Source organism: Dipodomys merriami, unplaced genomic scaffold, assembly GCF_024711535.1.
Source record: "Dipodomys merriami isolate MVZ:Mamm:240054 unplaced genomic scaffold, mDipMer1.0.p SCAF_706, whole genome shotgun sequence".
In the NCBI taxonomy this organism is placed as follows: Eukaryota; Metazoa; Chordata; class Mammalia; order Rodentia; family Heteromyidae; genus Dipodomys; species Dipodomys merriami.
In genome coordinates, this window is record NW_027206298.1 from 155,447 (window position 1) to 299,625 (window position 144,179).

General features: G+C 41.4%; 1 pseudogene; it reads left to right on the top strand.

Annotated features, from left to right (window-relative positions):
- Positions 1 to 27,967: 27,967 nt before the first annotated feature.
- LOC138817922 (14-3-3 protein zeta/delta-like) lies at positions 27,968 to 29,230 on the top strand (annotated as a pseudogene).
- The last annotated feature ends 114,949 nt before the right edge of the window (positions 29,231 to 144,179 follow it).

The following is a 144,179-nucleotide window of genomic DNA, read 5'->3' on the forward strand; positions in this document are numbered from 1 at the left end:
GAGGCCTCTCACCAGCATGTAGCGGGCACCATTTAGTGCCCTACAACTGAAATCTGCTTTCTCACTGTCCGGTGGGCAGGGGATCAGTGGAGGAGCTGGATACACTATTGCAGGGATGGAGGGGGTATATCTGAGGTCGGACCCTTAGGTGGCACCCGGACAGACTGAAACACTCCAAAAGAATGTGGAGGTCAACAAATATAGGCGTTTTCTCTAGCAATTGTAGAATAGAGAATCGTGGATCTGATGGCTTCACAGTGTCCAACATTGTTATTGTCAGTGGCAAACCCCCCCCCCCATGACAGTGAGTCAGTGGTACCTTCTGGCTTACAACCTGGGGAGAGGCTGAAGTGCTTGGGACTTGGGGCCGGGATGGTGCTGCAGCTGCCTATGTTTGGTGAGTTGCTGCTTCTGCAACTGGGGGTCTTCTGGTGGGTGCGGAGCAGGGCTGCGGGGGCAGCGGGGCTGCAGGGGTCGGTGGAGTCAGATGAGGCAAGGCAATGGTGACTGGCTCTGAACTGGCGGAAGAAGTAGGGGCTTCTGCAGACGGGCGCCTTGGTACTGGAGGCCCTGGTCTTTCTGCCCAACCTGGGGGTGTGGGCTCTGGACCACCAGCAACAGGCCAATGGCACCTTGTGGCCGGGGAGGTGGGATGGGGGGGGGGAAACAGGAGCTGTGCTGGTCTCCATAGCCCATAGCCGATCAGTTGGGTGCTTTGGTGCTGTGCGGCCTTTTCCCCTACCCAAAACTGGTCTGCAGCTCCTTTTTCCTCCTCCTCTGGTCGATGTACTCAGAGCAAGCACCAGAAAAGTCTGTGCTTTTTCCTGTTTTTTGGTTTGTTTCCCAGATGGAGTAACTTGAGACTCTGAAGACAGAGATTAGACCACTCAGTAGTCAGAATTAGAACCCAGGGCCCTTGGTGTCCCAGTTTGGGACTCTTATTTCAAATTTCCATACTTTACAGTCAGGCCTCCTTTCTGTTTCCCTCTTCTGTCCCCTGACCTCATCCAGTGTTCTCTTTCTGGGGAGTACTCTTTCCACGTATGCCTGTATCCCAGGGTGTGATGCCTTCTGTAGGACTGATTCCCTCATCATCTTTGCTTCCCTCCCTCATCCCTACCTGCTGATCCTGTTGTTTCTACTCAGGTCAGTCCCTTTCCCATTTTACCATTTGCACAGAGACCCCTGGGCCTCCCTGCTTCTCTTTCCCTATTCAGCTTTCCCCATCCTATTTCTTTCTCGGATCCTGTGAATTTCTTGGGGAGTGAGTGCAAAGATCCTCTTAGAACTTCAAGTCCTCTGGATTGGGGGGAAAGGTGAGTTCCTGGTTCTTGAGGTATTTGCCACCTTTGACTCACCAGAAGTATAGAGGTATCCTAGTGGAAGGATCCCCCAAAATATCCCAGAATGCAGTTCCCTGAGAGAATATACATTCCACTCTCCTCTGAACTGAAGGGATTTAGAATTTTTTGCATTCCAAACTGTGATCATCTTTGTTTCTGCCTCTTTGAAACTTAAATGAGTACATGCACTTGGACTAAATTAGTTTTTTCTTTGTGTGTGTGTTTGTACATGTGTGTGTTCAGATTCTGGGTTTTGAACTCAGCGTCTGGGTGCTATCTTTTAGTTTTTAATGGCCAGTGCTCTACTGCCTGATCCTCAGCTCCACTTCTGGCTTTTTGGAGGTTCATTCTAGATAGGAGTCTCTTACAGACTTTCCTGCCTGAGTGGGCTTAGATTCTCAGATCTCAGCCTTCTAAGTAGCTAGGATTACATATGTGTATCACTGGCACTTGACTTTGACCAGCATTTTCCTGCTGAGTTACATTGCTTCAACTCTCTCATCTCCTGGTAAATCTATGCATGCTTGAATTGCTTCATATAGCAGGACATTTCCGATTTACTTAGGGGAGTTTTCCTGGTCCCATGGGAAGGGGGTAATTCATGTAGCATGGTCAGATATGACTGATTGTTGGCTGGAACATGGTAGACTTATACCTTTCTGTTCTTTTCATGGTTAGACAAAATCATATGATTACAACATGTCAGTATGTAGTCTGAGTTCATTTCCCTTTGCCTGTGATCTTAGGGAAGTGTGTCAGAACAGACTCTGCTCAGTGGCCTCTGTCCCTCACAGGAAGAACAGAAGCTCCTACGGACTCAGCTTGAACTTATATTATAAGTAGAAAAAAGGCCAGGCTGTTTGTCAATGCAGCATTACTTGGCTGGTCTTGACTCCTTTTGGTACTTTGAAGGCAGAATCTCCCACTGATTGTACTTTAGGGGTCTCAGAGAAGGTCATATGAAACAGGTACTGAAGAATCTCACCAGTTCTCCTTCATTAAAACCTTATTACAGGGGCTGGGAAGATGGCTCAGTGGTAGAGCATTTGCCATGCATGCCTGAGGCCCTGGGTTCAATTCCTCAGCACCACAAAAGCAAAATGAAAAAAGCTGGAAGTGGCACTATGGCTCAAGTGGTAGAGCGCTAGCCTTGAGCTGAAGAGCTGAGGGACAGCGCCCAGGCCCAGAGTTCAAGCCCCACGACTGGAACCAAAAAATAAAAAAAAACACCTTATTACAGCCATAAACCAGTGACTCACATGTGTAATCAATCCTCGCTACTCAGGCGGCTAGCAATCTGATGATTGTGGTTCAGTGCCACCTCAGGGTAGGAAAGCCTGTGACACTTTTATCTCCAATTAAATACAAGAAAAGCTGGAAGTACACCAGTGGCCCAAGTAGTAGAATGTCAGCCTTGAGCAAGAAAGCTCAGTGACAGCCCTAGGACTGGCACACACACACACACACACACACACACACACACACACACACACACACACACACACACACACACACACACAAACACACACACACTTTATTGTTAGCTCATATAATGCTCCCAACAACCATATAAGTAAGGTATTTTCATTTCCATATTACAAAGGAGGAAACTTTCTGGTGAGTCAGTGGCATCAGACTATTCTCTGCCCCTGTCCCAGTATCTTTCCTTGGAGCAACACATGTGACCCAAGAGAAAAACAGGCTAGTGACATTCTGTATACTTGTATGTGGGCTTTATGAATGTGTGCATGCATGTGCATGCATGCATCATTCCTAGGCCTTGAACTTTGACCCTGAGTGCTATCACTGAGCTTTTATTCTCAAAGTTGGCATACTGCCACTTTGCCACAGCTCCACTTCTTGGTCTTTAATTCTTCATTGGAGATAAGAGTCTTAGAGACCTTTCTGCCCAAGCTGGCTTTGTACCATGGTTCTCAGAACTCAGCCTCCTAAGTAACTAGGATTATAGATGTGAACCATGGGCATCAGGCATAGATTCTTGAGACTTCTAGATAATTCTGCTTAAGTGAGCTTAGTTTCCCCAGTGTGAATGGTTTTAATAATGTTTGATCCTAGGCCAATTGAAACATGTACCTTTTCAAAGTGCCTGGCTGGTGTTTCAGTATAGGACTAACTACTCTGCCTGCAATTATAGTTCTTGAAAAGGATAACTAAGCCAGGTGTTGGTGGTTCACCCTTGTAATCCTAGCTAGTCAGGAGGCTGAGATCTGAGACTGTGGTTCAAAGGTAGCCTAGGCAAGAAGCACTGTGAAACTCCAATCTCCAATTAACTACCAAAAATCTGGAAGTGGAGCTGTGGCTCAAGTGGTAGGATTCCAGCCTTGAACAAACCAGCTCAGGAACAGTGCCCAGAGCCTGAATTCAAGAAAACAGAAAGGCGGGGGGGAGGGTAGGAAGGATGGAGGGAGGGAGGGGACAAAGATCTGGGCATCAGTGACTCATACCTCTAATCCTAGCCAGAAAACCAGAATTTGAACTGAGTCTCAGTGATAGAAAGATATTCTTGAGAGAAAACGTTCAATGACAGTGTAAGCTGAAAGACTGACAAAAAAGAGAGAGGAAGGAAGGGGGAGAGGGACGAAGAGAGGGAGAGAGGGATGGAAAGGAAAGAACTATTTCCAAGAGCCAAGTGAAATAGAAGCTGCTAGGTATCTGAGAATCTACAGAGAGCCAGGAGCCAAACTTGAGTTTTTTAACCATTTGTCTGGCTGGTGCTGAATGTCAGATTCCCCCTACAGAGCCCCTGCTGTACATTAGTTCAGGCCTACTGAATCCTGCTTGGGCTGGGCCCTGGGAAGGAAGTGCTAGCCTTTGCTTCTCTTGTAAAGACTAAGAAACCAAGGCCATCAAGGACCTCTCTTGACCAGAAGAGGCAGTGATGAGTCTCCATTCTCTGGAGTCTGAGCCTTTCTGTGACATTCCTAAAATCTTCCAATCTGATATTTCTCCTTTCCCATGTTCTTGTGGTAACCAGGTAAAATGTACCAAAAAAACACCTACAACATCAGCACCCCAGGAAAAGGAAGGGCTGGTCTCTCTAGCCCAGGTGGCATCCCTAGGCAGCCAGTAAAGACTATCAGCACCGCAATTAATGGACTTAACAGTTTGTGGACCAGCCTCCTCTGTCTTTCTCCCGCTCCTCTCTCTCTCTCTTAATTGTCTAGGGGAACCTTCAAAGACCTTAGGCTAGATTGGGCTGCTAACTCCCCATTGTCCCCAGCAGCATTTAGACACTTTCCTCAAAAATACAGCCAGAGCACTAGTGGTTCTGGCAGCAAGTCAGCCTGTAAAGATGGGACATTTATCATGGCCAGGGGCCTCTGGTGACCTCAAAGGGGCCAGTGAGGTAGGACAGGGAAGAGGCTGCAGTGGGACTTCTCTCATCTACCTTGCACCTTAGAAGACTTCTCAGATCAAGGCCAGCCCAGATTATGATAAATAATAAATCCTGATAACTAATAACTGCTGTATTGAGAAGAATGTTTCATTTATTTTATCTTTACCCTATCTAATATCCATAGCCACCCCCACACCCTATTTATTACTCTGCTTTTTTAAAATCCTCATTTCACTTATCAAGAAATACGAGTCAGAGAGATTAAGGCACTTGACTAGAGCCACACAGCTAAAAATAAAATTAATATGACCAATAAGAATACTATCTGAGCCAGGTGCTGGTAGTTGATGCTTGTTATCTTAGCTAATCAAGAGTCTTATATCTGAGGATCGTGGTTTGAAGCCAGTGTGAAACTTACCTCCAATTAATTTTAGTGAAAATGCCTGAAATGGAGCAAGAGACAAGTGGTAGAGTGCTGGTCTTGAATAAAACAGCTGAGGGACAGCACCCAGATCCTGAGTTCAAGCTCTAGTACTGGCACCAAAAAAAAAGATTTCTGACCATCACCCAAGACAATCTCATACTTTCTTTCTCCCTTGTCAGAACCTCCTTTGCTAGCAGCCAGGGAATAAGCCTGGCATCCTGTGTGACACCCCAGGCCTAACCTAGATCCTTGGTGTGTATTGAGACTTCCTACTAGATGACTGGAGGTACTGGAGGGGCTGAGTATAAGTCCACATGAAGGAAAAACAGCCAGTGTCTTTGATTTCTCTGGAAACAGAACCAAGATGTCATATATGTGTCATATAACAGTGACTCACGCCTATACTCTGAGCTATTCAGGAGGCTAAGATTTGAGGATCATGGTTCAAAGCCCTTGAGAAGTCTTATCTCCCACACACCAGTAATGAAGGTGTATTTCAAGACGTACAGTACTATTTTGAGGCAGAATAAGTTAAAGGGAAATTTACACACCCATGTGTATCATACATGTGTATATACATGCATGTGCATATATGTAGATTGGGGGATATCAGGCCGGATAGTGCAACAACAGCTCATGTTGCATCATTAAGCTGTAAATTGGAAACTCAGGTAGAATTTCTACTTTGCAGCTAAGTGACAGAATTTTGGTAACTTCAATTTCCTTCTGAAGTTTATGAAGTCATTGAGTAAAGCCAATTCCTTTTAGGAAATGTAAGCAATCTTCTTTACCCAAAGTTTAAAATTATTTAAACTTACCCATTTAAACTTTACCCATGTGATTCAAATGGTAATCACATCCAAAAGTATTTTCATAGCAACATATACTGATGTTTGCCTCAAAAATGAGATACTACAGTCCAGCAGAACTAATATGTTATATTTCATTATCACTAGCCAGGTGTTGGTGGCACATGCCTGTAATTCTAGCTACTCAGGAAGATTAGATATGAGGGCTCTGATTATCTCATTTTACAGATATAGAAATGGAGGCAAACAAATTAAAATGACTTGTCTTTGATGACACAAATTAGTAAATGCCAGAGCTGGGTCTTTTAGCCTGGTCTTTCCAATTTATCCTTTCCAATTTTATCCTGGCCTTTCCAATTTGCCAACCTCAAATAATACTCCATTTGTGTGTGTACCATGTGTCATCCCCTACCCTCACCCTCTTGCTTTCTTTTTTTTTTGCCCATCTTGGGGCTTGAACTCAGGGCCTGAGCTCTGTCCCTAAGCCTCTCTTTGCTCAAAGCTAGCACTCTACCACTTGAGCCACAGTGCCACTTCTGTTTATGTGGTTCTGAGGAATCGAAACAAGTGCTTCATGCATGCTAGGCAAGAATTCTACCATTAAGTCATATCCCCAGCCCCATACACTCACATTCCTCTAGCATGGAATCAACAACTCCCACAGGTATGATTAAGTACAGGACTGTATTTGGTGAGGAAACTGCCTTTGTTTATGTCTCATCTTCACTACTAAAGTTGGATTGAAATGTTTGTGGGGCCAAGATTCAAGTTTTGTGATCTTGGCCCTGGGCAATCATTTTTTCTGTGTTCCTGTGGCCAAGATAATCATTACCTATCTCTTGGGTCTGTTAGCAAGTTCACATAGCAAAAGGTGGGTTGGTTTCTGGCCTATATAGTCAGCAACGCATTAGAGTCAGCTGTTTCATTGAGTAAAGATGGCAACATATGGCTGGGTGTCTCATTCAGTGGTAAAGCCTATATTTATTTAGCATGGTCAGGATGAAGAGGGGAGAGGGTGGGAGAGGAGGAAGATGAAAGAGAAGAGGGGAAGGTGGCTAGGCTCAAATCTATAATCCTAGCTACTCAAGTGGCTAAGATCTGAGGATGTGTTTCAAATCAGCCAGGGAGGGAAGTCTGTGAAACTTTTACCTCTAATAAACTATTCAGGAAAAGCTGGAAATGGCACTGTGCCTCAAGTGGTAGAGCGATAACCTTGACTGAGCCCAAAGAGGCTCAGGGCCAGTGCTCAGGAACTGAGTGCAAATTCCATAACAAGCTGGGAAGGTGGTTCAGTGGTAGAATGCTTGCCTTGCATGCATGAGGCCCTGGGTTAGATTCCTCAGCACCACATAAGCAGAAAAAACTGGAAGTGGCACTGTGGCTCAAGTGGTAGAGTGCTTGCATTGAGTTGAAGAGTTGAGGGACAGTGCTTAGTTCCAGAGTCCAGGCCCCATGACCAGCAAAAATAAATCAATAAATACATACATACATAAATTTAAAAACTGGAGGTAGAAGGAAAAGAGGCAGATTAGGTTGTGTTAGTCATGTGTTTTGATATTGTTGCCATAAAAAAATACTTGACCCAAATAAGGGAGAAAGGATTTATTTTGCTCAGTGTCAGAGATTTCAGGCAATGAGACAAAGCAGAACAACTCGTGGAAACCAGGAAGCACTGGGAAGGATAAGAGGGAAAGCAAATGCCTGGATTGCAGGGTTCACTCTACCAGGCCCCTTGAATTCCATATGAAACACGAGCCTAAGGGATGGTGCCACCCACCTGCAGGAGGGATTTCAGCTTCAGTTAATCTGCTAGGGAAGGTCCCCCTCACTAAATTGGTGCTTTACTAATCCCCTGGGTGTATCTAAATCCAATCAAATCCATCCCAATTAAGTTCAACCTCAAGGTTAACCATTACAGATGTCAACTTCATTTGTCTCCATACTTACCTTCCTTGTTCTCTCAAAACTCACCTATCACTTATCATTCTTGAGGGATTTTTCACTATTAGACTACTTTGTATGTGTGTGTGTGTGTATGCGTGTGTATGCATGCATGCATGGACATGTGCTGATTCTGTGGCTTGAACTCAGCTTAGCTCTGTGAGCTCTCCCTCAGATTTTGGGTTTAGATAAGATTGATGCCCTACCCTTCAAGCCCTGCTTCCACTTCTGGCTTTTTTGGTGGTGGTTCATAGTAGATAAGAGTCTCACAGGCCAGCCTATAATGGCTCACACTTGTAGCTACTCATTTGGCTGAGATCTGAGGATTGAGGCTCAAAGCCAGCCAGAGCAGGCCTCTTATCTCCAATTAACCATCAGGTATAATTCAAGTGGTAGAGCACTAGCCTTGAGGAAATGTTGTTCAAGGCAACAATCAGACCCTGATTTCAAACCCTACGACTGACAAAAATCTAAAAACTCACCAACTTTCCTACCTAAGCTGGCTTTGAACTCTGATCCATAGATCTTAGTCTCCTGAGTAGCTAGGATTATAGGTGTGAGAGAGCCACTGGCACCCTGTTTTCAGACTCTGAGATAATGGATGTTCCTAAAATTGTCAGAACTTTTTGCCTTTAATAGAGCCTGCAAGATGCAGAATAGGATCTAAGCTGGGTGTAGAGTGGCTCTGCCCATTGAAGAGGGTAGAGGGGAAAAAATAAAAGTTCAAAGACAGTTCAAAGAAAGGAACAAAAGAAACTGAATATATTAGTTATATACTTAGGGTTTCATTATGACATTTTATATATGTTTATAATGTATTCTATTCCTCAGGTTACCTCCCTTCATCATGATGTTAAATAATTTGGACATGTTTCATTGTTTTATTCTTACACATGCAAATAATATGTTTATTCTCTTTCTGTCAAAGTATATAGAATCATTTACAAAAACAGGGCAATGAAATAGGTTAAAATTATTTTAGGAAGGAGAGTGAATTAGGAAGAATGATTGAGTTGGGCTGATGAAGTAAATGATATTATTGTATTGAAATGTCACCATGAAGCCAGGTGCCAGTGGCTCACACCTGTAATCCTAGCTATTCAGGAGGTTAAGGTCTGAGGATTGTGGTTCAAAGCCAGCATGGTCAGGAAAGTCCAAGAGACTCTTATCTCCAATTAACCACCAGAAAACAGGAAGTGGCACTGTGGCTCAAGTGGTAGAGCACTCACTTTGACCTGAATTGATTAGGGACAGTGCCCATGCCCAGAGTTCAAGCCACATGATTGCAAAAAAAAATGTTACCATGAAACTCCCCTGTATAACTGATATATGTTAATAAAAATATTTTTTAAAAAGAACAGCTGATAGCCAATCTGCTACATAATGGTGAAATCACAAGTAGTTATATCCTAAAATCAGCAACAAAATAAATATATATAGTCTCATCAATTTTAAGTTGCACTGTTATGGAGTATGGAGTTGCTAGCCAGGTCAATTTGACAATAGAAATGTAAGTATTTATGTAGATGAGAAGGGGTGTAATTACCTTTTGTGCAGATAAAATTATCTTTTTATTTGTGCAATCCTGGGTCTAGAATTCTGGGATAGTGTGCTATCCCCGAGATTTTTACTCAAGGCTAGAGTTCTCCGACTTGAGCTAATGCTCCACTTCTGTTTTTTTGATGGTTGATTGGAGATAAGTCTCATGTACTTCTTTGTCCAGACTGGCTTTCAACTGTAATTCTCAATAGTCAATCTTTGAGAAACTCAAATTACAGGCAACAGCCACTGGTGCCCAAAGCTGACATTGTCTTTTATTTAGAAAGTCACAAGACTCGCTAAAAGTAATTATGGTCAATAACTGAATTCACTGAACTAACAGGGTATAATTTTTTTTTGGGGGGGGTCTGGTCGTGGGGCCTGAACTCTGGGCCTAGGTGCTGTCCCTCAGCTCTCCAGCTCAAGGCTAGCGCTCTTCCTCTTGAGCCACAGCGCCACTTCTGGCTTTTTTTCTTTTTGCTTATGTGGTGCTGAGGAATTGAACCCAGAGCCTCCGGCATGCAAGGCAAGCGCTCAACCACTGAGCCACCTTCCCAGGCCCAAAAAGCGTATAATATATGTATAAAAATAATTGAACTTACCTTTGTGAGCAATGAACAATTTAAAAATAATGTAGGGAGTCAGTTCTGTTTATACTAGTATAAAAAAAACATTTTGAAATAAATTGATCTAAAATTTAATCTCAAAAAATGAAAACTGCACTGCATAACGAGTTTTCAAAGCACCCTGTTTTTACCTGATCCTTATATCCTTGCCTCTCAATAATTTACTTTTATAGAAGGAAATTATTTTTTCCTTTATCCTACAATAGATGCTCTCAATTTGAAGCTTATACTTACAAATATGCTCTATGAGCTCCATTTTTATGAGGAATAGATCAGGTCCACAAAAGAGACATGGAGGACCCATACACGGAAGGACTGAATATCAGGCATGAACGTTTCCTATCCAGTCTTTTCAAATCATATTTTATCATCCAAAATCACAAGAAACCTTTAAAAAAGAAGCATGGAAACTCAGATATGTGGGAGGAAGACAGTAGATTTATTGCTGAGTTCTAATTGATAAGATCTGGGAAGATAAATTAGATGTACCATAGATATATAGCTTAGAGTTGCTGAGTGGAACTTTTAGGATCAGTCAAGAGGTAAGAATTAAAAAAAAAAGTAAGGCATGCAAAGCAGAAGACAAAAACGGACTGGATTGAGGCAAGTGATAAAAGGTCACATCAACAGAGACCTACCCTATACTTCATTCCTCTACTCAAACCCATATTCACCCTGATTACAGCAATCCAGAATTTCTTGAATGGCAATAGAGGTGATATACCATGCTCTGAGAAACTCCTGTAGGAGTTTCACTAGTTAGCTGAAGAAATTAGTGAAGAAAAGGCAAGTAGAACACAGCAAATGAAAACAGTGCCAAAGGTTTGAGTTCAAGCAACAGGACCAATCACAACAAACACATTAAACGAAAGGCAAAATTCAGAAACAACCATCCAAAAATTCCTTAATGTTTCATGGATGGAATTTGGTAGTATCTGGGAAATTAATTAATAGATTTTTGAGAAATCTAACTCGAAACAAGCGTTATGCTTTATATCTACCTAACAGTCCTACTGTTTCATTCCAGTGTATACATTAGAGCAGTGGAAAATTATCCCAAGAATCAATTTAGTGGCTTGATTATGAGGGTAGATATTCAAAACTTTAAGGCAAAACAGAGACATAACTTACATTCAGCAGAATATATGTGTTAAACAAAAATAAAAATGAAAACAACATAGTCTCATAACCTCAATTACATTATTAGAACTAAGATTTAAATGCCAACTCATCTAATGCTCCCCAAACATTTCCTTTTTGTGTTTGGTCTTGGAATTTTTCAGGAGGAACTGATTTTCAAGAAGAAACTGAACTTTCATGAGGGAGAGGAAGGTCCCCATGCATCCTAGCCTTGGACCTAGGGTCAAAGATTGGTCCAAGCCATGTAAAGAGCCTACTTTCTCCAGGATGGCTCATCACATTATGGGAATTATAATCTCAATTGCACCCAGATACTTTGAAAGTGTGTGTGTGTGTGTGTGTGTGTGTGTGTGTGTGTGTGTGTGTGGTCCTTCTACATGTGAGCCTCCCCACCCATGATTGGTGTTTTCCATTTATAAATTCCAGTTTGTGGCCCTTTGCATTGCTGCTGGAAGTGCTCTTAAATTCCATTTTGCATTCAGTAGGTGGGAATCCCAAGGCAGGCACTCAGTCTCTCTTCAGTGGACTTTGGGAGTTGTAACTGTAAGGAATCTCAAGCCAGGGATCCGATGTCAGGCACTAACTGCAAGCGGGGCACAGGACCCCGTGGTTGTACCTTGCCATGTGTTCTTTCATTCTGGGGTTGATTTGTTTGGGCGTCCTGAGCTTGTGCTGCCATTAGCCTGTGTGCTTCCAGACACCAGAATCTGGCTTCTGAATCTCCAAGAACAATTTGGGTATTTCTCCAGACTAGGAGACCCTGGAGCTCTATGTTTATTCTCCATGACCTAGAGATTTTGTTGTTAATCAATGTGATTTTATTCACTTCGCTCGGCTGTAACATGAGCATGATAACAATTGCAGTAAAATTGTAAAGTCTGTGCCTTGAATCTTCTTATATTTTGGGGTTCTGTGTTGTTTATCTAAGAGGCATTTTTACTCTGCTTTCTGTTTGTTAGCCTTCTTATCACTTCTGGCTTGAGTTTACTCATGTTTGTACATGACCTTGTTTTTAGAGACAGGTCTACATGGGATATTGGAGTAGTGTGTGCTGGTCCTGTAGTTTCAGGAATGAAGCTTAGCAACGTTGCAAGGAGGACACCCTACAAATAGCAATCTCCCTCCTAAGGAACAGAGGCAGAAAAGCACAGGAAGGCAAAGATGCTTTTAGCTTTCCTTGCCTTAAGCAATAATTGGTTCTACTTCTTGAAGCGATTACTTGATGCTTTTGAAAGGTTTAGACCAACTTTCAGGAGGGAAGGTGAGCTGAGCTGAGGAATAAGCCAGAGCACAGGTATCAGAGAGTACAGGGGGGTATGGTTTAGGGTAGAGAGAAAACTATCACAACTGAAAATATCTGTCTAGGTAACAATCCCTAATCCAATTCTCAATGATTTATTCAGCCTCTTTCCACAATCATTTATAGTATGTGATCTGTCAAACTTATCTTCAGTGCCCCATATGTGGATTTGCTCATGCTAGCTCTACCATGTTGGTACTTCCTGGCAGTTCAGGGAGTTGGTAAGAGACATTTGGCTTCTAAGAAAATTGTAGAAGTATTGCTCAAGGTTGTATGCTTTGTAGATGTTCTATATCCTGAAGATTTAGCTAGTGTTACCTATTTACCACAATCTTCTGAAAAAAGTATTAATTTGCTTAGGAAATTCCTTTTGGAAATAGAAATTAATAAAGCATAAACATTCCTGTAAAATACTTTATAGAAACATGCTGGTCCTATTTTTGTCCTCTGCACTTATGGCATTTGCAACTTTAAAATGTTACTAACATGGATATTCTCTACTTTCTGTTTTTGATAAATTACACTTTCTTCAATAGATAATGAGAAAATTTTACATCACTTAAAATGAGAAAGTGCCCTAAAATATATTCCAAAACAATTGATAAACTATAATTAAAATACAATGCCCTCTTTTTGTGTGCTAGTCCCAGTTCTTGAACTAAAGGTCTAAACACTGACTATGAACTTCTTATGCTCAGGGGCAATGTTTACCACTTAAGCCACATCTCTACTCCCAGCTATTATTGGTAGTAATATGTCTAATAAAATAATATGAAATAGAAATTTTTAATGTTTAAGGAGTGATGTTCAGTCACTTATGTTTATAGTGATAGTCCAAATCCCAAAAGAAAAAAGAATGTCCACCTTAAAATATATGACACTCCTGGTCTCAAGCATTGTGAATATAGATACATTGCCTATAATTGAATCTTTTAAAGATTTTTAAAGTATGAAATCATTCAGGTGATGTGGAAAAAATCAGTAGTAAGATCCAAACATTGCTTTAAAATGATTCATATTGTCTTTCCTAGCATAAAACATCCTCACTGAAAACTGCAGAGTAGATATTCATTCTTTGCAAATGTCACTGTAAAGTTCAATTTTTTTCACCAACAGAGAATTCAACATAATATAATGATCTCTGTTTTTATTACCAAACATTGATATAAGTGATCAAGGACGGGCTGGGAAGGTGACTCAGTGCTAGAGCGCTTGCCTTGCAAGCATGAGGCCCTGGGTTCGATTCCTCAGCACCACACAAGCAAAAAGAAAAAAAGCCGGAAGTGGAACTGTGGCTCAAGTGGTAGAGCACTAGCCTTGAGATGAAGAGCTGAGGGACAATGCCCAGGCCCAGAGTTCAGGTCCAAAAAAAAAATACAAACAAACAAGTAAGTGATCAAGGACTTCGTATGTCTATGTGTTTCTGTGTTCTCTCACACAGAGCAATTATGTGTATGGTCAATAAGGTGGTGTTTCAGATTTTACTTCTTTTTTTTTTCCTTTTTTATTGTCAAGGTGATGTGCAGAGGGGTTGCAGTTACATAAGTAATGTAATGAGTACATTTCTTTTCAAACGTTTTCTCCATTCCCTCAATTTTCTTCTACTTTCCCTCCCTCCAACCCAGTTCATGTTATTTTATATTAGCATTTTCCATTCTAAGTAAAATAAACAGAACTGTGGTTAATAGCAATTCTATGTGATAAACCAACAAGTATAAACCAATAAGTATAATATGTTTAATTCATTATATTTAACTTTTATGAATCTAAAATTTGGGGTGTCCTTAGCTTAGTATTTTGTGTTAATGTTTTTTAACGAACATAGAAAACTTTAATATTCTGGTTCCTTGGCTGAGGGTGGTTGCTTGGGATTGTGTCATTCCTGTGAGCAATATGTTATGTTGCATCTTTATTAGGCCCTGTATCTCCAGCAGGATGGCCAAGGTTTTTTGTTTGTTTGTTTTGGTTGGTCGTGGGGCTTGAACTCTGGGCTTGGGTGCTGTCCCTGCACCCAAGGCGAGCACTCTACTGCTTGAGCCACAGCACCACTTCCAGTTTTCTAGTGATTTATTGGAGATAAGAGTCTTATGGATTTTTTTCCTGGCTGGGCTGGCTTTGAATCGTTATCCTCAGATCTCAGCCTCCTGAGTCGCTAGGATTACAGGTGTGAGTGACCAGCGCCTGGTCTGGCCAAGGTTCTTAATTTGACTGTTTAGAAAAGTGAGAATTAGGAGCTTCTCAAACCTATGTTTGCATCATCTTTACTGGTGTCCCTTTGACCAAGCAGGTTCAATGGCAAATTGCAAGTCATTGCACAAGGGTGCTCTGAGTATTTAGATACAGGGAATTATGCCATTTGGCAACCATTATTGGAATATTATAATACTAGAAAAAAGAATTGTATGTATTTTTCCAATATAACTCTGGGTGAGAAAAATTAAGTTATAACATACATGCATTCCATGGTGTCTAAGTATGTATGAGGACAAATGATCAATGGAGTCCTAAGATGGATACCTTTGCATTAATAGATTAATAACTCTTGTGTCCCTAAATGTATTTCAGTAATAACTAGTTTTAGTAAAAATGTGATATGATTTTTTGGTTTCAATTATGCAATTATTTTTTGTGGGAACATTAGTTTTTTATGAATTCTACATGCATATTAAATATAGACATGAATTGCTTTTATACTATACCAACTAATGGACCGTGGATTTGTCTTTAGTGGAGTGTTCAATGCTTTACTTCAGACTTATAAGTCTTCCCCTATAAGAAGGCTTTATGCTTTTCCAGCTTATGTATAATGTTTTGAGCAGGAAAATCTGAGGCAAAATCACAGAGGTTTTTTCCTGACTATGTCATTTGGCTTATCTTCCAGCCATGCTTCCAGAATCATCTGTTCATTGTCAAAGCAAGAAAGAATGAAAGGATCTCTGGTGAGTTGCTTTTTATTCCTTACTTTGCTGTACATTCCATTTTATGAACCTAAGTCTGTCCACGATTTAAAAACAGAAAAAACAGGTTCAGCTTGAGAAACATGTTCATAAATTAACTAAAAATTGCTTATTGATTTTGTAGTTTATAAAATCTCACCTTCTGTCTTACTTGAGTGCAGATGTGCTTGATTGTTTCCAATGTTTTAAAATTTATTTATTGAGATTAAGTGATTACATAAATTTCCACAATATTGTGGGATAGTTATACTTAGCCAAAGTCACAAACACATTTTAAACTTTACAAGGCTAATTGTCATTATCATGGTCTATAAAGCTTATGAACTCTACAAAGTTTGACAATACAACTATTTCTTCCACGTAAGGTGATATGCACATTTCTTTCTTTGTCCTTAGTGTAAGCTGTTTCCTCTTTCTCTCTCATTCCCTCACTGCCCTTGAGTTGCGAGCTCACTTTCATGAATGTCCAGTGCAGCTGATAGACCTCTCTGCTGTATTTTATCACTTGTTTCTTTCTGATTCTGTGCCCTCCTCCTAGCTTCCCTCATATGTACACTTGTATATCAGGGAGACCATATGTCAATTTTCTCTCTGATTTTGGCTTATTTTCCTCACATGATTTGTTCTAGTTCTATTTCACTACAAATGTCATTATTTTTGTCCTTTCTAATGGCTACATAAAATATTCCATTGTATATAGGAACCACAATTTTGGATCCATTCATCTGTACTGGGACATCTGTGTTGTTTCCATATCTGGCTATTGTGAAAAGTGCATCAATGAACATGGAGGTGCATGTGTCCTTGTATCCTGGTTGCTGTTGCTCAGGGTAGATACCTAGGAGTGATATGGCTGAGTCATAAGTAAGGTATGTGTTTAGTTTTCTGAGGAACCTCCAGATTGCTTTCCAGAGTGGTTGTATTCATTTACATTCCCACCACTTATGCATTGGGGTTCCTCTTTCTCCACATCCCTACCATCATTTGTTGTTTTTTGGATTTAGGATATAAGCCATTCTGACTATAGTAAGGTGGTACCTTATGGTTGTTTTTATTTGCATTTCCTTTATGCCCTGGGATGATGAACATTTCCTCATGTGTTTCTTTGCCATTTTTATCTCTTCTTCTGAGAAGTTTCCCTTTAGATCCCTTTCCCATTTAATGATGGGTTTGTTAGATTTGGGAGAGATTAGTTTCTTGAGTTCCCGATAGTTTCCTGTATATAGTGGATATTAGGCCTTTGTCTGATATATTGCTGGCAAATATCTTTTCCCAATTGTTTGGCTGTCTTTCTAGTTTGGTAGCTATGTTTGTAGCTGTATAGAAACATTTTATTTTAAGGTAGTCCCAGTTGTCAAGTCTCTCTCCAATTTGTTGGTACCCTGGGACTCTGTTCAAGAAGGTACTGCATTTGCCTTTAAGTTCTAGTGTCTCTCCTACTCTGTCCTGCAGTAGTTTCAGAGTTTGGGGTTTGATGTTAAGATCTTTAATCAATTTTGATGTTAGTGCATGGTGTTAGGCTGGGGTCCACTAAAGTTTTCTACATGTGGCATCAATAGTTGAAGAGGCTATGTTTTTTCTAGTGTATGTCTTTAGCTCCTTTGTCAAACAGCAGCTGATGGTAAGTATGTGGTTTTATTTCTAGGTCTTCTAGTCTATTCCATTGGTTTTCAGGGCTATTTTTGTTCCAATATTATTATGACTCTATAGAAGAGCTTGAAATCTGGTATTGTAATACCTCCTGCTTTGCTACTTTTGCCTAGGATTGCTTTGGGTATTCTAGGTCTTTTGCTGTTCCCGGTGAATTTTTGGATTGTTTTCTCTATTTCCATAAAGAATGTCATTGGGATTTTTATGGGAACTGCATTGAATTTGTATGTCATTTTTGGCAGTATAGCCATTTTCACAATATTGATTCTGCCTGTCCAAGAACATGGAAGTTCTTTCTATTTCCTGGTGTCCTCTTTGATTTCTTTCTTTAGGCTTTTATAGTTTTCACTAAATAGGTCCTTTACATCTTTGGTTAGGTTAATTCCTAGATATTTGGAGGTTATTTTGAAAGAGGTTGTTTTCCTGATTTCCCTTTCTTCTTGTATGTTGATATACTGAAAGGCAACTGATTTTTGTGTTCTGTTTTGTATCCTGCTACTTTGCCCAAGTGATTTATAAGTTCTGTGAGTTTGGGAGTGGAATTTTGAGGGTCATTTAGGTATAAGATTATGTCATCTGCAAATAGGGATAGTTTAATTTCTTCCATCCCTCTGTGACTATCTTTAATGTCCTTTTCTTACCTTATTACTCTGGCTAAGGATTCCAGAATTATTTATTCTCTTAAGTCTCGATTTTCTACTCACTAGCTTAGGTTATTTCTCTCGTTTTCTCTTTTTGTATCTATTTTTCTATCACTTTTTTCTCTTTCTCTCAGGCCCTCTTCCGTCCATCTGTCTCTTTTTCTTTTCTTCAACTGATCTACCTGGGAACTAGTTTTTCTTACTGATCAATTTAATTTGCTGATGTGGCTCTTAGAATACAGATTTTTATTATCCATTATATAGGGAAAGTGTTGCCTAGATAGTTCATTGGATTCCAGAGCCAAAGAAAATTAGAATAACCCAAAGACATATACACATGGAGAGATTTTTAGTTATTTCATTTTAATTTTGATATAAACTTTACTCATCACTATTGACATTGAACATCTATTTTAATCAACTATTTGTATATATTATTCTGTTAAAAGTCGCTTCGAGTTTTTTCTCATTTTAAAATCAGATTTTCTGTGCAGTAGTTTTGGATTTGGTTTCATATTTTCAAATGCATTCCCATAATTAACATATTTAGAAATATGTGAGAACATTTTCGTTTATACCATGCTTTTTCTTCTTGGTTCATAGTATCTTTTGAAGCAAAAGTTTTAAGTGTATGAATTTAAATAATGTTTAGTTTCATATAAGGTACTTTTGGTATTCTATCCAAGGAGTTACTGTCAAATCTAATGTCATAAAGCTTTTCTCTATAATTTTCCTCCTTGCCCTTTCCCTCTCTTTCCCTCCTCTCTATACCTCTCTTGTCCCTTCTTCCCTGCCCTTTTGCTCCCCTTCTTTCCCTCTTCCACTCCTTTCCTTTTCTCTTTAGCTCTGAAATGAGGATTGCTGTGTTGACACAGTTGGTGTCTAACTTGGAAACTCATTTGATATAACTAACTCAGCCACCACCATACCTTTCTTGGGCTAGTACTGGATCTTGAACTCATAGCCCTCATAGTCAGTAAGCTTCCTCATCCAATGTTGGCCCTATCACTTTAGCCATGAGTCTAATCTGCTTATTAGGTGCTTAAATTGAGTTGTCTACTCAGGCTAGCTTCTAGACCTCAGCCTCTTATGTAGCTAGGATAGGATACCAGTCGAGCCAGAAGCAATTGTTTTGTTTATTCTTACCTGAATATTTAACATTAATAGCTAATTGGATACTACAATGAAACAAGATTATTGTTACTGGTTTATGCAGAATTAATATTCAACCTAAACTCAAATATTTCATGATTCAAATTATGTATTGTATTTTATATCTAATAATCCTTTCAATAAATATTTTATTACTCTCTAACTTATAGTCTGTATTGTAGGAGGTAGGCAATGTTCACAAGAATTCATGCTAGCAGTTCTTTTTTACTTAAGAAGGAACTATCAGGATATCTATGACCTCACTACAGTCTTTAGAAATTTAATAACAAAATGATTAATATAGGATATTGTTATTGTGGGAACTAAGTCAAATCTTGTATGGCCTTATCAATCATTAGCTACTTTCATGAGTACTATTACTCCATTTACCATTAACCTGAACACTGTTCCTTTTGTAGATCTACTAATGTGGTATGTAGTCCGTGTGATGTCCTTAATGTGTTTTGATTGCTTACAACAATATTTTTAATAGACGATCTAGATAGGCTCTTCACTGGGGCAGAATATTAAAATGCATGAAAAAGTAATTTGTTACTACATTGTTACCCTCATATGTAGTAAATTTTATCAAAATATCTTTCATGTACCTACTTATACTTAATGTTATCATGTCATGTTATTAAGTCCTTAGAATTGTTATCTTCTTTCTCTCACTAGCACCAAAAATGTGTTCTGATTTATTAGGGAATCTTTGTATTTTAATTTGTTTTAACATAGAGGCAAAATATTTGATTTTAATTCTCCCAATGTATAGATGACACAAAATACATGTTAAAAGAGTGAAATTCCAGACCTAGTGTTCCCATGACTGAGGGTTAATTATTTGATGGAAACATACCCTCACAGAAGCCGGTGTCATTTATGATTTGTCTGTGGACTTTAGCTGGGAGGAGTGGATGGACCTGGACACTGTTCAGAGGGCCTTGTATAGAGATGTAATGCTGGAGGCCTACAACAACCTGGTGCTTTTGGGTGAGAAAAGTCATACTAATTTACAAATTCAAGTGATTTGTTTTCAGTAGACATCTGAATATTTGTCAGATTTTCAATATTATTAAGATGTAAGCTTCCAGTGTGTAGTAGTATCATTTCTTCCAAAGGAAAACTTCAACTTTATCATGTAACTCCTGAGCCAATTTTATTCTCATTCTTCAAGAAGCAAATCAGAAATTTGACAAAAGATCTAAACTATGCTCCACTAACAGGAGACTGTCTTCCCAAACTTGAGGTGATTATTTTAGGTGGTATACAATAGAAGAGGTATGACTATTGGAAATATGAACTGGAAATCACTAGTTGAAAGTGGATATTTATAATCCAAACCTGTCTCTGGGTGCAATGGCTCAAGCCTATAATCGTAGATATGCAGAAGGCTGAATCTGGGGAATTTCAGTGTGAAGCCAGCAATGGCTGAATAGTCCCCATGAGACTCTTATCTCCAATTAACCACTCAAAAATTAAAAGTGTAGAGGGGACTTAAACTGGTACAATGCTATCATAGAGCACAAGGGCCGAGATTAAGCAACAAAACCGGTAAAATAAATCCAAAGCTGGGGGAAAGTCAATCATGAAGCCAGTGAGAAATTAGAAACAACATTTAAGAGCAACATTGTGAACAGGATGTCTGAGATGTTAGAGGAATGATAACTAAGCATGAACAATAGTTCTGCACTGGTTCTTATTAACAGAGCACTGTGTTCCTAAACGTAACTTGATTGTCAAGCTGGAGCAAGGTGCAGATCCATGGATAGGAGAAGCCTCAGACAAGAATTTCACAGGTAAGTTAATGCACCTTGCTTATTGACATTGGATCCAGCACCCAGTTGGTAAGTTCATCTTGTGCTGAACTGAGCAATAATGTTCCTAGTCAAAGAACTATGAGATCCTTTATCCCCATTGTGAATCAAGATACCCTGAATTCTGTGTGGCAGTTGAGTTATAGTTAGCAATTCTCTTTCTTTGTGTGGAAATCATTCTGAAACAAACAAACAAAAAGTAATGGAAGAAATGAGATATCATTTTCTTTGAAACTAGCACAATCCGCGTAAGTGGAAATAAGGAGTACTTCTGCGCTGCTATCCTTTGAGAAGGCAAATTTCTTTTTTTTTTGGGGGGGGGTCCGGTCATGGGCCTGGGCACTGACCCTCAGCTCTTCAGCACAAGGCTAGCGCTCTACCATTTGAGCCACAGTGCCACTTTCCGGCTTTTTTTTCTGCTTATGTGGTGCTGAGGAATCGAACCCAGGGCCTCATGCATGCAAGGCAAGCGCTCTACCACTGAGCCACCTTCCCAGCCCCAGAGAAGGCAAATTTCTTATCATTCATGGTTGGCAGAGGCTGGGATTCAGAACCAAAGATTTTAGTACAAAGAGGATAATTGAGTGATCTTTACCTGGATGATATTTGGTCTTCCATGATTCTAAAAGGCAGGAGTGTTAAAAAAGGAATTTTGATGAAACTTTTTAAAGATGGAGAGAAATGGTTTTTAAAATTCTCAAAGGGACCTAAAAGTAATTCTTACTAAGAAGTAACAACTGAAGAGATTTAGGTATGAATCCTTACTTCTGAGAACAATTCCTGTTTAAGTGAAAGGCCAAGGGGTGTATAAAACATTCTTTTGGTCTCTCAATCTAGAAAATATTCCTTTTCCTAACCTACTAGTTAAGAAAAAAGCAGCACAGTACATAAATTTTTTCAAGAAAAATGAAAAACACAGCAGCTATCCCCTTATGATCAAACAAAAGTATATTTGAGAAAAACTACATCGTAATTACTAAAGCCAGATGGCTAGTTATTGGCTTAAAATTCTAGCAGCACATACTTGAGTGATTTGAGTAAATATTTCCTCTGATATAAAAGAAGAAAAAGGAGCTGGGGAGGTGGCTCAGTGGTAGAGCGCTTGCCTTGCATGCATGAGGCCCTGGGTTCAATTCCTCAGCACCACATATGCAAAAAGAAAAAAGCCGGAAGTGGCGCTGTAGCTCAAGTGGTAGAGTGCTAGCCTTGAGCTGAAGAGCTGAGGGACAGCGCCCAGGCCCAGAGTTCAGGCCCCACGACTGGACCCAAAATAATAATAATAATAATAATAAAAGAAGAAAAAACTTAAACACAAAAACATTATTTTCCACTGGAAGTAATCAGTATTACTTCAACACATTTGAGAAAAAAGCATATATTTTCTATAAATCATTTCTGACTTTGATATTTTAAAATCTCTAACAGTTACAATGAAATAAATGTCTACATTAAGTGAACTTTGGATTTTACTTATTTTTATCTTTTTTCTATGACTCATCTTCGATATCCCAGGAATTGAGGATGTGATTAAGATGTGCCAGCAAAGTCCAGATGAATGTCTGTGTGAAGCAACAGTTATGAAAATTAACACAGTGGAAGAAAGGGTGAGATTAGTAATGACCCTTCATTTGAGCTCAAAACATAAGCCAGAGTTGATTAGAAATAATATGAACTCCTTAGAGATAAGGACTGAGGATTTCATTGAGTATCAGAACGTGCTTCTCTATAGTGAGCCTGATGAGATTCATGCTGCATGTAGGCCTGGTGGGTCTCCTGTAATTGAAGAATCCTGCCCATATTCAGAACATTTTAGTCAAAAGTATGAGAACTCCAAATGAGCTTCAGAATTTTGAATATGGAGAAGGGAAGTATTAAACTCAGAGACCATATTCTTTTTTTTTTAAATTTTTCTTATTTAAAAAGCTGTTTTGTCAGTTGTTGGGCTTGAACTCAGGGTCTGTGCACTGTCCCTCAGCTCCTCAGCTCAATGCAGTGCTCTACCACCTGAGCCACAGCACCAATTCCTGTTTTCTGGTACTGGAGATAAGAGTCTCACAGACTTTCCTGCCCTGAATGGCTTTGAACCACAGTTCTTAGATCTCAGCCTCTTGAGTAACCAGGATTACAGCATGAGCCACCAGTGCCTGGGTTAGAGACCATATTCTTTTTTTTTTTTTTTTTTTTTCGTGGGGCTTGAACTCTGGGCTTGGACGCTGTCCTTGTGCAATTCAGCTCAAGGCCAGCACTCTACCGCTTGAGTCACAGCACCACTTCCGGTATTCTAGCGGTTTATTGGAGATAAGAGTCTCACAACCATCCTGCCCGGGCTGGCTTTGAACCGAAATTCTCAGATCTCAGCCTCCTGAGTACCTAGGATTACAGGCATGAGCCACCAGCGCCCGGCTAGAGATCATATTCTTTACATGTAATTGGGTTTGTGTGAGAGAGACCTTCCATAACCTCAGTAAATATAGAAAAGACTATAAGTCAGCTCTCCTTGTCTAAGAAATACTTCAGAGAGTAAAGAGAGCACCTGAATGTATGGTCTGTAGGAAAACATTCTATTTAGCCTTATAGTCACTACACATCAGAAAATATACTCAGGACATTATCCTTGTCCATGTAGTGGACATTAATCCATTAGTCTTTCACTAAAGCAATACACCTTACAAAACTTCAGAGCAAATCTCCAGAGGAGTAGTCTGATGAGTATCCAATTTGCAAAATTTATCTTTCAGAAGTCAGACCTGACTTTCCAGCCTGAAACACCCACAGTAGAGCTACCCTATGCATATGAGGAAAGTAGGAAATTTCCCAGCCAGAAGTCATCTCTCAGCAGACATTGGAGAACTCACACAGAAGAGAAAACTTCTGTATGCAAGAAATGTGGAAAGACCTTCAGGCAGTCATACCTCATTTTTCATCAGAGAATACACACAGGAGTGGAACCTTATGAATGTAACAAATGTGGAAAATCTTTCAGCCACAAGGGAAACTTTACTGTCCATTGGAGAATCCATACAGGAGAGAAACCTTATGAATTTGACAAATGTGGAAACTCCTTCAGAGAGAAGTCAGACCTCACTTTGCATCAGAGTAGACACACAGGAGAGAAACCTTATAAATGTGACAAATGTGGAAAGTCTTTCACCTGTAAGACACACCTTCATGTTCACCACAGAATACACACAGGAGAGAAACCTTATGCGTATATAAAATGTGGACAGTCTTTCACCTGTAAGGCATACCTTCTTTTTCATCAAAGAACACACACAGGAGAGAAACCTTATGAATCTAACAAATGTGGAAAGTCTTGCAACTGGAAGGCAGAACTTACTATTCATCAGAGAACACACACAGGAGAGAAGCCTTATGAATGTAAGATGTGTGAAAAGTCCTTTACCTGAAAGTCAAACCTCAACAAACAAAAGAATTCACACAGGTGAGGAACCATATAAATGTAATGAATGTGCAAAGTCTTTCATCCAGAAGACAGAACTTCATGTCCATCAGAGAATACACACAGCAGAGAAACCTTATGATTGTAAGATATGTGAAAAATCCTTTACCCAGAAGTCAAACCTCAACAGCTGTTGGGTCTTCGTCCATCTTTGGACGGACGGGGTCTGAGGAGAGGTAAGTGCGGCCCCTCACCCGTTCCCCAGCCTCCCTTAGCCCAGGAGACAATCAGATGCAGCAGGGAGTCAAGTCAAGCAGGAACTCATTTATTAACAAGGACCATCTCCTTTTTAAAGCAAAAGACTGCGTGGGAGCAGAGGAAATGGGATCAACCAATCACTGAAATGCCACACCTTAACATGCACCTAAGCTTCCATGAGTTGTTTACACCCTGAACCTGAACAAATCCAGCTCTGCCCACTCAACTTCCTCCCAGGACCATCTTTGCTACATTTGTTCCCCACAGATTTCCCCACAAACAGGTATAAGAGAATTTACACAGGTGAGAAACCTTATGAATGCAATAAATGTGGAAAGTCTTTCAACCGGAAGTCACATGTCACTTTGCATCAGAGAACACACACACAGGATAGAAACCTTATGAATGCAACAACTATGGAAAGATTTTTAAGTGGAGGTCACACATGATAGAATTCACACAGTTGAGAAACCTTATAGATGTAGCAAATGTAGAAAGTCATTTAACCAGAATTTCCCAACTCAGCAGGCATAAGTGAATTCATATACATGAGAAATCTTAGGAATATAACAAATGTGGAAGATCTTTCACCTGGAAAAAACTCAATTTATATCAGAGAACCCACACTGGATAGAAGCCTCATGCATGTAGCAAATGTGCAGTTTTTCACTCAGAAAGCACAGCTTAGGGTTCTTCATTGAATACCCACATGAGAGACATATTATGAATACAACAAATGTGGAAAAGTTTTTCAAGAAGACGTAGGTCAGTTTGTCTCAGAAAATACCCAGAAGACAGAAGCCATATGAATGTAACAAATATGGAATTTCCTTAGCCATTAAGGCATAGCTGAGCCCTGGATTCAAATAGAACATGACATCTACACAATGAATAGATTATTCTATGCCACAGTTCCATGTTGGTTGTTGTGGACATGTTACTCCTGCCTATGTTATTCCAATTGTCTAACCATGGGAAAGTCAAGTGAGCCTTAACTCTACTTGCTTTATGTGGTTAAATAACTTGCAGCTCATAGATAATATCTACTGTTTCCTGTGATCTCAACCCAGCCTTGAGGGAAGGGTAGATTTTTTTAAGTACTTCCTCAGAATCCTAACACTCCTGAGTGATGGTAATGAGAAAAGAATCTAGTTGAGTGCTGGAGAGCTATCTCCTGGAACCCTTCATTCCTCTGCATGATGTCATGGAATCCAAAAGCCAGAGCAAGTCTCTTTCCATTTCTTCAAACCTTCATCAACAAACTTATCCTGGAAATACTGATGCTCTAGTAGATAGTCTAAGCCAGGAAAAGATTCAAATCATGAATGCCTACCAAGTCTACATTTCCACTCCTGACGAAAAATAGGTCACCTTCTTCTAAATGGACTTTTTCTGAAGGACATGAGGAAGAGCACATTTGTACAATCCACTCACCATCTTGCTGTCAAAGAACTCTAGGGAGCCTTTCTGATCAGTAGGTGACCCCACCTGTGACCATTGTTCTACGTGGCTCCCAAGATGGTTCACATTTCAGAACATCCTGAACCAATTACCAATTGATATCTGTGCCAAAAATTCATTTTTCCTTGACTGATTGGCCCCGGTTAGTCTTTTGTCGTACTGAAGTGATGCTATGAAGAGAATGACAACTTTCTCCTGATTATTGATGTGAGTCAAACACGCCAGGGGTCAATTCAGCTGAGAAAAGTTATCTGCCTTTTCAGGTCCTCCTCAACAATCAGGGGCCCAGTCAGTCTTACCCTCACCAGCTGCTTCAGGATAGATACCCAGTCACTCCCACAGTCCTTAACTCACTGAGAACCATCCAAGCTATTTTCCCCTCATCATCCACTATGCACTCTACTGACCTGATGACACTACTCCTTGTGACCAATTCCCCAGGATCCCCCTAGTCATAGGGACAAAGTTATCTTCTCTCTTTCAGGGAGAGTTATCCTCTCTCTCTCTCTCTCTCTCTCTCTCTCTCTCTCTCTCTCTCTCTCTCTCTCTCTCTCTCTCTCTCGTGCTCTCTCTCTCTCTCTCTCGCTCTCTCTCTCTCTTTCTCACACACACACACACACACACACACACACACACTACTCTGAAAACCCATCTAAAATTTCTGGATTTCCATGTCTAATGTTCTCTATTTGGACATCAAAACAAATAAGATGATGCACAATTTGTTTCATGATATTCTATTACTATATGTATATCTTTTTTGTTTGTGCTCGTAGAGAGCTTTAAACTCATGGTACATTAGTCTTTCGTTTTTATGCTCAAGCTTGGAGCTCTACTCCTTATGCAACATATCAAATTTTGATATTGTTCTATTTTGTATCACAAGTCCTTCTGATAAAGGCAGTGAAGGGGTGCCCCCTGTTACATTTTCTCTTTTAAGATGTTTACAAAAAGATGTTTACATTCAAAGAACTACAATATTTTAAATTAGAAAAATATTTTTAAAAATATTTTCATTGCAGAACCTTATGTCAAAATGTAGTATTTTGATGCATATTTAAAAATAAGTAAAGATATTGCTGGGTTTTATTTCTTTCTTCCTTTTTTTGTCTTTCCTGGGCCTGGGCACTGTCCCTCAGCTCTTCAGCTCAAGGCTTGTGTTCTACCATTTCAGCCACAGCACCACTTCTGGCTTTTTCTGCTTATGTGGTGCTGGGGAATCAAACCCAGGGCCTAATGCATATAAGGCAATCACTCTACCACTGAGCCACCTTCCCAGCCCCTATTAGAGAATTTTTTAAAAAGATGAGGAATAGCTTGGCACCGGTAGCTCACACCTGTAATCCTAGCTTCTCAGAAGGCTGAGATCTGAGGATCATGGTTGAAAGCCAGCCCAGGCAGGAAAGTCCATGAGACTCTTATCTCCAATAAAAACCACTCAAAAACTGGAAGTGGTGCTGTGGCTCAAGCACTAGAGGGCTCCCCTTGAGCTGAGGAGCACAGGGATAGAGCCCAAGCCCAGAGATCAATTCCCACGACTGACCAAAAAAAAAAAAAAAAAGATGAGGAATATAGATTAAGTAACATTGAGCAGTCTCTTGTAAAAGCAGCACTCAGAAACTCTAAACATACCTCTATAGCAATAGTAAAGATTTCCCATTTCTCAGAATTTTAGAAGGAACCTGAGCATATCCCTACTGTTCACAAATGTGAACCTCTTGGCGCTGAATGACAGTTGGAGTTGAAGGCAAAACTTCATTCTTCATCTCATCATTGTCGTAAGAGGTCATAGAATGTTCACATTGAGCACCTGCCAACATACACATTGACATTGTATTGTTTCAAAAATAAATCCCACAACCACAAGTTACTATAATGACAGGATATAAAATCATTCATTGATTGAAAATTTCAGTGTGAATTTAAAAATAACAATAAAATTGGATTGGAGGAAACCCCATCACTGGAGCCTGTGAAATTCAAGATCCAGGGGGCCGAGTCTCAGCCTTGATGCCACTCCTGCCACCACCCAGAAGCCACTGAAACCCTGTCTGTCCTCCACCACCTACTCAGGACACAAAATCAAGTCATGGGTACAATGAGCTGGTACAGAAGGCCAAACTGACCTAGCAGGATGAGCAATATGGTGACATGAAGTCTGTCACTGAGCAAAGAGCTGAATTGTCTAATGATTAAAGGAATCTTCTCTCAGTTGCTTACAGAAATGTTATAGACAACCATAGGTCATCTTAGCATGTCATTTCAAGTATTGAGCAAATAAATGGAAGGTGCTGAGAAAAACAGCAGATGATGAAGAACATAGAGAGAATCAAGAATGAGCTAAGAGATAGCTACAATGATTCACTGTCACTTTTGGAAAAGTTCTGCATCCCTATTGCTTCACAAGCAGAGAGCAAAATCTTGTATTTGAAAATGAAGAGAGACTACTACCAATACTTGGCTGAGATTGCTGCTGCTGATGACAAGAAAGGGATTGTGAATCGTTCATAACCAGCATATCAAGAAGCTTTTGAGATCAGCCAAAAGGAATTGCAAGCTGGGAGCTGGTGGTTCACACCTGTAATCCTAGCTACTCAGGAAGCTGAGATCTGAGCATCACCATTCAAAGCCAGCCCAGCCTGAGCAGGAATGTCTGAGAGACTTTTTTTTCTTGTGAAAATAGTGTTCAGAGGGGTTACAATTACATGAGCAAGGTAATGAGTACATTTCCTATCAAGCATTGTTGCCTCCTCCTTTGTTTCCCCATCCCATCCCTTCCTATCTCCCCCTCATATCTCATCACACCCTCCACTCCCATGTGCCAAAATTGTAAAATTTGTTTTTCGACATAACGTCTTGTACTTCTTATTGTTGCAATGGGTCCACCTGTATCCCTATTTAAACAATCTGTTTTTTCCCTTCCCCTCCACAAATTATACAACATCAAATACAGTGAAAACAGGGGTTATACCATCAGGGAGGGACATACAAAGCAATAAAGAAATCTTATAAATATGTTAGAAACAATAGCAAGAAAGAAACATTTGAGACCCTTATATCTGATAAACCTCTTAGAAAACCGGAAGTGGTACTGTGGCTCAAGTGGTAGAGCACTAGCTTTGAGCTGAAGAGCTGAGAGACAGCGCCCAGACCCAGAGTCCAAGCTTCACAACTGATAAACCTATCAGTTTGGGTCTGGCCCTTAACTTCTCGGTGTTTTATTATGAAATTCTGAACTCCCGAGAGAAAGCTAGCTTTCTTGCAAAGACAGCTTTTGATGAAGTCATTGCTGAACTTGATACATTCAGTGAAGAGTGATTCAAAGACCGCACGCTAATAACGTAGTTACTGAGCGAAAAGTTGACATTGTGGTTATAAGATGAAGTGAAAGCAGGAGAAGGAGGGGAAAATTAAATGGCTTTCCAACTTTTGTCTGCCTCATTCTAAAATTTAGACAGTAGACCATATGTCATCCATGCTGTCCCACAAATAGTTTGTTGTTTATGATTTATGACAGGTTTACGTTGCTTCTATTTGAATTTCTGTATTCCCAGGGTAATTTTTGTTGCTTAATATTAGGGGAATAGATATTGACCATTAACATTTAGTGAGCTATCTGTTTTCATCTTGAGATGACCAATCTGAGGATGTAGAATTTTTATACAAGTTGTAAATGTTTGGCATGTACTTTGGTACATGGTGACTTGACAAAGGCCAGTGTTAAAACTGCTTCCATGTCAAAGTGAAGAAATCTTCCTACATATTGGTTTGTACTGGTGGAGAATAAAAGGGAAAATTGGTTTCAGGCACAGGTGTAGTTATTCCGGATATTAGAAAGTTTGGGCACACTTGCAGGCCTGTGGTACAAACAGATATTCCATGGCTGTTACATGTTGGAATCATGTATTTCTGTGGAAGAGTTATCTCAGTGTGCACACCTAGAGTACAGCACTAGAAGTATTCTTTGAGACAAAGTTGTGTCTCAATTAACTCTGGATAAGGGCAGAAATAGTTCACATTCCATTATTTGTAATGTTTGCTGCTTATTTTTGCTACACATTTTATTTGTATTTAAATGTTTTAGGCAACCTACGAACAAATGTAAAAGTAAAGATGCAGTGAAAATGAACTGTTTGGTAATCATTATTACTACTTTTTCTATAACTTTCATGTAAATTAGTCTTTTGGTTTTGAAACACCTCAAAAGGAATTGTACATTATTATAAACTTGTTCTTTACTCCCTTTTGGCAGCTAATGGGCTTTCACCAAATTTAAAGTGCAAAGTTTATCACAATAACAAAAATACTAATCTATCTAATGACCATCTCCTACAGAGCCAAGTTTTTCCTTGGGGAGGGGAAAATTGATTTGAAAAGTAATATGTTCCAGTTAAAATTTTGATATATAGCATTTTCTAACTTAGGAAGCCACAATGTTTTTGACCCATCATGTTATTTGTTAGCATTAACTATAAATTCTGTTTTGGTTTTTGAGAATTTCTTGATTCAGTTTGCCTTCTGATTTTGGACATTTCATTTGTCAGGTGCACAGGATTACCTTCCTTTTATTTAGCCTTCTGTCTTGTCACCAACCATTCCTCCTTGGTGGCCATGTACTTCGGAAAAGGTCACATGACTTTTCTGGCTCTACTCATTGTCTAAGATCCCTTGCTTTCTTTGCCTGCATTCCACTAACTATTAACCTCATCCTCTACTGCAGCACATCTCACCTTACTTGATGAGATTGTGTATCTCCTATAAACTCTTCCTGAATGGTGTGCCATTGTTTGCCTTTAAATCTTCTCTAAGTAATGATGGGTCTGAGTTATACCAAATCTCACTCTACAGAATATTTCCTTAGAATGTTACAGAAGACACCAAATAAAAGTGTCATTTTAAAAGACAGGTGGGGCTGAGAAGGTGGCTCAGTGATAGAGTGCTTGCCTTGCATGCATGAGGCCCTAGTTTCTATTCCTCAGCACCACAAACACAGAAAATGTCAGAAGTGGTGCTGTGGCTCAAGTGGTAGAGCACTCGCCTCAAGCTGAAGAGCTGAGGGACAGTTCCCAGGCCCATAGTTCAGGCCCCACGACTGAGAAAAAAAAAGATTGTTTTCTTTCAGAATGTAAGATCCTTCAGAGCAGGGACAATATTTTCTTTATGTTCTATTGTGTCCAATAGACTGTAAATGCTCAATAAAAATTGATGATTGGAGGCAAAAAAAATCTGCTTTCTTCATTCGAAATACCAACTATACCAATTACTATTTTTGAGTTTGATATAGTTCTAAAATTAAACCTGCCATTCTTTCAAAGACAAACATATAGACACATATATGTATATAAGCACACATATAATGCTTTGAAGTAATCAGTAAGATTACAATTCATTAATATGAAATATTATATTAGTGTTATGTATAAATCAGTACAAACTCATCCAGTCATTGAATCTGTCCAGACTCCTTCATAACACTGTAAACTTATCACATCTTTTGCACAAGCATTAGTCCTCCTGAGTAAGCTCATGTCAGAAGAGGCCACAACAGTACACAAGGTCCATATAAGGACCTTAAAAATAGGCACACAAAGGAGGTGTGATCAGTTTTGAAAGAAGAGATATCAGTAAGATTATTAAATTATTTGGGATTGAAAACCAAAGAAATGAAGATCTCTACAAAAAAGGGGACTAAAAAGAAAGGAAACACCTCTGAGTTCCAATCAATCCAGTGTTCATGTACAAGTCTTCCAGGGGTGATGGGCCACAATGTGATGCCCAGTGGCCCACATGCTTAACTGCTCAAGGCAGGATGAGATGAAGTCTAGGGCCTCGCATACAGGATGGCTGAAGGTCAAGGTGATAGGAGGCAGAACTTCTGTAAGAAGGGCCCTTTGTGTGTAATCCTACTTACTTAGGAGGCTGAGATCTGAGGATCAGGGTTCAAAGCCAGCCCAGGCAAAAAGAAAAACCTATAACTTTTTTTTGCTAGTCCTGTGGCTTGAACTCAGCATCTGTGAGCTATTCATGAGCTCTTTTGTTCAAAGTTAGCAACATTTCTAGATTTTTCTGTAAATAATTGAAGATAAGAAACTAACAGATTCTCCTGCCCAAGCTGGCTTTGAACTGTCATCCTCAGATATCAGCCTCCTGAGTAACTAGGATTAAAGGCCTGAGCGATTAACACCTAGCTCATATGAAACTCTTATCTCCAAGTAATCACCAAAAAGCCAGAAGTGGAGGTATGGTTCAATTGGTAGAGTGCTAGCCTTGAACATATTAAGGGACAGCAGAGTAATAGAAAAGAAATAATCTGAAAATCACAAGCCAGGAAGATGCAGGATATGGAGCAGAACGAGTCTACTGTGTTTATATAGCAGAGGTGTGTGAAGCAAATTAGACACTTTCCCAAGTGACTCATAGGATGGCAATATGCAGCATTTTGCATCTGCACCAGCAGGTGGCACTAAATCAACAAGGCTAGGCAGGCCTAGTTGGTTGGGCTCTAATGAGCAGGTGATTTTGTAAATTTGCTAGGTGTTGGGGGTATAATGGGGTGAACTGAGGCCCTTCAGGATTCTCTTCCTTCATTCTTCCATTATCTTGTTCATCATTCCATTTTACAGATGAGGAAAGCTCTGTGATGATTTTTTAAATTAGTTATTTGCTTGATTTTTGCTAGCATTGGGGCTTTAACTCAGTCTCTCACTTTTACTAGGCTTTTCTTCTCAAGGCTGGCACTCTTCCCACTGGAGCCACATGTTCACTTCTGGGATTTTGCTGGTTCATGGAAGAAAAAAATCCCTCAAATATATATACTGGGGCTGGCTTTGAACTGAGATCTTCAGATCTCAGCCTCCTGAATAGCTAGGATTACAGTCGTGAGCCATCAGTGACTTGTTTTAGAGATGATTTTTTAAAATAATATTTCTAAGTTCATCCATTGTGTGTGTGTGTGTGTGTGTGTGTGCTCACACACGCGCATGCTCACGTGCGTACACACCCAGAAGCAGGAACATTGTAAAGCCCAGTCAAAAGGCTGAGCAATGTTCACACCAAACATTTATTGTCCAGTGGTCTTAGATTTTGGGTGAGGGGAAGGGAGTGTTCTGTTATTCCCTGCCTTTTGGGCTATGCCTATTCTTTTCTAGTGACTACTTTTTTTCTCATCACAGACTCCCAAAACTCTCTTAGGGAGAACATTTTTTTCTACCAGAATTGGAGTTCAGGGCTGCCACCCCCAAGATCTCATCTCTTTCTGTCCAGCTGTAGGGCTTTCTCATTATGGAAAGAACATAGGCTCACTGGGCAGGGAACATAAATTAGACACCTTTAAAGCCTTAACCTGAAACCTGCCACATCCCAGGATGGAAGCTGGAAACACAGACTTCATTCCTCAATTCTGCAAGCCATTCCTTTGCCACACAGCACATGGCAGCAAGTGTGATCTGGGAAGGGTCTCATATCAGCTTCTCTGGACAAAAGCAGATAGTAACAGATATGCAAAAATAACACAGGAAGAAGGACTCTGGAAGCTGAGAACTAAGGATTTTGGTTCAAAGGCAACTTGGGTAGGAAAAGTCCCTAGACTTACCTTCAAAGAACCAGCAAATATTCCAAAGTGGGGCTGTGCTTCAAGTGGCAGAGTTCCAGCCTTGATCAAAAAAGCTAAGGGATAGTGACTAGGTTCTGAGTTGAAGCCTCATTACCAGCAATCAGTAGATAGATAGATAGATAGATAGATAGATAGATAGATAGATAGATAGATAGATAGATAGATAGATAGATAGATAGATAGATAGATGATAGATAGATAGATAGATAGATAGATAGATAGATAGATAGATAGATAGATTGATTGATTGATTGATTGATAGAGTGATAGATTGATTAATTGATTGACAACTGGTATTTCACATCTGTAATCTTAGCTACTCAGGGGACTGGGAGTGAAGCAGGGATCATAGTGTGCAGCTAGACAAGGCAAGACAGTCCATAAGACACTTATCTCCAATTAACTATCAAAAAGCTGAAAGCAGAGCTGTGGCTCAAGAGATACAGAGATAACCTTGAGTAGAAAAGCTGAAGGACAGTGTGCAGGTCCTGAGTTCAATTCCCAGGATGAGCATGCACACACTCATGTGTGCACACATACACACACATGCACACACACACACACACACACACACACACACACACACACACACACACACACACACACACACACACACACACACAAAGAGAGGAAGATATGGTAGTATGACCACAGGATGTGGGGTATAGATGGGGGTGGCTGACTGTGAGTCGTGTTTTGTGTGTGGTGCTGGAGACAAAACTGGAGGAAGGGTCTCCTACAGGCCTAGAAATAGGGAATTAAGTAACAGGAAGGGCCAACAACCAAATCCAAGGGAGAACAGCAAATGGGGAGGAGACAGAATTCTCTATACAGTTCTAGATTGTGCTGCAAGGTCCTAGTGTGGTAGGCAGGTGAATGAAAGTTCTCTTCATGGCTTTCATCACTCTGGCTGTTAGTGGACCCTCCTTGGTGTGTGTATGCATTCAGGTCCTGGGGCTTGAATTCAGAGCCTGGGCACTGACCTTGAGCTGTTTATGCAAAAGGCTAGCATGCTACCTTTTTGAGGAACATCTGTAATTAAAGGGAAATGAGTGTCTCATAGCTCATGCCTGTAATCCTAGCTACTCAAGGAGCTAAGGTCTGAGGATCATGGTTCAAAGCTAGCCCAAACAGGAAATTCCATGAGACTCTTATCTATAATTAACCACCTGAAAACCAGAAGTGTTGCTGTGGCTCCAAGTGCTAGAGTGCTAGCCTTGTGCAAAAGAGTTCAGGAAAAGCACCTAGGTCCTGAGTTCAAGCCTCGGTTCTGACTCCCCCCTACCCACTGTAGTAACTCAAAAAAATAAGTCTCACAAACTTTCATGCTCAGGTTGGCTTTGAACCATGATCTTCAGATTTCAGCCTCCTGAGTTGCTAAGTTTACATGTGTGAACCACCAGCATCTACCTCACTTGACTTTTCACTCAGGGATAGCCCTCTACCACTTGAGACACAGCTCCACTTCCAGTTTTTGTTTTTGAGTAACTGAACATAAGAGTCTGTTTGATTTTTCTTCCCAGGCTGACTTTATACCATCATTCTCTCATCTCAGTCTCCTGAGAAGTGAAAATTACAGGTGTGAGCAACGTGCACCTGGTTACAGCACTCTTCTTGTCCCTTTTTCAGGCCCACCAACGTCCTTAGCTTCCTGCCCTGGCTTTTCACTCCCTTGTTATCATTGGTGTTGATTGTCACTCCCTCCTATTTTGACTGAGTCACTCAGTCTCTGGTCCCAGGAATCTACTGCAATGCTATTATGATGACTAGGGCAAACATATGGGAATAAGCCAGGGACAGACAGTATGGAATCTGAGCCTGCTTCCTCTTACATCTGCCAGAGTGTGAGTGATCTGATAAATGCCACTGCCCTCTTGGAGGCCTCCAAGGAGTTAGATGAATGCCCACTCACTGCAAGCATGCCATGTCCGGGGTACAGGGCACTAAGGCTCTTCCTGTATTCCACTGCCATCAGTGGGACTGTGAGAGGTCATGTCTCTCTTCTGAACCTTCATTTCCTCCATAGTTGACAGACATTGTCCTTAAACACTTGCATTCCAATCCCTTCTCCTGGATCTTTGTTAGAAATCTCATACTTATAATTTTTGGGCTTTGCTTTTGGCTAAGCTGATCTGTCTGTTCCCAGCCTGGAAATCACACCATTATAATCATCCTTACTTGGTAGAGAAGATAATGGTGACTAAAGGTTTGTGATGATGAAATGGGAAAATGGAGACCCAGTCTTCCCCCCACACACACCTTTTTAAAATTTTTATTGTGAAAATACTGTACAGAGGGGTTACAATTATATGGCCAAGATAATGAGTTCATTTCTTATCAAGCATCGTAGCCTCGTCCTTTGTTTCCCCTTCCAATCCTTTCCCATTGTTCCCCGCCCCCCCTACCCAATCCTCGCCTCCCCCGACCCCCCGTCTGCACCAAAGTTGTTGTAAAGTTCGTTTCCAACATAACGACTTGTACATCTCATTGGAGATTCAGTCTTTGAATGAGGAGTTTGTTAAACAATATTAAAAACAAGTCAGGCAGTGGTGGTTCCTGCCTGCCATTCAAGCAACTTAAGAGGTTGAGATCTAAAGACCATTGTTTGAAGTCAGCCTGGGCAAAAAAGCCTGGGCAAAAAAAAAAAACAGTTTTAAAAAGTCAGAAATGGAAGTGTGGCTTAAGTGGTAAACACCTGACTTGTGCATGAAAGCTAAGCAAGAGAGCAAGCCCTAGTATCACAGCCCTCGTGCATGCATGCACACACACCTGCACACACGCACACACACACTCACACACACAATCAATAAAATGTGTTTTAAATAAACCAGTACTTGTAGACTGGTGAATCTATTCTTTCAAATCCCTTGGCTAAGGCTTTGGCTTCATCAGCTTGAGTTCCCAGAATGAATAGCATCAACATTGAAGGTCCATAAAAAAGCCAAAGTAAGGACACCTAGTAGGAAAAGTTTTGTATCCCACCTGGAAGGTTGAAGACATAGACGATGAATAAGAAGTTTGAGATCTTGGTGGCTCATGCTCATAATCCTAGCTACTTGTGGGGCAGATATCTGAGGATCACTATTCAAAGCAAGTCTGGGCAGGAATGTCAGTGAGTTGCTTGCTTGTTTGCTTTCCTTTTTATTTTTTGCCAGTCTTGGGCCTTAAACTCTAGGCCTGGGCACTGTCCCTAAACATTTGCTCAAGGATTGCACTCAATCACTTGAGCCACAGTGCCACATCTGACTCTTTCTGTGATTAAATGGAAATAAAAATCTCCCGAACTTTCCTGCTTTGACTGGCTTTAAACCCAGATTCTCAGATCTCTGCTTCCCAAGTAGCTAGGTTTACAGGTGTGAGCCACCAGCGTAGGCTGTCTGTGAGACTCTTATATCAAGTTAACCACCAAGAAAGCTGAATGGGGGGGCTGTGGTTCGAGGGGTTGAGTGCTAGCATTAGGCAATAAAACCTCAAGGACAAGACCCAGACCTTGAGTTCAAGGCACAGGACCACACAAAATTAATAAAAAGAGAAGTAGCAAGGGGATAGTGGGAGGAGAGACATCATTCATCAAATACAAGAGTCTAGAAGCTGACAATGTGCTGACCCAAGTCACAAACAATTATCTATTTGAGGAAGCACAGTGACAACCAAGTAAATAAACAATTATATGCAACCATAGAAAGATAAACAGTGCAGGTGAGAGGGCTTTAAAGGGGTCATTGTGAGTCAAGTGTTGGTAGCTCACACCTGTTATCCTAACTACTCAGGAGGCTGAGATTTGAGGATCCTGTTTCAAAGCCAGCGCAGGCTGTGAAGTCCATGAGAACTTTATCTTCAATAAACTACTCAAAAAAGCTGTAGCTCAAGTGGTAGAGTACTAGCCTTAAACTCAAGGACAGGGCCCAGGCCCTGAGTTCAAGCCCCAGTCCTCAGACTTCAGCTTCCTGAGTAGATAGGATTACATACAGGAGACACCACAGCCAGGCAACCTTTTATTATATATTATCTCATTTAATGCCCAAGGCTGCCTAATAGGAGGGCTCAGTCTGAAAGTATCACCTCTGGTTCACTTTCAGTCAATGATCAGGTCTGTTTTTCCACTGAAAGTAGTCTTGTCTCTGGGAGGAGGATAAAATGCCAGAAGCCCCTTCCCTTGTTTGGTGCATCCTATATTGCAAAAGTGATGAAAGGGCATGAGATTAAAGCTGGGTTCTTAGGGCTGAGTCTCTATTGTGGGAAGCCTGGCCTGGTGTGTAGCTTTGATTAAAAAGTGAATCAGGGAAGATTAAAACAAAACAAAACAATACCTCAAATCCAATTTCCTTCAGAGTCCTCTAGGGAGCTAGTTGAAGAGAGGTGAAGGGGAGAGAGACTAAATAGTTTCCCTCCTTTTATGACTTTGTTTGCTATACTTTGTTCAAGCAGTAATTACTGAATACAATAGTTACAATGTACCTAGCAGGGGAAGGTCCTCAGTTTACTTTCCCATAGTGGAGATGTATATGAGCTAAAATCTTCAGGTCTCAGCTTTACTTGGGCTGCGTGGCTCAGGGAGAGGGGGACCTTTTCTGCAAATTCTTCTGCCCAGAAAGAGCTCTAGTTTTCTGATTCTCAATAAACAGAAGCAGGTGCTGCTAGAGATAAGGATGGTATCGAATAGAATGTGACATAGGAGCTCACATCCTCCGGAGGGAGGCCCAAACTGAGAAAGAAATCAAAGAACTAGTGAGAAAATGAATATTTTAGGTCAGCAGGCAAGGGAAGGGGTTGATGAGGTTGAACTTCTGCTCCTGTTCCTGAGAAAATGGAGAGAACCACACAAAGGTTTATTTGTGTGTGTGTGTGTGTGTGTGTGTGTGTGTGTGTGTGTGTGTGTGTGTGTGTGTGTGTGTGTGTGTGTGTGTGTGTGTGTGTGTGTGTGTGTGCATGCCAGTACGGGGGCTTTAACTCGGTCTCATGCCCTTGCTTGGCTTTTCCTGCAAGGCAGATCCTCTACCACTTGAGCCAAACCTCCACTTTGAGGGGTTTTTTTTGCTAGTTTATTGGAGATAGGAGTCTGTCAGCTTTTTCTGCCCAATCTGGCTTTTACCAAGTATCCTTAGATCTCAGCCTCCTGAGTAGCTAGGGTTATAAGCAGAAGCTTTCAAGTATCCAGGTCCACACAAAGGTTTAGAGGAAGAAGTTTCTAGAGAAGGACAGAGCAAATTTGCAAAGGCCCTGCCTGATTTGCCAACTTCTTGGATATTTATTTAATTAGGAAAACAGCAAGATCAACATTTCGAGGAGAATAGCAAAAGGCGTAAGTCAGTCATACCATATGGGCCTCGCAGTCTGTAAGGATACTTGTAGATTGTTAATATAAAGGAAAAGTACTGGTGAGTCCCCACAGTTCACCTGGGGTTCTCATGAAAGGATGTTCACCTGGGTTTCTGATGAAAGGATGCCTCTGGCTACTCTGTTATAGCAGTGTGCTCAATATAAAAGAAGTATAATATCAGTCATCGTATCATTCATAGTAGTGGAAAGGTAGGAACAACCCAAATGTCCATGGATGAATAAACAAAATGTGATCTATGCATCCAATGAAATACTATTCAGTCTTAAAAAGGAATGACATTTGGACCCATGCTACAACATGAATGAATGTTTAAAATATTGTAAGTGAAATAAACCAGATATAAAAAATGACAATTTATGTTTCCACATCCATAGTTAAACAATAGTAAAAATAAATAAATAAAAGTCAAATTTGCTGGGTACCTATGGCTCACATTTATAATACTAGTTACTCAGTGGGCTGAGAACTGAGGATGGAGGTTTGAAGCCAGGCTAGGCAGAAAAATCTCTGGGACTCAACCCAATTATACCAAAAAGCCAGAAGTAGAGGTGGGACTCAACAGTAGAATATCAGCCTTACACAAAAAAGTTCAACTTCCAATGGAGAATGAGTCGGCCAGTGCCGGTGATAAAGAGCAAGCTTTCTGGGTGCAAAGACCTGCCTTTTCAACAGCACTGTGGCAGAGCAGAGCACACAAAGCCAGCACTAGGCTGACAAGGAAGGGCAGAGAAGACAAGAGAGGTTGGATTACTCTTTTATTGGCCAGCCCTGTGGGTTGACCTCAGGGCCTGGGTCCTGTTCCTGAGCCTCCATGTGCTTAAGGCTAGTGCTCTATCACTTGAGCCACAGCCCTGCTTAACACTTTCAAGGGTGTCCTGCCAGGCAGGCTTCAAACAGAGATTGATCCTCAGATCGTGGCCTCCTGAGTAGCTAGGCATATAGGCAGGAGCTACTACTTGCAGGTTTCATTAACTCTTGTGTGTCAACCCCAGGAATGTGCACTGGAGCCAAGGTGATACAAGCCTTCAGGGGAGCCCCAGACCCTGGGGGCTGAGCAAAGGTGGGGCTCCAGTACTATCTGCAGAGCCCAAGGAACTGGACTCCAGTGACAATAGCAGCAGAGGAGGCAGGGATCAAATCCTGGAGTGCACTCCAACTGCACCAAAATGCATCATGAGCACCAATGCCCAACGAGCAGGCAGCGGTGGAAGTGCTATAGAGTCGGAGTAGAATGGCGCCATAGCTGTCGTGTGTTTGGTTAATTGTTGCCGCTGCCACTACGTGGACATGCTGATGTACTGGAGGTCAGGTCTGGCTGTCGCCATATTGGCAAAATGGTGATTGTAGGGACTGGCATCTAATCTTCATGCTGGGGGAGGAAAACATGCCTCCCAGATGATAGGCGTGCCCGGATCCCTGGAGGCAGGGGTGGGCACCCAGTGCCTGGGACTGGGAATTTCCTGTGGATCTGCCCCCGGAGTCCTTCTATTTAGGCCAGATGATGAGCATGCCCGGATCCCTGAAGGCAGGGGTGGGGACTTGGCTGATAGGTTATTGAACCTGTCAGTTCAATGCCTGGGAGTGGGAATTTCCTGTGGCTCTGCCCTCTGAGCCAATCAATTTAAGCCAGATGATGTGCGAGTCCGGATCCTTGGGGTGAGCCTTGGCTGATAGGTTATTGAACCTGTCATTCCAGTGCCTGGGACTGGGAATTTCTGATGGATTTGCCCTTGCGTCGATCTTTTTATAGGCCGGGACCAGACTAAGCGATATTAAATCTTGCCACGTGTGTCTCCTTAGTCGAGTCCTGCATCCTGTCTCATCTCTGGTCATCATCCAGTCCTGCATCCTGTCTCATCTCTGGTCATCATGCCATCGTCATTCAGATCTCCATGGAAGCTGAATTGCCTTGTTGGTATCGTTTTTATTTCTTTCCTCTTTAGCCTGTTTTCAAGCTGTGTTATGTGTATTCAAGCTGTGGGCTTTTTTGACAGTGGGCCACCTGCAGCCTGTTAACTGTGTAATAAAGATTCCAGTATTTCATATTCCAAAATGTGGCTTCAGGGATAGCTCACAACACAGCTAGTGCGGTGCCGGGCTGTCGGGCTCTGCAGGGGCTTTTTCAGGTGGTGGTACAGGTGGCCCTGGTCTTCCTGCCCAATGTGGGGCTGTGGGCTTTGGACCATGAGAGGCAGCTCAGTGGCACCCGTGGGGGTTAAGAAAAAGTGCTGGTTCTAGTGGCCGGGCAGGTGAGTGCCTCGGTCCGGTATGGCATAGAATGCTGCTCCCCGCTCCTCCAAATACTTTTCTGCTACCCCTTCTTGCTCTTTCTCCTCCTGTCGGAGTCCTCAGAGGCAGCAGGGGGAACATCTGTGCTTTTTCCCGCTTTTTTTCCCAGATAGGGCAAATTGAGGTTCCAAGGATGGAATGTGTCCACTCAATTGAGTCAGAATTAGAACCCAGAGCACTTGGTGCCACAGTCTGGGCTCTTATTTCAAAATTCCATGCTTTACAGTCAGTCCTTTTTTCTGTTGCCCTCTCCCATCCCCTGACCTCATCAAGTGTTCTCTTTCTGGGGAGAACCCTGTCCACATATGCCTGTATCCCAGGGTGTGATGTCTTCTGTAAGAGTGGTTCCCTCCTCATATCTGCTCTCCTCCCTCATCTCCCCCCCCCACCTCACCTGATCCTGTTGTTTCTGCTCAGGTCAGTCCCTTTTGCATTTTACCATTTGCACAGGGGCCCAGTGGGCCTCCCTGCTCCCCTCTCCCTATTTGGCTTTTCCCCATACCTATTTTTTACTCAGGTCCTGTGGATTCCTTGGGGAGTGAGTGCAGAGATCCTCTTGGAGCTTCAGGTGCCTTGGATAGAATGAAAGGTGAGTTTCTGGTTCTTGAGGAACTTGCCACCTTTGACTCACCAGGAGTATGGAGGTTTCCTGGTGGAAGGATCCCCCAAATGCGCAATTCCTTGATGGTAGATAGCTACATGCCTTCCTCCTCTTCTCTGAATTGACAGGACTTGGTATTTTTTGCATTCCAAACTGTGATCATATTTGTTTCTGCCTTTTTGGAATTTAATCACGTACCTGCACCTGTGTACATGCATTTAGGCTAAATTTGCATTTTGTGTGTGTGTGTGTGTGTGTGTGTGTGTGTGTGTGTGTTTGTGTGTGTGTGTGTGTGTGTGTGTGCGCGCGTGTGCATGTGCGTGTGTTTGTGTGTTCAGATCATGAGTCTTGAACTCAGGGCTTGGGTGTTCTCCTTTAGTATTTTTCACTCATGGCCCGTGTTCTACCTCCTGATCCACAGCTCCACTTCTGGCTTTTTGGTGGTTCATTGGAGATAAGTCCTACAGATTTCACTGCTTGGGCTGGCTTAGAACAAGGACTCTCATTTCAGCCTCCTGAGTGGCTAGGATGACATGTGTGAAGCATTGGCACCTGGCTTTGACTGCTCCGTCACATCATTCCAACTCCCTTATTTCCTAGCTAGTCTATGGATACTTAAATTGCTTCATATAGTGGGACATTTCAGATTTGCTTATGGGATTTTTCCTGGTCCCATAGGAAGTGGATAATTTGTGTATCTGACTTGACTGACTGTTGGCTGGCCTCAAATGAAGATGCTTTTCCTTTCTCCTCAGTCTCTCGCTGGTCTCTGGCCATTCTGGTGTGTTGCATACAGAGGGCTCTTTGCCACAGGGCTAATCAAATGGAGCTTATCAAATGTTCTAGTTAATACTTTGAGGTTAACTTGGCAGCTAGAAGTATGTCCTGTAGCAGCTAATTGCCCTTGACAATGTTTGAATTGTGTGAATGAGTTGTGTGTTTTCTGTATTTTGCATATGCTGGAATCTCTGCATTTCATACATGTGTCAGAGTCAGAAAGACAAAGACTTAAGTGAAACTGTTGTTTCCTAACAACCACAATGGAACTGGGAATGGAGGGATCCTCTGTAGCATGTGCAGTGGAATGGGGAAAGGAGGTGCGCCACAGATAACCTAGCCCAGATCTCTCTTTGAGACCTCTCCTCTTTCCCAAATTCATGTAAGAACTGGAGGAAAGCTGGTAACCAGGGCTGCTAACACTAATCCAGGACCCACAGGCAGGGTTAAGCTCTCCTCAGCAAGTGATAATAAGCAGGTCTGGCCATATCCTGGAGGAATAGAGCTGGCAGCAGGGGAGGTTCAGGAGCCTCTAGAGAAGCTCACCCCCACTTCAGGGTGATGGGTCCTAGATATGAGCCTAGCTCCAGCGTATCTCAGTGGGCCCTGGCATTATGGATTACCAGAGTGCTAGTTAATAAAGTAATATAGTTAGTTACCTGGGCACCAGTAGCTCATGCCTGCAATCCTAGCTACTCAGGAGTCTGAGAGCTGAGCTCATGATTCAAAGACAGCCTGGGCAGAAAAGTCTGTGAAGCTTTCCTCTCCACATAACTACCAAAAAGCCACAAAGTGGATCTGCGGCTCAAATGATAGGAGCACAGAAGCTCAGGGACAAGATCCAGTCCCAGAGTTTAAGCACTAGGACTAGTCCCCAAAATAAAACAAAGAAAACTGAAACACAAAGATACTCTTGTTGACTTTCAGAGTACTATGCTATGACTGGCAGTTCTAGGCGCTAGTAGGACTCTCATTCCAGAAACCTATAAGGAAACTGGTGTTCTGTGGGGCTTGAAATTGTTTGAGATCCCCATCACTAGCTAGATTAACATTGACCTGCCTGGAATTGTGCCCAAGTTTATCTAATTATTGGGCATGTACAACCTTTTAACTTTCATTCCCTTGGAAGTGAGCCACAGCTCAAGTAGTAGAGCATCAGCCTAGAGAGAAAAGGTTATGAGATAGCACGCAAACCTAGACTTCAAGCTCCAGCACTGGCACAAACAAACGCACTCTCTTTTCCACCTATATGAGCCATGGAGAGACTGGTGTTAGAGTGAATGCAGTGTGTGCTCTTTTGCTTACTAACTGGTAGGTCTTTGTGTTGAAAGATTAAAAATTGACCATTACCAGCTAACTGCTGATTCTGCTTCTGTAAACTTGCTTATGCTAGCATTGACCCTTCCCTTCCCAGAAATGAGTTAAGAAGTTTCAGGGACCAGATGCCGGCCCCAGGACAAGGTCAGTGGTCGTAGATAAAAAAAAAAACAACAGACAGTACATGTTCCTCAGTTCCCATTTAGAAATTCCCCAGACAGGACTTTGAGATAAGGACCACCTGGCAAGACCACAAGCTAATCCAAATGTCAACCAATTACAAGTCTGTAACTATGTGAACTCCCCTAACCCTTATTGTCCAAAGTAACCACCCCCCTTGAGGCCCCTGCGCCAATCATTTTACAAAGAGTGTTACAAAATTTCCCGCGTGGCAAAGTGATTGTTAGAGTATATGATGACCTTTAAGTGGACCAATCATGGGATGCTTTGTGTTATGCGTTAATCTTGTGGGCTTTGCCTTTAAAAAGGCTTGTAACTGATGCTCGGGGCTCCTTGACCACCCGGGGCAGGGAGTCTGTTTGCGCAAACGTCAAATAAACTCCTCTTGCTTATTGCATCTCCAGGCCTGGAGTCTGAGTTTCTGGGGCGCCCTCCCATTGACGAAATTATCCTAGGGGAATAGGGTCTTTCAGTGTACTTTTTAGTGCTAGCTGTGGCTTGAAATCATGGCCTAGTACTATAAATTGAGCTTTTTTGCTCAGTTCTACCACTTGAGCCACAGCTCTAATTCTAGGTTTTTAGGTGGCTCATTGGAGATGTTTCATGAACTTTCTTGCCCAGACTGGTTTAAACAATGATTTTCAGATGTCAGCCTTCTAAATAGCTAGGATAACAGCTGTGGGCCTCCAGCACCTGACTTAGCTGAGCTAAAATGCAAAGTGCCTGGGGGCAGCCCAAGAGACTTGAATTTAATTGGTCAGGTTGGGGCTGGCACTATGCTGTGTGTGTGTCTCTACGGCTTGTGCAGTTGCCTAAACTCAGGACCTCATATTCTTTTTTGTTGTTGTTGGTCCTAGGGCTTGAACTCAAAGCTAGGGAAATATCTCTGAGATTCTTTTTCTCAAGGCTACCACTGACTCACAGCTCTATCTCCAGCTTTTTCTGAGTAATTTACTGAAGATAGAATCTCATGGAATTTTGTGCCCAGGCTGGCTTTGAACTATGATCCTCAGCATCCTGAGTAGCAGCAGGAAGAGTTACAGGTATGAGTCAACAGCACCCAGCTCATATTTGAAAAGATGGATGAGGTAGCGATTATCTTTAAGGCTTGCTTCTGGGTTTTGTGTACTACTTCTTGTTCTTGTTGTTGTTGTCATGTCAGAGGTGGGGGTGGAACTCAGGGCCTTGTACTTCTCAGGACAGTGCTTTTCCTAGAGCTAAATCCCCAGCCCCACCTCATATTTTTTATTGTTTTTTTTCCCCCTCACAATTGGTGCTCTATGAGATTAGCCCCATCTCTACTTCTGGTTTATGTGTTTTGATTTTTTTTCTTGTAAATTGGAGATAAGAGTGTCAGGCTTGCTTGCCCAGGCTGGCTTTGAACTGCAATCCTCTCATCTCAACCTCAGGAAGTAGAATGGTGGGTTTCCAGAGGCTGGAAAAGGGATGGGTGGGTGTTGCTAATTAATAGATACCCAATTTCAGTTTGGGGTACTGAGAAAGTTCTAGAAGTTGATATCAGTGAAGTTGCTTGAAATATGACTGTACTTAAAGCAACTGAAGTGTATTTGTATACTTGGTTCTTATAGAATGTTTTATGCTATACTTATTTTCACACAATGAGAGAATAATTAACATTGCAGCCAGAGAGGGGCTGGACAAGAAAGGTTGGCAGGAGGTGAGGCCCTGCTAAATTTCACTCGTTCATTTTCTCACCACCAAATATCTGTTGTTGGACCATTTGTGCTGGGCCTGTGCCAAGTTGAAACGAAGGTAGTGGGTGGTTGCTTAGATCTGGCTCAGTATTACTTGAGCCACAATTATACATCTGGCTTTTTTTTGGTCGGTGGTGGGGCTTGAACTCTGGGCTTGGACATTGTCCCTAAGCTCTTCAGATCAAGGTGAGCGCTCTACCACTTGAGCCACAGTCACTTCCGGTTTTTTTAGTGGTTTATTGGAGATAAGAGTCTGGTTTTCTAGTGTTTTATTGGAGATAAGAGACTGGGTCTTACCTGCCCGGGCTAGCTTTGAACCTCGATCCTCAGATCTCAGCCTCCTGAGTAGCTAGGATTATACGCGGGAGCCATGGCACCCAGCATACTTCTGGCTTTTTGCAGGTTAATTGGAGATAAATCTCTCAGATTTAGCTGCCTAGGCTGGCTATGAACTTAATATACTATCTTAAACTCATGAGTGGAACCTGCTCTTTTGTTGTTGTTTTTGGTTATCAGGCTTTAACTCAGTGCCTGGGCACTGACCCTGAACTCTTCGGCTTAAGGCTAGTGCTCTACCACTTTGAACCACTGCAATACTTTTGGTTTTCTGGTGATTAATTGGAGATAAGAGTCTCACAGACTTTCCTGCTCGTTAGCCTTGAACCTCAATCCTCTGATCTCAGCCTCCTGAGTAGTTAGGATTAAAGGCAAGAACCCCTTCACCTTATTGGAAACCTGCTCTTTTATGAGGGAAGGGGCTCCGATTATCTCTATTTTACAGATGTAGAAACAGGCAAAAAAATTAAAATGAAATGACTTGTCTATGATGTCTCAAGTTAGTAAATGGCAGAGCTGGGGCTTTTATCTTTTATCTTTCCAATTGCAAAGCACACCCTCAAATAATACTCCATTTGTGTGTGGCCTTTGTCATCCCATTATATTCCGGTACCAAGGAATCAACAACACTCACAGGTGTGATTAAGTACATGGCTCTGTCTGGTGAGGAGAGTGCCTCGGTTCGAGTCTCATGTTCACTACTGAATTTGGATTGAGATATTTGTATGACCAAGATTCAAGTTTTGTAATCTTGACCCTGGCTAATCATTTGTTCTGGGTTCCAATGGCCAGGTGTGTAAGACTAGGATAATTTATTACCAAGTTCACCCATTAAAGTTAGCTTTATATTTCATTTGAGTGAAGATGGCAACCTTGGGCTGAGTGTCTCATTCAGTGGTATTCTGGACATTTTTAGCATGGTAGGAAGGAGGAGGGAGGTGAGGGCAGAGGAAGAAGAACCAAGAAGAAGATGTAGAGGTAGAGGTGGAAGTTGGCCAGGTATCAATGTCTGGAGCCTGTAATCCTAGTTAGTCAGGAGGTAATATCTGAAGATGATAGTTCAAGGCAACCAGGGCAAGAAAGTCTGTAATTTTTTTTTTGTCGGTGGAGGGGCTTGAATTCTGGTCTTTGGCACTGTCCCTGTGCTCTTCAGCTCAAGGAGAGTACTCTAAGGCGAGTGCTCTACTGATTTATCCACAGTGACACTTCCAGTTTTCTAGTGCTTTATTGGAGATAAGAGTCTCACAGACTTTCCTGCCCAGGCTGGCTTTGAACCACGATCCTCAAGTCTCCACCTCCTGAGTAGCTAGGATTACAGGTGTGAGCCACCAGCACCCAGCAAGATTTTTATCTCAAATAAACTACTCAGAAAAGACTGGAAGTGGAACTGTGGCTCAAGTGGTAAAGCACTAGCCTTGATTGAACACAAAGAGGCTCACGGACAGTGCTCAGGCCCTGAGTTAAAGCCCCAGGACTAGTGAAAAAATAAAACAAGAGATGAAGTAGAAGAGAAAGATAGGGCTTTGTGTTAGTAATATAGTTTGTTTTTGTTGCTATAACAAATTACTTGCCCAAAATAACCTAAGGGAAAAAGGATTTATTTTGCTTCGTGTCACAGATTTCAGGCAATCATGGCAAGAGAGATTTCTAGTTTAGTTAAACTGATGTACACACACACACACACACACACACACACACACACACACACACACACACCACACACACAGGCTTGCTTTACTCTTCAGCTGGATGCATCTAAACCCAACACACACACAAACACACACACACACACACACACAGGCTTGCTTTACTCATCAGCTAGATGCATCTAAACCCAACCCAACACACACACACACACACACACACACACACACACACACACACACACACACACACACACACACATATATACACACAGGCTTGCTTTACTCATCAGCAGGATGCATCTAAACCCAATCGATCTCAGTTAAGTTCATCCTCAAGATTTAGCCATCACAGATGTCAGTTTCATTTGCCTCCAGATTTACCTTACTTGTTCTCTCACAACTCACCTATAATTTATCATTATTGGGTTTTGTTTTGTTTTGTCAGTTATGGGTCTTGAACTCTGGGCCTGGGCTCTGTCCCTGAGCTCTTCAGCTTAAGGCTAGTGCTCTACCACCTGAGCCACAGCACCACTTCCAGTTTTCTGAATCATTCATTAGAGATAGGAGTTTCTCAGATTTTCCTTCCCATGCTGGCTTTGAACCGTGATCCTCATATCTCAGCCTCCTGAGTAGCTAGGATTACAGGCATGGGCCACCAGTGCCCAGCTTCATTGTTGGTTTTTTTTTAATCAATCTTCAACTATTGTGTGTGTGTATATGTATGATATGGATGCACCTGTATGCATGTGTACACATGCTGATACTGTGGCTGGAGCTCAGCCTCTGTGAGCTCTCCCTTACCTTTTGTGTTCAAGATAAGGCTGATGCTAACACTTGAGCAGTGCCTCCATTTGGGTTTTTTTAGGCCAGGATCTAGTGGCTCACACTGTAATCCTAGCTACTCTGAAGGCTGATATCTGATGATTGAGGTTCAAAGCCAGCCAGAGCAGGGCTGTTATCTCCAATTAGCAACCTACTGTGATTTAAAGTGGTAGAGCACTTGCCCTGAGGAATAGGAGCACAGGTAAAGCAACCAGGCCCTGAGTTCAAACTCTACAAACAACAAAAACGAACTGAAAAGTCTCATGAACTTTCTTACCTGACCTGAGCTGACTTTGAAACATGATCCTTAGATCTCAGGCTCTTGAAAAGCTGGGATTACAGGTGTGTGTGAGCCACTGGCACCCAGCTTTTAGACTCTGAGATAATGGATGTTCGTAAAATTGCCAGAACCTTTTGCCATGAATGGAGCCTGCAAGATGCAGAACAGGGTCAAAGCTGGATGTAGAGTGGCTCTGCCCAATGGAAAGGGCAGAACTGAGCATCTCTGCAAGCTGAGTGGCTTAGACAACAGTTTTTAACCCTCCCCTGGGGTCCACATCAGTCAGGCCTTGGAACCTTTCAGAACAGCTCTGTAAGTTACAGGGGACAGATGTTGTATATGGAGTTATTCAGTCAACTAATCTAGTAAACAGGATCAGCAGGACCTAGCTGGATTTATGAACTTCCAGAGGGCCTTTCACAGAAGGAGATGTGCCTGCTTGTGGTTCTTCTGCTCACCACTGGCCAACCTTGAACTCAGTATCTGAACACTGTTCCTGGGTTCTTTTGCTCAAGACTGCTACTCTACCATGAGAGCCATAGCTCCATTTCTGGTTTTCTGCTGGTTAATTGAAGATAAGAGTCTCATGGCCTTTCATGCCCAGGTTCTCGTTGAATTTTAATCTTCAGATCTCAGCTTACTAGGTAGCTAGGATCAAGGTATGAGTTACCAGCCCCACGCCCAAGTTTTTTGAGCCCAAGTTTTTCTGTTTGTAGAATAGTGGTGTTCTGAGTACATTTTGTAATATTGTTATTTTGTGTTTCTGTGTGTCATTTTCCCTCACTTACTTACTGTGTCCAGAATTCTTGCATTAGCTAGGCACCAGTTGCTCATGCCTGTAATCCTCACTACTCAGGAGGCTGATATCTGAGGATCAGTTCAAAGCCAGCCTGGGCAGGAAAGTCCCTGTGAGACTCTTAGTTCAAATGAACCACTGAAAAACTGGAAGTGGAGCTTTGGTTCAAGTGGTAGAGTGCTAGCCTTGAGAACAAAAACTCATGGATAGCACCCAGATCAAGAGTTTAAGCCCCAGGAGCAGAAAAAAAAAATTCTTGCATTGTGCACAAGTGACATACATACCACTAATCCCAATACTCAGAGGATTGAGTGTGATTAAGATTCCTTCTTAGCCAGGTACCAGTGGTTCACATCTATAATCCTAGCTACTCAGGCAGCCGAGATCTGATAATCAGGGTTTAAAGTCAGTTTGGGCAGGAAAGGCTGTGAGGCCCCTGTCTTCAGTTAACCACTTTTTGAAAAGCCAGAAGTGGAGATGTCACTCAAGTGGTAGATCACTAGCCTTAAACAAAAGATCAAGGAGTGGGCCTAGGACTTGAGTTCAAGACCCAAAATTGGCACACACACACACACACACACACACACACACACACACACACACACACACACACATACACACACACACACAATTTTTTCCTATGGTCTCTCTGTTCTCTTTGGCCTCTGCATGCAGGCCATGAAGCATGGCTGGTGTAGATTCAGATCCACTGCCCTCTTGGTGGGTGCCAATGATGCCCATTGAGCAACTCCCTCTGACCCTTTTACCATTTCCATGGTTCCTCAGCCAGCTGTTGACTCTGCTCCTCAGCACTCAACACCTGTGGCTTTCTTCAGAGGAGAAAGCAAGCTAGTGGGATGGCCAAATGGATTAGGGCAGCAGGAGGAGATTGTTCACTGCAACTCAAGGCTCTCCAAGTTCAGGCTTGCACAGAACCATATATCACCCCGTTATTTAGCCTCCTGTTCTTCTGCTTCTGATCCCCTGGAACATCATACACCTTACATATAATCATTTCATGGACTCCCTGGAAACCTTGAGGAAGCATCACTTCTTCATTGCTGTCTATTCTTCCTCTCTGTCCACACGTTGTCTTTACTGACTGAGTCTATCCCTCTTCCCCAGCATTCCTTCAGTCTCCATGTAAGTGCATTGAAGGGACATGGGCACGTAAATGAGAGTCCCTGTCTGCCAGACCATTTGTGTGTGTGTGTGTGTGTGTGTGTGTGTGTGTGTGTGTGTGTGTGTGTGTGTGTGTGATTGTGATTCCTAGGGTTTGCACTCAAATCTGGGTAATGCCCCTGAACATTGTTGTTCAAGATTGTGCTCTACCACTTGAGCCACAGCTCCATGTCCAAGATTTTTGGTAGTTAATTGTAGATAAGATTCAACTTGCTTTCCTTCCCAGGCTGTCTTTGAACCATGATCCATAGATCTCAGCCTCCTGATTTAGCTAGATTTACATGCATGAGCCACCAGTGCCTGTCCCTAAGCCTTTTTAAATTACCTTCAAGGTCATTGAAAGCCCACGAATTCTTCAGACAATCTGACCAACTCTCCCAGGAATCATAACTGTCCTTGATTCTCTGCCCTCATAAGGGTGCTCTCAGTATTTGGATACAAGGAAATGTGCCATTTGACAATCATCATTAAAACAGTATAACACAAAAAAATTGTGTTGTATACATGTTTCCTCTATAAGTTTAGGTGAAAAATACTGAGTTACAATATTCGTGTTCTCCATGGTGTTTAAATTATATAAATGAATGTGTTAGAATACAAATGCTCAGTGGAGTCCTAATATATCTTTGCATTAATAGAATAATAGATCATACATCTCTAAGTGTATTTGAGTAATAGCTAGTTTTAGTGAAGATGTGACTTTTTGATCCAGCTTCAGTAACATGTTCATAAATCACATAAAAATGGCTATTAGGTTTAGCATATTATAAAATCTGACATTCTTTTTTTTGTATTTGGGTCTGGTCGTGGGGCCTGAACTCTGGGCCTAGGCACTATCCCTCAGCACTTCATCTCAAAGCTAGCACTCTACCACTTGAGCCACAGTGCCACGTCCGGCTTTTTGCTTATGTGGTGCTGAGGAACCGAACTCAGGTCCTCAGGCATGCAAGGCAAGCACTCTACCACTGAGCCACCTTCCCAGCCCTAAAATCTGACATTCTGTCTATATTAAGTGCAGATTTGCTTCAGCTTGTTTCTAGTTTTTCTGATGTGAGAAAAAGTAATCACACTGTTACATGATTCAATTACCCAGAGGAGGTGACATCTCATGGAAGGTGAAGGTTCCCTAGCAATTTGTCAGAGATCCCATCCTCATGAGTAACACTGAACTATCTTAATGAAGTCTTAAAGGAGTTGCTGAAACAGTGTGGTCACACACACCTTTGAATGTTTTAGAAGACTGAGTAAGCAATATGTACTTAAATTACTCTTCATACATTATTGGACTGTTTCATGGTCGTTTTTTTACTTGAAACTTAGGCTGTATGTGATGATATATGGTCAATGATTTTTCTAGAAATCCCTCTATTTTTTCTAAGGTGTCCTCACAAGATTCCCCACCCCACACACTATTTTCTGTTTTAGTCTTTGTTTTCTGCTCTCTAGCTTTGTTCATTTGTATTTTTCTTTATGTATCTATTTTTCTCTGTGTATTCTTTCCCAGCCTGTCTTCCCTCCATCTGTCTCTCACTTTTTACTTTTCTTCAAATGCTCTGTCTGGGATCTAGTTTTTCTTACAAATTTTCTTTTGCTGGAGTGGCTCTTAGAATTGGAATTTTTCTTACACATTGTATGATTGTTGATTTTGCCGTATTCCATTTGAAGGCAGGTCTTGCTATGTAGTCCAGCTTGCTCTTGAAATTTTATGTAGCCTAGCTTAGGTCGGCTGGTAATCCCAAATTCAGGGATTATAGGTCTATTCCATCCTTTTTGGTTACATTAACCACTAAATATGGCCACATTGTTTTATGGTCATGCCTTCCATCCATCTACAGCATTTTTCACCTTCCATATATGAGGCTGTAAAATCATTAAATACACAGCTCCTACCAGTCTTTAGAATCATTATAATTACTGGGTTTATGAGTTTGTTGATCCTTGGAAGCGCAGTAAGGGAAACCATACCATGGCAGATACTTGATGCCTGGTGTATTTTATTTCGCTTAATTGTATTCAAGATACATCCCTGCTGTAAAATGTATTAAAGCTTTCTTCCTGTTAAACACATTTATCTATTCTTTCAAGGCTTCTGTCTTTTGGTTATTGTGAGTAGTTGTTGTGTAGTGATTGTCCAAATAGTTGTTCTAGTCCCTGCTTTACTTCCATTGGTATAAATCTAGAAATAGAAGTGCTAGGCCATATTCCTTTGTAATTCTATATTTAGTTCTTTTAGAAGTCTCCATAGCATCGTTGATTGTTTTAAATTGCTGCCAGAAATGCATCAAAATTCACTTGGTTCTCATATCTTTCCCAACAGTTGTTAGACTTTAGAAACTTTTTTGTTCTTTTTGTTTAAAAGTATGTATGAGGACTGGGAAGTGGTTCAGTGGTAGAGCTCTTGGCTTGCATGCATGAGGCCCTGGGTTCGATTCCTCAGCACCACATAAGCAAAAAGAAAAAAAGACTAAAGTGGTGATGTGGCTCAAGTGGTGGAGCGCTAGCCTTGAGCTGTAGAGCAGAGGGACAGCAACCAGGCCCAGAGTTCAGGCCCCACGACCGAACCCTCCCCCCCAAAAAAAAGTATGTATTAAATAATTTCATTTTGATTTGAATTTTTCTAATAACTATTGACATTGAACTTTTTTTATATTTAATGAGCTACCTGTATATATTCTTTTTAGAAAACTCTCTTCAGTTTTTTCCATTTTGAAATTAGATTTTGTGCCATGGGAGGGGTTAGTTATAGAATTTTGGTGGGTTTTTTTGTTTTTTTGTTTTGTTTTGTTTTTTTAATGAACTCTGGGCCTGAGCACTCTCCCTCAGCTCTTCAGCTCAATGCTAGCACTCTACCACTTGAGGCACAGCGCCATTTCCGGCTTTTTCTGCTTATGTGGTGCTCAGGAATCAAACCGAGGGCCTCATGCATGCAACGCAAGCACGCTAACACTGAGCCACCTTCCCAGCCTTGTTTTATATTTTTAATTCACTGTGGTTAGTAATCTATTTAGGGATATATACAAGTACTTTCTCTAATACCATGCTTTCTCTTCCTTGTTGATCACGCCTTCTGATATACAATGTTTTAATTATATGCACTAAATTTGATTTGGTTTAATATCAAACACTTTTGGTGTCCTATCAAAGGATTCACTGTCAAGTCTAATGTCATGAAGCTTTCCTCTCTTCTCTCTTCTTTTCCTACTTTCCCTTCCCTTCATTTTCCCGTGTTTTCCACTACTGTCTTGTCAGCTCTTCTTTTCTCTGCCCCTTTTCTCTCCTCTCCCCACTCCACTCATTTTCATTTCTCTTTATGTCTGAGGCCTCTGTTGCCACAATTAGTGTCAAAGCCCCGACCATGCTTTCTTGTGCTAGTAGTAGATCTTGAATTCAGTCAGTCAGCTTCCTCAGTCACTGTTGACACTTTGATGTAAGCCATGCCTCCAACCTGTTACTAGCTACTTAATTTGAGTTGTCCACCAAGGCTGCTTCCAGACCTCAGCCTCCTTAGTAACTAGGATACATTCTTGTTCCTGAAGCACTTGTTTTGTTTTTCATACCAGAACGTACTGTTACTGGTTTATATGGAATTCATATTCAACCTCCACTCCAAAATTTCAAATTAATTTGAGTTGTCTACCATGCTGGGTTCCAGACCTCAGCCTCCTTGAGTAGCTAGGGTCTGATAACAATCTTGAGCTAGAGCACTTGTTTTGATTTGCTTTTTTCTTACCTGAACATTTAATACTAACAGTTAATTTGATACTAAAACAAGATTACTGGTTTATGTAGAATTAATATTCAACCTCAATTCCAGTATTTCACATTTCAAATTAAGTGTTATATTTCTAAAGTTATACCTATTCTAACTGGTACATTTTCTTCACTAAGCAAACAGTTTAGGCTAGCACAACTACATGGAAGAATCTACATTTTCTGAAGAGTTCCTCTATCCTCTACCCAATGGATTATCTATTGAAGGTTATTTTCTTTCAACACTTTACACATATATTTCCTTTGTGTGTGCTAGTCAACATTCACCACTGGTATTGTCATGCATGGCTGGATTGGCGGGATGATTGTTGGCCATTCTTCCTTTGTAATGAGGTTCAAATACAAATCAAAAGTCTTTCCATTTAGCCTCTGCAAAACAAATTAGTACATATTTCATTCCAACTTTTAAAATTTCCTTCTATAATTTTTAGGTCACATCACTTTTTATCCTTTTTATCCTCTGTTGTGCTTTTGGTGGTCATATTTCACAATTTTTGTCATTTTTAATGTTCCAGAAGCCCCTTGCCCTTTGCCTCCATCCTTCAATAAAGGCCTAATAAAATGCAATTGTAGTCAAGAAATATTTTATTCCCTGCCACCTAAATTTCTTATTGTAGGAGGTATGCAATGTTCACCAAAGTTCATGTAGCGGTTCTTACAGAGGAAGGAAGTATCAGGGTATCTATGACCACATTTCAATCATTAGAATTTCTTCAGACTGGGGAAGCACCAGCTGCTGCATGGGGAGGAGGCTGCCGCTGAGGCCACTGCTCCACTGGCCCGTGGCTGCTTTGTGCCTGTGTCTGGGAAAGCCAGTGTAAGATGAAGATAGTCTCTATGGTGCTGAAATGGATTAATAAGGAACAATGTTCTGTTATATTCTTTTATGTAAGACAGCCCATATCATGGAAGTGTATTTTTTTAACAATTTATTTTCCTACAGACTACCCCATCAAACCACCTGAGGTTGTGTTTACAACAAGAATTTATCATCCAAATATTAATAATAATGAGAGTATGTGTCTTGATATTCTAAGGTCAGAGTGGTCTCCTGCTTTAACTATTTCTAACATTCATTTATCCATTTATTCACTGCTATGTGATCTGAACCTAGATGACCTCCTAGAGCCAGAGATTGCATGGACAATAAAACAGACAGAAACAAGTGCAACAGAGTATCTTGGGAATAGAATCAAAAGTATGTCATGTGATGCTACCTTAATGTCAGAATAACCTGCATTATAGCTGGAATGAACTTGAAAGTACTGTTCCTTTTTTGATTTCTTGTCTGGCTGCTCCCCTATCAGACCTCATCTTTTCTTTGAAATTTTATTTTTTCCTTACCTCCCTCTCATTTCATTTACATTCTCATCTGAGAAAACTTAGGTTCTTCCAGATTTGGACAATAACTGCTTTTAGAAACTGTAGTTACAAGAAAGCAGTTGCCCAAGACGCATTTTTTTTAAGTTCAGCATTTGTATTATGCAGCCAGTATGTGCCCTTTTTTTTTTTGTCAGTCATGGGGCTTGAAATCTGGGCCTGAGTGCTGTCCCTCAGCTCTCCAGCTCAAGGTTAGCATTCTACCACTTGAGCTACAGCACCACTTCCTATGTTCACTCTTAACCTGATTATGAAACGAAACCATTCCTCACTATTTTAACATGATGAAGAAGCCACCTGAGGGGACGGGATCTGGATTCTCACCTGTCACATCAAAGGAAACAACATTTTAGCAGCATCCATTCTTGATGAAGCCTTCCACTGTTAGAGATTTGAGGTTACATGTACTTTATGCTCCTAAATGATGTGGCTGGAGAATTGGTATTGAATTTATATTATCAGCAGAACAGAAAATGTGGTGTATTTTATACAGATCAATAAAGGAGTGAGCTGTTCTGCTCTAGAAAATGGAAATTAGAAGTCAAACACCTTTTGTATTTCAAAATAGGGTATCAAACATTTGTAATTTTCAGTTAAATTGTTAGGAGACAGAGCTATTAGTTAATCTGTCTTCCAATACACTGCTTAATATAGCACTGAATAAATGATGCAAGTTGTTACTAGGTAAGTGATGGATAGCTATGCTAGTAATTGATTTATTTTTCTACAATAAAGTTTCATAAACCAGAGTTAGCTGCCTGAATTAATCAGATTGGGGAATATATTTTCTAAATGGGAAGCTGTTTTTTTTTTTTTATTATTTTTCATGTGCATCCCCTAACTAAAACTTCTCTGCATCATGTGCATTTGAAGCTGGAGTGGGAGGGGAAAAAGGAGTAATAGTGGGTTACAGTTTACAAAATAAAGTACTGTTATTGTGGGAGTTGCAATGAGGCTGTGTTGAATATAACCATATTGGGCATCCATGGGTTTGTTCAACAATTTACATTAATGAGCATTAAATGCAGCAGATATCATTTCAGATGACTTAACTAGGTAGGTAGGAAGAAATAAGAAGTACTCCAGACCTGCTCTCCTGATAAGTAAAATAGATCATCAGTGCTGGAAGACATAACCTGGGATTCAGAACTGCAGCTTTTAGTCGAGAAAGGATGATTATTTGGCTGATGGGCTGAAGAATCTTTGTTCTTCCATGGTTCTGATAGGCAGGAATATCAGAAAAGGAATTTTTAAAAGACTTTGATCCACTGTGAAGACAAAATTTAAAATTCCCATAGATACCTCATAATTCTTAGTGAGAAGTTCAAACGTAAGAGATGTAGGTATAAAATCTTACTGCTAGGAACAGTTCATGCTTACATGATTGGCACAGTGATATGTAAGAAATATTATGGTTTCTCAGAATAGAAAATATTTTTGTTCCTCACCTAATGGTTGAGAAGCAATACAACAAAATATATAAATTATTTCAAGGAAATAAAAAACAAATATTTCCTTATGACCAAACAAAATAAAAATTGAGAAAAACAATCCAAAGAATACTAAAGGGTATACTTTGTACACAGCTTACTATTTTGACAGTACATGGGTAAGTAATTTTAGGAAATATTTCCTCTGTTATAAAAAGAAGAAAACTGAAACACAGACATTCTTTTCCATTGTAAAACATCAGTATTACTTTCTTAATTAAGACATTATGGAGAAAAGCATATATTTATCAAAAATCCATTCCTACTTTGATATTTTAAAATATTTAATAATTAGAATGAGAAAAAAATATCTTTACAGTATGGAATCTTTGGATCTCATTTGTGTTTTGTCTTTTTTTTTCTGTGACTTACTTTAGATATCTGAGAAATGAATAAGATGTGCCAGCAAAATCCAGATGACAGTCCATGTGAAGTCTCAGTCACGAATATTAATACAGTGGAGGAAAGACTGAGTTTAGTAACTTTTCATGTGAGCTCAAAACATAAGCCATAGTTGAGTAGGAAAAATGAGGACTCCCTAGAGACGAGGACAGGGTTTCATTGAGTGTCAGAACATGCCTTCCTATAATGAGCCTGATTAGATATGTGCTGCATATAGGCCTGGTGTGTCCCTAGTTGATCAATCCCTTAGATATTCTGAGCATTTTAGTCAAAATGATGTGAGTCCAAATGAGCTGCCATATTTTGAATATGGTGGAGAAGGAAAAGCATTATACTCAGAGAGCATATTATTAAGACAGAATGAATATAACCATAATGAATATAGAGATTACTATTATAAGTCTGCTTACTTTTCCCAGAAAGTAATTCAGGGAGGAAGAAAAACTCCTGAATATAGTCTGTGTGGAAAACTATTCTACTTAAGACCTACAGCCACTACACATGAGAAAAGATACACAAGAGAGAAACATTGCACATGTGTTGCATGTGACATATCTTTCAGTAAGGAAATAGACCTCATAAAGCCTCAGAGCAAATATCCAGAGAATTCCAATGTGCGTATTCAGTGTTTAAAATTTACCTCTCAGATGTCAGACCTGAATTTACAGCCTCAAACACCAACAGAAGAAAAACTCTGAATATGAGGAATATAGGCAATTTTCCACCGATAGAAATTACACAGAAGAGAAACCTTATGTATATAACAAATGTGGAAAGTCATTCAGACAGAAGTCAAAATTCCTTTTGCATCAGAGAACAAACACAGAAGAGAAACCTTATGAATGTGTCAAATGTGGAAAGTTGTTCAGACAGAAGACACACCTCACTTTGCATCAGAAAGCTCACACGGGAGAGAAACCTTATGAGTGTAAGGAATGTGGACAGTGTTTCACCTGGAAGTCACAACTTGCTGTTCTTCAGACTATACACACAGGAGAGAAACCTTATGAAGGTAACAAATGTGGAAAGTCAGGCAGAAAAAAAAAAACTTGCTTTACATCAGAGAAGACACGGGAGAAAAATTATGAATGTGATAAATGTGGAAAGGCTTTCATACGGAAGTCACCCCTCATTTTGCATCAGAGAATACACACAGGAGAGAAACCTTATGAATGTAACAAATGTGTGAAGTTATTCAGACAGAAGACAACCTCACTTCACATCAGAATATACACCAAAGAGCAGCATGAATGAACAGGTGTGGAAAGTCTTTCATGCAGCAGTCACATGTCACTTCACATCATAGTTTACACAGGAGAGAAACCTTACGAATACAACAGGTAGAAAGTCACCTACAAGGCAGACCTTACTAAACATCAGAGAAGTCACATAGGAGAGAAACCCTGTGAATGTAAGAATTGTGAAAAGCCCTTTACCCAGAAGTAAAACCTTAATACGCATGTGAGGACACACTCATGAGAAAACTTATGAAAGTAAAAAACTGGACAGACATTCAGACAGAAGTCACAACTCACTTTATATCAGAGAACACACACAGTAGAGAAACCTTATGAAAGCAACATGTGCAAAGACCTTCAAACAGTTCACACCTCAGCAGGCATAACAATTTACATAGGTTAGAAACCTCAGGAATGTAGTATATGTGCAAAGTCCTTCACTCATCATTCACACCTTAGCAACTCACGTGAAAACTTTGGAATGTAATAAATGTGGAAAATTTCTCACGTGAAACATATTTCAGTATGCATCAAAAAGCACACATGGGAGAGAGGCCTTAAGAATGTAGCCCAGTATTTAGTCTTTCACCCAGAAGGCACTGCACAGGCTCTATTATTGGACATCACAAGAGAGAACTGTTTCAAAAGAAACATGTGGGAAGTGGCGTTGTGGCTCAAGCAGTAGAGTGCTTGCCTTGAGCTCAAAAGCACAGGGACAGCGCTCAAGCCCAGAGTTCAAGCCCCCCAACCGACAAAAACAAAAAACAACAACAAAAAAAGAAACTTGGAAAGTTGCAAAACAAGAGTTTCACAAAACTAAGTTTGTATCAGAAAACAAACACAGCAGAGATCATATGAATGTAACAGATGTGGAAAGTCCACCAAGAAAGCAGGCTGTCATTTTGAACACACAGAAAAGAGAAACATGAGCACAAATATAGAAGGTCACCTGGATGGCACTCTTAGTATTCATTAGAGAACTGACTTATGTAGGAGAAAATAGAACTAACAAATGTGTAATTACTGAATCCAAAGTCAGTCTTCACTGCATCTGAGAACACATACAGCAGAGAAACAATTGAGGATAACAAATATAGAAAAACATTTAGCCAGGGGCTGGGAAGGTGGCTCAGTGGTAGAGCATTTGCCTTGCATGCTCAAGGCCCTGTGTTCGATTCCTCAGTACCACATAAGCAAAAAGAAAAAAGCCGGAAGTGGGTGCTGTGGCTCAAGTTGTAGAGCACTAGCCTTGAGCTGAAGAGCTGAGGGACAGCGCCCAGGCCCAGAGTTCAGGCCCCACGACCAGAACCCGTCCCCCCCCAAAAAAAACATTAAAACATTTAGCCAGAAGTCACCTGTCTACAGGTAGCAATGTTCTTTAGTATGCAGAAAAGCTTAAGTTTTATGCAATCCCGTTTTTCTGGTTTTGCCTTGATTTGTTTAAATTCTGGATCTTTAGGAAGTTTTGACCTGTGCCATAGAGCCTTAGTGTTTTCCCTATCCCTTCCTGTAATATATTCAGGGTGTCTGGTCATCCATTTAATCTAATTGTTATTAATTCTGGTGCAGGGTGATATAGAAAGATCTAATTTGTTCTCTGGGTGTATAGCCAGTTGTGCCAACATCATTGTTTGCAGACATTGTCTTGTATCTTGAGTTTTTGTCTCCCTTATCAAATGTTTGGAGGCTACCCACAGGTCTGTGGGTTCTATTACTAGTAGTAGTAGTAGTAGTATGGCTTTGTTAGAGAGTTTGAAGCTTGGTATTGATAGTCTTCCAGCACTGTTCTTCCCACTAAGGACTGCTTTTGCTATTCAACATCTCCAGTAATTCCATATGCATGTGGGATCACTTCTTCTATGTACTTAAAAAATATTGTTGAGATTTTGAAGGGTATTGTGTTGAATTTGTAAATAGCTTTGTGCAATATTGACATTTTCATGATGATGATCCTCCCAATCCAGAGTCATAAAAAAAGTTTTTCCATTTCTTTCAGTGTGCTTTAATTTCCCTTCAGGTTTTAACAGTTTTCATTATAGAGGCCCTTCACATCTGATTAAGTTAATTCCTAGCTTTTGTTTTTATGAGGCAATTACAAATGGGGTTGCTTTACTGATTTCAGCCTCACTATTCTCATTGTTGGCACACAGGAAAGTTACTGACTGTGTTGTGTTAATCTTATAGCCTGCTGCTTTGCCAGTTTCCAATCAGCTCAAGTAAGTTGGGAGAGGAATCTATGACATAGTTTCTTTCAAAGCAAGATCATATCATCTGTTCCTGAGAAGAATGTATACTCTTATGCTGCACGGTGAGTTATTCTGTAGATGTCTGTAAAGTCTAGTTGGTCAATGCAGTTCTTTAATACTAAGGTTTCTCTGATTAATTTTTGCTGGGGTGATCTATCTATAGGTGATTTTGGTATGTTAAAGTCACCAAAAATCAATGTGTTTGGATCAGTGTATATTATGGGGTAAGTAGTATCTGTTTGAAGGTGGGTGTTCATTTGGGGTATAGGTATTTAGAATTGTTATATCCTCCCATAGGAAAGATCCATTTATTATTATTAGTATGTCATGGCCTTCTTAGTCTCTTCTCACTAATTATAATTTGAAGTATATTCTATCTGATATTAGTATTGCTATTCTGGCCTGCTTAGGGGGACTACTTCCTTGATAGAATTTATTCTACCCATTCAGATGTTTCTGTGGGCAAGGTGTGCCTCGTGAAGACAAAAATAGATGAGTCTTGTTTTTTGATTCAACTACTCAATCTATTTCATTTAATTGGGATTTAATTCCATGAGTATTTACAGAAGTGAAAAGTTTTGGCAATTCCTGCCATGTTACCCACCTTTGTATGGCCCGTGCCTTCTCATTTCTTATATTTCTCTGGTAAACAGCTGTTTCTCTGACTTATACCACATTTTCCTGATCCATTCATCTACAAAGGGGCATCTGGGTTGGTTCCATATCTTAGCTATGGTGAATAATTCCACAATAAACATAGTTGTGCTGGTAGCTTTAGTATAGCCTTGTTTGTGATCATTTGAGAAAATGCCCCAGAGTGGGATTGCTGGGATGTAGTGGAGCTCTATGTGTAGTCTTCAGGTGATCTTTTTGAAACCTTTTGAGGCTCAGGGCAGTGGAGCATCTGTGGACAGGTCTGGAGGGATTAAGGTGTGCATGGGAAGTCTTTGGTGTAGCCTTTTTTACATTTCAAAAAGAAGCTGGGCTGTGTGGGTCTCCCCTTTAATCCTATCACTTTTTGGTTAAATCTACTGTTTGAATTAATCTGGAGTACAACATCCAACCAAGGTGTAATTGCAGTGGCTCAGAAAAAACATCAAAAGCTACTCTCTGATTGATTCATATATGATGCTCTGTGTGGGGTTGGGTTATAAAGATGCCAGTGACCCATCCTGGTCTCCATGAGCCAGTACTCCTAGCTCAGTTTCTATGGAAACAAAATCTCCATGTCCTCCTTGCAGGACCTCTTGAGCCACACTGGCATGCTAAGCCATTTGAGATGAAGGCTCTATACTGCCTCTCTGGAGAGCATGTTCAGTGTGGGTGGAAGAGACAGGATGTCTGAGCTTTTCAATTCAATCATAGCTCTAGAACCCCAGTAGTTTCATGGCACTTTTGCGGTACACATGTCCTATGCATAATCCATCAGGAAACTGGAGTAAATTGAGCCTAGATAGAACTGGAACAAGATTTTGCTTTTACAACTAAATGGTGTAAGCATACCTCCATGTCTGGGGGCAGCCCCTGACTGCAATTTACTGTACAATCAATAAGTTGTTTTACAAAAGAAATAACGCAAACAATAATTAGAAGACTCACAACTGTTGATGAGATCAGAGGATCACAGTTCAAAGCCAGTCAAGGCAAGAATGACTGAGAGAGTTATATACAATTACCCAGTGAAAAGTTGGAAGTGGAGTCTGTGGGTTACCTGGTAGAGTGGCAGCCTTGAATGGAAAAAGCTGAGGGACGGACAGTGACCATGCCATGCATTTAATTCCCATTCCTGGCATACAACACAGACATACACACACAAAAGAAGCAAAGAAACAGAAATTAAGAAAAATAGCCATCTCACTTTCTATGAGACTGAGAATGCTTATTGAATGAATACAAAAAACAATGTATTCTGCTATGTGGGTTCTGCTATGTGGACATGATTTACAAAGAACTAAACTTAAATAGCTTCTTGATATTGGAGCATCAGTAACTCTTTCTCATTTTTAAAATCAGATGATGAATAGCATGTCAGCTGTGTGCAGTGCAATGAACACCATGAAAAACCTCGTAGTCCGTGTGAAGAGCAATGCACACCCATCCTAATTACCAGAAATAACCTAACACATGTAAATAAAAATATCTAAAGCTGCTGATCTCAGGAAGCTCTTGACTATAAACCTGATGTCTATGGATTCTGCATTGAAACTAGCCTCGTAATAAAATTCCATAAGACTCTTATCTCCAAATGTTTACCACAAATGTGGGAATTAGAATTAGAGATGTGGCTCAACTAGTAGAGAAGTAGCCTTGGGAAAAGAAGCTCAGGAACAGCCCTGAGGCAATGAGTTCAATCCCTAAAATTGGTTATTTGGTTGTGATGTATGAAAATTAATAGTTATAGTGTATATGTATATGTATGTATGTATATATATATATATATATATATATATATATATATATATGTACAAAGTGTACACATATGTGTCAGTTGTGTGGCTTGAACTTTGGACCTGAGTACTTCCCACTGCTCCTAAGCTCAAAGCTATTGCTCTACCACTTGAGCCACAATACTACTTCTGATTTTCTGGTGGCTTATTGGAGATAGGATGTCTCACAGAGTTTTCTGCCTGGGCTGGCTTTGAACCACGATTCTCAGATCTCAGCCTACTGAGTGGGATTATAGGTGTGAGCCACCAGCACCTGGTAAAATGCACACTTTGTTGTTTTTTTTTTTTTGTTGGTTGTTTTTGGGTCCAGTGGTGGGCCTGAACTCTGGGCCTGTGTTCTGTTCCTCAGCCCTTCAGCTCAAGGCTAGCGCTCTACCACTTGAGCCACAGCACGCTTCCAGCTTTTTTTCTGTTTATGTGATGCTGAGGAATCGAACTCAGAGCCTCATACAAGGCAAGCGCTCTACCACTGAGCCACCTTCCCAGCCCCCAAAATGTACAATTTTAAGAAATGCTCTTAGATGCAAAAAAATGGGATTTCTGTAATAGGGTTGTGGGGGTATTTCATTAAGTCTTTCACTACATATTCTACTTCATTTGAGGATGGCCGTGAACTCATTTCAAATAACAGTCAACCAATTGTGATTGGGTAGGCTTATAATTTAAAATTTCAGAGGTAAAGTCAGGAAGTTCTAAAGCCTTTATGCAATATACATATCAAAGGACATGACCCTGTGCCCATTTCTAATCTATATTGTATAAGCTTTTGTCTCACAAGTCACAGTTTAGTCTCCAGCTTTATGACTTGCTTACAACCAAATTATGAGAAAATTTTAAACAAATGCATAAGTAAAGTTGTCCAAGTGCTGGCGGCTCAGTCCTGTAATCCTAGCTACTCAGGAGATTGAGATCTGAGGATCGCATTTCAAAGCCAGCCCAGGCAGGAAAGGCCATGAGACTTTTATCTCCAATAAACCACCAGAAAACTGGATGTGGTACTATGGCTCAAGTGGTAGAGCACTAGCCTTGAGCTGAAGAGCGGAGGGACAGTGCCCAGGCCCAGAGTTCAAGCCCCATGACAGACAAAAAAAAAAGAGGGGGAGGGGTGGGAAAGTGGCTCAGTAATAGAGTGCTTTCCTTGCATGCATGAGGCCCTGGTTTCAATTCCTCAGCACCACATAAGGAGAAAAAGCCAGAAGTGGCACCGTGGCTCAAGTGGTAGAGCGCTAGCCTTGAGTTGAAGAGCTGAAGGACAGCGCCCAGGCCCAGAGTTCAGGCCCCAGGACCGACAAAAAAAAAATATAGTTGACTCACCTCCAAGTGTACTCATTACTTACCTTCAATAATAATAAGCTTATCTTGTTTCATTTATAATATACCTCACATACTCTTCTGCCTCCTCTCCAGTATTATTTTGGAGTAAGTATATAACCATTTTATTCATCAATACTTCAAAATACACCTGTAAAACAATAATACCAAGTTAGGTTTCTCCAGTTTTTTTTATTGCTCAGTTTTTAGATACTGTCATGTTACTCAGAATAAGTACTGGAGTACAAGGCTGCTTTAAGTATTTACAAGCACTCTGTTAGCAAATGGAATATTGTCCCAAGTCTTTGCATTTACCAGATAGCTGATTGAATAATTTTTATTTCGTCCTACACACACAAAAAAAATAGAGGGCACATGGCTTCTTGAATAACACTAGTGATTATTAGTAGATCAACCCTGTGTCCTTTGTTTTTATCTCTCTTCAGAAAGTAGTGGTGAGGGTTTTTTTTTCCTTATTATGCTAATGAATTGAACTTCACTAATATTTTACCTGACTAAGACGTTCTTTGTCCAGCATCCTTATGTTCATGTGACCCCCGTCCCTGTCTCCCTCACTGTCTCTGTCATGTTGGGTATTTTTTTTTCTTCTTTGGTGGTCGTGGGTCCTGAACTCTGGGCCTGGGCGCTGTCCCTCAGCTCTTCAGCTCAAGGCTAGTGCTCTACCACTTGAGCCACAACACCCATTTTCGGCTTTTTCTGTGTATGTGGTGCTGAGGAATCGAACCCACGGCCTCATGCACACAGTGCAAGCACTCTACTACCACTGAGCCAATTTCCCAGCCATCATGTTGGGTGTTCTTGAACCCTCTGTCACATGCCTTGCACAGCATTAATTCAGTACATTTATTTTAAAACAGTAAGTTTCTCCAAAAATAACTCAATAGCCCTATCTGGAGGCCTGATTCCTATGATTGTAAGCATAGACTGTGAATCTACAAGATAAAAGGAAAGCTTTAACATTGTTTAAACAATAGAAAGCTCACAAAAAAACATACTTTATCCCTGCCTTTGTCTCTTCCTCTGATAGTGTATATCTTTTAGAAGTCAGCTTCTTCAACTATTGGGTCAAACCTTCCAGAAGGAAAACTTGCAGATACTACCTTTGGGCATAAACCAAATTTACCTTCCAGCTTTAGGTTAAGTAGTAGGTTCTTCCCTCTCCTCATACTGGATGGGGGTTTAGGTCACTGCCACAAGGTGGTCTGCTGAATCTGCTCTCCTCATCCTTGGGACAAGTACGTGATATTATTTCATGGTACCATATGTCTGTGAAGTGTCATGAAGTAGATTTTCTGAATGTCCTTTTTCTGGCTTTCTAGAAGAATATCACTGAGCAAGAACATAAGCAGTCCCTACAGCTTACATTCCATTCAGTGTGCACATATTTTAGGTAAGTTTGAGTCTCCTAGATTATTGAATAATTCTAACCTCTGTAGTTATTTTTCTTTAACTAGCCCTTCCTTCTGTGCTTTTGGAGTAGTGCTTCTCCTACACAGAAGTTAGTTTCTTGAGTTCCTACTATGCATGAGAATGACTAAAATACTAATAGACTGCTAATCTTGTCAAACCCTTAATTCAAGTCCCTTATAAGACAAGGTAGTATTGAACCCAGTGAGGACTTCTTGAGAACTTCAGTCTCTAATTAAATATCAAAGACAAAAACTAAAACCAAAGTAGTTTGGGGTCCTCAGTCCTACATTACAACAACTGAAAAAGCACAGAGTAGTAATGTGTAGAAAGAAACATTCCAGAAGAGAGTATATGGAGACTTACAGTCCCATCAGAGAAGCAAATGGGACTGTAGAGTTCCTTAATGGAGGTACAGACTCTTGAAGGAGGGAGGGAACTGAGCATCTGCTTACAAGTCGGACTATCTGGCCTGGATGCCAGATTTAGGGCTATTTGTATAAAATGCTTTCAGAATCAGTTAACGAAGATGATGATAGGTCCTGGAGGTGTTGCATGAAAAGCATTTGAAGATACAAGGATTGTTAGCCTGGATTGTCAAGTTACCAGTCATAATATCAGATATATTTAACACTGATATCAAGGTAATTTATGTGCCTGTGCTTTTGGAAGGACAAATGGACAGACAGTGGCATAGTCCTAGTTGTAACTACCATTTGTCTTCCTGACCCAAACCCCTCTATTTCATAGAACTGATGCTGACATCTCTCTGGGTTCTTTATTGGAACCTGACCAGGAAAATCCCCTTCCAACAAACAGGTGTAATGAGTTTGTGTCTTTTCAGCGAAAAAGACCCAGGTGGCTTTCTAATTTTACCTGAGAAAAGTGACCTTGTTGGCATGAACATTGGTGAAGTCGTAGCTGTCATGATTACCCTCCTTTCTGTGGCTACTCAAGAGTTTCCTCCTGTTTTCCTCTCCATTCTTTACCTCATGATTCTTTAAGAGTGTGATTAGACAGCTACTGTGGGGAATTTTTGGAGGGTGGGTGGGGTTGGTGGTACTGGGTTTGAATTCAATGCCTCATTCCTGCTAAACAAGTGCTCTACCACTTGAGCTGTGACTCCAAGCCCATTTTGCTCCTGCCATTTTGAGGATAGTGTCTCAGTTTTTGCATGGTCTAGACTGAGATCCTCCTGGTCCTGGTCTCCCAAGTAATTATAGTGGCGAGCAGGTACACCACCCCAGATATCATTTGAGGTAAGATATAGTGATTTTTTTTCTGGGTGTTCCTTGAACTAGAGCTGTGATTATAGCATGAGCTACCCTATCTGGCTAAAGTCTTAACGTTTTTTAGTATTGTTTTTGCCATCACGTCAGTTTTCTCTCTTATGTCTAGACTATTCTGCCCATCTCTGTGACTTCCTTAAAATTCTCACTACAAGATCATTGATAATGTGCTGTCTTTCCAGTTCACCACAGATCATTCTAATCTCCATTGTTATTTCTGCCATTTTCTATACGTTCTCTTTCTCTTGTAGCACATCTCAATCCTGCATATTCTTCAACCTCTAAAACCTCTTCAAGCTCTTACCATTCTCAGTCAAAGCCACTGGGAGAAAACTTCAGGGTTCTCACTAGTTGATCGAAGCAGGAGCTCAAGACGCTGGAACAAAACTGAAACCTGGCTCTTCAACTGGGTCATCCAACTCTGATCCCACTGACTGTCCAAAAGAATTTCCCACAATCCCTTACCACTGGGACATCGAGTACTTGTCCTTTCTTCCATTTCTCTCATCTGTGATACAGAGTAAATTGTATATACCATTAAACCTTCTAGGCCAGAGATTATTGCAGCCGCTGATTTAGCTTCTTGTAAAAGCAAGCATTTATGGTTATAGGGAGGGAGATAGACAGAGTTACATTAGGAGAAAAAAAGTAAAAATAGTCTAAAGTACACTTAGCCTGGGATTTTTCTCATGTCTGTTAGTTCAACAATGTCTACCCAATGCCTGTTGAGTGTGAGGCCTCACATTAGGTACAGAGGATACAATGGTAGAGAAGCCCAAACAAATGTGTGATTAGATAGTTTTGACCATACATCAGGCTGTCAAAGATGAACACAGGTCTAGGGAGAGGGAAGGCATGTAGGGAAAAGCATTTTAGAAAAGAAGTGTTGAGCTCAGGGCATTACTTTGAATAGGCTTAAACAAGCAAAGAGGAAGGTAAAGACATTTCAAATGGAGGGAGGTACACTTACAATGAGCCTGTGATGAAATGGGAAGGAACAGGTGACTAAAAAGGGGATGATAATGGGTAGATTTTGAACATGTGGTATTCATGGTTTTAGTGTCCTTCAGGTGGTAAGACCTAGTTGCACTCTCAAGATAGACATTATGGCTAAAGATTTGTAACCAGTAACGAACAGGAAGTCATGATTGGGGACTGCCTCACATCACTCATGGGCATCTTGAGAAAAATCTACAAGGAAGGTATCCAGGAACGTAGGAAGGAGTATCAGGAAGAAATTCCGGCAGAGAAAAGAGAAAGAACTTAAAGAGGGCCAGAGTTTGCAGAGCCTGAGGTTCAGTGGAGAGGCTTTGCTCTCCAGGTGGTAACTGGGGAGTGATCCAATAGAGCAAGTAGAATGGGATTGAAGGAAAAGCAAAACCACAGCATGAAGGGACCATTTCAAAATGTGGTTCACTACAAAAGAATAAATATGGATGGACAATAAGTGAAAACAACTCTCTATCATATCATTCTTAAGTGTGTGTTCACAGGTTCCTTGTTTTTCTTTCTAGTCATCCCTGTACAACATGTTGGTATTGCCTGTTTTTTATCTTTATAGCATACAATCTTCTGTGAAATATTTGTTTTGCTTAACAATATTTTTGAGGTTCATTCATGTGTTGTCATTTTATTCACTGGTATACCACAACAGTCTCTTTATGACATACCATAATTATCTGTTTTACTTGGAGAGGTATATGGGTTGATTCTAGTTTAAAAGAATTAATTACAGACAATGCTAATATTATATTAGCATATTTCATAGTTTTTTGTTTTGTTTTGTTTTGTTGGTTGTGGGGCTTGAACTCTAGGCTTGGGCACTGTCTCTCAGCATTTCAACTCAAGGCTAGCGCTCTACCATGTGAGCCACAGTGCCATTTCCAGTTTTCTGGTGGTTTATTGGAGATAAGAGTCTCATGGACTTTTCTGCCCAGGCTGACTTTGAACTGTGATCTTCAGGTCTCAGCCTCCTGAGTAGGTAGTTTTATAGGTGTGAGCCACCAGCACCTGTTACTTCATAGTTCTTCTTTTTTTATATGTTCTTCGTGGGGCTTGAACTCTGGGCTTGGGCACTGTCCCTGTGCTCTTCAGCTCATGGCGAGCACTAACACTTGAGCCACAGTGCCACTTCTAGTTTTCTGGTGATTTATTGGAGATAAGAATCATAGACTTTTCTGGCCAGGCTGGCTTTGAACTTTGATCCTCAGATCACAGCCTCCTGAGTATCTAGGATTATAAGCCTGAGCCACTGAAGCCAGGCTACTTTATAATTCTTTTTTTTTTTTTTTATGCCGTTCGTAGGGCCTGAACTCTGGGCCTGGGTGTTGTCTCTCAGCACTTCAGCTGTAGACTAGTGCTCTATCACTTGAGCCTCAGCCCACTTCTAGCTTTTCTGCTTATGTGGTGCTGAGAAATCGAACCCGAGGCCTCATGCATGCAAGGCAAGTACTCTACCACAAGCCACCTTCCCAGCTCCAACTTCATAATTCTTATGTGCCAGAATTTCCCTCTGGAGTCTACATGCCCATTCAGAGAGTCCAAAGAACAAAGATGACAAAGAGTCACAGAAGGATCATGGATTATTTTCAAGCAGGTTTTTAAAATAAAATATGAAAGTGGGAAAATCCCATCTTCACTTCCAATAAAGAGGCACAAGTTTTTTTCAGGCACACAAAAAATCAGACACAAATTGAATGGACATTTCTAAAGTTTGGGATCATTATACATGTTCATCTTCAACAAAAATCTCTAAGCATTTTCAATGGTAGGAAGATTACAAGCTACAAGGCTACTTCTTCCATTTACAAATTCTAAATTCTATAGTCATTTAGTCAATTCTCCTTTAAAAACTTCTTCCTTATATAAAGATTCCACACAGTGGTCTAATTTCAATCCTTTGTAAATTACACTTTAAAAAATTAAAGGTTGGACTGGAAATGTGGCTTTGTGGTAGAGTGCTTGCCTAGCTTCCATGAAGCCTGGGATTTGATTCCTCATTACCATATATATAGAAAAAGCCAGAAATGGCACAGTGGCTCAAGTGGTAGAGTGCTAGCAATGAGCAAAAGAAGCTCTGGGACAGTGCCCAGGCTCTGTCAAGCCCCAGGACTGGCAAAAATTAAAATTAAAAAAAAAAAAGGTTTCACCAGGTGCTAGCTTACATCTAATCAGATAGCTGAGATCCAAGCCAGTCTGAGGAGGAAAGAATATAGGATTTTTTATCTCCAGTTAACCACCTCTTCTCCCCCCACCTCCCAGAAAAGCCAGAAGTAGATCTGTGGTTCAAGTAGTAGAGCAGTAGTAGCCTCAAGCAAAAAAGCTGAGGGACAGCACTCAGGTTTTAGCTCACGCTCCAGAACTGGCACAAAAAGAACAAATAAAGGCTTTTGTTCTTTTTAGTGATCTATTTTTACCATTTAAAACAATATGTAGCTGCTAGTTCTTCAAATACCTTGACACTGGTCTTTAGCCTGAAACTAGACATACTTTTCCAAAAATGAAGAGCTAACATTTAGTGAGATCACTGCCCCCAGTCACACAATATCAGTGATATCACTAGCAATTCTGTTTTTGTTGTTGTTATTGTTGTTTAAGCCTAGTAAAGAGGTTACATGACTGTAGCATAACAAATTTTTTTTGTTTTTGTTTTTTTGGGCCTGTCGTGGGGCCTAACTCTTGGCCTGGCCACTGTCCCTCAGCTCTTCATCTCAAGGCTAGCACTTGTAGCATAACAATTTTTGATGTTTGAATTTATATTTTCATTTTCAAATGAATTGCTAGAAAATGTGATTTTCCTATTGTTGTCCTTCAATGATGGATTATCTTTATTTTTTCCATATATTATTATCAATTTGTTGTACAGGGTAGATTTAGTTTGATATGTGCATATACTCATACAATGTAGGGGCTAGGAAGGTGGTTCAGTGTTAGACTGCTTGCCTTGAATGCATGAGACCCTGGGTTTGATTCCTCAGCACCACATAAGCAGAAAAAGCCAGAAGTGGCACTGTGGCTCAAGCAGTAGAGCCCTAGCCTTGAGCTGAAGAGTTGAGGCGCAGCACCCAGGCCCAGAGTGCAGGGCTCACCACTGACAAAAACAAAACAAAACAAAACTCATGCAATGTACCTTGATCAGACTCACACCTTCTTTTCAATTCTCCCTCAACCCTGCTAATGGGAGATTTGATTGAAAACTCAGGAGAAGGGCCCAGAGACAGAAGATTCATTACAAGAAAGAGATGAACAATAGGGTAGGATTCTTGGGGTGCAGAAGTTGTCTTGCGGAGCAAAAAAAAAACCATTTGTATGTTCCACAAAAATGCAGAGCAATAGGGAAGTTTTCTTAACACCATTTTTCTTAGTTCACTTCTGGATTGAATGCTCTTTCCTAATTTTGCCCCATACACATAGGTTTTTGTTTTTGCTTTGCCAGTGACAGCTGCTTCTATAGAGATAGTTCCTGCCCAAGTTCTGGGAACACATTATTTGGACATTTCCTGTTTGTCTGTTTCTTTGTAGTGTGAGCTGTTGATGCTCAGTGAGGCACCAGGGGAAGTTGGCTCTGTGGTCTTTTCTCTGTTCTGGTCTGTGCAAGGTAGTCTGCTCTCCCGGTGCTATTTGCAACTGAAGAGCACAACTCTGGAGCCAAAGATCTTGCTGTGTACCTTATGGAAAAAATGTGAGTATCAATATACAATCCATGAAAACAGATAGTTATCACTCACGCATCAAGTATGTATATGGCTTATTTCAGTTCAGATCCATAGTTATTTCTGCTTTTGTTTTTGTTATTTGGAAGTTTTTGTTTTGTTGAGACAATATCTCACTATGTAGCTGAGGCATGCCCTGAACTGGTGACTCTCTTGCTTCAGCCTCTCTTGCTTCAGCCTCTCAAGGGCTGAAATTACAAGCCTGTGTCACCACCTTGTTCAGCTTATTTTTGTCTTTTTGTGCCATTTCTGGGTCTAGAACCTAGGGCCTGAGAGCTATGGCTGAGCTTTATTGCCTAAGGCTAGTGCTCTACTTGAGCCACAGCACCCCTTCCAGCCCTTTTGCTGGTTAATTGGAGATGAGAGTCAAGTTGGCATAAAACTCAGCCTCCTGAGTAGTAGGATTGCATGCATGAGCCACCATGTTTAGCCTTTTTTTCTTTTCTCAGAGCGGTGGGGGAGAAGGTGCTAGTACTTGAACTTAGGGCCTAGGCACTTTCCTTAGCTTTTTTGCTCAACATAAGCACTCTGCCACTTGAGCCATAGTTCTACTTCTAGCTTTTTGCTTCTTATCTACAGATAGAGTCTTCATGGACTTTCCTGCCTGGGCTGGCTTCAAACTTTGATCCTCAGATCTCAGCCTGCTGAGTAGCTAGGATTACAGTTATGAGCCATTAGCAAAAGTGTTTTTATTTAGAATTTGGTCATTCTACTGCCTAGTCATTCTCTTTCCAATCAGACAGCACTCATACTTGATATTATTGCATGTGAGGGGAGTCTGCCATCTCTGTTAATCATCACCCTCAAAAGAAAGTCTTGAGCTTTTAAAATCTATAACTTTTATAAGTCACTGAAAATATTGATACTTGTTTCCTGTAAATCGAAAGAAAATTGTATGAAATCCAACAGATGGTGAGAAATTGACTATTCACTTCTGCCAAATTTGGTCTCAGCAATTATGACAAAATGCTTAGAGTTCTAGATCAATCCACTTAAGCTTTGGCAGATCAGAAGCCTTAATTCATGGACCCATTGTAAACTAAAGGAAAGGGAAGGGTAAGAGTTGACTCATTTGGTCAATTTTTCCCTTTTCCTTTCCCCCTCCCTTTTCCTTTCCCCTTTTCCTTTTCCCTTCCCCTCTCCCTTTCTCTTTTACTCCTTCGCATTACTGGTATTTGAATTCAGGGCTTTGCTAGCTAAGCAGGTATAACTCAGCCACACCCCCTTCTTTTACTTAACTTATTTTTCAAATAGAGTATTACATTTATGTCTGGGCCAAATTGGACTGCAATTATCCTATTTGTATTCCCCAAATATCTGGAACTACAACTATATAATCATATGTTCAGATTTTTATTGGTTGAAATGAGGTATCTCAAGATGCATTCTCTCAAACTTCTTGTCTAGGCTGACCTTAAACTGTAGTCCTCCCAAGTCGCTAGGATTACAGGAATCACCACTTATTTTTAGATAAGTTTTCACTGTGTAGCCCATGCTGGCCTTGAACTTGCTGTCTACCCAGGCTGCCCTTGAAATTCTCAGTTCTTCCTCAGCCTTCTTTTTTTTAATTTATTTTATTTTATTTTATTTGTGAACATACTGTACAGAGGGGTTACAATTACATGGGCAGGATAATGCGTATATTTCTTACCAAGCATTGCAGACTCCTCCTTTGTTTATCCTTCACATCCATTCCCAGCCTCCCCCTTCCCCCCCAGTCCCAATCCTTCTCGCCCCCCCCCCCCCGCACAGACATTGTAAAGCTCGTTATGGACATGACAACTTGTACTTCTCGTTGTTGCAACAGGTCCACTGTATCCTTACACGACTTGTTTTTCCCCATCTCCTCCACAATTTATACCGGCAACAAATATAGTGAAAGCAGGAGTTATACTGTGGGGGAGGGACATACAAAGCAACAAAGAAATAATCGTATAAATGCGTTAGAAACACATGCATGAAAGAAAAAAACATTAAAATACATATCTAAGGGTTCATTTTCCTAACATCACATTATCTGACCTTTTCTGCTTGACTCAGACATATACTAGATATTGCAAATAAGGGAAACCGTGGGGCCTATGCTTCTTTGGACCTAGCTTACTTCACTTAAGATAATTTTTTCCAAGTCTTTCCATTTCCTAAAAAATGGGGTAAGGTCATTCTTTCTGATGGAGGCATAGAATTCCATTGTGTATATATACCACATTTTCTTGATCCATTCATCTACTGAGGGGGATCTGGGTTGGTTCCAGATCTAAGCTATGGTAAATAATGCTGCAATAAACATAGTTGTGCTGGTAGATTTAGTGTGGTCTTGTTTGTAAACATTTGGGTAAATGCCCAAAAGTGGGATTGCTGAGTCATAGGGGAGTTCTATGTGGAGTCTTTTGAGGAACCTCCATACTGCTTTCCAAAGTGGGTGAACAAGTTTACATTCCCACCAACAATGAAGTAAGGTTCCCTTCTGTCCACATCCCCTCCAGCATCTGTTGTTGTTAGAGTTCTTGATTTTTGCCATTCTAACTGGAGTGAGGTGGTATCTCAATGTTGTTTTGATTTGCATTTCTTTTATGGCTAGGGAGGTTGAGCATTTCTTCATGTGTCTATTGGCCATCCTTCTTTCTTCTTCAGAGAAGTTTCTCTTTAAGTTTTTCGCCCACTTGTTTATTGGGCAGTTGTTTCTTTGAGGATTTGTTGTTGGGTGATTTAATTTTTTGACTTCCAAGTATATTTTAGATATGAGACCCTTGTCCATTGTATGGATAGTAAAGATCTTCTCCCAATCCCTGGGCTTTCTATTGATCTTGCTAGCTATGTCCTTTGCCATGCAGAAGCTCTGCAACTTTATGCAATCCCATTTGTCCAACCTTTCTTTGATTTGTTGTGTTTCTGGGTCTCTATTCAGAAAATTTCAGCCTGAGCCAAGGAGACTTAAGATTTCTCCTATTCCATCCTGTAATGTTTTCAGAGTGTCTGCTTTGACTTCGAGGTCTTTGATCCATTTGGAGTTGATTCTGGTGCAGGGTGATAGATAAGGATCTAGCTTTAGATTTCTACAAGTAGTTAACCAATTTTGCCAGCACCATTTACTGAAGAGGCTGTCTTTGTTCCATTCTATTGTTTTAGCTCCCTTATTGAACATTAGATGGCTATAGTTCTGTAGGTTCATTTCTGGGTTTTCAATTCTATTCCATTGGTCCTGCGGTCTGTTCTTATGCCAATACCAAGCTGTTTTGATTACTATGGCTTTATAGTAGAGTTTGAAATTTGGTATTGATATTCCTCCAGCAGTGTTCTTTCCGTTGAGGAGCGTTTTTGCTATTCGGGGTCTTTTATTGTTCCATATGAATTTTTGGATTGCCTCTTCTATTTCCTTGAAGAATGAGGTTGGAATTTTGATAGGTATCGCGTTGAGTTTGTAGATAGCCTTGGGAAGTATTGCCATTTTCACGATGTTAATCTTTCCAATCCAGGAGCATGGGAGGTTTTGCCATTTTTTAAGTTCTGTGTTCATTTCCTTTTTCAAGATTTTAAAGTTTTCATGATAGAGGTCCTTCACTTCTTTGGTTAAGTTAATTCCTAGGTATTTTATTTTTTGTGGGGCTATTACAAATGGAGTTGCTTTCCTAATTTCAGCCACACTTTTCTTATTGTTGGCATACAGAAAGTCCATTGATTTTGGGGGGTTAATTTTATACCCTGCTATTTTGCCAAAGTTTTGAATCAGCTTTAGTAATTTGCGAGTGCAGTCTGTGGAATTCTTTAAATACAAGATCAGGTCCTCTGCAAAGAGCGAGAGTTGTATTTCTTCTTTCCCTATTTGGATCCCCTTTATGTCTGCATCTTGTCTTATTGCTGTAGCTAGGCGTTCTAATACTAGATTGAAGAGTAGTGGAGAGAGTGGACATCCTTGTCTTATTCCTGAGTTAAGAGGAAATGGCTTTAGTTTTTCACCATTAAGTATAATGCTGGCTATAGGTTTGTGATATACAGCCTTTATTGTATTGAGGAATGTTCCATGGATTCCTAATTTTTCCAAAACCTTCATCATAAAGGGGTGTTGGATCTTGTCGAATGCTTTTTGTGCATCTATTGAGATAACCATGTGGTTCTTTTTCTTGCTCCTGTTGATGTGATGAATAATATTAATTGATTTGCGTATATTAAACCAGCTTTGCATCCCTGAAATGAATCCTGTTTGATCATGGTGTATGATTTTTTGGATGAATTGTCGAAGTCAGCTGGCCAATATTTTGTTGAGAAGTTTTGCATCAATGTTCATCAAAGAAATGGGTGTATAATTCTTTTTCTTTGATGAGTCCCTGCCTGGTTTTGGGATGAGGGTTATTCAACAAAAATGAACACACAAATTACCAGCTCCTCTGGGACATAGCAAAAGCAGTACTCAGAGGCAAGTTTATAGCTTTGAGTGCCTACATCAACAAATTAGAGAGATCTGAAACCAACAATTTAATGACACATCTAAACCTCCTTGAACAAGAGCAGCAAGATAAACCCCAATCCAGTAGACGGAAAGAAATAATTAAAATTAAATCAGAATTAAATGAATTAGAATAAAAAAAAACTATAGAAAGAATCAACAAAACAGTTAGTTCTTCGAAAAAAATCACAAATTTGACAGACCCTTAGCAAATCTTATCAGAAAAAGAAGAGAACACATCCAAACAAATAAACTCAGAGACGAGAATGGAAACATCCCCACGGAAACAACCAAGATTCAAAACATTAAAAGGGAATACTTCTCAAATCTTTATGCTAATAAGTTTGAGAACTTGACAGAAATGGACCTTTTCCTAGCAAATATTTACATGCCAAAACTAAACCAAGATGAATTAAACCAGCTTAACAGGCCCATATCAAGCGTTGAAATAGAAAGAGCAATAAGAGACCTTCCAGCTAAGAAAAGTCCAGGACCAGATGGTTTTACAGTGGAATTCTACTAGGCCTTCAAAGCAGAGCTCACACCAATACTCCTCCAACTCTTCAATGAAATTGAAAGAGAAAGTTCACTACTGAACACATTCCTCAGCCTTCTGAGTGCTGGGATCACAGACATAACTTCGAGTGATATCTCCACTTCATTGAAATGCAACAAAGACAAAAACTCACCTTAAACTTAACTATCACTTACATCAACTACTGAAATTTTCACTGCTTTTCCCTTTCAGAGATTAGATTGACATTGTTCATTTGGATGAGGCTTAATGGTCTTGTGATCCGCTATCCCCTTCTGTGATCTGCTGTTCCCTTCTCCCTGCTTTGGTAGTCAGCTGCTATAGCCCTCCCTAGCTTTGCTCTTGTTAATAATGTAGTAAATGATGTACCATATCAAATATTAACTACTTTATGTTTTGATAGATGTAGGATAGTTTCTGGCAACCATGAGAGTGATTTTGGAATCCCTTTTGTCACAGTATAGTGGACAACTGTAGTAGAAAAACTGTGTAATTCAGTGTTTTCCATGGTAGCTCGTCAACTGGTAAGGAGAAGTGGCTATTTGCAATAAGCAGGGAGGGGACTGGTGGAAATACCAGCATGTGCAGTGAATACTGGGTACTTCATCCTCTTTTACGTCATCTTTCTCCTAGACTTCTGTTCTTTGGACATTTCACACTATACTCTTTTGAGAAAGTTGAAGAAGCTGTTGAAGAAGCTCTGCAATGACCCTGAAGGAGGACTGAGCCACAACTGTGGCTCAATTGGTGGAGTACTAGTCTTGAATGAAAAAGCCCAGGGACAGCACCAAGACCCTGAGTTCAATCTCCATGACAGGCACACACACACAAAAATGATGTCAAAAAGAAAAAATGTACATTTAAAGACAAATAAGAAGATTTAGTATTTAAAAGAATTATCTTCCATACTTAATTTTTATTGTATAACATTTGTTCATAGTCTCTTTGAGTTTCAAAACTCCCTAATGGTAGTAGAAAGGGCATATACATTTAGCAGACCCTTTTTATTTTGTTATTTTGTTTTTTGGTGTAAAACTGGAACTCAAACTTAGTACCTGTTGCTTTGGCTCATTGGGTAGTGCTCTACCAACCAACTAAACCATGCCTCCAACCCTGAAATTTTTGTTGATTGTGGGGCTTAAACTGAGCCTGGGCACTGTCCTTGAGCTCTTCAGCTCAAAGCCAGTGCTCTACCACTTGAGCCAAAGCATCCAATCCTAATCTTTTTTTTTGCCAGTATTGGGGCATGAACTCTAGACCTGGGCACTATCCCTCAGCTCCTTTTGCTCAAGACTAGCATTCTACTACTTGAGCCACTTCTGGTTTTCAATTAGAGATAAGACTTTCCTGACAAAGCTGACTTCAAACTGCAATCCTCAGATCTCAGCCTCCTCGGTAACTAGGATTAGAATCATGAGCTATTGGTGCTTATTACCATTTTTTTAAAGGAAAAAAAGAGTGGTCTTAGACATGCCAAGGTCCTAAGTAAAAATGTGAGCTCTTTAAACTTTTAATTCAGTGTTTTTCTCCAGTGGAATTCATACCAGTAGTTATTTTTAAAAATAGTTCTGTCACTGCTAAAAGATAAAAGCATGAGTCCCTAAAGTATAATCCCAATGCACTTCTGCTGAGTGATAGATGTCTATTGATCTCTGTGTAGACAGGAAAATCAGATTAGCCTGTGTGAAATTTCATCAGGGCTGTCAAAGCCTGTGATCTACAGCACTGATAGTCTATTGAGACGGTTGTGTAGTAATAACTGGAATTTTCTCTTACTCATTTGTCTGCCTAGCTGGATGTTGAGACCTGGCAGCAGGAACAGCCTGTGGTACTACATACATGGACCAAGGAATATGCCCATAACTATGAAAATAACTGCCATGAATTATCTGTCTTTGTTAACCCAGTGTTAACTGTGAAGTGGAATTTGATGAAAGGTGTGAAACTGAAAAGCAGTAAGACTCACATGTTTTTTCTTCCAAGCAATAGTGGATCAAAAACAAGAGAAAGAATATAATAGAAATTATGTCTTCACAGGGATGATTATCTGGAATTTACATACTCTAGAGATGGGAAGACACTCTATGACACAAAAGTTGTAACTTATAAGTGGCCTAAGGTGACTCATATTCCCAAAACAAGGTAAATAAGTACTTCTATAGTGATTCTTTTCCTTTTTCCAACTTTAGAGCAATAAAAGTATGGTGTTTGGAAAAAGAAGAACTAGATAGTCTCTGGTAGCTCATGTTCATAATGTTCAAAATCCTAGCTACTCAGCAGGTTGATATCTCAAGAATAAGGTTTGAATCTAGCCTAGGTAGACAAATCTAAGAGTGCCCTATCTCAACCAGCAAAAAGCCAGGAGTGGAGGCATGGCTTGAATGGTAGAGTGATAGCCATGAGCAAAATAACTGAAAAAGACTCAAAGCTCTAAGTATAACCCTTAATACTGGCACATTTCTAGAATGTAACCACACCTATATTTCTAATAGTTGCTTTGATACTCTACTTGTAGAGGGGAACAGTTGCAGTAGAGATTATGTAGCCCACAAAAGCTAAATATTTAACTATCTGGCTCTTCATAGGAAATTTGCTAATACCCAGTGTTGTCCAGAGTAAATTAAAGAGCTGTTAATCTGAATTCAGAAAAGCCAGTGGCTCCAAGAGAAAGACTTAAACCATTTTGAAAGCTAGGAGCCCGGGCTGACAGATCTCTTTAATCTCTGAGCTGGAGCCTGCTTCAGGCTGTTTCCTTCTCTCTCCTTGGTTGAGAACAAAGCACTGAGCCAGTGATCACTGGTTGAGCAGATAGTCACTAGAGTTTTAGAAAGCTGAGCAGCAGTTTTCTACTAATTCTGCTTTCTAAATGTAGTTTTGTGTTTTGGTATTATCTCTGTACATTTCTCCCTTAATAATTTTGAACTTGTAGAAACAGATACCGCTTTTAAGGTTTTTTGAGTCACAAAGAACATGTTTACTGCTGAGTTTTTGCTTCCTTCCATTTTGTTGAGCAAATGACTTTTGTTTGTCTCTAGAAAGTGACCTTTAAGGATGGTCCTCTGCTTCAGTTCCTCTTTCATCCTGACAGCAATAATAATGAGTGCGGCTACAAATTCACAGTCACTGCCTACGGCCTACCTGATGTTGCCATGTCTTGGGGGTTAGACTTGCATATCCTTGTCTCTCGACTAATGGGCCGCCTTGCCTCCCAGTGCATGGCACTCAAGTCTGTGCACCATAAGTTCACATTCTTGGCCCTTCCTTTCTCATTACAACTGTGTTGAAGAGCAAGGTAGAAACTTTCTCTCATAGGTGGTCTCCACATCACAATAGAGCAAGTTATTAATAATGTTTCTTTTTAGTTTTCTTTAAACCAATTCAAAACAGTTTGCCCACTGGGCACCATTGGGAAGTTTCTTGACTCAGGCTTTGGCCCTATCACAAAGTATGTTGTGGATGCCCTCTATCTATGGAGGACAATTGGGAAGTTGCTGTTTTTAGTAGCAGCATAGTCATTTTTAGAGATTTAAGTATACTCCAACTAGAAGGTAGAAATACAGTCATTAATTGTGAAGTGAAATTGATATGAACATAAATACATATGTGAATTTATATATTATCCTAAAATACATTAATCAACTTCGTATCATTTGTTCTAGGGGATAGATTCGTAGAATAAATCTTTTTGAAGTATTTTATATCTATATGATTTTTTAATATTGTTCTGATTGTAAAAAACAAATATCATTCATCCTAAATAGTCACTTTCTAGAGACAAACAAAAGTTATGTGGTTAAAGGGCTATGAGGAAGGTTATGAAGCATCTCAGTAGTAATCATGCTCTTAGTAACTGAAAACCTATCTATTAAAAAGTGACTTTGGCTGGGCGCTAGTGGCTCACACCTGTAATCCTAGTTACTCAGGAGGCTGAGATCTGAGGATCACAGTTCAAAGCAAGAAAAGCCATGAAACTCTTATCTCCAATAAACCACCAGAAAACCAAAGTGGCACTGTGGCTCAAGTGGTAGAGCACTAACCTTGAGCTGAAGAGCCGAGGGACAGTGCTCAGGCCCAGAGTTCAAGCCCCGTGACCAACAAAAAAGAAAAAAAGTGACTTAGGCTGGTCACAGGTGGCTCATACCTTAATCCTAGCTACTCAAGAGGCTGAGATCTAAGGATTGAGGTTCAAAGCTAGTCTGGGCATGAAAGTCTATGAGACTTATCGCTAATGAAGCACTCAAAAAAGGCATTTGTAGAGCTTTGGCTCAAGTAGTAGAGTGCTAGACTTGGGCAAAAATGCCCAGGGACCATGCCCATGTCCCGAGTTTAAGCCTTAGGACCAGCAAAAACACAAAAACATGATATTGGAGTATTTTGGAGTATTGGATGTATGACTCAAGTGTTAGATGCCAGCCAGTGGATGAAAGTGTTAGATACCAAGTTCAAGTTCTATTTCTCTCATTTCCAACCTTCCCCAATCATCCCCCTTCCTTAGGCCCCTGCCCCAACTTTACTATGTGTTTGGAGACAGTCTATCATGTCTTCTCTCCATACATCTAAAACTCCCCAGTGAGGCAACAGAAGCTGCCTGCCTTGGAAATAACACCACAGATAATTGCCATCAGGTTGTCTGGAAGGCAAGGAGGTTTGGCAGTGTTTGACTGTCGCAATGGTGTCTAAGTGTCGCAGCCACATCCAAAAGACCCATTTTGATTTTCTTTTTCCACTAACTATGCATTAGTCTTCAATCTGTTAAAAAAATTCCTGTTGTATGTATTTATAGTTAAAATTTATAAATTAGCATTCATAAATCAGCATTCTCCTCATCTCATATAGTTACCTTGTGTGTGTGTGTGTGTGTGTGTGTGTGTCTGTCTGTGTGTATGTGTGTGTGGCTAAAGTAGGTAGTATACACTCATTTACCAAAATGCAGAACAGTATATTCACTGCTAGTTCTCACATAGAACATTAGCTGCCCATCCTCCATAAATGCTGCTTTGCATCCTTTGGCCAGAGTCTCCTCCCAAATCCCCTTAATCTTTACCTCAGTTTTCATTAAAGTAGTAGCAGGCACTTATATTGCACTTAGTGCCAGGGTCTAATATCAATTTGTTCCTTAATGGAGTCTTAAATATTCATATGTTCTCAGTTTAAGAGATGAAGAAACCACTGGGTCAGAAATAGATTAGAAAATGAATGGTAAAGTAGAAGTCAAATGTCTGGTTAACTCCACATCCTCAACCATGTCTTGTTACATTTGGGTTGGATAGCTGAATTTGTCTTCCTGTGTATCTTAAAGATACAGGTGTTTTTGTTTTTGTTTGGGGGGAAGGTCAGTTCTGCAGCCTGAACTCTAGGCCTGGGTGCTGTCCCTCAGCAGTTCAGATCTACCAAGTTCAAGTTCTAATTTTGGACCAAAAAATAATGACATTGGCTGGTACCAGTGACCCACACATATAACCCTAGCTACTCAGGAGGTTGAGATATGAGAATCATGATTTGAAGATATCTTAAATAGTCCAACCCAAGAGAATCTTTATTTCTAAATAACCAGCAAAAAACCAAGAATGGTGGTTGGGAAGATGGCTCAGTGGTAGAGTGCTTGCCTTGCATGCAGGCCCTGGTTTCGATTCTTCAGCACCACATAAGCAGAAAAAGCCAGAAATGGTGCTGTGGCTCAAGTGGTAGAGAGATAGCCTTGAGCTGAAGAGCTGAGGGACAGGCCCAGGCCCAGAGGTCAGGTCCCACAATCAACCAAAAACAAACAAACAAACAGTGTGCATACTAGTGGCTGGCACCTGAGGATCAATGTTTGAAGCCAGCTGAGGAAGAAAATACCATAAGACTCTTATCCCCCATTGACCAATGAAAAGCTAGAAGTAGGATGTGGCCCAAGTGGTAGAGTGCAGGCCCTGTGTTTAAGTCCCAGTACATACCAGCATGGCCCAAGAGATAGAACATCAGTTGTGAGTGAGAAAGCCAAACAAGAGTTAGAGACCCTGAGTTCAAGCCCCAATATCATAAAAAATAGTAACTAATTAATAGAAAAGCAGAGAAAACCCAAAAGAAAAGTAAAATAAACTTTAATCTTAATAGTAAATGATAACTACTGACATTTTATTGATTTCTACCTGTACTTTATTTTCAGAATATTATTCAGAATAATTATTTGTTTATATAAAATGACATTTAAAAATTGTGATATTTTCCTATAATTCTTAGAAAGCTTTTTGGTAGGCCTCAGAACTGAAACATTCAGTTTCAGTTTAATAAACCAGAAATTGTAGCTCAAGTCGATAAAGACAGTAACATTTCAGTTTAAGGTTAATCTTTAATGTATATTTATGAGATGTCACAATTCCGTTATGAAAAGTTTGAATACATTTTCTCCAAGCCTTAATCAATCAGTTTCTTTCAAAGAATTTCAAGGTAATGAGCTAAAAATAGAACTCTCATAAGCCACTTTCTCTTTAGAGTTAGGCAGTAACCAGGCAGTACCACAGGCAAAAATGGCTTCAGTACTGACGTCCCCATTGTGGAAAGCTGTCTTCAGGCATCAGATTTGTCCAGGGTTGGAATTAGAAGCAATCTGGCCCACTCACCAACATCAGAATGAGAAGGAGCTATTTATTTGTCTGTCAACTGTCTGGGTGAAAGTTGTTTATTAATACTTATTATTTTAAGTTGTAAATGTTAGTGTTATCACCTCCATTAAGCTGCTAGCTACTGTGTTAACTCAAGGCGCTAGTGTTCCATGGTGTTCAAAAGTATGTAATGAATGCCTCTTCCGTGAAATATAACTTTTTGCAGTAAACATCTCTTAATGGTGTCATCAAGTATGCAAATGTCTACTGAGCCACACTTTAATAATTTGTGTCATTTCTTTTGGTCTCCATTCAGCTGTAGTAGGTGTGTAATATTTTAGAAACAAAACAAGGTAGCTCTTTGTTTCTTCTTCTTATCCCTCTCTTTTCTTACTCTGCTATTTGATTCCTCTTTTTTCTTCCTTTCTCTTCTTTTTCTTCTCTCCTCCCAAGTATTCTTCCTCCAATGATTCTTCCTCTACTAGTCTCTGTGGTGAATCTAATTCCGCTAGATTTTCTTCTTTTGGTCCTATGACAGTCCACATGCTTTTCTTACATCTCACTATTCTGTCTGCCTTTTTTACTAACTTATTCCTCCTTCTCTAAGGCATAAGCTTTATTCAGGAATCTTTCCCTTTCTCACAGTCTCAGACTTTGTCCTCTCTTCTCTCTTTTCTGTCCCATTTGTGGGAATAATTCCAAAATATTAGTTACCAGCTCTGGTTCTCCCAGGGCCTGTTATGTATCTTCCCATTAAGTGTTTCCCTTTCAATCATTCTGAATCCCATTACTTCCAAAGGGTAAAACCATAATGTCTTCTCAGTTCATTTCGGTCATGGTCATTGTTTGCCCAGACCTGTCCTTCAATCACTGCTCTTTATCTATCCTTCATCCCTGTGCTGCTTGTGCCCTTCCTTTCTAGTCAACTGCAAGCCCTTCTTTGTCCCTTCCTCCTCAACTTTACTCTTCATTTCTGCTTTCTTCCACCTTTATTTAGACTTTCATCTTGTGCTTGCATTATTACATTGGTACTCCCAAGTCTTTTTTGTTTTTTTGTTTTTATTTAAATCACTACATTATCTTGTCATTACAATGCCAAGCTCAATTAATGGCTCCCCATTGCCCACAGCGTGAAATCTAATCTCCTCAATGTGACAGTCAAGGCTCTCTGCTGTCTCCTTTCACCTTACCTATCTGATTCTAGTTCACATCACTCCCCAGCTGAGACATAAGGCCAGGTCCCTCTCCTGCTGACTCGTAGCTCTGCTAGTAGTTGTGTTTCTTTTTCCCCCCCAGATCATCTTTATGTAATAGAAAATGGTAAAGGGCAACTTTGAAGCCAGGTGCTGGTGGCTCGTACAAGTAATTCAACCTGCTACTGGGGGGAGGGGGTTGGGGGAGTGTGGTTGGTGATCAGGAGGATCAAAGTTCAAAGCCAACTCATGCAAAAAAGTTAGTGAAATCCTGTCTCAGCCAATAACTGTGTGTTGTGGCAAGAACCTGTCATCCCAGATACCTGGAAAAACAGAAAGAATAAATAGGATGATAGTGGTCCAGGCCACTCCCAGCATTAAAAAAAAAAGTTAGCTGGGCACTGGTGGTTCATGCCTGTCATCCTAGCTACTCAGGAGGCTGAGATCTGAGGATCATAGTTGACAGCCAGCCCTGGCAGGAAAGTCCATGAGACTCTTATCCCCAAAGAACCACCAGAAAACCGGAGGTGGTGCTGTAGCTCAAGTGGTAGAGTGCTCCCCTAGAGCTGAAGAGCCGAGGGATAGTGCTCAGGCCCAGGGTTCAAGCCCATGACCAACACACACACACAGAGTCAGATCCTAACTCATAAGTAACCAAAGCAAAAAGTACTTAGTGTTCAAGTAAGCAGAGTGTCTGCAAAGCAAGTGTGAGGCCCCGAGTTCAACTTCCAGACCAACTGAAAACGAAAAAAGCAAACATTTCTGTTCCCCTTCTCTCCACCTACATTTCAAGTGTCTCAAAGTGCACGAGTGTTCCCCTCCCCAGTGTGGCTTCCTCACTGAACGCTGCTGTGGACATTTAACCCGGGTGCTCAGCAGATGGCCTGGGGTTGGGAGCCTGGACAGTGAGACCCAAGTGTGCTGAGGAATCCCCCACAGGGAGTGAGTGCACATTTTGTGAACGGGCTGAAGAGCCCCTTGTGGCACAGAACACCGTAATGGGACACAGGTCCATCTCCGGCCTACTCACCCCGCTGCTTACTGTACTCAAAGGGTCGACCATCTAGCTGGACAACTTGAACTCAGCACCTCTCGACAGTGGGCTCATGGGCCCTGGTGAGAGCTCCAGCTCTTGGGAAGTCTCACGAAGGATTGGGGTCTCGCTTTTCCAGACATTTCCTCAGAAATGACTTCTGGGTAGGGCGACTCAGAATATCTGGCTGGCTCTTCCTCCATATAGGCATAAAATACCCGTTTGTCTTCCTCTGCCCCCAAGAATTCCATCACTCCTTGGATCATCTCCCCTTCCATCTCTCCTTCCGTTTGGCCTTCAGTTCTCTCTTCCGTTTCACCTTTGGCCTCTCCTTTGGTCTCCCCTTCGGTCTCCCCTTCCATCTGCCCTTCCATCTCTCCTTCAGTTTCCCCATCAGTTTCCGCTTCTGTCTCCTCTTCTGTCCCGCCTCCGCTCCCTCCTCTGGTGTCTCTCTGGTGTTGGTCTTGTGCTTCCCCTTTGGGCCGCTCCGAAGCACCTTCAGGGTCTTCAGCTGTGCTATTCTTCCCTGCCAGTGATGCCATAGAGTCTTCCACATCCTATTGCTCTTCCTCTAAAGTCGATCTGCCTTCCAGGGGAAATCAAGGCATCCGCAGGACCCTGGCACAGAGCACAGCTGGGCAGCTCGCCCTGCGCCACGTGCACACAGGGCCGGGCCCCAGGGCTGCTGGCCACCCTTGAGTGGGCAAGGGGCAGGGCGGGCTTCATCCTGGCCCCTGCGCCCCGGCCATAGACCTGTGCCCCACATCCAGGAGAGCTTAGCACCGCTGTTGCCATGGTTTCTATAGGGAGCCAAGGCCAGGTAGAGGAGGGCAGCGAGCATGGGAGTGGTAGGGTGGGAAGGGAGGGAGGGAGGGTGGACGCATCCCCCTGAAGAGTGGTGCTGGGGGTGTGTGGGCAGAACGGGCAGATGTGGGGAGAGCTCTGAGACGAAGGATGGGAGGCTGTAGTGCAGCACACATCCACAGAGCGCAAAGCCTCTCCCCTCCCCCCTGCAGGCCCCGCTGCCCCTGTCCCCATGACTCAAGGGTCTCCCCTCTGCCCCCTTCTCTCCCCTCCACCCCGCGCCACCCCCAATGGCTGGTCCCCTGATGCCTAATAGTTGTGTTTCTTAGAGTCACAACTGCTCATCCTCCAGGATATAGCCCTTAGCCCTGTCCTCCAGGAGGCTTTTCTTGATTACTTTAACCTGCCTGGAATTTTCTCCTTTGAATACTTAGCATTGGGTATCCCCTCTAGACATTTGGCACCAGCCAATGTTTTGTTTTATGGTACTGCTAGTTTTAATGTTCTTGTTTTATTTATATACCTTTTTAAAAACCCATATGTTTGTCTGTTCTCTCTAAAATAGAACAAGCACTATACTTTATGCTTCCATTTTGACTTAGTAGGTACTCAGCAGATTTTTTTATACGTGATTTTTTTTCCTGTTCCCAGATTAAGAAAATCCCTGACAATCCTTACCAGCATTTTCTCCTTGATTTTGCCCAGTTTGCCCAGTCAGAGCCTGCTTAGAACTTCTGTGGGCCAAATTCACAATTGTTCAACGGATTCATAGAGTCATGTAGAAAACAGACCCCAAAGACAGATACAGTTGCTGCTTTCACTATTGATCAAGCTGTGAATGCCACCTTTGCTGCTCTGGTGTATCACACTCCAGATTTATGTGAGCAGCTGCAAAAATATGGTAACTTATATTACAGGGAATATGTTTGATCTGAGGACTCTTTGCTAAGGTTTAAGAAGGCCTAACTTGGGCTGGGAAGGTGGCTCAGTGGTAGAGCACTTGCCTTGCATGCATGAGGCCCTGGGTTCGATTCCTCAGCACCACATAAGCAAAAAGATAAAAAGCCAGAAAGTGGTGCTGTGGCTCAAGTGGTAGAGTGCTAGCCTTGAGCTGAAGAGCTGAGGGACAGTACCCAGGCTTAGAGTTCAGGCCCCATGACTAGAACTCCCCCAAAAAAACTTCTAAAACAAAAAGAAGGCCTAACTTAAGTGAAGATATTTTTAAAAAATGAACAGATTACTATACGTTCTTCTTGTTAGTTTTACTTGGTGGTGAAGAGATTGAGGGCCAGTTGATGGTTAGCAGATTGTAGTGTTCAGTAAATAGCCTTGACTTTAAGAATTAGTAGATGCTTTATCCTTATCCAGAATTCTCATGGGAAACTGCTAAGTAGTTGAATTGAAAGAAAAATTAATGTGGGATGTAATGCAACCTCAGAAACTCAAGTTGTTCAGCTGTAGGTTAACCAAAAAACCTTTCTGCACTTTGACATTGTCCTCTGTAAAATTAGGTTAGTATTGATTACCCCTAAAAATATAAGAAATTCTGATTAGAACCTACAATGTTATTGAATGTGCTAATAACATGTAGAAGGAAGAAGATGTAGGTATTAACTATTACCTTTGGACTTGCAGCTTCTTTAGGGCATATCCCAGGTGGCTTTCTTTGGGGTTAGCCTGGTTCTCACAACTTTCTTTTTGTCCCCCAGTTTAGCATCTTTGTGAAATGAATACATACACACACACACACACACACACACACACACACACACACACACACACACACACACACGTGTGTGGGGGGCTGCATGTGTGTGTGTACGTAACCTGCAGCCTAGTAGAACCTACAAAAAAAATGTCTCCCTGTATACTCATGTACATTGAAGGGAAAAGCATTTCAAGCCCTATCTAAAGATAAGGTATGGATTTTCAGAGCACTTTTGCAGGACATGTTCTTCTAAGTTCAGAAGAAATAAGCAAGCATAAATACCTTTTCAGAGTAGGTGGTTCTTGCTCTTGTTCCTGTTAAAATTGCCTTTATGGTTCTATAATCTGTACCACTCCTTTAATCTCACATTGCAGGTTATATTTCCTAGTTGTAAAACATCTTGGTGACTTCTTCTTAATTCTTATCTCCTTTAAAAAATCCACTCAAGGTCTGGAGTATAGCTCAGTGGCAAAGTGTTTATCTGGCAAGTGGACATCCTGTATTTTATCCCCAGTACAAAAAAAAAAGAAAGAAAAGAAAAGAAAAAGAGCCACACAGAACTTCATTGAGACATGAATAGAAACAAATGTCATGTGGAAATGTATATCTACCATGAACATTGTGGGGTATATCTCCCTTGAGCAGTGTGGGGTAGGTGAAGTAATCCACATGTTGTTTTTTGTTGTTGTTTGTTTTGTTTATGCCAGTCCAGGGGCTGGAATTCAGGACCTGGGCACCATCCTTGACCTTCCTTTGCTAAAGGCTAGTATTCTATCACTTGAGCCACAACACCCCTTCAGGCTTTTTCTGAGTAGTTTATCAGATACAGACTTTTCCATCTGGGCTGCCTTCAAACAATGATCCTTAGTTTACAGCCTCCTGAATAGCTAAGATTATAAGCATGAGCCACTACCACTTGGCTTCCACATGGTTTTGTTTTTTTTTTTTTTCCTTAAATCATGAGACTGACTGGAATTGGCGGAGTGTTCTTGGGCTCTAAGATTCAGCTTTTTTTTTCTTTTCTTTTCTTTTTTTTTCTTTTGCCAGACATGAGGCCTGAACTCTGGGCCTGGGGGCTGTCCCTCAGCTCTTCAGCTCAAAGCTAGCACTCTACCACTTGAGCCACGGTGTCACTTCCTCCACATGTTTTTTTGAGGGAAAATAAAAATGTGTGTGTGTATAAACATATATAGTAATTAAGTTATAGTTAGAAAGCTGGATTATCTTTTTCATCAGAAAGATGAAAAACTTGTAGACTAAAAGTTGAAAACAGTTGACTTCCCTTGTGGGGGAAAATTTAAACACATATGTGTTTGCAATAGAGAATCACACGATCAGAAATGGAAACTAGGCTGGGCGCTAGTGGCTCAGGCCTATACTCCTAGCTACATAGAAGGCTGAGATCTGAGGACCACAGTTCAAAGCCAGCCCAGGCAGGAAAGTCCATGAGACTCTTACTGACGATAAACCAATCAGAAAACCAGAAATGGTACTGTGGCTCAAGTGGTAAGAGCACTAGCCTTGAACTGATGAGCTGAGGGACAGCACCCAGGCCCAGAGTTCAAGTCTCATAACCAACCAAAAAAGAAAAGAAAAAGAAATGGAAACTAGTCTGGCACCAGAGGCTCACGCCTATAATCCTCGTACTCAGGAGGCTGAGATCTGAGGATCTCTGTTTGATGTCAGCCCTGGCAGAAAAGTCCATGGGACTCGTATCTCCAATTAATTACCAAAAAAAAAAAAAAAAAAACAACCCAGAAGTAGGGCTGTAGTTCAAGTGGTAGGCCTTAAGCATATAAGCTGAAGGACAGTGTTCAGACCCTTAAGTTCAAACCCCAGACCCAGGACTGGTCTAAAAAGAAAAGAACACCAGTAGCTGATGCTTATAATCCTAGCTATTTAGGAGGCTGAGATCTGAGGATTGCAGTTTGAAGCCAGTCTACACAGCAAAAACCTTGAGACTCATCTCCAGTTAGCCAACCCTACTGCCCACTCCCCTCTAAACAATAATCAGATCTGGAGTTGTGGTTCAAGTGGTAGAGAAAAGCTAGAGAAAAAGCAAAGAGAAAGAGCAAAGAGAAAAGCTAGAGAGTTAGGGCCAGAGTTCAAGCCACAGTACTGACACAAAAAGAATAGGAACTAGAAATATCATACATAAATACTTGTCCTTTTTTTTTAACTTCAGTGTTGGGGATTGAAACCAGGACTTCACAAACTAGGCAAGCACTCTGCCACTGAGCTACATCCTCAACCCCTTTGTTGTTTGAAAGGCATATATTTTATCTGTGCTCTTTCTGTGAATGCCTTTACAATACAGATACTGCATCAAAGAAATACTCACAAGATCTTTTTCTTTTAATCAGCTGTGGGGCTTGAACTCTGGTTTTAGGCACTGTCCCTGTGCTCTTCAGCTCAAGGCAAGCACTCTACCACTTGAGCCACAGCACCACTCCTGGCTTTTTCTGTTTGTATGGTACTGAGGAATCAAATCCAGTGCTTCATGTATGTTAGGCAAGCACTCTACCACTAAGCCACATTTCTAGCCTCAGCTCATCTTTCTTGTATCATATGCAAAGAATTCTTTTTCTTCCATAGCTTTTCTAAAGCTATGTTCATTATTTGCCTTTGAATGCTCAACCATAAGTGTTAGTATACAGCAATAGTCTGCTTATAATGATTTTAGTAGTGTCTAAAACAGTCCAGTTTTCTATCACATCTCTCTTACTTCTGAGTCTTTGTGAATATCCATATTTCTACTCAGTGTTAGTCCTGCTACTACCTCTTATTATTTAATGAGTTAATAGAAAGCATATGTCTATCATCATAAATTTATGTTTTAGTACACAGGTGACTATTTCAATATAACTAATTGACTGCAATTGTTTGTATGTCATTTTAATTTAAAATATTTTTTTCAAAAGAAAGTTTTTAGATGAGGCTGGGAAGGTGGCTTAGTGGTAGAGTGCTTGCCTTGTATGCATGAGGCCCTGGGTTCTATTCCTCAGCACCACATAAGCAGAAAAAGCTGGAAGTGGCACTGTGGCTAAAGTGGTAGAGCACTAGCCTTGAACTAAAAAGCTCAGGGACAGCACCCAGGCCCAGAGTTCAGGCGCCAAAACCGACAAAAAATGAAAGAAAGAAAGAAAGAAAGAAAGAAAGAAAGAAAGAAAGAAAGAAAGAAAGAAAGAAAGAAAGAAAGAAAGAAAGAAAGTTCTTAGAGGCTACCATGGTATAAAAAAATTCAAAATGCCAAAGTTAAGTGAACAATAAATAGCCTTGTGATTTAAACCACTGCAGTCAATTTTTTGTTAATTCACTAAACGATGCTCAACTCAGATTTCTTAACTCGCATATCATTGTCGATACAAACTTTCTATGTAACTTTCTAGACATAGAGTTGGTATTCTGTGTTAGTCAACATTCTGTTGTTATGACAGAATATATAACAGACTGGGTGATTAATAAAGAATACTAGTTTATTTTGGCTCATAGAGTCAAAGGCTAGAAGGTCTATGATGATGATGTCAGCATCTGTTCAGCTCTCAGGTTTCAGATGTTTCACTGCATGGTCAGCTGATCTATTGCTTTTAGATCTGCAAGGCAGAAACCTATAGAGGAAGAACATAAAGTACAGGAAACCTACTTGCTTCTTGGTGGCTAGGAAGCAAGAGAGGTGTTTTTTAACTAGAGAGTAAGCTGTATGAGGGCACGGATGGTGTATTTTTCTCAGTGTTTTATTCCCATTGGTATAGAGTCTGACATGAGATGTTTTTCAACTAGAGTGTAAGCTGCATAAGCACAGATGATGCCTTTTTTTTATGTCCAGTGCATGATGTAGAGCCTGACACATCTAGACTTTCAGACAATATTTAATGCTTTATAAAATGATGCAACAGAGAAATTCATCCTGTTATAAATTATTATATTTTGAGTTTTGAGTGAAGAGAAAAGGCTTCATTTAAAAAAGACTTCATAAGTCTTTTTTTTGCCAGTCCAGGGACTTGAACTCAGTGCCTGAACCTTGTCCCTGAGCTTCTATTGCTCAAGGCTAGTGCTCTACGACTTGGGCCACAGCACCACTTCTGGTTTTTTCTGTTCATGTGATACTGAGGAATTGAACCCAGGGCTTCATGCATGCTAAGCAAGCACTCTACCATTGTCATATTCCCAGCCCTTCTTAAAACTTTCTTACAAAACTTATTTTGGGCTGAGAATGATAGCACAAGCCTCTAATCCTAGCTACTTGGCTGATCCAGGCAAAAAATGTTCTCAACACTCAACCAGTGGCTGGGTGCCTGTCATTCCAGCAAAACGGAGAAGCACAAATAGGAGGATTGGTCCAAGATGGCCCAGATAGAAAGCAAACCCTATCACCAAAATAACCCATGGAAAAAGGGCTAGCACAGTAGCTCAGGTGGTAGAGAACCTGCCTAGCAAGCATGGGGCTCAGAGTTTAAACCCCAGTGCTGCCATAAATATATTTTTGGGGGGATAACTAATTATAAAAATACACTCATTCAAGTAGAAACAAAGAAAAGCTTAAAATAATTATCAACTCTATTCACCCCATGTGAAGAGCACCTCTCAAAATTTTTCTAAATACTCCACTAGTCTTTTATCTAGATGTATTCATATATATAATCTATCATGTTACATATTACATATATTATAAATTATTTTACTGTTTTACTTTTGTCAGTCATGGGGCTTGAACTCAGGCCTGGGTATTGTCTCTGAGTGAATTCAAGGCTAGTTTTCTACCACTTTGAACCACAGTGCCACTTCCAGTTTTCTAATAGTTAATTGGAGATAAGAGTCTCACAGGGCCAGGCACCCGTGGCTCATACCTGTTATCCTAGTTACTCAGGAGGCTGAGGAAAGTCCCTGAGACTCTTTATCTCCAATAAACCACCAGAAAACCAAAGTGGCGCTGTGGCTCAAGTGGTAGAGTGCTTAGCCTTAAGCTTAGGAACAGCATTCAGGCCCAGAGTTGAAACCTTATGACTGACCAAAAAAAAAAGTCCGACAGGGCTTTCCTGCCCAGTCTGGCTTTTAACCACAATCCTCAGATTTCAGCTGCCTGAAGTAGCTATGATTACATGTGTGAGCCACTGTGCCCTAATATTTTACTCTTTTAGAGTGAGTTTTTTTTTGTTTTTGTTTTTTTTAATGCCCATCTTGGTGCTTGAACTCAGGACCTGGGTGCTGGCTTCTTCTGCTCAAGGCTAGCCGACTGCCACTTAAGTTACAGTTCCACTTCTAGACTTTTCTGAGAATTTTATTGGAGGTGAGAGTCTAATGGACTTTCCTATGCAGGCTAATTTCTAACTGTGATCCTCAGATCTCAACCTACTGTGTTGCTAGGATTACAGACATGAGCCACAGGTGCCAGGCTGAGATCATTTTGTTTATACTGTTTCAAAATTTATTTTTTATTTAACATACCATGAATTATTTTCTATTATAAAATTCAATTTTAGTAATAAACTTACTTTTAGTATTTTTATTTTAAATTTCAGAGTTTATCCACTTTAAATAGTAATTCCATTTTAGAAATATTTATTTGAAACAGGTTAGTCTGAAGTAACATAGGGAACTCAATCAAATATTTGTCACTTAATTAGTGCTTTCCCCCAAGGCTTTTATCATCCTTGTCTGTGTGTCAGGAAAACATTTTCTTTGTTTCAGGAGATTCAAAGAATATTTTGTGTGCAATGCTGCATTAGTGAATTGTGCTAACTGAATGTAATTTCTTCTTCTCTCCTTTCCCTAGTAAATAGTGGGGTCAAGATAGCTCTGAGTGAAGAGTTTGCACAGGTATATTCCCTGGCAGAAGGGATTCGAATATGGATAGTAAGATTTTCCTTCTCATGTGATTTTCATATAATTTAGGTTTTCCCACTATGGTATTAGAATTAAGGTAAGAAATCTTTTTCCCAAGAGTATTATGTTATGATTTTTTTTTCCATTCCTGAGGCTTGAATTTAAGGCCTGGGGATTGTCCCTGATCTTCTCTTGCTCAAGGGTAGCACTCTACCACTTTAGCCACAGCACCATTTCCAGCTTTTTCTGATTATGTGGTACTGAGGAATTGAACCCAGGGCTTTGTGTATGCTAGGCAAGCACTCTACCACTAAACCACATTCCCAGATCTTACGAATTTGAAAAAAAATAAATTTCAGTGTAATGATTTAGAATCCTTGAAATCATAACTTAGTGAGTGTTAAAATGTTTAAACATTAAAGGGGTTTAAACCCCTTTCATATCTTTAAGTAAACCCAAAGTAATACCACTATGGGCAATTCCTCATATATGGAAGATACTGGCAGCCGTTGATAGTGTCAGTAAGGTAAAAGATCTGTGACATATTTGAAAAATAACTGCAACATTGGTTGTGACAGTGCAACCTGGAAGAACTAAATGTCTGTTGGTGGGGAAAAGAAAAGGAATTGGAGCGGGGAACAGGTGGCTCATGCCTGTAATCCTAGCTCCTCAGGAAGCTGAGATCTGAGGATCACATTTCAAAGCCAGCCCAGGCAGGAAAGCCTGTGAAACTTTTATCTCCAATAAATGACGAGATAACCAGAAGTGGCCTGTAGCTCAAGTGGTAGAGCACTAGCTTTGAGCTGAAGAGCTCAGGGACAGCACTCAGGCCTAGAGTTCAAGCCCCATGACCAACAAAAAAAAAAAAAAAGAAAGGAATTGTATATTAACATATGATATGAGTAATATTACATTACAACAAAAAAAGTGGAAGAAATAAAGCCACATGTATCAGCAAGGTCATCTTTCCATAGATTTGATAAAAGAAAAAAAGAAAAGTGTAAATATGCTTAAGTATGATAATTCTTATATGTTTTAATACAAGCCAAATTTTCATGTTATATATAAATGAGTGATATAATTATACAAATACATAGAAATGCTTAACACTGAAATCAGGAGAATTGTTTTTGATTCTTAGGTATCACAGTAGTTAAACATTACTGATATTCTTTATATTCTTTATATTTTTTTTGCCAGTATGGGACTTGAACTCACATGGTATATATTTGTACGCATCTTTAACCCTGGATAGTAATTGAGAAAAGAAATATAAGCAAATGGGCAGAGAAAAGATAACAAAATTGAAAGCAAAAGCCAGGTGGTACCAGTGGTTCATGTCTGTAAACCTAGCTATTCAGGTGGTTGAGATCCAAGGAATGGGGTTCAAAGCCAGTTCTAGACAGACACATTTGGGAGACCTTTGTCTCCATTTAATCAACAAAAAGCCAGAAGTAGAGGTGTGGCTCAAATGGTAAAGTGCCAGCCTTGAGCAAAATCTTTTGAGAGGCTCAGTACTGATAGAAAAGGAAAAAAAAAAAGAAATTGAAAGCAAAAGACTTAATTATAGTAACTAAAAAGAATAGCTTTTGCAACTGAGATGAAATAATCATAGGACTTGTGAAGGATTTGAGTAGTGAATAAGAAGGAGGAATTTAGGATAGTTCAATTTTTGATGGATTACTTGGTAGGAAGGAGAAGCATTGATCAGGATAGGAAAAAGCAAACTTTGATTTATGAATTAGGAAAGAAATTCAGCTTTGGACCTGTTATCTGTGACATCTAGCTAGAGAACGTGGTGAAAAATCTAAGTGACTGATGTGTCAGAGACACATGAAGACAGAGGGTGACTTTAAATTATTTTTAATAGTTATTTTTATTAAAAGTATGAGTTTACAAACACACAGCCTTGGTCTGACTAGACCATGGTTAGTGCCCAAATTATACTGGATAGTTAGAAACTAAAGTAAACAAAATCTCTTAGGAGAAATCAAAAGGCATCATCATCAGATGGAAGGAGGAGAATCAGCTGGATGAGTTAATTCAGTGGTAGAGTACTCAACATAAAAAATGGTAGAACAAGAATCAATAAAGTATGCTAACAGAGAAACCATGTGGTAAGATTTGAAAGAAAAGAGTTTCTAAGAAACCCAGCCACATAGTTTAGGTGAAAACTTTTTGGCTATTGACAAGGCATGCTATAGATAATGCTCTGGTGAGCCTAGAATAGACTGCCAACACACAAGATACTGGCTTTCTGTTTGAGACCTTGGCCTCTCTTGTGCCTTCTGCCTGGCTGTCAGCATTGTGGCCCATGCTGTGATCATTGCCTCAATCTGTTCTCATAGTACCCTCCTCTGCCTGAAGTCTCAGCATCACCTAGAGTTGTCCCCTCATCAGGGTAGAACAGAGTTCAAAATTTAAGAACAAACTGGGTGCCAGTGGCGCATACCTGTAATCCTGTACTCAGAAAGCTCAGATCTGAGGATCATGATTTGAAACCATTCCAGGCAAAAAAAAAAAAAAAAAGTTGATGAGACTCTTATCTTCAATTAACCACTAAACATCCAGAAGTGGAGCTATGGCTCAAATGATAGAGCACTAGACTTGAAATAAAAGGGTAAGGGAGGGCTGGGAATGTGGCTCAGTGGTAGAGCACTTGCCTTGCATGCCTAAGGCTCTGGGTTCGATTCCTCAGCACCACATAAGCAAAAAGAAAAAAGCCAGAAGTGGCACTGTGGCTCAAGTGGTAGAGCGCTAGCCTTCAGCTGAAGAGCTGAGGGGACAGCGCCCAGGCCCAGAGTTCAGGCCCCACAACGGGACGCCCCCCCCCCAAAAAAAAGCTAAGGGACAGCATTCAGACCTTAATTTCAAGCCTCAGAACTCCACATACAGACACAAAAATTAGAACAATTTTTGAAGCAAACTAGATATATGACTGTAGTAAGGCCTCCATTTCTCTAGACCTCAGCTGCTTTGTCTTTACTGGTAGGATTTAGAGAAAATCTCCTTCAGCACCAGTATTTTAAATTTTGTGAAATAATAAAGTCATATATATAAATTCCTTCCACATGAGGTAGAGGAGGTAGTAGTTTTGTAGATAGGTCTTCAAAAGTAGTTTTGTGAACAGCTTCAAAGGATGAAGAAAACAAGTTTAGCCCACATCCTAAGTAGCTGGGCAATAGTTATGAAGTCTTCTATAATTTCAACACTGGGTGTTTCTGCAGTAGTTTTCTGTGCTGCCCTGCTGCTCTATCAGAACAGCTTAATTATGTGGTTCAAATCTTCTCGTTCCCCAATTAGAGATGAATCAAAAGTCTTTGATGAACCTAGGGAATGAGGCTGAAGAAAAACTCAATTCAGAAGCTGTAGAGGTGAACCAAGAGAGCCAAGGTGAGTATGCAAATACCAGCCATGGTTACTGGTCCATCAGGTGTTTTGTTTTTGTTTTGTTCAGAACTGAGAGAACTTATGCCTGCCTTCTTGGTAATTCTTGTTGAGTCTGTTTTGACATAGGAAAAGTGATAAAGAAAGATGCTTAAGGTTGCGTTCAAGGATATACCAAAAATGGGAAAATGTCAAAAAGAATTAATTCTTTACCAACATGCTCCAATTGGAACATCTTTCTAATTGCTTCTTTTAAGAGGCTTCAGATTCATGTATGCAGCTCAAAGAATTATGAAAGAATTGTATTAATTTTTTAAAATATCTTTGAAAATGTATTTTTGTAGAGAGCTAGGCTGAAACTTTTACAGGAAAAAAAATGTAATGCTTGGGCTTTGCATAGAAATCATCAGACCTTGGGAGTAGGGGAAACAAGATTAGTTGAGTTGATAATTATTGAGACAGTGGGTATATAGAATAGTCTTTTTACTATTCTTCATAAATATTTGAAATGTTCACTATAATAAAGCTTTTTTAAATTTTTTTATTGTGAAAATACTCTACAGAGGGGTTACAATTACATGGGCAAAAAAGTATTGACATGATCTTGATTCATATAATTAAAGTTTGATTGTATTCTATCAGTAGATGCAGAATTCATGAAGATGAAGTGTAAATAGATTCTTTTTTTTCTCTGAAAGTAATTCCTAAGTTTAATTTTTTCTTTATCATTTTATTTTTTTGCACTTAGCAAAAGAATGTATTCAGAAAAGTCTTCCATTACTAAAATTTTTGCCCATGGACAAAAGTTCAGAAGAAACTTTTGACAAATTGGTGATTATCAATGAAACCGATCATCTCCAGCCACTAGACAGGCACCAGAAGACAAGCTCTGTAGTAGAAGAGCATTTCCAAGCCTCAGCATCTTCCACAGAAGCAGGCCCCTCAACTGTCGGAGACAAGAGTCTTGACTGGAAGGTCCCATCAAAGCTGCCACCAACTAGTGGGCCTCCCTCTACAGAAATGCCCACTGCTGTGGAGCTCTCCTCACCTTCCACACCCACCCGGCTTCCACCCTTCACCCAAAGGCGACTCTGGCTATTCTCTTTCAGATCCATGGAAGAAGCCAGACCATTGCCTACAGTAAAAGAGAAATATCCCGTGTTGAAGGATGCCATGGACTTCATTAAAGATCAATCACTCTCACATGAGAGGTGAGCCAGTTATTTTCCCCAGTACTTTCTCTTTTCAAATCAGAGATATCCGGTTTAGGCAAAGGCTTGAAGTTCATGTCAACAGTGGACAAGTGGTATTTAAGATAGAACCAAACTTGTTTTATAATATTTAAGATAAAAAAGTGGTGAGTTTTCCCTTAAATGTTTTTCACTTAAGACTTGTGTATAATACTGCATGGAAAATATATCTCAGTAATTTTTTTAAGGAAGCATTTCTTTTGGTGGCTGCCATTTAAAAAATTGTTAGCCCTGGGAAAAATTCAGGTTTTGATCTTTTCTGACAGTCCATGGGCCTACCTACCTCCCTGAACGTTAGTGAGGAATTTCCTAATCTTATGAATTAAAGCTTTATTTCTTGATAGACAAGTAAATGTATCAAAGTTTTTCAGAATTAGTTTTTCTAAATGAGTTGTGCCTTCACTCAATTTGGATGCAATTGATTCTTAATGCTGCTAAGTAACAGTAGTAGATAGTATATTATTCTCCTTTGCATGATGTATTTAATACCAACAGCAATACTTTCTTTTTATTCATAAAGCTTCAGAACTTGGGTGGAGGATAGGTGTGTAATTTTGTTTTTTTTCCTACCCTAACTAAGTTTCCTGCATATTCTGGCTTGAGTTCTGTCTCCAGTGTTGTAAAGGTTCTTTCCTTAAAGAAAGCCCAAGCCAAGAGCATCCTGGAAGCCCTGAGGGTAATTCAGTACTGTACAGAATCCCTAGGACAGCCTCAATGCTTTCATCCACCATATATACTTTTCCTGTTGGAGCTTCTGACCTGCCAGAAAGATTCTACCAAGAAAGTACAAAGGACAAATCTTCAAAGAAAATAAGCTGAGGTCATTTTAAAGAAAAAAAATGATCTTTTCTAATTAATAATTATCATTTCAATCTGGAAGACAAATGTACATTCATTCTTTTATCCTAAGGAAAAAAAGGATCATATCTTTTAGTAGGTACCATGGACATGTGTATTTGCTGTGTTTTACCAGGAAGAATAACATTTTATTTTAATATTTCTCCTAGGCACATTATTATTTGGCTCCTGGAAAATGTGAGCTAAAATATGATATTAATTTACAATACTGATGTTAATTTAAGTGCTTCTCAAGGTGGTTGTAATCTTCACTCAATAATTTTGTTTTAGTATCTACTGTGCCAGGCACTGTTCAAAGTGTTATATATTCAGTAGTGGACAAGACAGACCAAGTCCCTGTTTTGTTTTTGTTTTTGTCAGTCCTGGGGCTTGAACTCAGGGCTGAGCACTGTCCCTGAGCTTTTTTTGCTCAAGGCTAGCACTCTACCACTAGAGCCAGTGCCACTTCCAGTTTTTTTTCTCGTTTATGTGGTACTGAGGAATCGAACCCAGGGTTTCATGCCTGTTAGGCATCACTCTACCAGCCCCCAATGCCTTATTCTAATGGAGCTTATATTCTCTTGAAGACTAAAAGAGAACTTTTTTTCGGTGGGGGGAAGGGGATGCTGGTCCTAGAGCTTGAGCTTAGAACGTGGACACAGCTCCTGAGCTTTTTTGCTCAAAGCTAGGGTTCTACCACTTGTACCACAGCTCCACTTCCATTAGTTTGTTGTTGTTGGAGGTTTTCTGTGATTAATTGGATACTCATGGCCTTTCCTGCCTGGGCAGGCTTTCCTGCCCAGGCCCAAGAGAGAGCATTTTTAAAACTTAATATTTTAAAATTTAGCAGAGCATCAGTGGCTTATGCTAAATGCTCAGGAGGTAAGATTTGACTATTGATGTTCAAAACCAGGCTGTGCAGAAAAGTCTGTGAGATTCTTATCTCCAGTCAACAATCAAAACCCTGAAAGTGGAGATATGGCTTGAGTAGAGTACCAGCCTTCAACATAAAAGCCAAGTGAGAATTGTAACCCTGAGTTCAAGACCAAGTACTAGCACGAAAAATAAAATAAAATAAATGAAGAAATGTCAGGTAAAGTAAAATGGAAGATGAAAAATCAGATAGTAATACTGTAATGTGGCTGGTGATTTAATGTAGTTTGAGCTTATCAAGGAAAACTAGCCAAGGAGATAGTACATAAAGCAGCAAATGAATGAGTAGATGAGATGACAGAGGCAGCACCAAAGGTAGAAGGAACGATGCAGAGCTCTAGGTTGAAGAACTACCCCGAAGAGCTGACAAAAAGCTTGTATAACTGAGTGAAAGAAGATATAGTATAAGAGGTCACTCTTGGGGCTGGAACTACGGGCCTGGGTGCTGTTTCTGAGCTCTTCAGCTCAAGGCGAATACTTTACCACTTCAGCCATGGCACCACTTGTGGTTTTCTGGTGTTTAATTGAAGATAAGTGTCTCACATACTTTCCTGCCTGGGCTGGCTGTGAACCAAGATCTTCAGATCTCAGCCTCCTGAGTAGCTAGGATTATAGGCGTGAGCCATAAGTGCTTAGCCTGCTAGAGATTTTTGGAGCCCAGAAGTAACACATTACTATTTGTGAGAGATATCCTTAGCTGTGTGTGCCAGGGATGGAAGTAGAAAAAGCAGTGAAATACTGTAGTGCAGGCAACTGATGGTAATTATTTGTTCAGGGAGTAGTCCTGAAGATAGATAGAAAAATAACTAACATTCAGGATATATTTTGGTGGTGAAAGATTCAAGACTGATTGACCAAAAGGGTTGACACTGTCAAGATGCACTGTTTATATAAATTGACATGTTGAATTGAAACCCCCTATATACAACTATTTAAAGATAATTTTTAAATTATTAAATAAAACCATATTTGTTGACAGAGATTGATTAAAAGATAGGAATCATGGGAAAAGAAAAGAAACTCCTAGGATTGGGGCTGGAGCACCTAGGTAGACATTGCTGAGCTTCTCTGTCCATCTGTTATCATTAAGTCAGGCCCTTCTCTTCCAGAAACATTTCTTCCATTCCTCATCATATCTCAGCATATACTCTGTGTCTTCAGATGGCTCTGGTGTCAGGCAAATTTTACTGAATAAATTCATGTTCTCCTCTGGGTAATCTGTCTTTTGTTCTGGGATTGTCAGGAAGAGGAAGAGCCACAGTTTTCCAATACTTCACAGACAACTTTCTTCTCTTTGCACCTAACTGTACAAAGGGGTTTCATTGTGGTCTTTCCATATATGCATAGAATTTGCTTTGGTCAAACTCCCTCCCTCTGTTACTCTCTTCAGCATCTATGATGTTTCATCTCCAGTGGAGTCTCTGTGCCGTAGCTATTGCTCCAGAATTTCATTTTACAAATAGGGCACTAAGGCATAGCAGCCAAGACCTGGCTGGAACTGAGATTCATTGGTGGCTATATTTTTATGTTTCTCCTGGAAGTGAGGCAGTCAGATTATCTCCAACCCTCATACCAAAGAACCTGTATCATAAGAGAGGATGCCAAGGTCCAGAGATGACTTAAAGTATTCAGGAGAGTGTCACAGGTTATATGTAAATATAGGACTATTATATCGGAGAGACATGATCAGACACCAGTTTCGTCATGGGTCCTGGAACCAATCCCCATAGACACTGAAGGATGGTTGTATAGGAGACAAAATGTTATAGTGGTTCTGAATAAAACAGAAAAACCTAAAATGTACCGAAAAATACTGCAGAATACCAGAAAATGACATATAATATACATATAATGTAAAATGTCAGAAAGGTTTGGCAACAAATACAGCACCTGGAGAAAGACATCTGCCCATAAGGAACCCCTTCCATAGTAAGAAGAAACATATTATTGGGGTAAGGATAAGGATCTGCTTGACAAATGGCACTGGGATGATGTAGAAGAAAAGTAAAGTTCAACTGTTACTTCAAAATGTAGCTTTAATCAAATAATTCTGAGTGAATATTTGTGTGTTCAAAAGAAAGAGAACCCTTAGTAAATCTTAGGATATAGGAAAATCATAATTACCACAGAGCAAGAAATATTAAGCGAACAAGAAAGAGACTAAAAATATAAAGAAAGAGACTAACTAATCCATCTATTACTAGGAACTTATGTTTATGAAAATAATAAGAAAGCTAGGCACCAATGGCTTACAACCATAATCCTAGCTAGTCAGGAGGGTGAAATCTGAGGATCCTAGTTCAAAGCCAGCACAGGCAGGAAAGTTCATGTGACTCTTAGCTTCACTAAACTACTCAAAAAAAGCCAGAGTGGGGCTGTGGCTCAAGTGGTAGCATACTCATGTTGAGTAAAAGAAGCTCAGGGACTATGCCTAGGCAGAGTAAAAGATGCAGGACCAGTCCCCCAGCCACCCCAAAAAAGAATAAGAAAAATATATAAAGATGAAACATGTGCAAGAAAACCATCGTATGTATTAAGAGAAAACATACTTTGTTTTGTTCTGATCCTGGGGATTGAACTCAGTGTCTGGGCACTGTCTCTGAGCCTTTTTTTGCTCAAGGCCAGGGCTCTACCATTTGAGCCATAGTTCTACTTCCAAATTTTTCTGAGTAATTTATTGGAGATGAGAATGTCATAGACTATTTCTGCCCTGGTTGGCTTCAAACCACTATCCTCAGATCTCAGCATGAGGAGCTAAGTTTACTAGTGTGAGCCACCCAGTAAGAAAATATATTTTTAATATTTATAAGATTAATTACAAGATTTCCATTTCTTAAGAAGTTGGGCAATGTCATTCTTTCTGATGGAGGCATAGAAATTTTATTAATTGAAGTAAGCTAGGCCCAAAGAAACATAGGTCCTATGGTTTCCCTTATTTGCAATAACTAATATATGCCTGAGACAAGCAGAAAAGTTCAGATAAATGAACTACAACCATATGCATTAATTCAGGTGAACCTGAGAAACATAATGTTGAAGTTCAATATACCACTGAAAAATCTAGGAAGTATAATCCCATTTTTATAAACTTACAAGATGCAATATTTGTATTTATGTCACCTTAAAGAAAGACAAAGAAGATGCTAATATTATTATTCTGAACAAGCTTTTTTTTAATTGTGAAAATACTATACAGAGTGGTTACAATTACATGGGCAAGATAAAAAATACATTTCTTATCAAGCATTGTAGCCTCCTCTTTTGTTTCCCCTTCTCATCCCTTCCCATCCTCCTCCCCCCGCCCCGTGCCCCCACCCAAGACTCCCCCTCCACCCCTCACCAAAGTTGTAAAGTTTGTTTTCGACATAATGACTTGTACATCTCATTGTTGCAATGGGTCCTCCTCTATCTCTATTTAAATGACTCCTTTTTCCCCTTCACTTCCACAAATTATACGGACATCAAATACAGTGAAAGCAGGGGTTATACCGTGGGGGAGGGACATACATAGCAACAAAGAAATAATCTTAAAAATGTGTTAGAAACAATCACCTTAAAGAAAAAAAAACATTTGAATACATATCTTAGGGTTCATTTCCCTAACATCACCTTATCTGACCTTTTCTGCTTGACACAGACATATACTAGATATTGCAAATAAGGGAAACCATGGGACGTATGTTTCTTTGGGCCTGGCTTACTTCACTTAATATATTTTTTTTCCAAGCCCTTCCATTTCCTAACAAATGGGGCAATGTCATTCTTTCTGATGTGTCGCTACCGCCTCAACCACCAAGGAAGACGCGACACCGAACTCTTATCTCTGCAGTTTATTCAGGACCTTTGAGTAATCTTCTGACCCCAACCCCGGGAAGAATTCCCCACGGCCTTAAGTACCCGCTGGGTAGCCAACCCTGATACACCACGTGGGAACCACCAATAGGTTCAGGTATGCGGAAGCAAGCCAGATTCTTTGCCTTAGCCATATAAGGAGTTGTTTACCACAGAGAGCACTCGCCATCAGAAGGCGGAGGGCGTAAGCCGGCACCATCTTCCAGGTGCGGCTGCACGCAGCTCTCTACAGTTCCCCCTTTTTTGTTTAAAGAACACAGATGAGAACAGAGGTCTGATCCCTGTTGTGCAATGCAAGGACTGCATACAAGCCTTCTCCCAGAGGGCGCCTTCTCTAGGGATGACTCAGCCTGTCCATTGATTCATTTTTCACAAGGACGGGAAAAAGCGAATCAAACCCATGTGCAATCAAACATGCTCTCCTCGAGGGCAAAACTCATGCCTCTCGACTGCAGTACTTTGGCTTTGCAATCTGTGTTCATTGTTTTAGGGTGGCAAGCCACGCTTGGGGGGACTGACCTGCTCCAATGGCTGTAAAGGCTTGGATAATCATGGCTGCACTGCGACGCTGAGAACCTCTAATTTGGCAAATGCACCACAGACATACCAAGGAGGCTAACACCAGGAGGCCTGCCAGGGCTCCCAAACCCGCCCCCTCCGTAAGATGATTCATAGCAGTGGATATTCACAAAGATAACCCCTCCGCCAATCCCGCATCCACTCGGGTCGAGTTCACCATGACGATGGCAACCCTGAGCTGTTCCATCAGGCTGTCGAACTCCCCAGTTCAATTACCTAAAAGATAACTAGACAACTGTTTAGACAAATTTACAGCGTTTTTTAATAGGTTTTTTTCCTGGGCCTGAACTCTGGGCCTGGGCGCTGTCCCTCAGCTCTTCAGCTCAAGGCTAGCGCTCTACCACTTGAGCCACAGCGCCACTTCCGGCTTTTTTCTTTTTGCTTATGTGGTGTTGAGGAATTGAACCCAGGGCCTCAGGCATGCAAAGCAAGTGTTCCACCACTGAGCCACCTTCCCAGCCCCATTCTTCTGGGTTAATTGCACCACAGCAGCAGCTAATCCAGCATTAGTTAGTGGTCTGCCCAGCTCTCTGCAAACTCTCATCCATGCTTCTAGTCCCCTATTCTTATATGGGGTTATGGCGGCTCTGCATTCCTTAGTGCACTGCTCGTAAACAAGCTGTTTAATTAATGGCATGGCTGCGTCTGGGTCACCAAAAATTCTGCCAGCAGCCTCGACCATACAAGCAACAAAGTCCGAAAACGGCTCCGTATAGCCCTGCAGGATTTTGGTGAGATTGCCCCTCACCTCGCCTTTATTTGGTAAGGCCTTCCATGCCTTTATGCCAATTTTATTGATTTGTTCATAAACTTGAACCGGGTAGCCTATCTGTTGATTGGCGAATCTCCCCTGTCCAAGCAGCATATCTCTGTCCCAAGCTGGGTTTCCTGCAACCTGATTGGCCGCAGCCTCTTCACTAGCAAATTCAATCAAAAAGGCCTTCCAATCTAAATACTGACCTGGGCTCAAACAAGCTCGTGCGAGCCCACTCCAATCACCGGCTGTCATGCAGTGTCTGTTTAGGGCCTCCACCTGGGCTACAGTAAAGGAGGCCATGATTCTGTATGTCCGCACAGACTCAGCTAAAGATTTTATAACCTTAAAATCTAAGGGTTCATGATACCGCTGTCCCTGTGGATCCTGAAATATTGGACAGGCTAGATGTAACTCGGTTCTGACCGCTTTCCACACGCCTGGGCTGAAAGAACAGCCGGGGCTACCACTTCTGGGGTCCTCCGCATAGAGCGGAGGGGCCAAAGGTGTGGTGCGGCACATGGAAGGCGTGCATTCGTCTTTATCTGGGTCCTCTCTCTCCTTCCCTTTCCTCCTCTTTCTTATCTTTGTTTTTTCTATTTTTTCTATGAGTGATTGTAGTTCCTCTGAGTCTGTAGACTAAGAGGTCTCTAGTTCGGCAAAATCGGGGTATAACCCCCCCATGCTCTCCTCCTTTTCGCTGTCTGCCCTTTCCGATCTTTCTTCCTGCAGCATTTCTAGGGTGGCCTGACCATTCTCTACCGCCTCACTGCAACGCTGGTCCTCGAGACAGCCTCTTATCAATTTCCATATTGGTCTCACTCCACTCTTAAGCGTTCCTTGTTCAGAGGCAAAATCTAGGTACTTCCCTAGTTTCTCCCAAGAGGCCACCTTGAGGCTTCCGGAGACAGCGAACCACGGGGCAACGATGTCACATTCATTCAAAAATCTCTCTAAAGTACTCTTTTTTATTTTTAACTTTTTTGAGTGCAGTAGCTCATTGAGAGCCAAAAAAATTGGGTGCGAAGAAGAAGCACCCATGTTTTAAACATTTAAAGCTGGTAAACAAACTTTTACTTTTACTTTTGGCTACTCTATTGACTAGCCCCGGGTTCTAGCTCTCTCTTTATCTACCGAGAAGAGCAAAAACCCCCCCCCCCCGCTCTTGTCGCTGATTCCTCTTTTACTTGGGAACTTACCCCCGCTCTTGTCGCAGATTCCCCTTTTACCTGGGAACTTACCCCCGCTTTTGTCGCGGATTCCCCTTTTACCTGGGGACTTACCCCAGCTTTTGTCGCGGATTCCCCTTTTACCTGGGGACTTACCCCTGCTCTTGTCGCGGATTACCCTTTTACCTGGGAACTTACCAGTGCACCACGGATTCCCCTTTTACCTGGGGACTTACCCCCCCTCTTGTCGCGGATTCCCCTTTTACCTGGGAACTTACTGGTTCACCAACCTGACCGCAGAGAGTTCTGAGTCCTCGTTGGGGTTATGGCTGAGCCCCCTTACGGGCCACCACGTGTCGCTACCGCCTCGACCACCAAGCAAGACGCGACACCGAACTCTTCTCTCTGCAGTTTACTCAGGACCTTTGAGTAATCTTCTGACCCCAACCCCGGGAAGAATTCCCCACCGCCTTAAGTACGCGCTGGGTAGCCAACACTGATACGCCACGTGGGAACCACCAATAGGTTCAGGTACGCGGAAGCAAGCCAGATTCTTTGCCTTAGCCATATAAGGAGTTGTTTACCACAGAGAGCACTCACCATCGGGAAGGCGGAGGGCAGAAGCCAGCACCATCTTCCAGGTGCGGCTGCAGGCAGCTCTCTACACTGATGGAGGCATAGAATTCCATTGTGTATATATACCACATTTTCTTGATCCATTCATCTACTGAGGGGCATCTGGGTTGGTTCCATATCTTAGCTATAGTAAATAATGCTGCAATAAACATAGTCGTGCTGGTAGCTTTAGTGTGGTCTTGTTTGTGAATATTTGGGTAAATGCCCAAAAGTGGGATTGCTGGGTCATAGGGGAGCTCTATGTGGAGTCTTTTGAGGAACCTCCATACTGTTTTCCAAAGTGGTTGAACAAGTTTACACTCCCACCAACAATGCAGTAAGGTTCCCTTCTATCCACATCCCCTCCAGCATGCTGAACAAGCTTTCTTAAAGGGAGAAATCCAGACTTCAATTTTGCTGAGAATATCATTTCTTAGGCCAGGGAGTCAGTAAATAAAATTCATTTTATTATTTGTCAGTAAATAATACATCTATATCCAAGATTCTCATTTGTGTATAGTGTATAATCAATAAATATTTAAATAGCATTCTAATTTGTTATGAAATGATGTTTTGGCTATCATTTATTGGGAAAGATGATGTATACTAAAAACTAAACTTATGTGTGACAACAAAGAATAAAGGTTCTGATAAATACAGAAATCCCTCAGACTTTTTGGTACATATTTAAATTAGCTTTGTGTATGGAACTGAAAGCTGTGCCAGAGAATGAATCGTTTCTCTGCTGACTGCAGGAAGGTGTTCATTTCCTGTCTGGATTGAGATTGGCACCCTTTGGATGGGAAAGCATGGGAGGACAGCATTCCTTCTCCACTCTCTTAAGTGGTGTGTTCCCACGGGCTGCTTGAAATCCTCTTATTTACCTTCTGGGTGCATTCAACTTGTCCTTGTCAGTAAGCAGGTTTGAAGAATTTTTGTATATGTAAGAGGATGGGTTCCTAGTTATTGGAAGAAAAGTCATGATAGAGCATGTTAGGATTTTGTCCTTCAGACATCCTTTAGAATCTGTGAAGAATTCTATAAACACCAAAACATTAACCTAAGGAAAACACCAGGTTAGGATAAATATTAAGGCCAATGTTCAAACTCTTAGGACAGAGAGACCTCTAGATCTGAAATTGTTGATAATGTTGACTATATTCTTCAGCAAACATAAGAAGTCTTACAAAAAGCCATGTATGGTATCCCATATATGTAACCTCAAGAAAATAGTCCCAGGAGGAGGCAATAATGCTTGATAAGAAATGTACTCATTACCTTGCCCATGTAATTGTAACCCCTCTGTATGGTATTTTCACAATTAAAAAAAGAGAAAGAAACAAAATAAGGAATTACCAAAAAAAAGAGAAAGTACTCCAGAAAAGAGACTAGAAAAGAGAGAAAGAGAGACAATGAAATAAAAGAAGTGGTTTATCTGGAATATGATTTTCTTGTTAGTAAGGATTTTGAACAAATAAACTATGGGGAATGATTGTTTTTGAAGAAATTTTCTAACAATAGAAATGTGGAGGGTGGAGAATGAGTAATTTCAGAGCAAGAGAGTTAAAAATAAGATGCTAAAGCCTTCCTGTTAAATGGTGTTTGATAACATATGTTAAGTTTGGGATATAGATAGATAGATAGTTATCCACATATATATCTACATGTAGAGTGATATATATATATATATATATATATATATATATATACTCACACATATACATAGGTAAACATATAAATGTATATAAGTATAAATGTATATATATATACAGATATATATACATGGACAATGCAAATGGCCACTGGCTTCAGTTGGATTCGTGCAGATGTAATAAGCAGTTCCTTAAACAATTATCCAACCTGAAAAATGAAAACTCACATCAGGTGATTAAAGACACTGAGGAACTCTCTCCCATCTACCCAACCTGCTTCCCATGGGACAAGAAGGAAGAAGCTAAGATCAGAACACACCCTAATTGCAGGGAGGGTTAGGAGTTCAGTGTTGATGCTCCACACCTGTGGGACAGTCTACAGGAGGCTAACTCACCGGGTTCCAAAGCTCAAGTTTAACCTGGTTTTCCAAATAAAATGGTTCCCACCAAGCCAGAAGTATCTACAAAGAACCAACAAAGAACCAACCCTACAAAGAACCAAGAAAGAGGACGGAAAGGCTTGGAAAAGACATTCAACTGTACACATATGTATACATGCAATATATGTATATTTGTATAAGTGTATATGTGTATGTACATATGTGTATATATGGGTATGCATATATACATATATACACAGCTGAAAATATACTTACATATACACTTATCTCTAGAAGACCAATAGCCACTGGCTTCAGTTGGATTGGTTCAAGCGTCAGCAGCAATTCCCTAAACAATTATCCAACCTGGGAACTGCCAACACACATCAGGTTATGGAGGAGATCAAGGCAATATCTCCCATCTACCCAACCTGTTTCCTACCATAACAGAAGCAACAAGCTCACATCCAAACACACCCTAACCGAAGGGGGTAGGAGATCAGTGTTGATAGTACACACCTGTGCTCAGCCTACAGGCGGCAGAATCACAGGTTCCAAAGCTCCAGTCCAACTAGGTCTTCCCAGTGTGATTCTGTCTCTGAAACAAGGCAAGCAAACAAACAGTTCCTTAGCAAGCCAGCAGCCCACAACCCCAAAAGGAATGACAAAAGAGGAAGGAAAGACTGGGAAAAGACACTGGCCAGTACAGATTTGCATATATATATATATATATATATATATATATATATATATATATATGTATAAACTATATATAATTACATATAAATATGCTTGTGTGTATATATGTATGTATATGTTTGCACATATACATAGGTTAAAAATACACACATACACACACATATATATATTTATTTATTAAAAGACCAAGCAAATGGCCACTGCCCTCAGTTGTATTGGTGCAGGCAGGATCAGCGATTCCCTCAGGAAGTGTCCAATCCCGGAAGTGCCGACACACATCAGGTGATGAAGGACATTGAGGTCAAATTGGTGACAATTGCCCTGAGTTTGTGGAGCAACTACAAAAGTATGCCTAGTGTTATGGGTTATCTTTAAAGGTGGAAAATACAGGGCCAAATAGAGAGGATCCTCTAAACAAGATGGAGAGACAGGAAGTGTTAGTGGAGGGCGCCAGTTGCACCATCTCCTGGTTCCCCAGGTCAGAAGAATAGTGGGGGATCTCTTGATGCAGGAGTACCAGACAAGAAGGGCAGAGCCGAAAATTGGCCATGCGAGTTGTAGGGAGGGGACTTGTAGAAGGTCAGGCAAGGTGCATCTTGGGAGGCTTCCTGCTAGGATGGAATGGTATGACAGGAGTGAGCCAGAGGCAGGGAGGGGCTTAGAGGAAGAATTGTGGGAAGCGGTGGGGCAATAAGAGGTCTATATAATGCAGGCAACTGGTGGACCGGGTCACTCTGGACACAGCTGCCGAGAGGACCAGGAGGAAGCTTACGTGCCTCACAGCAACTGACGAGAAGAAGAGTGCCCAGAGCACAGTGAGTGACCCACGTCATTCAGGAACCCAAGTGAGTGGCCTGGACATCTCTTTAGACATAGACGGGGTTGGCAAAAGGATGGAGGCAGCCCAGTGGGAGTGCAGACCCATGAGGCAGATTCAGGAGCGCCTGGCCTCCAGCACAAATGCAGATGAGCTATACAAATCCTTGAGGCTGCTCTCAGTCATGGCCATCACGGCAGAAATCCTTGCCACCACGGGTGTCAGAGAGACAGTGAAGGGTTTTAGGAAGTACCAGCAGGTGGGCAGTTTGGCCAAGGAACTGTCCAAGTGCTGGAAGTCCTTGTCTGTGCTGAGGCACAAATCAGAGGCTCTGAGCCAGGTTCCTGAGCAGGATGGCGGTCAAGAGCCCAGGAAGGATGATCTGGGAGAGGAGGGGTGGAAGAGGATGAGGGAGCGGGAGCCAGAGGACATGTTGAAGTCCTCTAATGTAGATCCCTTCTCTCAGAGTAGGGCGAGTGACCCTCAGGATCCAGGAACCCATGTGAGTGGACCCAGTATCTCTGTAGACTTGGTCGGGGGTGGCATTGGGATGCAGACGGCCGAGTCTGTGTGCAGAGTTGTGCAGTAGCTCCAGGAGCGCCTAGCCTCCAGCACAGACACGGATGAGCTTCTTAATTCCTTGAGGCTGCTCTCAGTCATTCCCATGAAGGCAGAAATCCTTGCCACCACGGGTGTCAGAAGGGTAGTAAAGAGTTTTAGGAAGAACCCACAGGTGGCTGGTTTGGCCAAGGAACTGGACAAACACTGGAAGACGTTGGCTGTGCTGAGCCACAAATCAGAGGCTATGAGCCAGGTCCCTAACCAGGATGGAGGTCTAGAGTCCAGGAAGTATCATCTTGGGCAGGGGGAGGGGCAAAGGGAGGTGGAGGATGGTGAGAGGGAGCAGGAGGACCTGCTGAAGATGTCAAATGTGGATCTGTTCTCTCAGAGCAGGGCGAATGAACCCCTGGATCGAGTAGTCCAGGTGTGTGGTTCCCGCATCTCTGTAGACGTGGCCAGGGGTGGCATGGGGATGCAATCCACCAAGTGGGTGTGGGAAGCCATGCAGCTGCTCCAAGGGCACCTGGCCTCTAGCACACACTCAGAGGAGCTCCGAAAATCCCTGAGTCTGATGTCAGTCTTGCCCATCACAGCAGAAATTCTTGGTGCCATGGGTGTCAGAGAGATAGTGAAGGGTTTTAGGAAGCACCCGCTGGTAGGCAGTATGGCAAAGGAGCTGGACACACGCTGGGAGACCTTGGCTCTCCTGGGCTGCAACCCAGCACTTCTTTCATCGCTTCTACACCAGGTCCCTGAACAGGATGGCACTCAAGAACCCAGAAAGGAGGCTCTTGGGCTGTCAGGGTCAGGGTGGTGCGAGAGGACAGGTTGAAAGAGTCTAGTGTGGTTTGGGGTTGGGGGGATGAAACAGCACTCGAGAAGGGAGACCCCAACTCTGGGCCAGAGCCCCCATGGCCTGGGGAGCTGTGTGAGTTCCAGGGACCTGGCAAGCGGTCTGCCAACCCCTGTCCCAGGAGCAGGCTGGAGAAGAATCCCGGAGTGGCCCCAGAGTCTTCTGGGGGCAGCAGCAGGCCTCATCGTTGGGCTGTGGACAGCTCTGGAGTCTCGCAGGACCCTGGGCACACTGGTACCTGGGACATGCCTGGCAACGCTTGCCTTACAGTTCCACAGTCTCAAGACCCACCAGGGTTCCCACAAGAGGGTCTCCCTTGGGAATCCCAGGGACAGGGTGGGGCCAGACCAAAAGAGGGGTGCTGATCCTCTATAGAGGGGAAGAGAGGTTCAGGCCGGCTGCCCTCTAAGGTCAAGCAGACCTCTGGCAACCCAGAGACGCAGGCAGTGAAGCTGTGCGGTGGCAATCACCAGAGAAAATCCCAACAACAGCATGAATTCCACGCACCTCCACAGTCTTTCGAGGATGCCCTCAACCAGACCCAGCTGCTGCCGAGGAGAGAGAGGACCAGGGGCAGGATTCGTGCTACTGCCTTGGCTCAAGGATGCCTGAAAAGGAATGGCTCCAGCGGCCCCAGAAGACCCTCGGATTCCGTGCACAGCTCAGTCCCAAAGGCAAGCAAGGTCCAGGAAAACTAGGAGGGACAGCTGGCGCTAGCCTCAGCCACCAATTCAGCCAGTTTCGTCAATTCCACACAAGAAGCCAGGGTGTCAATGGTGCAGCTCAGCACTGAAACCTCTAATTTCCCTGGGCTGCAGGCCTATTCAGGTGGGCTGCCCGACAAGAAAAGGATGTCCTCCTTCCCTTCACCTGGGCCCAGAGCCTCTGTGCCCTGGGAAGTGGGAGAAGGGGAAGGGGAAGGAGAAGGTGTTGAGGAAGGGGGAAAGAGAGAGGAAAGGGAAGGGGGAAGGGGAGCAGAAGGCAAAGGGGGACAGGGAGAGGGAGGGGAAGAGAGGGCCTTGCCTTTTGTCAGAAAGTCCCTGAAGATGCCACTGTACTCCAGACCAATAAAGCGCGACTCTCTCGCTGCCTGGTGCCCCCAGCATGTCCGGGGGCTCCTGCAACAGAGCACTCCATCCATTCCCAGGCCTCCCTGCATTCTCCTAGCACCCATTTCCCACTCTTCTACCTCTTCTCTGCACTATCCTCAAGGGAACACTCACCCGAGGACCGTGGCATACAGTGGTACAGACAGGCTGTGGCAAATCCGCTGTGGCAAAGCATTCAAGGATGAAAAACCAGCAGAGGGTGAGTCCTGGTGAGAGCTGTACCTGCAGCTTCTCCAAGAACAAGAGTAGCATATGCAAACACTGAGCGCCTGTCCAAGCCAAGAAGAGCCTAGGCCAATGGGCGCAATGCTCCTAAACCAACCTCCAGAAAAGCCTCCTGGCCCTGCCCAAGCTCGCGGGTCATGACCGCTGGTGCAGTCATGTCCCAGGAGGCAAGCTCCAGCCCAACCTGGCCAGGAGCAACGGGAGTGGCCACATCCTCACGCACCTAGCAAGTGCAGCGGGCAGTGCTGCTCAGCGTGGAGCAGGAGGTATAGGAAGAGGAAGTGGTGCTGGTAGTGATGTGGGTGCTGGTGTCAGTGGAGGTGGTCTTGGAGGCAGGAAGTTTCATCCCCAAGGCCAGACAACAGTCTGTGCCCCTTCTGGCACCACCATGGTTGTTCATGGGAAACACCAAAAAGGTCGCTGGTAACAGAACTGCCTGGCTCATGGTCAAAACCATTTGCAAGAACAACTAAGACAATAGCATGTTCCCCTGGCAATGAGACTGAGAGGCCTAGAACACCAGTGGGATGTCCAAAGGACACAGGCTTTCTCACGCCACGGCTAGGGCAGCAAGCTCACACAGTGTCCACTCTTAACCTTATCCCTGGGACCCTGACACTTCATGGCTACTCCTCCCTCCTTAACTTTTGCTCTTGTACAACTTGAAGGAAGATGTCCTAAGGAACAGGTATCTCACGTGGATTGGGTGTATGAGATATATACATTAATAAGTCTTATTACTCTTGGGAAAGGTACTCTCAGTCACAGGGAACAGCTCACACAGACCTATATAATGCACACATTGTGCAGACGGGCTGTGGATAGGGGAAAGCAGTCAAATGTGGTCAAAATCTATAAAATTAATTTTTTGGGGGTTCCGGTCATGGGGCCTGAACTCTGGGCCTGGGCGCAGTCCCTCAGCTCTTCAGCTCAAGGCTAGCGCTCTACCACTTGAGACACAGCGCCACTTCTGGCTTTTTTCTTTTTGCTTATGTGGTGCTGAGGAATCGAACCCAGGGCCTAAGGCATGCAAGGCAAGTGCTCTACAACTGAGCCACCTTCCCAGCCCCTATAAAATTAATTTTTATACCAATATATATATATCAATAAGTGCAATATTGTCAGGGATTTCAAATAACAGGGAACATATGTATAGGGCAGACTCTAGACACACACACACAAACACATATATGTACATATACATACATACATACATATACACAGGCAAAGACACACACACAATCTGTGTGTGTGTGTGTGTGTGTGTGTGTGTCTCAGACTAAAATGAAGCACACTCTATTTAGTGGCCCTCTGGATTGGGGAACGTAATCAAATATTTTCCAAACACAGGCAAAGCTGGAGGACCTCTGGCTCAAATTTGCAAACTTAGCTACTCAGGAGATTGGAATCTGAAGACCAGAATTCCAAAATGACCAGGAAGGAAAGTACAGGAGCCTGTTATCTCTAAAGACATCCAACCCACCCCTCAAAATCATGGCTGGAAGTGGAGCTTTGGCTCAAGTGGTAGAACACTATCCTTGAGGAAGGAAACCTCAGCAAAGGCAACTAGGCCCTGAGTTCAAGCCCCAGGACCAGAGCCAAACCAATAGTGACAAAAATTAAAAACTTTAAGAAAAATCTTATAAATTAAAAAAAGATTAAATATTTTAAGAATATCCAGGGGAAAGATGATTGATGGAAAAGCTGAGAGACACAGGTGGTATCCCTCAACCTGGGCTCCAACTGGTGAGGCAGCTGGAGAGGCACACTGGAGCCAAGGGGTTCACAGCCAGGCTGCCTGAGAAACCAACACTTCATGTCCTAGGAAGCATAGTGTGTGGAGGGTTGGGGCAGAGGGAAGAAGAGGAGGAAGCAGTGGAACACCACCTCTGCCAGCACAGGTATGGACTGACACTAATTCCAGGGGCTTGACAAACCTAAGGCAACCACATTTGTCCACACCACATTATTTACATAAAGAGGGAGAGGCTCCAACAGCTCTGGCCCTGCAAATCCCACCGTCTCTTTCATTTCCAGAGAATGCTAGAGATTGGGTGGATGAGCCATACCCAGCTCTCCCTACTTCATACTCCAGTGCATCAAATCAAAACACAGGAAACAAAACCAGATAGGCTGTCCAAACCTGGCTCAGAAGGAAGTCCCTCCCAGCTGCTCAACCTGCTTATCACCATACCAGAAGCAATAAACTCAGATCCAAACACACCCTCACCATGGGCAGTAGCAGTAGGGAGTAATTGTTGATGATGCACACCTATGAGTCAGTCCACAGGAGGCAGAGACAGCGCATTCTAAAGCTTAAGTAAAATCTGTCTTCCAAGTGAGACCATGTCGGGCACATTGGTGGTATAGTGGTGAGCATAGCTGCCTTCCAAGTGAGACAATGTCTCTGAAAAAGAGCAAGCCAATAAAATGGTACCAAAAATCCCAGGCTGGCCAAAACATCACCAAAAATTAAGAAAGAAGAAGGAAAGGCTAGGAAAAGTCTTTTCCTCTCTAAATAGATTCATAGATAGATATATAGATACATATAGATGTATGGATATAAATAAGACAAATGGCTAATGCCTTCAGTTGGATTGATACAAACGTGATCAGCGATTCCCTAAATAATTACTTGACTAGGGATGCACCAACACACATGAGGTAATGAAGGCCATTCAGGAAATTTTCCCCATCTACCCAATCTCCTTTCCACCTCGGTGGAAGGATCAAAGCCCAGATCAGAACCTAACCTGCGGGGTAGGAGATCACTGTTGATGGTCCACACCTGGAGGACCCGCCTCCAGGAGGCAGAAACACTGCTTTTTATGGCTTTAAGTAAAACCTGGTCTTCCTGGTGAGACCTTGTCTCTGAAAAACAAAATTATTCCCAAGAAAGCCAGCCTGCCCACAGCCCCACAAAGTACGAAGAAAGTAGAAGGAAAGACTTGGAGAAACACTTGCCTATACAAATATACATAGATCTATGTATATTTGTGTGTGTATCTGCATGTGTGTATGTACATATTTGTGTATACATATGTATCTATATACAAAACCAGCTAAGTTTGTATATATGTGTATATATATATATATACACACACACATATATATATACATATATATACATATATATATATACACACACACACACACATATATATATATATATATACACACACACATACACACACATATATCTTGAGAAGATAGATGGTCACTTCCTTCAGTTGGATTGGTACAAACATTATCATTGATTCCCTAAACAATAATCCCGCTGGGGAAGTACAAACATACATCAGGTGATGAAGGACATTGAGGAACTCTTTCCCATCTACCCAACATGCTTTTCTAGGAACAAACCTAGATCAGAACACAGCCTAACCATGGGGGATGGGGATGAGAGATCAATGTTGATAGTTCACACCTGTGGGCCTAGCCTACTGGAGGCAGATACACCAAGTTCCAAAGCTCAAGGCCAACCTGGTTTTACTGGTGAGACCCAGTCTCTAGCAATTCTTCACTTGTCCTATGAAATATCTAGAGTATCCACCTTTGGCCAAGCAAAGAGTCAGGAACGTTTCCTAGAGCATAATTTCCACTTAGTTTGAAGGTCCTTTAATGGCCAACCACAGTTACTCTTTTTGAAAGTTTTTTAGATTGTTTATCTTAATAAACTTTCACACATAATCCTTCTTTCTTTGTTTGGCTTCTCTTATCAAGTTAGAGTGTTATGAGGCTGACATATTCACACTGAGAAGATATTTCTGTAATTCATATCATTATCTTCTATTAGCTCTGTGATAATTAATTCCAGAGTTTCCCAGTAAGTCTTTTCTCCAATCTGCCAAAGGTGTTATACTTTCTTCCTTTGTGTCATACTCATTTGAGAGTTCTTTTTACCCTTGTGTTTCTAGTTTTCCTGTTTTTTCATCACCCTGAATCTCAGCTCACACTCTGAACACATGGGGATATCATTGAGAAAAGTCAAATATTCTCTTAGTACTCTTCTTAGTGTGTCTGTATTTATAAAAAGAAAATCAGGAATTACCTTGAAGTAAGTGTAGTCCTTATGGTATTTTTTGATATTTAATGTTCACATGCATTATAAAAACAGTAAATATCAGGCATACATCTATCTAAGTTTATGATATATATGATCTATATGACATAGATCATATATACATATATATATATATATACATATATATGACTGGTATATACATCTATGAGTGTATGCTTGGATTAACCATATTTAGTATCTGTTGTCCCATCTGAATTTTGTATTATTCACTCTAGTCCAGTTATCATTTCTTGTAGGTGCTCAGCAGTCATAAGTAGGTGAAAGAATGCTGATATGTATACTGAAGGAGACGCTTATGGGATAATAGTTCTCTTTTCCTTCTGTTTAGTGTGTTGTTGTAAAGTGTATGTTTTTCAAAGCTTATATAACTTTACAGTATAGGAACTAATTTTACTCTGTAATTATCTTGATGTTTATTAACATATGTAGAGAATGAATTTACAACATTTTCAGGGCAATGGAATGACCTGGCAATCTTTATGTCTAATAAAGTGATCCAGACTCGAAGACAACATTACTATGTTTTCTCTTATTTGGAAAATCTGGGTTTTTTTTTTCTTGAAAGGAAGTTATGAAGCTCTGTGCCAGTGGATCATGCCTATAGTCCTAGTTACCCTAGAGGCTGAAATCTGAGTTTGGTGTTTCAAAGCCAGTGGGGCAGAAAGTCCCTGAGACTCTTATCTCCAATTAATCATCTGAAACCTGGAGTGGAGCTGTGGCTTAAGTGGGGGACCATTTGCACTAAGCATCAAAAGTTCAGAGATAGACCCAAGTCCTGAGTTCCAGCCACAGGATGAGAAGAACAACAACAACAAAGATATGTAAAAGTAGAGGATAAGCTAGTTGGGCATTGGAAGTGTTCCTAAAGCCAGTGAGCAAGAACTAATGAATTATACACACATACCACAGAGCTTGTTTTAAAAAGCAAGTGCATATCCTACTCAGAAGGTTTTCAGTTACTGGGATATGAGGGAACATAATTTGGATTTGGATTTTTATTTGTTCATATATTTTTATCCTCCATAAGATCCCCACAGAATAGAAATTCTATTTGCTTGAAAGTACTTACTAGAGACCTTCAGTTCTTAGAAGCTTTATTCTCACTTCACTTGAGAGAGTATTGTTGTGATTTCTTCATTTCACTTACCTTATGCAGTATCTGTTCGGCTTTTTTATGCCCATCCAATGAATTCTTCCAATATGGTTGTAAAGATGGGTTACAGTTACATGATTAGGGTAGTGAGTACATTTTGTAGTGAGCATTGTTATCTCCCCTTTGTTTTCCCCCTACCATCACTTCCCTCCCCACCTCCCTATATCCTCCCATTCCCCACGCTGACATTGTAAAGTTCATTTTCATCATGAGTCAGCCTGAATTCCCATTTAAGTGATCTCCAATATCCCTTCCCCTCCCCAAATTGGATAGTAAAAACAAACAAATTAATACAGTGCCCACCAGGCACTGTATTTTTAATGCTTATTTTATTTTAATTTATTTTTTACTATATCTTGTGTTCCTTACTGAAAGTCATGTTTTCCTTGAAATCCTTAAGTAATGTAGACTGTCTCTCAATCCCTTGTCTACTAATTTTATTTCTGCCATTTCTGTATTTGACCTCTTGACTGTTTTTGTTTCTTATTTTGACACATTTTCTGATTTCTTTCTTTTCTTTTTTTTTTTTTTTTTTTTTTGGTCTGCTTGTGGGGCTGAACTCTGGGCCTGGGCGCTTACATACTATACTTTTATACTTTTTGTTGTTATTCAATTGAAAATATTTAGGTTTCTATCATCTATCTATCTATCTATCTATCTATCTATCTATCTATCTATCATCCATCTAACTCCTTAGCTGAATAACTATCTAGCTTGCTAGCTATAATGAGTTTTACATTTGGTTCCATCTCTGGGCATAAGTATAATTATGTTCATAGTTACCAATTTAAAAGTTTACAGAAATAATTTAAATAGGAAATTGAATCATATAAATACATAGTAAGTTGCCCTAGCTTGCAGTCAGTGTGTTGTGTGGTAGGACACTCACTCTGCTTATCTGATTGAATATGCATCAGACATTTCCAATCCATGGTTCATAGGCCTCAACTATTGTCATACTTATAAAGAATTGAAACTCCAAAACTACCTCATTACATTCTATTTTTTCTTTCTCCTTTTCCTGACTGGAAGGACCTGGGTTTATCTTGTTTGTGATCATGTCTTCAGTTTGTAAGCCTGAAAGTCTGGCATAGAGATAGTTCTCAATGAATATCTGCTGACTGTAGAAACACATACAGGAGATCTCTCTAATAAATAATAAAGCAGCCAGTAATAGAGCTTGGATTAAAGGATGCTAGAGTGGCAGTCTTCAGGGACCAAATCCCTCCCTTCCATATTTTATATTTGGGTTACAGTCTAAAGTTCATGATGGCATGGGGTACATTGTTTATTTTGCTCATTTTGCATGCAAAATGGCAAAAGGCCTCCTTGCTTATGGGGTTTGATGATACAAAGTGATTTAAAACTATATGTTTTATTCAGGACTGGAAAGAGATCGAGAGTTATCCAAAGCTGGGTCAAGCCTCTGGCTACACAGGTGACTGACCCAGAGCCCTAGGGTTGGTTAACTTTCCCTCTACTCTTTTCCATCTCTGTCCTGCCTCTTTCTGTGCATGCTTGTCACCCTCTCCCTGTTCTCTTTTACCCAGGTACTCAAACACTGGGTTAGTTTTCCACATGAAGAACAGGAAGGGCAGACACACATTCCGATCAACTAGTGAGTCCCAGGGTAGTGGACCTGATTTAAGTCCCTATTTCTACGTAAATTATTTTTGTTCTGTTATTGGGACTTGAACTCTGGGCCATGGGTTCTTCTTTGACTTTTTGTTCCACTTCCACTTCTAGCTTTTGCTGATTAATTGAAGATTAGAGTCCCTTTACTTTTTTTTTTGTCTTCCCAGGGTAGCTTTGAACTTGTGATCCTCAGATTTCAGTCTCCTGGGATCTGGCTACAGATCTAGGATTACGGATGTGAGATACCACTGCCAAGCATCTTATTTTTGCTTTCCAACAGAGATACAGAAGCATAGAATGCTGCTGGAAGAAAGCAACAAAACACTTTTTAAATGGTCACATTATAACAATAGACACGTAAATGTCCACCAATCCAAAGTTGTTTTTCTAAGTGTTTTATGCAAATGTATTTAATACATTTTCACAAAGATCCCTGAGAGGTAAGCACTGTTATCTTTGTTGTCCAAAAAGCCATGTTGATTCAGAAAGGCTAAAGACATTTTCCCAGTCACTTAACCAGTAAATAGTAGAGCAGGGCATTGAACCCACACAGGCTGACTCTGGAGCTTTGCACTACATTAAGCAGAAAAGACTTCACAGAATGTTCCACTTCAGATGTATTTTAAGTTCGTGTATGGAAGCCTGTTGTGTTTATTCTGAATAAGTCATCATTGCGGAGCTGCAACGGGTGACTATGGAGACACTATCATTAAGAGATAGTGTCTGGTTGGCATGGTTATTCACATTGCAAACTTGAAAGTCTAGCACTTGGGGAAGTTGAGGCCACTCTGGGTAGCACAGTAAGTTCAAGGCTAGCCTGAGCTACAGACAAAGACCTTATCTCAAAAACCCCTGGAGGACTGGGACTGTAGCAGAGTTTCAGAGCACTTGTCTAGCATGTACAAAGCCCTGGGTTTGAACCCCAACACAAGTAGGCGAAGGAAAGAACGTGTCTGATTCCATATAGCAAAGTACTTTGCAGCCAAGTGTCATTAGCTCAGGCCTGTAATCCTGGCTACTTAGGAGGCTTGAAATCTGTGGATTGTGGTTTGAAGCCAGTCTGGGAAAACGAATCCTCAAGACCCTTATCTCCAAAGAACCTGCCAAAAGCCAGAGCACTGGCCTTGTGTGAAAAAGCTGTCAAAGTCTAAGATCTTGAGTGCCAGCCCCAGTACTGGCACAAAAATAATACCAAATTTTGCAAACGTTCAGCAAGGGACAGACATGGCTGATCGCCTGCCGTTAATGGTCATTCCTTCTTTTCTTATGGACATGTTCCTGGTCCAGAGAACAGTGATTCCAGCTCCAAGACATGACTCACAGTAGGTTAATTAAAGTTGTTGCAATCTGCCAGTGATTGGTCCAGTGATGCATATGCAGTTCTTTCCTGACCATTGAGAGCTGAGGGAATGTTTTCTGGGTTTGGAGAAGATTTCTACCTTGATAAAATGGGGAGAGATGCATAAAAAGAGCAATGTTTTTCTTCATCATTTTCTTCTTGCTCTTGATATTCTCCTATGAGAAAATAATAACAATCAAACATAATAATAAAATAATATAAATAATATAAAATATATTAATACATAACTATAAAATGACATAAAAAATAATAAAAATAAAAACCTAATAAAGCCATCACTTATATCTTTTTTTCTCCCTTCCTCTCTCTCATCCCCTCCCTCCCTCCCTTCCTTCCTCTCCTTCTTTCTCTGCCTTTCTCCACCTCTTTCTTATCCTCTTCTTCCTTCTTGTCTTCCTTCCTCCCTTTCTCCCTCTTTCTACTTTTGTTCGTTTTCATGCTGGAACTGGAAACTTGAACTCAGGCCTTACAATCTCACTTGGTTTTTTTGCTCAAGGCTAGCCCTCTACCACTTGAGCCGTACCTCCACTCCTAGTTTCTGCTGATGAGAAGAGTCTCTGGACATTCATGCCCAGGCAGGTTTCAAACCATAATACTCAGATCTCAGCCTCTTGAGCAGCTAGGTTGCAGGCATGAGCCATCAGCACCTAGCCCCATCCTTGATTTCTAACAAGATCGGACAAAAATATTGTTCCTTGGTGACTCAAAAAGCCACAGTCCAATCCATTGCCCCTTCCCTCCAGGCATCTTGGGAAGTGAGTTAAAATGTGCCTAAGTATGCTATTACTGTGATGTAAAGCATTGTGATACATCTTGCCTCGGGAGAATATTAGTTCAAAGCTCCTTGGAGATGCCCCCACACTGCCTTCAGGCCCTCTCTCCTGAATACTACAGCCAGGACTTTCAGACTCATAAGGGGGGAGGGGACAATGAAGATCACTTCCAGTTCTCCTGGTATCTATCTAATTGCCTTCATCACACAACTAATGGGTGACTCAAGAAGTCTGCTATACTAAGTCAGGCCGACAGCCATAGCCTGTGCTCTCAATATGAGTCACTTATAGTGTCAGGCTTTGGAAAAAAGCTGTGATGTCACAGTGCCCCGCCCCCACACTCAGTGTCACAGCAATCACGATGCAGTCAGAAGTAGGGACATGGAAGCCTCAGCCACTGAATCTCCTGTGCTCAGACAGAAATAGCCACATCACCCTCAGCCCAGACACCAGGCTCCAGGAGAGTTGTGGAGCCAAAATAGACTGGACATGTCATCACCTTTATGGAATCCTGCATCTCATCTCACCCAAACCTTGTGGGGACACCCAAGGTGAAAGCTATATAGCCAGGGACATTAAGAAAGTGACTCCTCAAGCTTTGGTTCCCAATGATAATAAGTTATGCATCAAAGAGGACCCTGAGCAAATGTCTGAAAGGAGCTTTGTGTTTGGCTCATTCTGAGAGCCAAGGTTACCAAGAGTTCAAGACCATGGTCTGTTTCATTCTTGACTTCCCAGTGTTGTAGGCTGATTGGTATTGCATAACAATCCTTGCCCCAGAGGTATTAGAGCCACCTCAGTTGTGTACTAGGACCCAAGGAAGCTGCGAACGTCTGGCAGTTCTGCTTGGAGCAACATCTGCATAAAATAAAATATTGGTGATGATAGATAGCAACAGATATTATTTGTTGGGAGCAATCAGTAGATACTAGTAACATTTCCCCCTGAGCCCTATACCAATTAAAGAGAGAAAGAGACTGAGAGACTCTGTTTGTGTGTGTGTTTGTGAGTGTGTGCGTGCACGCACACGCGTGTGGTAGAGAGAGAAAGCAAGATAAGAATCAGAAACATGGGCATCAAGATATCTGGTCTTCCAAGACATGAAGGCTCCACTCTCATAATCCTAGTTACAATGGAGGCTGAGATTTGAAGGTTTGAAGCCAGACTGGACAGGAAATCTGTGAGACTCTTATCTCTAATAAACCAGTAAAAAGTCAGAAGTGGAGCTGTGGCTTAAGAAGTAGAGCATCAAGTTTGAGACAAAAAGTTAAAGGGCAGTGCCCAGGTCTTGAGTTCCAACTCTAGGATTGGCATGTGTACACTCATGCGCACACACACACACACACACACACACACACACAATCAGATCTATTTCAGATGAGTGTTAGGGTGGAGAATTTGGCTTAAGAAAGAGGTGATAATGGGTGCCTTAGATCTGTACCTAAAAATAAGGGGTGAGGGTACAATCCATTCTCAGATATCCATGCAAAGGAAAGAAGAAAGTCAGCTTATAAGAGTCAACTGCACATCCATGTTTATGGAGATGCTCTTCATAGTAGCTCAGATATAGAATCAGCTTTGGTACCTATAGGAAGATGAACAAACAAAATCATTGTGGTGTTTATGTAGAATGGAATATTTGTCATGAAGAATAGGGAAAGACTATCCTTTGCAGGAAGTGGAAATCATCATGCTAAGTAAAGTAAGTCAGATGCAGAAAGATGAGTACCTCATATATGGAAACTAAAAACAAGAAAAAAAAGGTTAACTTGGAAGTATAATGCTGGTTATCAGGGTCAGAGATCCAGGAACGGGCCAGGGGCAGGGGGCAGAGATAAAATGCAGAGATCCATACTAGGGGCTGGTGTGAATACCCTATGAGGCCTGTTGCTATGTATTAACCTCTCTGGGCTGGGGTGATACTTAAAGCTGGTTGAAATTAAGAAGACACTTTGAGGGTGTTGAGGATCTTCATTCTTTCCATTATTTGTGTGTCAGGGTGGAGGGGTTTGCATGCATATACCAGTTATGGGCTTGAACTCTGTCTGGGCCTGAGTGCTGTTCCAGAGCTTCTTTGTTCAAGGCTTCCTTGCTCAAGACTAGCACCTTACCACTTGAATCATAGCTCCACTTCTGGCTCTTTGATGGTTCATTGGAGATAAAGAGTCTCACAGACTTTCCTGCCAGGCTGGCTTTAAACCTCAATCCTCAGATCTCAGCTTCCTGAATAGCTAGGATTACAGGTGTGCCACCACTGCCTGGATCTATTAGTCTCTCTCTCTCTCTCTCTCTCTCTCTCTCTCTCTCTCTCTCTCTCTCTCTCTCTCTCTCTCTCTCTCTCTCTCTCTCTCTCTCTCTCTCTCTCTCTCTCTCTCTCGCTTGCTCGCTCTCTCTCTCTGTGTTTGTGTGTGTGTGTGTGCATGTGTGTGTGTGTCTGTCCCTGTGTCTGACTTTGTAAGTACTGTTTGAAGCTGTGATTATTTTGTGATAAAGTTATTTTTTGTCTACTCTCATGCCCTCATTTATCTGAATTATTTCAATGACGATAAATTCAACTATGCATCTCAGCAATATCATTATTTCAAAGAAAATGCTCTGAAAATCTCCAACTAATGAAAAGAAAATGACAGAGAGCAGAAGCATTAACAAGGATTGGTTTTGTGTCATCCTTATATGCCAAGGGGGATAAAATAAACACATCAATATTCCCATAGAGCTTACTGCGTACCTGGTATTGATCTAAATGCTTGAAGTGTAAGAACTCATTTAGCTTTCATAAAAACCTTTGAGTGGGCATCCTTTTTTCCTTCCTTTCCGTCTTTCTTTCTTTCTTTCTTTCTTTCTTTCTTTCTTTCTTTCTTTCTTTCTTTCTTTCTTCCTTCCTTCCTTCCTTCCTTCCTTCCTTTCTTTCTTTCTTTCTTTCTTTCTTTCTTTCTTTCTTTCTTTCTTTCTTTCTTTCTTTCTTTCTTTCTTTCTCTCTCTCTCTCTCTCTCTCTCTCTCTCTCTCTCTCTCTCTCTCTCTCTCTCTCTCTCTCTCTCTCTCTCCCTTCCTTCCTTCCTACCTTTCTTTCTTTCTTTCTTTCTTTTTTCTTTCTTTCTTTCTTCTTTCGTTTTTTTTTTGGGGGGGTCCAGTCGTGGGGTCTGAACTCTGGGCCTGGGCGATGTCCCTCAACAATTCAGCTTAAGGCTAGCACTCTACCACTTGAGCCATAGCTCCACTTCCGGCTTTTTTCATTTTGCTTATATGGTGCTGAGCAATCGAACCCAGGGCTTCAGGCATGCAAGGCAAGCACTCTACCACTGAGACACCTTCCCAGCCCCTCTTTCTTTCTTTTTTCTTTCTTTCTTTCTGTCTTTCTTTCTTTCTTTCTTTCTTTCTTTCTTTCTTTCTTTCTTTCTTTCTTTCTTTCTTCCTTCCTTCCTTCCTTCCTTCCTTCCTTCTTTCCTTCCTTTCTTTCTTTGTTTTTTTCTTTTCTCTTCAGAAGAGAAGGAATCCCTTCTCCCTGCCTTTTTTCTTTTCTTTCTTCCTTTCTTCCTTCTACTTTCCCTTCCTTCTTCCCTTCTTTATCTTTCTTTTTGTCTTTCCTTCCCTCTCTCCATGCCTCCTTCCTTCCTTCCCTCCCTGCTCTGTATTTCTTCCCCTTTTCTCCCCTCTCCTATCTTTGCTTCCTTTATTCCATCCTTGCTTTGCTTGTCCATATGCTTTCTTCTTTATTTCTGTCCTTCTTTCCCTCCCTCCACCCTCTCTCTTTCTGTCCATCCTCCCCTCTCCTCTTCTCCTTCCTTCCCTCCCTCCCTCCCTCCTTGCCTCCCTCCCTCCCTTCTTTCTTTCTTTCTTTTTCTTTCTTTCTTTTCTTTCCTTCATTCTTTTTTTCTTTCCTTCTTCTTTTTCTTCCTTTTCTTCCCACTCTCATTTCTTCCTTTCTTTTTTCCCTCTCTCCTTCTGTTCTCTCTCCCTCCCTCCCTCCCTTCCTTTCTTCCTTCCTTTGCTTGCTTGCTCTCCTTTTCTTCCTTCTTTCTTCCCTCTCTTTGCCAGTACTGGTGCTGAATTTAAGACCTTGCATTCTACTTGGCTTTTCCACTCAAGGCTGATGCTTTTTACCACTTAAGCTATACATACACTTCTGGCTTTAATTATTTTTGGTGGATAAAGGAAAATAAGAGTCTCTTAAATTTGTCTGCACAGGCTGGCTTCAAACTGAGATCCTCAAATCTCAGCTTCCTGAGTAGCTGGCAACTGGCAAATAGGCCAGTTCTCTAATCCTGTGATGCTATGTGCCTCTGTGTCTCCCCTGTGAAATGCAAGTGATATGTTCTGGTTTGCTAATCTTACAAAGTAAAACTCCTTTTGAACATCCTAAAGTAGCTGCTTTGTGTATAATAAGGTAATCATTTTCAAAGATCATGTCCTAATCAAAGATCTTGTCCTAATTTTAGGCTTTACTTTCGATGATTTAAGGTTTTTGACTGTTGCTTAGAGAATGGAAGGAAGGAGGCAAGGAACACCCCACAAAACCTCTGTTCCTTAGGCTGCCTGTTTAGAATGTCAAGGCCAACTTTGTCTAAGCCAAGTCCTGCCAGACAGGCCAAGTGTTAGCAAGACGGGGTGGGGAGGTGGCAGTGTGCAGAGAACAAAACAAAGAAAGCAGGTCCTAATTTTTGTTTTGGCTTTAACACAGGAAGCAAGAGAGTGGTTAGGCAAATTAGGACAACTATGGGAATAGATTTGCTTGCTGCCAGCTTTGGGCACATGATAAACCAAAGAGAAAGGTTTTTTGTTTTATTTGTTTGTTTATTTATTTATTTATTTATTTTGTCTGCCATGGGGCTTAATCTCAACACTCAGCCTGAGTGCTGTCCCTGACCTCTTCAGCTCAAGACTATAGTGCTCTACCACTTTTAGCCACAGTGGCACTTCTGGTTTTCTGGTGGTTCATTGGAGATGAGTCTTCCAGACCTTCTTGCCCAGGCTAGCTTTGAATCATGATCCTCAGATCTCAGCCTCCTGAATAGCTAGGATTACAGGCATGAGACACCAGTTCCCAGCTTGAGAGGTTTAATGCAGTACATGGAAGGAGAAGGACCATGATGGTCTTTGAAGTAGAACAGACATGATCCCTGGTTCCTGGCCATCTTCACAACGACCACGAACCAATTACTTTTAACCATCTCCCCATTTCCTCATATTCAGAATTCATCTTGGGGAAGAAGCAAAAAGAAGCAATCTGAAAAATATTTAAAGCAATTAGCCCAGGACTATGGGCTCATGCATGCTATTCAGGAGGCTGAGCTATGAGGATCATGGTTCAAAGCCAGTCTTGGCAGGAAAGTCTGTGAGACTCATCTCCAATAAACTACTCAGAAAATGCTAGAAGAGGAGTTATGGCTCAGAGTTGTAGAATGCTAGCCTTGAGCAAAAGAAGCGCAGGGATATTGCTCTGGCCCCAGGTTCAAGTCCCAAGACCGGTACACACATACAAACCAAAAGGATGAATTTAAACTGATGGATCACTTAGTACATTTCTCTCCCACTCAGATGAGGGTTCTAGATACACAGAAAGTCAATCGCAGGTGAAGGCAATTCATTTCCTCTCCACATCCCAGCTAGCATTAGAGCAGAATTGTGCAATCTTATTACAGCCTAATGTTGTCAACTAATTCTGTCAGTGGATCACAAACCAAAATGCTGAATTAAAAACAAATCTTCAATAACATTAACCTTTGACTGAAACAAGATAATATATGTAAAAGTTCCTGGCACACATTAGGTGCTAGGTGAATATTAATTATTGTAATGTTGTTTGGGGCCAATGTCAGCTGAGACAAGTGCTATGTGCCTGGAATCCCGGCTCTTGGTTTTACATGAGATGTGTGATATTGGACAAGGTGTCCTTTGAAAGCATCCTGCTATCTCTCTGTGATTATGTCAGAGGAGAAGATCCACGGCAGGGTCTCACGCATGGAATCATCTGGACAACTTGTTAGGAATGACAGACACTTCTCCTCTGTCTCACTTTATTGTTATGGTTATGATGCAGTATTTCTAGGGAGTTGTCAAGGTGTCTTTGGAAAACCATTCAGAAAAAAAACCCCAAACCAAAACCAAAAACCAAGTCTGAGCTGGCACAGTACCTAATGCCCATAATCTTAGCTACTCAGGAGATTGAGAAATTGAAGGTCGTGGTTCCAAGACACACCAGGCAGGAACGTTTGTGAGATTTTAATCTCCAATGAACCACTAGAAAACAGGAAGTAGTTCTGTGGCTCAAAGTGGTAGAACAATAGCCTTGAGCAAATTAGCTCAGGGACAGTGCTTAGGCCTGAGTTCAAAGCCCCATGACTGACCAAAAAATTAAATAACATAAAATCTTCAGGTGGCATAGAATAGGCCAAGGAGCATTGTGATTTATCTTCATTTTTAAAAATTCTATTCTTTGATTGCTGTTGACTCTTATAGACACATGTATGGATGAACCAAATAAAATTATATCTGATTTTTTGTTGTGTGTTTTTGAGTTTGTTTTTGCACCAATACTGGGGCTCGAAATCAGGGCTTAGGGTTACTCTGACCCTTAGCTTTCTTTCCCTCAAGGCTGGTGCTCTACCACCAGAGCCACATCTCTACTTCTGGCATTTTGCTGGTTCATTGGAGATAAGAGTTCCAGACTTCCCTGCCCAGGCTGGCTTTGAATCACGATCTTCAGATCTCAGCCTCCTGAGTAGGTAGGATTACAGGTGTGAGCCACGAACACGTAGCTCTAGATCTGATTGGTTTTCTGGATTTTTTTCTTTTTGGAAACTTTTCTTGCACACAGTTCTATCTCTACCCAGCTCAGCTTTGGATAATTCTTTTAATTCTAAAACAGATACTGGTACTGATGTTGAAGAGTTCAGGTTGTCATCTTTTTCTTTCAACCCCAACAGTCACCAAATCAAGAGCAAAGACAAAGTGTGAGGGAAAAGTCTACTGTGGCCATAGGCATTTTCTCATTTTTCCCTCTCTATTTACTCTGTTTTCAAGTCCCACAGGTGTGTTGATCTTACTAACTCTGAAAAAGAAGGTTTTAATGGCTCTAGCATTCTACAGGCTGCAAAGCAGAAAGCTATGTGCCTACATCCTCTTTCTTCAGGGTCCCACCACTTGTACCCTCTTTCTCCTATTACCTTTGGGATGCTAAGGCCTTCCTATGACCTCTCCAGTTCCTCTCTAAGTCACCTGGCCCTATAATGGCCTGGCTGAAGCTGGCAAATGGCCTCGGTGCTGAACATGATCGTTCCAGTAAAACGTGGCTTATTAGCATAGGAATCTCCATAAACCTTTCTATTCTAAATGTGTTGTTAGAATTCTGGTACCTGCGGAGGTCATGCTAACCTAGTTAAGGCTCCTGGAGTAAAATAATGCTGTTCCAACCCATTGCATTTGCATTAAAATATTGTTCTACACTGTCCTTCTGTTGACGTGCTAACCAAGCAGCCTTGGTTCCCTGCAACCTTGTGCAGCAGAATCTGAAATCTGAACGTCCTCCATGATTTCAGCTGGAGTCCTGGCAGCTCAGTGACAATGGTAGCAGGTGCTGAGATATAAAGATGCTCCAGGTTCTGGCTGTGGGCACTTCACTTTGGAAATGATTTGCTGAGGACCAGATTGTGATGGGGTGAAGGATACTCATGACTGGGCTCTTGGTTGCTGCCTGTGGAGACAACCTGGTGCTGGAGGCATGTGTCCTGGGCTCAGACTGCCTTGTTGATGTACAAGGGTCCCCCACATACAAGGTGTAGGGATTGGGCAAGTTACAGCATGGACTCTATCAGAACAGAGTCAGGGAAAGCAATGGAGGTGGTGGTGCCCTGGGCACACCACTGACATGTTGACTTGAAACTCTTATGTACAGCAACTTCAGGGTCATTTTGTAAAAATTTAAAAATGGGAAGGGAATTAAACGATGCCTATCTCACTGGGTCACCATGAAACTTTTCTTTTGAGACCAGGCCTTGACCTCTGTCCCTGATGCTTTGGCACATTGGCTATAGCTCTACAACTGAGCCAGGCCTCCAATCCCTGTCATGAAACGTACATGAAGTATTCTTGACAATGGGAGTTTCTTGTCTTCAATTGGCATTAGTATTGTAAAATGGATAATACATATAAAATATAAGTTAATTACATAATTATATATAATATATATTTTATATAATATAGCCTATATATTAGTGTATTCATAGTATACCGTAGAGTATAGTATACAGTATAGTAATACACACATATCTAATATGTATTTATAACTATATACGTATAAGTGTATATATAAGTTGTAGATTATATATGATATATACAATATATATCATTATAAGATATACTATATGTGACATACATGATATATAATATACTATATAGTATTTATGCAAAATACATAGTACATCTTGTATGTACTATAGTATATAGTTATATACAGTATGTAGATATACGGTATATAGATGCAATTAGCTTAATATTATATGTAGTAAACTAACATATAATATATAGTATGTTTAATATATAGTATATATGGTGCATGGAGTATTCCATATAGTAAATATACTATCATACTATGTTACATATGGTATCGTATGTATAATATGTCATTCAGTATAATATTTTATTATCTATTATTATGTATATAATACATTATATATTGTATAATGCTATATATTAATAAGCTATATAGTCTATGCACAACACATACACTATATACAGTATGTATATACTATATGTATATATACTACAAGCAGTATACTATATGTATACTGTATATAGAGTATATAGAGTAATATATAATCAATTAATAATATATAATTATATTAGCAATGAAGGATTTCTCCCCACCCTATTGTTCCCAGTGCATACAGATGCCAGGCAAACCCCAGGTATGTGTGGACATGTTTGACACGCAGGCAGGGCAATCCACCTAAGCCCAGCTGTAAACTTCCTATAGTGGGCCCAGTCAACCACCCCCCACATCCCTAGCCCTAGTGGATTTTGCATTAACCTTTGCCTCCTTGGTCAGATACCATAAAAACCCAGCTCCAATCCTACCTCCTCACACAACCTCCATACCCACAGGAAGGTCTGTGCCCTTCGCAGGCAATAAAAAGTCCTAACCTGTGAAGAATCGAGTCTTGTCTATTCCTTTTCCAATCTCCATTTTGCTAACAAGCAATATATACTGTTATATACTGTTGTGATTACTTTGAAGTTCAAACTCACACACTATATAAAAATAACAACCATTAATAACAACCATTTTTACTGATGATATATATACTCAGTGTTAATCATTTTTTTTCAAAACAATAACAAACTTACTGAATGATGGTTACCTCTTCATAAGACTCATTTTTATGATATTCAGTGTTTGTGTGTTTTTGTGTGTGTTTTGTGTGTGTGTGTTGCTGGAAATGGAACGCAAGGCCTTGAACTTATGAAGCAAGTGCTCTATTACTGAGCTACATCTCCATCGTTTCTTTCACGATTCTTTTTTTTTTTTTTTGCTTTTGTCAGTTGTGGGACTTGAACTCAGAGCCTGGGAGATGTCCCTGAGCTTTTTTGCTCAAGGCTAGTGCTTCCTTTTTCTGGTGGTTCATTGGAGGGAAGTCTCACAGAATTTCCTGCTTGGGAGGCTTTGAATTTCAATACTCAGATCTTGGTCTCCTGAGTAGCTGGGATTACAGGCATGAGCCACCAGTGCCTGACTCTTTCATAAGATTGTTGAGAGACTATTTGGGCCAAGTTGTGCAGGGTTTATGAATGAATCAGTATTAACTGGTGAGGGGGTAAAAGCCTGGAAGTTAGTGAAGTCTCCCTCACTGGTGAATTCAAAAGGACAGTATGAGATCATTTGGGATAGATATTTTAATTGTTTTCACTCATGAGGACGTTGTAAGCTGCTAAGTGCTATGCCTGAAACTACATACAAAGCATATTATGGTTTGATCCTTATACTATCATTAGTGTCATTTCTTCCAATATTCATTTGCTTAAATCTCAGGACAGCCTTCTGAGGAAGTTTATTGTCCTTGTGTCAAAATGCTGATGATGAGGAAACCTAAGACTCAAAGTAGCAGATGCCCTCCCCCAGTGTTGCTGAACTTTGTGGAGTTGTCATGTCACTGGCTGTGTTTGTGAATGCAGTGAGGAGAATTGGAGCTGTCACATGCTAAGGGACAGGCGATAAGCCTTTTCACATCTTTGAGTATAAGCTGACCCTGTATGGAGTAGCAGAACAAGGTCTCAAGAATTCCCTGTGGTTTATACTCTCCTCACATGACCTTGAGGGCATCTACCTCATCTCATGGCTCTTAATATGTCCTCACGAAAACATCTAATGTGGGCTGGGAATGTGGCTCATTGGTAGAGTGCTTGCCTAGCATGCACAAGGCCCTAGGTTCAATTCCTCAGTACCACATAAATTGAAAAGGCCGGAAGTGGGGCTGTGACTCAGCTGGTAGAGTGTTAGTCTTGAGAAAAAGACTCTCAGGGACAGTTTCCAGGCCCTGAGTTCAAGTCCCAGGACTGGCAAAAACAATCAAACAAACCAAAGCCCATCTAATTTGAAGAGATTCTCTGACCTTTAAATTAAATGAAACTAAATATATTATTATTATTTGACAGCCATGGGGCTTGAACTCAGGGCCTGGATGCTGTCTCTAAGCTTTTCTTCCCAAGTCTAGCACTCTACCACTCTGAGCCACAGCACTAATTCTGTTATTCTGGTAGTTCATTGGAGATAAGATTTTCGCAGATTTTCCCGCCTGGGCTGCTTTTGTACCATGATCTTCAAATCTCAGCCCCTTGAGTAGCTAGGATGACAGGTGTGAGACACCAGTACCTACCCGTTATATATTTTTTTTAAACAAACTGATTTCTTCTGGTGATATGCTAGTGACATAGGTTTTTTCTGTATCACAGAAGGAATGAAGGAGAGGAGAGAGAGAGAGAAGCAGAGATTTTAGGGGTCTGGAAATAGGGATGGTCACAGTAATCCTGAGAGAGTCTGAGTAGAATGATGGAGAAGTGTGCATTCAAAACAGGTAGGATGTGAACAAAAAGTGGTTGTGTTTATTTTGAAGCCCCAACTCACTGCATAAACAGCTCCCTGGCCACACAAATATTTACCTGTGCATTCATTGGACAAGGCCCGGCTGACACTGGTGGCTATTTGAGCTTCCCTACCTGCTCCCAGAGAAAGGACCCCAAGGAAGGGTGAGAGGCCTTTTGCCTCATGCCTCCAACTATCCTCAAGAGCCTTGCAGTATCCTAAGCTGAAGGGCAAGTTTAAATCCAGCCAGAAATGCCTGGCCTGGAGATGTGTTTGGCACCAGCAAAAGGAGGGTTCCAGGGACCTTAATGGAGCTAAAGGAGCTAAATTAAACTTGCAAGTGAGAGCAGCATTGTATCTGAGTCAGCCCTTTGCAAGGCAGAGGCAAAAAGCAATTACCCTCAGATCCATTTGGTGAGCTTTTCTCCAGGGCACCAATGAGCATGTTCAAAGATCATTTTGCCATCAGCCCAGCCCGTGGCATTCCTTACTTCAAGGAAATATTTGACTTCCATTATGATGGTCAGATGTGGTCAAGTAGCAAGCAACTGGACAGATGGAACGGTGACAGGTCCAAGGGGAGGGGGGAGGTTGTAAGTCTTAAAGCAAAGTAATGGCAGAGAAGACATGCCTGTATGCATTCTGTGTGAATGGATTTGATGGCTGGAGCTCCAGCAGCAATGTTGGGTCATGTGACAATGGCAAATCCTCAGATGGTGAGAAGGAACAAATAGAAGAAATCTGGTGGGGAAACTGGTGGCTCATGCCTGTAATCCTAGTTCTTCAGTAGGCGGAGACCTCAGGATTCTGACTCAAAGTCAGTCCAACCAAAAAAGTCTTTGAGACTCTTATTACCAAATAATAGCAAAAAGGTGGAAGTGGTGCTGTGGCTCAAGTTATAGAGTTTCAGCCTTTAGTAAAAAAGCTAAGGGACAGCATTCTTTTTTTTATTATTGTGAAAATACTGTACAGAGGGGTTACAATTACAAGGGCAAGATAATTAGTACATTTCTAATCAAGCTAAAATGCTTTTAGCCTCCTCCTTTGTTTCCCCTTCCCATCCCTTCCCATCCTCCGACCTCCCACCAAATCCTCCTCCCCCCTAGCAAAGTTGTAAAGTTTGATTTTCCACATAATGACTTGTATATCTCATTGTTGCAATGGATCCACCTGTATCCCTATTTAAACGATTTGTTTTTTCCCTTCCTCTCCAAAAATTATACAAACCTCAAATACAGTGAAAGTAGGGGTATACCAAGGGGGAGGCACATACAAAGCAACAAAGAAATAATCTTATAAATGTGTTAGAAACAATCACCTGAAAGAAAAAAAAACATTTGAATACATATCTTAGGGTTCATGTTCCTAACATCAACTTATCAGAGAGTTTCTGCTTGTCTCAAACATATACTAGTGATTGCAAATAAGGGAAACCATGAGACCTAAGTTTCTTTGGGCCTGGCTTACTTCACTTAACATATTGTTTTCCAAGTCTTTCCATTTCCTAATAAATGGGGCAATGTCATTCTTTCTGATGGAGGCATAGAATTCCATTGTGTATAGACCACATTTTCTTGATCCATTCATCTACTGAGGGGCATCTGGGTTGGTTCCATATCTTAGCTATGGTAAATAATGCTGCAATAAACATAGTTGTGCTGGTAGCTTTAGTGTGGTCTTGTTTGTGAATATTTGGGTAAATGCCCAAAAGTGGGATTGCTGGGTCATAGGGGAGCTCTATGTGGAGTCTTTTGAGGAACCTCCATACTGTTTTCCAAAGTGGTTGAACAAGTTTACACTCCCACCCACAATGCAGAAGGGTTCCCTTCAGGGACAGCATTCTTGGGCCAGAGTTCAAGCTCCATTACTTGTATACCAAAACAGGAAGAGAGGGAGGAGGAAGAGGAGGACGAGGAGGAGGAGGAGATGAAGGAGAAGAAAAGTAGAAGAAGGAGAAGGAGGAGAAGGAGGAGGAGGAGAAGAAAAAGAAGAAGAAGAAGAAGAAGAAGAAGAAGAAGAAGAAGAAGAAGAAGAAGAAGAAGAAGAAGAAGAAGAAGAAGAAGAAGAAGAAGAAAAAGAAGAGGAGGAGGAGGAGGAGCAGGAGGAGCAGGAGGAGGAGGAGAAGGGGGGTGGTTGTGGAGAGAACAAAGAAGGAAAAATGAAGGAAGAGAGGAGAAGGAGAGAAGGAGGAGGAGGGAGGAAGAAGAAGAGGAGGAGGAGGAAGGAGAATTAGAGGAAGGGAGAAGAGAAAAAGAGAAGGTGGAGAAGAAAAGGATGAGCAGGAGGAGGGGGAAGAGTACGAGGAGGAGGAGAAAGAGAAGAAAAGGAGAAGAAGAAGAAGAAGAAGAAGAAGAAGAAGAAGAAGAAGAAGAAGAAGAAGAAGAAGAAGAAGAAGAAGAAGAAGAAGAAGAAGAAGAAGAAAAAGAAGGAGAAGAAGAAGGAGAAGAAGAAGGAGAAGAAGAAGAAGAAAGAGGAGGAGGAGAGGAGGAAGAGGAGGAGAGGAGGAGGAGGAGGAAAAGGAGGAGGAGGAAAGGAGGAGGAGGAGGAGGAGGAGGACATGGAGGAGGAGAAGGAGGAGGAGCGGGAATAGAGGGAGGAGGGGGAAGAGGGAGAAGAGAAGAAGGAGAAGGAGGAAGAGGAAGAAATAAAGGAAGTGGAGAGGGGGAGGAGAAGGCGAAGAAGTAGTAGTAGGAGGAGGAGGGATAAGAAAAGGAGGAGGAGGAGAAGGATGGAGAAGAAAAGGCAGAGGAGGAGAGGTAGAGGAGGAGGAGGAGGACATCCATGCAGCAGTCATACTGGCTCTGGAATGTAGCCTCTCTGATGTCTGAGTTCTCACACATGCTTCACACTCTCCTTTTGAGTGTGAGCAGCTGACACCTGCTATTTATCCCTCACTCCCGTAAGACAGCTGCACACTTCACAGCACGGTTGGACATATCAAAGGAATGTCTCAAGCCAAACCCGAAACCTTCTCTAGCATCTCCCACTGCTCTCCCCAGCTTCTCCTTCCTGGGCACATCACACCCCCATCCAGGTCACCAGCAGAAACTGAGGAGATACCCCAACCCCTTCCTTCCCCTCAACCCCCCCAAAGCAGCCCAGAGCATGAATACCAGCTTCTGAAATTCTAGCGCTGAAACTCCTCCATGTCCCCCCAACCTTCCTGCAATGGTTCAGTGCTATCATCTGTCCCCCATTTCCCTGTCTGCTTCCTCTGTGTGCATCGGCATGTCCACCTTCAGGCTGCTCTGTGCTGTCTCCAGAGATCTCGAGTCTATGCTCCCCATCACGGTCTCCTCTGCGTTTCACTACTGTGGAAATGATTTCATTTGTGATTCTAATTTGTTAGCATGGTTGTTGACTCATGAGTGAGAGGACAGAGATTTTAATTAATTAATTAATTAATTTTGCCATTCCTGGCGTCTTGAGCAATGTCCCTGAGTTTCTTTTACTCAAGGCTAGTGCTTTACCACTTGAGCCACAGAGCCACTTCCAGCTTTTTCTTTGTATGTGGTACTGAGGAATCAACCCCAGGGCTTCATGCATGCTACACAAGCACTCTACCACTAAGCCACATGCCCAGCCTGAGAAAATGATTCTTTATCTTACTTCCAGCACCTGCAAAGGGAGCTGGATGGGGGTGGCTGATGTTACTGTTCCTTATGGCCTCTAATCACCAGGACGGTGATGAGCTTCCTCTTTATTTGGATAATTTATTTACTTGGATGACTCATTTACATAGAGGTATTGATACTCCCTGCAAGGCACTGCACAGGCAATAGAGAGAGCATCTCCCTATACCTGCCATTCACCTTTGTTGCTGTTGTCGTTGGGCTTGAACTCAGGGCCTGGGTGCAATTTCTGGTCTCTTTTGGTCAAGACTAGTGTACTACCCCTTGAGCAGCAGTGCCATTTCTTTTGGCTTTTTGGTAGTTAATTGGAGATAGAATCTCATGGATTTTCCTGTCCAGGCTGGCTTTGAACTGCGATCCTCAGATCTCAGCCTCCTGAGTCGCAAGGATGACAGGTGTGAGCCACCAGTGCCCAGCTTATATTTATTAATTCTTATTATTCTAATTATAATTACTCTAATTATATTTATTAATTCTTATGACTTGGGGACCTGCCTTCTGTGTGATCATCCATTCATAGTTCAAGGTTGTGTTTCTGCTATGGGTGCTTAATACATGTCTCTAGAGTATTTCGCCCAACACAGCTACTAAGTTCTGCATAGGACACTGGTTTATTTCATTCTAACACCATCTGGGAGAAGGTCATTGCTTTCTTACCTCTGCTTAATTTTCAAAATGGGACAGGAGGCTGGTGTGTTCAATGATAGGGTGCCATGCTCAAAACCACAAGCTGAGAAACTAAACGTCAGGTTCTATGCTCAATAACCTTGACCAGTTGGGGAATAGAATTGAGTACCCCCTAGTTAACATCTCCCCATTCCCCAGCTGTGCAGATCTTCTCTGGGGTGGACCTTCTGGTGTGCCCCAAATTCCTGAGCACCAATGAGGTTACCTGCTATAGTCCCATGTGCCATATTGATTCTCTACTCATATCAATCTGCCATCATGATTCCAATTCTCCCTCTAACAGGTCCAACTTTGGGGAAGCCATTGGGACGATGGTATCATCCTCCTTCTCCTCCTCTCCTCCCAGCTATGCATTGTTCCATGCGCCTTCCAGTGTTTAGTTTATCTTCCTTTAACTGCTGGGAATTGCAAAGCCTGAACTAAGGTCTACTTTCTGGCTTTCTTGCTTTCTTTCCTCTTTCTGTCTCTCTGTCTCTCACATCTCTCACTGTATCACTATTGGTCTATCTCTCACTCTATCTCTTACTCTGTCTTTCTCTGCCTCACTCTCTATATCTCTTTTTTGTTGTTGTTGGTTATGGGGCTTGAACTATGGTCCTGGGCCCTGTCCTTGAGCTTTTTAGCTCAAGGCTAGTGTTCTACCACCTGAGCCACAGCATGACTTCTGGTTTTCTGAGTGGTTAATTGGAGAGAAGAGTCTCATGGACTTTCCTCCTTGGGCTGGTTTGAACTTCAATCTTCAGATCTCAGCCTCATGGGTAGCTAGAAAGACAGGTATGGGCCACCAGAACCAGGCTTTTTCTCTCTGTCTCTCACTATATCTTTCTATCAATCTCTCACACTCTCATTCACTATCTCTTTCTGTCTCTCACTCTACATCTCTCTGTCTCTAGCTACCTATCAATCTCTACCTCCCACTCTCTTCTGTATCTCTCTCTCTGTATCCCCCTCTCTCTCTGGATAGGGGAATTCATTCTTTGTTACTGTACTTCTTTGTGGGAAAAGCTGCAAGCCAGGCATGAATTCATGGGCTTTCTAATCTCTTCAGATCTGGTTTCTCTATTCTCATCTCCCAGACAAGAGGGCAAGAAAGAAAGATTCCCCCCACTTCCTCCACAGACACTCAAGCACCTCCACTACAAATCCCTGTTGGAGATCTTACCCTCCCTCTCAGGATAATGCATTCAGTTTCCATCCTGCCCTCCTCCAGCCTGAACTACAACCTGGTGAAGGCTAGTACAAGATGCTGTTCTGTCCATTTTCTGTGTGATTCTAGCAAGTTATTCCACCCCTCTCTGATCTTCCTTCCAATGCAGCTATTGTAAGGCTTTATTATTCTCTGGTGCTGAATCGCAACAGTTTAGATCCCTTGGATTCAAGTGGAATTTTTTTTTAAATTCAATTATCCATACTTGACCAGGTAAGTTGAGGGGAGAATTGGGGTGGGAAGAAATGGGGGAGAAGGATGGAAGGGCTCATATACTGACAAGCTGAATGAAATTTCCTTGTGCAACTACTTCAAGATAATAATAATAGAAGAAGAAGAAGAAGAAGAAGAAGAAGAAGAAGAAGAAGAAGAAGAAGAAGAAGAAGAAGAAGAAGAAGAAGAAGAAGAAGAAGAAGAAGAAGAAGAAGAAGAAGAAGAAGAAGAAGAAGAAGAAGAAGAAGAAGAAGTTGTGGCTGGGCACCAATGATCACACATGTCATCCTAGATACCCAGGAGGCTGAAGTCTGAGGATTGTGGTTTGAAGTCAGCCTGGGTAGGAATGACTTTGAGATTTTTATCTACAAGGAAACACCAGAAAAACCAGAAGTGGAGCTGTGGCTCAAGTGGTAGTATGCTAGCATATAAAAGGTCAGCGACAGTGCCCAGGCTTTGAGTTCTAGGCCCAGGACAAGAAAGAATGAGAGAGAGAGAGAAAGAGAGAGAGAGAGGAAGAGAGGGAGGGAATGAGGGAGGAGGTTGAGGGAAGGAGGAAAGGAAGGAGGAAGGAAGGAAGGAAGGAAGGAAGGGAGGGAGGGAGGGAGGGAGGCAGGGAGGGAAGGGAAGGAGGCAGGGAGGGAGGGAAGGAGGCAGGGAGGTTGGGAACTGGCCCTCTGCACATTTGTCTTTCTAAAAATATAGTAATACTGTTCCTTCTTTTTCTACATCGACTCAGAAGTTTTTTCAAACAGACCTTAGATGCTGATCAGTACTTACTGTCTGGTCACCCAGTACAGAGACACCAGCGCATGGTTATACTGTATGTCTGACCTGCAGAGCAGAGCCTGTACAGTGAATGTGGCAAAAGTGGTAATAGGAATCTAAATTCTAAACACACCCCCTCTTTTGCTGCTTGCTGCATCTATGTCCTGAGTGACCTTGGGCAAGCCCTTGAACCTCAAACAAGCCAATTTCACGACTTGTAAAATGAGAACACTCCCTTGGGGAATTGTGGGGCTTACAAGTGGCATAGCTATGTCGAGACAGAGATGGAAATTCATTCAACACCCCATAGGTGATTTATTAGTGAGAAGCGGAGGAGTAAAAAGCTCATTCAAACATTAGTGCCAATAATGCTATGATGGGTATAAATTAAAAAGCCCTTACTCAGGTTCAGATGGCTTCCTGGAAGTGGCGATCCATGAGTTAACTTTTTTGGTTGGTTGTGGGGCTTCAACTCAGGGCCTGGGCACTGTCTCTGAGCTGTTTGGCTCAAATCAAGTGCCTCTACCACTTGAGCCACAACACCACTTCCGGTTTTCTGGTAGTTCATTAGAGGTAAGAGTCTCATGAACTTTCCTAATGGGGCCAGCTTTCAACTGTAATCCTCAGATCTCCACCTCCTGAGTTGCTAGGATGATGATAGGTGTGAACCACCAGCACCAGTTAGCCATATGGAGGACGTACACCATGTATCAAGTGGGAAAGGACAGCAGGTGCAAAAGTCCTGCGTGGAGGAGGAGACTGAGAGGTGAGAGAAGAGGCCACAGTATGACCTTCATCCTTTCCTTTTTTCCTGTACTCCTCAGCATGTGAATTCCCCTCCTTATCGTACTTTCTCTCTGCACAGCTGTAATTTGCTAGAGGCAAATTGTCCCTTGCCCTTGGTGAATTACGTACAGAATTGCTGATGTAGTTGCCCCTCCCCCTGGAAAACCTGAAGCCAGGTTCAATTTTGAGACATTCCAGCTTCACACAGCCAAACCAGTTCGGAATAGAGGGTAGGAGGGGAGGGTGGGGAGGGCAGAGTTGTCACTATAGCTAGCAATGGGGTCATTCAGCATGAAGTGGCTTCCTCACTTAGCTCATTGATAAGGTTCCTCATGCTTGTCTGTTCGTCCAGCGCTGACCAGTTGGGTAGGGAGTGAGCAGGAGTTGGATTTCCAATTGGCAGCTGGAAGAAACATGAAGGGAAGAGGGCGGTTCTGGGAAGAAGAAAAGCATAGTGTGTGTGTGTGTGTGTGTGTGTGTGTGTGTGTGTGTGTGTGTGTGTGTGTGTGTGTGTGTGTGTGTGTATGGGGGAGAGGCATTGATAGCAGAAGAGTGTTTGCAGAGCTGTCTTTGCTTCTGATCAGCCATCCACGGTAATGCCTGGCCTAACCTACCTCCTCTTTTTATGCTCCATGGCAGACATGACTAGCTGATAGCAGAACTCTGCTCTGGAACCACATACAGGATCTCAGAATTCTTCAATAGGGGGTTCCAGAGACTCACTGTTGAGTCCATATAGTTGGGAATAAATAGAAGCCACACAAACTACCCTTCTTGCCTTTCTCTGGATATACATTGAAAATCAGGACCATCAACATATAGGGCTTTGCCAGGCATTGGTGGCTCACACCTGTAATCTTTGCTACTCAAGAGGCTGAGATTTGAGTATCCTGGTTCAAAGCCAGGGTCCTGGTAAGGAAATTCTGTGAGACTCCTATCACCAAATAACAACAGAAAACCCGAAGGGGATCCGTGACTCAAAGTGGTAGAGCCCTAACCTTGAACAAAAGGAGCATGGGGACAGTGCCTAGACCTGAGGTCAAGCTCTACGACTGTACGACTGCAATAAATTATATATATATATATATATATATATATATATATATATATATATATATACACACACACATATACATATCATATGGCTTTTTCTAAGATAAACCTCACAAATGGCAAAGCCAGGAATACAAGAACTTCATCTGGAACCTCGGTTCCTGATCACACCCTTTAACAAATACTCTCTCTTTGAAGAGTATCTCAAGTCAGACGCCAGTAGTTCATGCCTGTAATCCTAGTTCCTGTGAGGCTGAAATCTGAAAATCAAGCTTAGAAACCAGCCAGCGTAAGAAAGTCTAAGAAGATTCTTATCTGCAATCAGCCACCCAAAATCAGAGGTGGAGCTGTGGCTCATGCAGTAGAGTGTGAGCTTTGAGTGAAAAAAGCTAAAGGACAGTACCCAGGTTGCGAGTTCTGGACCTGTACTGGCACAGACAATCTGTGAAGGACAGATAAATCTCTTGCACCTGTCTCCCCCAATAGTTAAGATTTAGCTCATTGGCAAAATGCTTGCCTAGCAAGTACAATGTCCTGGGTTCCATACCCAGGGCCAAAAGAGAAAAGAAAAAAATAGTTTAAAAATCTCACTAGAACTTGATAGTTTTTCCCACGGCCTGAACCCCCTCATGCACTCAAGACTGACCCCTGCTCCGTTCTCCACAACTTCTTCACTCCACCTCTTCCCATTTATACTCCGAAACTTAGACAAGCCTTTGAGCTTCTCTGAAGCAGAGATCCTTTTCCCCATGAACAATTCTGACCGGGATGGTTTGTGCCATATCCTTTATAGAACTTTAAATGTTTCAATGGTGGTGAAATGACAGCTGACCAATCTTGTATCCTGTCATGGGCTCAGCAGACAAAAAAAAGCAAGCCGTACTCAAGGGCTGACTCTTGAATGTACCTGCTAATACAGTTTAGCTGGGTAGCAGGCAGGAGGAGTAGGGGGTGTTTCCGGGGTCTGGGAACCAAACAGCTGGAGGTGAAAGAGAAGGGGTGAATAGGAGAGAGAAAGCTGGGAGACACCCCTGTTTTTCCCCCCTTGGGGGCATTCTTCGAGCTCTCATTCTCTTGTTAATTGTTAATTATATGTTCTTCCACCCCCCCTTCCCCAGTCTTCTCTGTCTAGGGCAGTCTGTCATCCGTTTATCAGCTGAGTTAATTAATTAACTATGTAACAGGCACCTTCTTTTAGAGTTGGAAACCACACACTCTTTTTAGAGGTCGAAAATATAAACAGAGATACATTTAAACATAAACATAAAATATAAACACTGACACATTTCCTCTTCTGTTTCTTTTGCTGTTGTTGTTGGCTTGGATTCAGGTCCAGGAGATAAATAAGACCCAAGTAGGAAATAAGAGATGTTCTTCTTGTCTCGCACACCACTGGGAAACACGGCTCTAGTGTCTTCAGTACTTACTTGGATGGATATGTGGGGGGGGTGGTATACTTGCTGGGAGTGCGCAGTCATTTATTCAAGGATGTGGGCTGAATGTTGAGCAAGCCAGCAAGAATTAGATTGGCTA